This window comes from Argopecten irradians, chromosome 3, assembly GCF_041381155.1.
Source record: "Argopecten irradians isolate NY chromosome 3, Ai_NY, whole genome shotgun sequence".
Classification (NCBI taxonomy): Eukaryota; Metazoa; Mollusca; class Bivalvia; order Pectinida; family Pectinidae; genus Argopecten; species Argopecten irradians.
The window spans coordinates 28,012,547-28,132,517 of record NC_091136.1 but is presented as its reverse complement, the minus strand read 5'-3'; the positions used below and the strand labels follow the sequence as shown (position 1 = coordinate 28,132,517).

Here is a 119,971-nt window from a genome sequence, read left to right as displayed (position 1 = left end):
ACGAAGATTTGCATCAAAGGATTGTACCAACGACACTAAGGATATTTTTCTCCACATGACCTACTAGTACAGTAGCACTTGCCTTAGCGACGACCTCTGTATAAAGACATCTGCTTAATAAGACCACTTTTGTTGGGTACCAAATGGTCAATTTCAACACAATTCAACCTGTGTATAAAGACCACCTGGCTATGAAGACCATCTGTCCTCTCGGTGTCCTTTATAGACAGGGTTGACTACATAACTTAGAGATAACGTTCGCACGTTAACTGATCATAATGCACAAAGAACTACGGAGCATCGCAGGAACATCAGGAGAGCTGTTAAGGTTAATGATCAATCGTTATCGGCAGTAGGATGCTTCATTGATGTTTTCAATAAAGTCTTATCTAATTTTGATAACTTTGTGAGATTAATCTACAATTGGATAATCACAGATTGGGAACGATCATAAAACGATTTTCGAATATTAAAAAGGTTCCATGAAATCGGGGCGTTGGAATTAATGCAAAATGTTTTATTTCGATTTGTTCAAAATGAAACTGATTTTGTTTTCCTCTTTGCCTCTTTCTACTCAGTTCATCAATAACAGTTACGAAGTATCATAATGTCAACATACTTTTGTTCCCATTGGCTTTTATTAACTTTGCTTTTTGTCATTGCCTCATATCTGTTTTGGGGTTATTTAACACTAGTGTAAGCTGTGAATGATAGTGTATCTTGTTTTTTAAGCCGTTTTGATTGTGGAAACACATTAAATTTGAAATATGAAATATCTTACTGCTAAGATAACAAAACAGAATCATAAACCAACTTCAAATTAAATAAATGAGGGAAACCTGTGAACCGCCAATCAAGATGAAACGAGAACCATGTCCCTGAAGTGAAATTTCACTTCAAGACGGCAAATCATAAACCAACTTTATGGGGCGCCAAACGGGCCACTTGAATTTTGTACTCATCAAAATTCAATTTTGTATAAAAAAATTCTTGTTCAACAAAAGTGAGTTCCTAACGATTTATAAAACAATCCAAAGCGAGAACATATCATCCTTCACTTCCCAGAGACCAGTCAATTAACTCGATCTTCAAGAACGACGCATCTAAGTTAGTTTAACAATTGGAATCTTTATACATGACCACTTTTTATTTCCCAGTATTACATTCGTGCAACGATTCTTCCATCCACTCCACACGTCTGACAAATTATTATGAACATAAAGAAACTGATCAATCGGGCATCATTATGATTTTTATCGTTTCATCGATCAAACGCTATACGTCTGCCTGTTTTATAAAGTCGTGTCCTTTTTACCAAATAAGGTTTATGACAGTCAGTTATCACAAAATCATATGATATGTAGGATCTGTTAATATAAAATAATAACATTTATGAAATGTCAGCTCGAGTTTGTAACAGGATATATTCTGGTGGAAATTGTACGTACAATAATGACACCCATCAAGAGGCCTGACGGAATTACCAAAGGTTAACGTTTCTCTGCTGTTAATAGGTACGCTGTGATATTTAACCTCATTTGTTTCAATCTCTATATACATTCAAGTCACGGGCATACCTCACCACAGTGCAATACTGTCAGCCAACATATTTTTCGTGGTTGCTAAATTTCGCGGATTTGATTTAAATACCTTCAGTATAGTTGAGGGGGATACTAATTCGCGGAAACAAAATTTCGCGAATTTATCTTGATCGCAAAATTCTCGAAACTAAATCTTATGTTTGTTTAAAGTATTTTATTACAAATTATGCATAATTGATAATACACTGTAGAAGTTAAGAAAGAGGTACCTTATATGAAAAATAATTAGTTGTGTTATTTTAAGAAAAAAAATCATTCAAACTCAAATAGGGTTTTACGAGAGTTCTTTTAATGCTCGAATACCCCCGATATGAGAATAAAACTCCAGAAGAGTGAAGCTTTCTATGTTTAAAATGCGTCACCCGCCATAGAAATCATGTTTAAATCATACAGTAGGTTTGATGTGTGATAACTACACAACGATACAAAATAATTAAGGAACACTTTATCTGATATCATGATGAAGAAAAGAAAGGAACAGAATTTGCTGATGAGACAATGATATCGACCATGAAACTTCTCAGTGATATTCACCATTAAATTTTTTAAAGTTTGAAAAAATCCGAAACATGATAGATAAAATACCAATGACTTATTGAAAAAAGAAGACAAAAACTTGACTTATATACAATACATAGCGGAAGGACACTTTCTATAGAAGCAATTACATGTATAAATAAATCATAGACCGTCAGCGTGGCGGACTAATTACTTAACATGACACTTATTAATGTTTTTCTGTGTTTAAGGTTGTTTGATTAATGCTTGAAAAGAACTGAAATAATTACCATTACAGTATAATACTTATAATTTTCGCTAAAAAACGATAAACACGAGTATGCCATTTAATAAAAAACAACATTTGAAAGAGAGAAAAAACAAACAACAAAAAACCCAATTATTTTTATCAAAACAAAATCACATCAAGCATCACATTCTAGTTTTAGAAAATATTAAATGACATTGGAATTTATAAACATACATGCAAAAAGATTGTTATTTTCCTACCTTGGACTAGGAATTAACCATTATGACATTTTTCTATTTCACTTTATTGTAAATACAAGCTACATGTATACAAGATCTTTGCATGTTTGCAGCAATTGTATGACACCACGTCAACAATGCAATGATGCCACAATTCATTCAGATCATGTCGCCCTTACTTGTATTGCTGACACGCCAAAATGTGGTGCAACAGTAAATAATCATTCACTCGCTTTGGGATGAGACGATTGGTACTTTATTCTAATACCAATTCGTAATTTATAATTCCCTAACTTCTGTGACATACTACCGTCCGTCCGCGTTTGTTATTACAGTGTAGTATAGTAATCACTTGTTAACAGCATTGTCAGTATATTGTTGTATTTGTATTATTCTATTCTCCGACACAATTCGTAATATTCTGTCATCCGCCAACAATTCTAATTCTTCCACACACCAACATTTTTGATATTTTAGCATTCGTCAGCGATTGAATCATCCCAAATTTTAAAGCAGTCAACAATCGTAAGATCCCATCACATTCGATATCAGACACGTCCATCAACCTTAGTAAATTCATTTAATGAACCAATTGTCATATTCCCGTCAATGGTAACAATTGGCACTTTTGTACTGACGTCAATGAATACGCGTCATCAATATCTGTTACATGTCGTATAATTTCCTGTTTTATTACCTTGATGGGCAGTAATGGATAGAATGAAGATCAAACAAACGTCAACAGGTTAGCTTTATGCAGTAAAAACCGAATGAAGAATTCGTATCTATAGTTAACGAAAGCTAAAAAGAGGAATTAAGTAGACTACAAGGATGTTTTAAATCAGCTAGATTACGGATGCATTCGCCCACAAAATACACAGACGTCAAAGACATTCATCATTGTAGTATGTCTGCTTTATATTATCTATTTGTTGTATGTTTCAAACTCCACTGAGAATAAGATATCTGGTCGTTAAATCATAAAAAAACTCTGAATAATGGTTGTTCGCCGAAGAAGACGTGCTTGTAGTCATCAGGCGTCTATAAGTGATAAAAAAGCATAGAGGTTATCAAATTATCAAAATTGTGTCTAGCAATAGTTTAATATATATAGACATGAACACATAGAAATGTGTATAAACTGCCATATACTTTACCATTTATCGTTGTTGATTTGGTCCTGGGTCTCCCGTTGTATCTCCATATAGCTGATGTCGGGTGTCCAATATACCCCATAGTACACTGCCAGGACCACTGCCGTGATGGACACAGACATTATATAAAGAAAGGCGGTGACCAGTCGGACCCATTGTTTTCGGAGATTAGCCTCCAACTTAGTGGTGTGATATTGGGCATTGTTACTACTGTTTGTTTTGCCCATCGTCTTCTTCACTCCGCGGAAGTTGAGCGTCTTAGACGAGGTCTCTTCCTTATCCATAACAGCTGGCCCCTGTTTATATGGGACGTGCATACATAAAGACCGCTGCCAAGAAAAAGAAGTTATCTCGACTCCAGCCAACACTCTGTACAACCCTTCCTCTAGTTAAAATTTCGTGAGAGGTGAATGCTGACGGTTTATTTAGAGCGATAGCGAAGGCTGTGGCATTGATTTACTTTAAACTGATAATGTATATTGTTATGCTGTTGTACGCACTGCAATCCACACAGATACTGACAGGGCTCATCATTACATTGCTGCTAATAGTGTAACAGGTATTCAACGTTTACACGGGCTCAACGCGTATACGCCAATGAAGTTTATGAAAAACATACACGCCTCTTACAACAACATCCTCGTTTTTAAAAATGAGTAAATGTGTGCAAAAAGTTCTACATTATACAAGAATACCAGATTCTGTAACCTAGGCTATGCCACGTATAAGAGTAAATTATATATAATTCTACTTTAAATGCCAGAAATATCGTATCCTAACTGTTATTGGTTCATTATCTGACAGCCTAATGATGACTGTTAATTCTTGCCATCATTAAATGTCCAGTGTTTGATTTATACATTATGTAAACTATAGAGTAAACAATACCATTGAGTGTTAAGTATATTTGACTGACAATGTTATATTGACTTGTAATAGCGTCCGGTTTGTTATATAGGATCTACTTTTATTACGGTAACATGTGTTTCCTCGTAAGTAACAAACATTTCGTGTGACTAAGATTTCAAAAATAATCCATCTGAGATGAAGGGTTTACTGGTTTCTCGTACAATGCGGTATATCACAACATTAAAAATAACTTGATTTACATCATTCAACAAGTATTTCTATAAGTTGTTAGTCAATAGGAACGGTAGTATCATTGGCTGGTTGGTTGATGCTTAGCGTTTTAGTGACAGGTAAGGTAATTTAATGACGGCCATGTTTGATGAAATTAATGTTCTATTAACATTCATATCATGAATATATAAAACCCCTGTATATATTGAGACACCAAGCAACACACCCCATCCGGTCATATTATACTGACAAACATGCGAACCAGTCGTCCCACTCCCTAAATGATGACTGTTAAGCAAGAGCAAAATCTACCACTTTTATAGATTATGGTGTGTCTTCGCCAGGGGACAGGACCCAGAGCCTACCTCAGAGGGGCAAGCGCTAAACTGAAGGCCAAAAGTGAGGTGGTGTCAAGGGAGACGTTAGGAAGAAGAAAGTAAGTTAGGAAGAAAGAAAAAAGTACCTTATCTTTAGTTGCCTTTTACGATGAGGCATTCATACCTGCAGGGCTAGGCTATGTGAAAAGCGAGTGCTTCACCGTAACCACTATACCATCCGATCACCTTTCTTACTGAAGCATGCCGCCAAACACACCAAACATCCGATCCGCTCACATCTTACTGACAGCGGGCAAAACAGTTGTTAGTAAGCAAACCTTTATATAAATAACAAAGTTGCTTAAATCATATGCATGCACAAGACAAATAACGCGTAAAATGTATTGAAACTGTTAAAACAAGGTCTTGATGTAAGTATACGGTGCACTGAGAATGACAATCTAAAACATAGTGTGCTTTGGCAACGTATGCTCTCTCGTTCTATTGAACGAGGTACAAGTTTATCGTGTAACGGATTCATTTATATTTTTAAGCATGCCATTTGGATAGAACTACAATAAGAGACATATGAACTGTAGGCTATACGGTCAACAGAATGACCTGATTAGGAGTTTTAAAAGTTCACAGCCTGATGACCAATATACACAGGCAGTTTAATTGTCGTTGTCCGATTCTTGCTTGAGCTAGGAGTTAAGATGACATGGCTTGTAATAATGTCATGACAATATGCATTGTGTTTGATATTTTAGTTTGGAGCTTTACAAAACATTCTTCCAGTATTTATCAAGGTGGTCGTGTGTATTTTCATTTACTTGTAACTCTCAATAACAAGTTATAGTCGAATACAGTTTAAGTCGTTAAATACTTTACATAAAATCGTGATCTTCCATTCTTGTCTAGAAATAAAAGACTATTAAAAGCTTCAAACAAAAAAAGAAACCATTATTAATAAACTCTTCCTAAATTACAAACCCTTGTTTCTAAGATAGACCCGTCCAACACATGCACACAGTATATGTGATACAGCTGCTGATAATTGTAAGAATTTAAAGGTTACTTGATCAGGTTGGAAAATAGAAGCAAAACGTTTGCTGGACAGGAAAAAGGAAGTAAAACGTTTGCTGGATTATACAGTGATTATAAACATTGTAGTAAACATTGTCATCAGGGCAGGAATTAGATTATTTTAGATTTGCTGATTCTCTTTAGTTAATGAAAGTATTATATTCTTGAATTGCGAAAGGAAAATGTCAACAATTGTTCAATGTAGTTCACACAGCATACATATTTTTGCCGAATCCTTTCAACTATACACACAATTCCGTATCCCTTCTCGGTATATCTCACCAACGGACAAAACCAAAAGCCTTCATCACATGTGCAAACACTCAACAAAAGGTCAAAAGTTGGACGTTGTAATGGAATGATAACACGAAAAAGTAGTATGTAGCAGGAGCAGGGAATGGCACTGTTTCAATTCAGAGATCAATTAGTAAAACTCTGTATTATTTTACATCAGATAACCTCCTGATGTTTACTATTAATACATACTCTTATGTCTTATGGTGATATAACACAATGTGGCTGGATTACTCCTCCTGAATTGCACTATTGTGGTCTGCATCTTGATAATTATATACATAGAGGATCTTACATGAGTGGCTATGTAATTTGAAATTTGTTAAACGAGTTCGATAATTTGAAATGCCTCGAGCCTTTAGGCGAGAGGCATATCCAATTATTTAACGAGTTTTATAAATTTCATATTACGTTGCCACGACTGTTATATTCTATTCAAAGCATAACTAGTATTTATGGAAATATAGACAAAACTTTCAATTTCGTTTCTATATAAGAATTTAGGAAATCATGAAGTCATTATTACCTGTGATGTCACAAAAGTGTTATCACACGTGTGTCTTGACATGCATGACATGGCTAAACGGGTCAGTTTTATGATAAATTGAATTTAAAGTGCAAAATGAGGTAAACAATATACAAGATCCCTCCACATTTTTTGTTCTTGTGTAGAACCACTTTTTTTTAATGTTATAAAATATAAAATGAGAAGTATTATGAATAATGAAGAGAAAATGATAAAAGTTGAATTATTTATGAAAGGCTAATCAGAATTTATACCTTATGTTCAAAACCAGAATTCAGATTTTTCATATCATGTTTGAAAAGCTTCAATTTGCAAGATCACGAAATCAATGTAGAACATGCGAAAGGCGTCATAACTAACTCTGACTCTTAGAGTGAAGTAAAGTTTTGTATGGTATACGTGGTGCTATGTGTATGAACTTTGGAATTTGGCATCACATCCCGTGGGATCTAACATAGTTAGTGCAAGCGTCAAGCTGAATTAGATAAAGGCCAAATCGATGGAAGGACATTACCCAGAGACTGTAAAGCTGTTGGGACGCTTATGTGGCTTTGAAATATGGATGTGAATATCCGCTATATGAGCTGTTAACCGAGTTAGTGTACTTAGATGATTACTTTTGACAGGCAAAATGTTACTTCAACTGAAAACTTTATATCGATTTCTAAAATTATCACAGTGATAAAAGCAATGGCTTATATAAGACAAAAGATGTAATTTTGATATAAAATAATTCATGTTTAAGTCAAGTTGAAAAGACAGCTCTAGTGCGTTTAAAAGCAGTTGAAATGTAAAAAGTAAAAAGACAAACTTTATTTTTTGTTTTGTTTTTATTTTCAAACATTTTACACATTATATATAAATGGACACTAACACACAAACACTTGCATATGCACTCATTCACAATACTTGAAAACATCAAGTTGTACGTTATGAAACATCCATGAAACATATATTAGCCATTAATAGCCAACCATAACGCACATATATGCATGCTCTCACTCTCTCTCACACGCACACACACACTCACATACAGACAGACAGACAGACAGACAGACAGACATACTAAAGAAAAAAGATAAGAAGGAAGAAGAAAGAAGAGGGAGGAGGAGGTACCGTTACACATACACGTATATTATAGTTTAGATATATTATACTAAATAAAAAAAATTAAAAAAAATTCTGAAGAATCGTTGTGCTGATCAGCTATATAAATCCTAAAATAAAGATAAAAAAGAAAATTAAAGTAAGTTAGCAGTAGTAAAAGACTAAGTGAAAGACTAGTAATAAGGGTAAAGGTATATACTTAAAGGTCCAACAAAGGTTTCCATTTCCTCCAGCCTATTTTAAATTGCCTTTTAACATGGTCACTTGGACTAAAAAACATATATTTTTGAACTAAAAAATTATCCTTAATTACATTAATAAGAGCATTGATAATTAAAGAGTTGCTAAGACATCTGGTTTTATAATTGTAATGTTTCATAATTATCAAAATTTCATTGTCAACAGAGCTACAATTTTGTAAAACTATTCCAAAAAGAAATGAATCTTTATCATATGCAAAGGGAATTAAAAATAAATCTAATTAAGTTTCAAAATTTTGAAGCAGAGTTTGCACCTCTTTGCATTCCCATAGGCAATGTATAATTGTCTCCCTTTCTGTATTACATAAAGTACACATAGGACTAGGATTTATTCCTATCTTATGAAGGAAGGTATTAGTAACTAATATATGATGAATAATTCTTACTTGAAACCATATCAATTTGGAATTTTTTAATACCTTAAATGGAAGAGTATATATTTCTAACTACATTTCTGTATCGAAGTTAAAGCTCAAATTCCATTTTCTAGTACCTGTTGGAGTTGTTGATGGAGTTATGATAAACCTATAGAAGTCTTTCACACCCTTTTTGCTTTTAAAGAAAATTTCTAATAATTGTGGTATAAAAGGGTATGAAAGTTTCTCTGGTTTTATTTCGAGATTTCTTAAATAGCGCTTTATTGACAATATTAGTCCATGGTATTGTAGAAAATTAGTATCAATTTCAAATTTTTGTATAAATTCGTCAAGAGAAAGAAAAGTAAAATTGTCAGAATTTTTCATTAAATAATTTAAAATTAAAATACCTGACCTAAACCAATTGGGGTAAAAAACAAATTTATTATCAACTTAAATATCATTGTTGTACCAGAGAGGTGTTTTGAGGATACACTTTTGTCTATTTAGCCTCATATATTCAGAATAATTTAATTTATCCCATGCTTTAAAGACATCTTTCCAAAATTGATTACGACATCTGGATATACACAATTTTACATAATCCTTCCCACAATTATATATCTTTCGTTTTAAATCTAAAGTTGACTTGAGGATCAGATACCATTTGCCTGAAGACGAGAATAATTTTTCAATCCATCCTAACCTTAATGAATGGATGAAAGCATACAAGTCAATCATCTTAAGCCCACCACCTGCATAATTTTGAATCTTAACATCTGATTTTTAGCTAAATATTTTTCTGGTGGGTTTGGTAAGGTTATAATTAGATAGTTAAGTTGCGAGATCAACAAAGATTTAATAACATTGATTTTCCCAATTGGAGTCAAGATCCGCCTCTTCCAAGCAGTAAGGAGTGATTTGAGTTTTACAATTTTTTTGTCAAAATTCATTTTTGGTATCTGATCTAAATCAACTGAAAATTCAACCCCCAAAAATGTAAATCTGGTTTTCCCCCACTGTAAATTTAAATCTGGCCTATATGTTACATCACTGTATTTATAGCTCCCTAACCATATAACTTGTGTTTTACTAGTATTAATATTTAAACCTGAAATTTTTACATAGCTATTCAACTCCGATATAGACTCATTAAGAGACCTCTCTGACCCATCTAGTATCAAACCAGTGTCATCTGCATATTGCACATTCAAAATTGGTACATTATCTACATCAATGCCTTTAATATGATTATTATTTCTAATTCTTGCAGCTAGCACTTCTGCACATATAATAAAAATGTAGGGAGCTATTGGATCTCCTTGACGACAACCTCTTTCAATACTGATACGTTCCGATAAATCCCCTCCCTTGATTAATTGAAGAATATACATTATTGTTAAATAATTTTAACCACTTTCTTATTTCTGGTCCAAAGTTAAAATAGTTAAAAACTTTATCAATAAATCTCCATGAAACGGAGTCAAAAGCCTTTTCGAAATCTTTAAACATCAACATACCTGGAATATTTAAATCTTCAACATATAGCATTACATCATACACTGTGCGGATATTTTCATAAAGATTTTCATAAAATAATCTTACTTCAGACAGGACTTCCTCTTGTTTAGTTATAATATCTCCGTTATCTTTTTGTATTTTAGGTATGATCTTAGAAGTGAAAATTACTGTTTTCTAAATTTAAAAAATATGAAGTTGGTTTCTCTACCCCTCCTCAATCCATTTTGCTACTTGATCTTTAGACTGCCCAATTAACATTTTTAACTTCAGATTTTATTTCACTCTAAGACATACAAGTATGTAAAGGAGGTCACTATACATAATATAAACATACAAGTATATTGGGCCCATAGCGCGACAGTGCATTACAATATGTAATTAGTGATGTAAATGCTCAATCAAAAGTTTTACAATTTTTTTTCAAAAACTTACATATATTTGTCAGAACAGTAATGTTACCAGAGACTTGGATATAGTAAACAGGCCTTTCATTTTGATAACACTATGGTTTCTATAATAATAATAGTAACTTGGTATATACATTTCTCGTAAACGTTTCACCATTTCATTACTGCATTGAAACAAACTAATGATATTCGTTTCCGTAAAACATAGATTACAAGTTCTATTTACTTCAGGGGTCCCAGTCCATTGTTCGAGGTTCTGAATTTTATGATGATTTGTCTATCTATTGGCTTTAGTTTCACAAGATACTTTTCAAATTCAAAATTACTTTTAAAAATAGAATAAGTACGACCTCTTGATGAATTCTCTATATCATTAAACCATTTTTGTACAAATTGATCTTGTAATCTTTGTTTTACGATAGATTTTAAATATTCTCTATTATATGTACATACATTCTGGAAGTCCCATATATAATTCAAACCAGTTTCTTCAAAAATATTTTTAACATTATGCATCCATTTGAATTCCATGATATTATTTGTTTGCAAGTTTAACATCAACTTATATATATTACTTGAAAGATTATCAGTAATAATCAATTTGTGCCAGAACATAATAATTCTGTTTTTAACCTCTATATAGTGAGGGAATCTCCCTAATTCACCATATACCATGTAATTACACGTACTTTTCCTAACGCCGAGTATATGTTTACAAAACTGTAAATGAAGATTTTCTATAGCTGTAATATTTTCGTGACCCCATACTTCTACTGAGTACATCAATATTGGTAAAACAAGGGAATCTTATACTTTTAACTGGAGATCAATAGGAAGAGGGATGTTTCTTATTTTCTTGTAAACAGCAAACATAGCTTTTCTTGACTGTTCCAACAGTTTCAATTTCGTTTTATGAAAACTCCCATTGTAATTCATCAATATTCCTAGATAAGAAAACGAATCTACAATCTCAATCTCTTTGTTAAATAATGTGAAATGAGGACGAGTTCGAGACTTCCTCTTTGAAAAAATAACAATTTTTGTCTTATTTGTGTTTACTTCAAGTTTCCAATTTTCACAATAAATTTCAAATTTATTTAAGGCTGACTGTAGATCGTTAGCTGATTCAGCCATTATAACTGTATCATCTGCATAAAGAATTACAAATAGTTTAATATACATTCCAATAGTATTACCTAAATCTTTTACATTCTTCAAACAGTTGACACCATGCTCTTCAAAAAAAGTTTCAATATCATTAAGAAAAATAGCAAATAAGAAGGGTGACAAATTTTCTCCTTGCTTTACACCGACGTTGCAAGTAAACATATCAGATACATCATTTCGATTTTTGACACATGTACAGGATTTTGTATTTTCATATAGATTAATAATTGCTTTAAACATTTTCCCTGTTATATTGCTTCTTTGAACTTTTTGCCATAAACCGAGTCTCCAAACTGAATCAAAAGCTTTTCTAAAATCAACAAACGAACAGAACAGTTTTTTACCAAGTGAGAAATAGATAGAAGTTAGAACATGTAGAATAAAAATATTATCAGTTGTAGAATGTTTTTTCCTGAATCCTGCCTGGGCAGAAGTTATCAAGTTTATTTCATCAGCCATTTTGTTTAGTCTACAATTTAATATGGATGTAAAAAACTTTACCGAGATAAGAAACAAGACTTATTGCTCTATAATTATCTAAATTGTTAGGATCCCCTTTACGCTTATATATAGGTTTTTTAACCCCTATTTTCCATGAGCTTGGAATGAAGCCCGTATCAAATATGATATTAAATATCTTACAATATTTTTATAAAGTTTTTGTTGGTTTTTCTGTAAAATATAATGGAGACAGCTTTTCAAATAGATGTTTCTCTTTATTCGTCCAGTCCGAAAGTTAATAAACAAAATCACAAAAGTTATAAAGATAATAATGACAATCTGTAGTTATACAGTAAAAGTTACGAACAACAATCTATAACGTAAACCTATATTGTTATAGGAGACCAGAGACTAAGATACAACCAGAGAATAATAATGTACATGGGGAAAATTAGTATATAGCTTGGCATGAGAAGTTTAGGATGAAGGCTGCTGAAGATTATGATTACAAGTTTGATAAGAAATTATTGAACACTTTTATAACTTCATAACTGATAATTAAAATGTAAATAAGGTATAAGTCAGATTAACCAAACAAGTCATAATTACTTTATAATTTAGAAGTTTGAAATATAATTATATTACTAGATGTACAATACTGTTTAGAAACATTGTTTGTAAATATTCCTAATAGTCTACATTCAAAACATAAACAATAACTGGTCATCCTACACAATGAAAATACAAAGATTGTATTTAAAAATAGAACAGAACAAATGTTCAGAAACAATATAAATATACCTGCTGTGTCACAACACATTATTATAAAATAAATCTACATGTATTTGAAATCTGTGAAACATAGTCTACTCAAAATCGCATTCGATGATTATTCTATCAACAATTACCTTCTTAACTTTACATCGTAACCAATCGATTACATTATTGATAATCATAAAAATAAACTTTTCAATCAGTTCTTTCTAATCTCAGCATTCACATAAAGGGAAGTTGACAAGTTAACAAGGGGGATAACTCTACATGACAAATTGTATAATTTGATCAAAACAAGGGAGGTAACTCCGTAAGATTTTAAGTAACACTCAATAAATACAAGGGAGGTAATTCACTAAAATTTAAAGTAACAAGGCAATTAACAGATTGATAGATCTGGTTAGATTCACTTATAGGTGTTTTCAGTAAATGTTTAGAATGATTAATAAAGTGAAATGGTTACCAAAAAAGGAATATAAGTGATTCAAATGCTATCATATTTTGGTTTTAACAAAATAACAAAAATGATAATTTGCAATGAAAAAGCAATGAAATACATTCAAAGTGCTAGGAAAAACAATACTTGATCAATAATTTAAGGATAACAAATTAGAACTGTTGAAGAGTTATTAAAATGTTACCATTCATTTCTCTTTAATAAAAATAATAATTAAATAATGTGTAATGCAAATACATGTAATGCTAGAAAAATTCTATATGAGAACAATCATTTTAGAATAACAATATAGAATAGTTCATAAGAAAACATAGAACAATTACAATACAAAATCATATATACAATTAAGATTGTAAAATAAAACATTTTCTCACCTGTAAAATATAATGGAGACAGCTTTTCAAATAGATGTTTCTCTTTATTCGTCCAGTCCGAAAGTGAGGACCTGGGCGATTTTTCGGAAAGTTAAATATCGCTGCTCCAAGGTGAGAGTTAATTACATGATTTGATTGGTCATTTTGGAGATTTCCTTTAGATATGTAAATAAGGTAGCCCTAAGGACTGTAGAGGCATGCGCAGAACTACGCGTGGGTTCGGACCCTGAAGTGATCTATATGCAGGTAATCCCTAGGTAACCTTACGTGAAGGGTATTATATACTTAATGACATTAGGACGTAAAAATTAACTTGAATACAAAGGCTGGTGTCACTGGGTAGCCGGAGGTAAACCTTTAAAGAGTATAGGTAAATAATAAATCTCTCAGAACGGAAATACGAAATTTATGTACAAAGCAATGTTTGTTCATTAATCTTGTTTGATAGAAAAATTCACAGCGTCTGTCTAATCAGCTGATATCTTTTACTCAAATATTACAACAGGAAGGTAGAATTCAAAGGACAGTCTTTCTAAGGAATGTAATTCATATACAAGTTTTCTCAATAACTTATTTACAAAATACTGCAATATAAAGACGAAAACTAGAATAGTTAAATTTGACCAAATTGTTTCCTAATATAAATAGGGAAATGAAGATTCAAATTCAAATTTTAAAAATAAAATAAAACTCAAATTTCTCTTATGAAATATCCCTCCTGGTTCAAGAAATCTTCGTCCCGAAGATTATACATATTGTATTATGTGATACATTTTATACACAATAATTCAGAAAAAAAGTATGTACAATGAAAATATTCATAGGTTTACAATGTCACAAAAATACATGTATAGATTATATGCATATCAATTTGGAAAATACAAAAAAATATAATTCAAATTACTAACACATGAACAAAATGTTACAGTTCTTTCAATAGACTGGTATGCTATTGGTAACATGACACATTTGTATATGGTTTTTGAAACCATTTATCAGTCAAAATACAAGAAAAAAATTGAAATCTATATGCATTTGTACAATTGAGCTCAATATAAAAAAAAAATGTATATACAACAAACATGGATGTACCTTCACATGAATGTTTACAATACAACATTTTAAGTACTGGAAAGTTCTGTCAACTGAACTGATGTCCCATTTAAGTATATAAATGCACTTATGAAGTCATAAGTTGTCATATAAATCTAATGTATAAGGCGATAATATCCATGATGAGCCACTAACATGTATGCTGTGTAAGGTTGGTTAAGGATGTGTCTAAGGCGTCTAGCTTTGAAAGGTGACAGGGAAATGTTAGAAGATGGAACTACATGCTTAATAGTATAGTTGTTCATGATTGTAAAGCCGTCCCAGCTTATAGAAAGCATATAGGTAAACAAACTCCAGTAATTGTAACATTAGAAATGTCTTGTGGTGGTGAAAATGTCCAGTTTTCAGGACAAAGTGAAAGATTTGCTATAGTGACCAATTCACATTCACTACTAGCTGTTAGTTCAATTAGAACAGTGGTTTTGTGTGATTTGGTTAGTTTCTTCCAGATATAGTATACACTGAATAAGATAAAGAGTGTGGTTAAGATAGAAAGTGTGACATAAGGCCAAGGTGACATAAGTGTATTGTAGACATGCTCACTGATTGGGGTTTGAGTGGTTAACTGAGGTACAGCAGGAAAATGAAAACTTGGAATTTTAGGAGGTACAGTGAGTGCACTTGTCTTTTGTACCATTAATAACATAGTAGATAATTTCCGAACCTTTGAGTAAAGACAAAAGATAAGAACAATAGCAAGAATTGATGTGACAGTTCCAATAAGGGCGATAACTCCACTAGTGTCAGGCCAAGTACTTATTGAAAAGGGAATTTGTCCATCTAGCATTGATTCTGACAAGGAACTAAACACAGTTTCACCTTTTTTAGTTTTATCAGCTATTTTCTTCAGACTTAAATGGTACTTTTGGTCATTTGCCAAATATTTTGTAAAAGAATGGTTATAGATTTTCAAAGTAGGAATTTTGATTGAAACAGATTCTGAATATGTGGTGTCACCGAGAATAGCTGAATGCCTGGAAGATGGGAAGAACTCTTGTAAAATAGCAAGATTAACAGGATGAATAACAGACATATCTTTGCTAATGTTATGACATGAACTTAACCAAGATGGAATAAACAAATTATCAGATGTCACAGTACACCTACATGGAATCTGGGCAACACAGAAAGAACAACCTTTAACTATTTTCTGACCTGAGGGGCAATCTAAAGCAATCATTGATGTTTGGTATATTAGCAATGATGATGGAGAAACTTCCTGTATCTTAGGAGTAAGAACATGAGGTAGAAACCTAAAATCACATGTTTGTTGTACAGTGGAACCTCCCGAAACCGATCATGGTCGGTGCACATAATTTCGGCCGGTTTAGAGAGGGTTCGGTTTGGAGAAGTGAACCGAATACCGATCATTACGATCCGGATTTAATCGATCGGAAGTCGTTTTTTACACTAGTGTACCGCATGTATGCCTAGTGTTCGTTTAAACCGACCAATATTGATTGTTAATGTGAATGTTATCACAAAAGAGAGAATCATACGTTTAAAAGGAATGGATTACAACAATCTTGATTTTGTTACCGCTTTATAAACGTAGTTTAGTTAGTTAGTTGCGTGAATGTTCTTGTGGATGTTCTCGTCTGCACTAACCTACATACGGCCGATCGCTTCCGGTTACGTCAAGAATCAAATTAAATGGTCTAATTACACGATGATCAGTTGATGTCGGTCATTATATGACATAGTCATTTTCTAAAAACAATTACATGGCTTTGGCTTCTTCATACAGATAATTTACGACATATGTAAATAAAAAAACCCGTGTGATTTGAATACGAAACTATCTCTTTATTACTAGCTCTGCTTGTTTTCTTACAGTAAACAAACCGCGTGCACGTGGTAGACTTTTGTTAAATATCTAAACAATAGACATGATTAAATAATTTCACCACTATCTCGGGTATAATTACCGTGTACCTATAGCTATAGCCTTCACATCTGTATACATGCCCCAGGACATGGCATGCGACAACTATTGTACAGGTACGTGTGTATTTCACGGTCGGTTGCTCAGACCTCAATGCAATCTATCGGTGTCGCTCAGGTAAGGCCGGTTTTCAGAAGTGTATTTTAGTTACATTTGACTATTCCGATCTCAAAATCGGTCCGGTATTCGGAATTGGGAGGGATCGGTTTTGGGAAGTTTTATATACTATTAATAAAGAGGAATTCATTCCGTACATGACATCCATGTTCGGTTTCTAGAGGTGATCGGTTTTGAGAAGGTTCGGTTTCGGGAGGTTCCACTGTACCAGGTGTTTTTGATTGTAGAATATTGCTGATAAACAAGAAGCTTTAGCAACAGATGACAATGCCATATGAAAGGGGCAAAACCGAACGTCATTACCTTTACATTGCATAAGTTGAGAAATGAGATAGAGAAGCAAAATGTTGATTATCATGAGTATGTAAAAAGTAATCAGGAAGATCAAGTAACTGGGTAGCATGATTTGAAGTAGAGTTGATAGGAACTGGAACAGAGTACACTTTGTAGAGTACGTGATAAGGGTTTGACAAAAGGTGAAATAGGAAATTTAAGGAGAACATAGAGTGAAGAGTGATGACGGGCAAAGAGAAAGTCAGCAGAAGAATAGTAATAGAGAGGATCCTTATGAATTATGTTAAATCCTGGATATTTTCTTGACAATATATTCTGAACTTGCCTGAGAGTGTGTGAGATATCTTTTGGTGACAGAAGAAAGGGAGATAATCTACCTTTCACTAGATCATGAATAGCTAGTTTTGTATGTTCCAAATGTTTGTTAAGGACCGTTGTAGCGTTGATTTGAGTAAGCATCATGTTTTCCAAAAGGACAAATGAATGTTCAATTCCATCAAGTGAAGAAGCGAATTGGTTAGCTAAGGTAATTGATTGATCATGATTGGTTTTGACTGCGTCAATAACATTATCAAACCTTTCATTGACAGTTGTCATGAATGATGTGAGCTGATGAGCTTCTTTAGCCATAGCTTTAGCGAGCTTTACATTATTATTATTCAAAGCTTGTATATGACGTTGAAGATTTTGTAAATCATTTGTTGTAGCTGTTCCAAATAATGACTTCGATATCTGACCAATAAAATCAAACAGACCTCGTTTTCGCCTTGAGTTGAATGAGAGTGAGTTAGGAAAATAAGAGTGTGGAATCAATCTATGAATCTCTGCAATGGTTACATTGACATTGGACATACATTGTGCTCTTAGATTGTTAATTGTTTTCACAACAGAGTACAAAGACTCACATCTTCTTCGTCTGCATGGGTTCAGTTCAGGTAAATACATGGACGATGGCAACGGTATTTCGAAGGTGTGTGACCAGAACTCCTGACCAAAATGTAACTTGGAATTGGGTTCGAATAAAATTCCGTAGTTCAAACGTTGAACGGGTGGCTGTGTAGCAACAACAATGGGAAGCCAAACGAGAACCATCAAAAGTAAACTCCAAACGAGGGACGGACCATAGAAACCTATAGAATATAAAAGAGGGGAAACATAGATTAGTATCGTATATGTCGGTATAAGGCATGCGCATTACCTTTAAGCACTATATTAGCAGTTATGCTAAAATCTTAACATATACTCAACAAAGTTCGTAGGGAGATAAAAAAGAAAGTGGCCATAGATTCTATAGATTTTTAGGTCATCTGACCGAAGGTCAGGATGACCTATTGTCATTGTGTTTCGTCCGTCGTCGTGCGCCGTCCGCCGTGCGTCGTGCGTAAGACTATTTATACAAAAGCCTACTCCTCCTTCATCCTTTGATGGATTTCATCCATATTTGGTTTGAAGCATCATTAGGGAAGGACAATCATATTTTATATAAATGAGCCTGGTCCAACCCCTAGGGGCTGAGGGGTGGGGCCCCCAAAGGGCAAATTTTCTTATTTTAAGCTTTAAAATCCTACTCCTCCTTCATCCTTGGATGGATTTCATCCATATTTGGTGTGAAACATTATTGATGAAGGACAATCATATTTTATATAAATGAGCTTGGTCCGACCCCTAGGGGCTGAATGGTGGGGCCTCAAAAGGGCAAATTTTCTTAATTTTAGCTTTAAAAACCTACTCCTACTTCATCCTTGGATGGATTTCATCCATATTTGGTGTGAAACATCATTTGGGATGGACAATCATATTTTATATAAATGAGCCTGGTCCGACCCCTAGGGGCTGAGGGGTAGGGCCCCAAAAAGGCAAATTTTCTTAATTTTAGCTTTAAAATCCTACTTCTTCATCCTTGGATGGATTTCATCCATATTTGGTGTGAAACTTCATTAGGGAAGGACAATCATATTTTATATAAATGAGCCTGGTCCGACCCCTAGGGTCAGAGTTGTGGGGCCACAAAAGGGCAAATTTTCTTAATTTTAGCTTTAAAATCCTACTCCTCCTTCATCCTTGGATGGATTTCATCCATATTTGGTTTGAAACATCATTGGGGAAGGACAATCATATTTTATATAAATGAGCCTGGTCCGACCCCTAGGGGCTGAGGGGTGGGGCCCCAAAAGGGCAAATTTTCTTATTTTAGCTTTAAAATCCTACTCCTCCTTCATCCTTGGATGGATTTCATCCATATTTGGTGTGAAACATTATTGATGAAGGACAATCATATTTTATATATTTGAGATAGGTGTGACCCCTAGGGGCTGAGGGGTGGGGCCCCAAAAGGGCGAATTTTCTTATTTTAAGCTTTAAAATCCTACTCCTCCTTCATCCTTGGATGGATTTCATCCATATTTGGTGTGAAACATTATTGATGAAGGACAATCATATTTTATATAAATGAGCTTGGTCCGACCCCTAGGGGCTGAATGGTGGGGCCTCAAAAGGGCAAATTTTCTTAATTTTAGCTTTAAAAACCTACTCCTCCTTCATCCTTGGATGGATTTCATCCATATTTGGTGTGAAACATCATTGGGGAAGGACAATCATATTTTATATAAATGAGCGTGGTCCGACCCCTAGGGGCTGAGGGGTGGGGCCCCAAAAAGGCAAATTTTCTTAATTTTAGCTTTAAAATCCTACTCCTCCTTCATCCTTGGATGGATTTCATCCATATTTGGTGTGAAACATTATTGGGGACGGACAATCATATTTTATATAAATGAGCGTGGTCCAACCCCTAGGGGCTGAGGGGTGGGGCCCCCAAAGGGCAAATTTTCTTAATTTTAGCTTTAAAATCCTACTCCTCCTTCATCCTTGGATGGATTTCATCTATATTTAGTGTAAAACATTATTGGGGAAGGATAATCATATTTGATGTAAATGAGCGTGGTCCAACCCCTAGGGGCTGAGGGGTGGGGCCCCAAATGGGCAAATTTTCTTAATTTTAGCTTTAAAATCCTACTCCTCCTTCATCCTTGGATGGATTTCATCCATATTTGATGTGAAACATCATTGGGGATGGACAATCATATTTGATATAAATGAGCCTGGTCCAACCCCTAGGGGCTGAGAGGTGGGGCCCCAAATGGGGAAATTTTCTTAATTTTAGCTTTAAAATTCTTCTCCTCCTTCATCCTTGGATGGATTTCATCCATATTTGTTGTGAAACATCATTGGGGAAGGACAATCATATTACAAATGAGCCTGGTCCGACCCCTAGGGGCTGAGGGGTGGGGCCCCAAATGGGGAAATTTTCTTAGTTTTAGCTTTAAAGTCCTACTCCTCCTCCATCCTTGGATGAATTTTATCCATATTTGGTGTGAAGCATCATTGGGGAAACACAATTATATTTTATATAAATGAGTCTGGTCTGAACCCTAGGAACTGAGGGGTGGGGCCCCAAAAGGGCAAATTTTCTTAATTTTAGCTGGCTCACTTCCTGTTTTAAGGTTTCAGTCTCCGATCTCAATAAAAATTGGTCTATAGGGGTTTTAATTGATGCCGAACAACATGCAAACATTTTCGTAAAGATTTTGGTATTTCAAGATGGCCGCTGGCCCACTTCCTGTTTTAAGGTTTCAGTCTCCGATCTCAAGGAAAATTGGTCTATAGGGGTTTTAATTGATGCCGAACAACATGCAAACATTTTCGTAAAGATTTTGGTATTCCAAGATGGCCGCTGGCCCACTTCCTGTTTTAAGGTTTCAGTCTCCGATCTCAATGAAAATTGGTCTATAGTGGTTTTAATTGATGCTGAACAACATGCAAACATTTTCGTAAAGATTTTGGTATTCCGAGATGGTCGCTGGCCCACTTCCTGTTTTAAGGTTTCAGTCTCCGATCTCAATGAAAATTGGTCTATAGGGGTTTTAATTGATGCCGAACAACATGCAAACATTTTCGTAAAGATTTTGGTATTCCAAGATGGCCGCTGGCCCACTTCCTGTTTTAAGGTTTCAGTCTCCGATCTCAATGAAAATTGGTCTATAGTGGTTTTAATTGATTCAGAAGGGGGAACTTTAGGTAAGGACAATCATATTTTATAAAGGACCGAGGTAAGACCCATGGGGATAGTATGACCGAGGTCCAAAATGGGAGCTTTGCTGAAATGGCTTTAAAATCTGACTCCTCCTTATATTAATCCTTGAATGGGTTTCAACCATATTTGGATGAAGGGCTACCAAGTTTGTTCAACAAATGACATTTACCTTTTTCAGAAACTTACATATTCAACTAAGGAGTTCCTTGTATTGTTTATATTAATCGTTAACCAATACTTTATACTGTGACTTTGTTGTTTTGTGCCATGAGTCAGATGACCGTTAAGGCCCATGGGCCTCTTGTTATGAATGTTCTCTATATGGTACGTTTATTTTGAAAAACAAGTCAAGTGTGACTGTTTGCCTCTTTTTCTGGCTTTTCCCGTTTGTGTGCGTTTAATATGAAACAAACGTTCTAATTCAGGTGGTATGTTTTCAACTGGTTTCCAAGTTCTAACTGAATAACCAGTCCATTTTACTTTGTAGTACTTTTCACCATTTCGAGTTTTGCATGCAAGTAACTTATCGACGTCATATTTGTCCTGTGACAATTCTTGACTATTACCATTGTTTGGTAGGGTACCCTGGGAAGGAGCAATGTCGGTATCATTCTCCTGTGACGTATCAGGAAGATCTGTGGCTTCCTTGTTTGTAAGCTCTGGAGCTCTGTCTCCAGCCTCTTTACTAGCTTGACTTTTAGAACGACCACGTGGTCCTTGACTTAGTAACTGTGTACTAGATTGTGTACTAGTGCTCTGCACAGGATCATTTGTTTGATCCACATTTGCTGTTCCAGTGTTCGGAAGAATGTGCTGTGCAGGACGATCAAAAACTTGTTGATCAAACTTTGGTTTGAAGTTATCACTTGTATATAACTTCAACCTAGAGGCATTAATGAGTGATTTTAGTTCTTTGTGAGTTGTGCAATGCCTCAATTTGTAAGTATGATTTGGTCCTAAATCTGTGATGTAATAAGGACCATCCCACGGATTGTGGAGTTTCGGTGATAATCCTTGAGGAACTCTGGTAGTATGAAGTAATACCAGATCACGAAGCTGAAAGTTTGGCACTGAGGCAGTTTTGTCATGCCTTTCTTTTTGCTTTGCTTGTGCTGCTTTAATGTTGTCTGTTGCTAACTGTTTGACATACTTAAGATGTGACATCAATTGTGTAACATGTGTTTTTGCATCTTTGCTGAGACCATCTTTTGGTACTAGAGAAGTGTCAAATGGAAGATTCATCTCTTTTCCAAATATTAAATGATATGGGGAGAATTCAGATGACTGAGTAGAGGGGCTCATACGAAGAGATATAAGTACACCAGGTAGAAGATCTGGCCAGTTTTGTTGTAAAGTAAAGCTTGGTCTGTAACATCAATGTTAAGTTACCAGTTACCTTGTGCTGTTGTCTACACGTGGTTCAACTTAATGGAAGTCTATCACCATACCACCGGCAAATGGGCAGTGATATAGTGAGAGTCTTGCTAATACAGGATCCAAATACGTATCTGGCACAGTACCCTTCCAAAATGTCAGGGATACTGAGAAACTGTCACTACTTTACTAAGTAGAGGAAACTGTCTCCGATTGAAAGCCTGGAGATAACGTCTACACATGCATGCTAGCCTACATGGAGCGCGCGTTCCGACAGAATGCGATGTTGAGATCTACCCGACACGGGCTCATGCGACAGGCGAGGTGTCTCTGGTGAAAACACCTCTGTCAAATTAGGCCCGAATCACTACAGTTGATTGTCACTTACATAGGCTCTTAAACATTGTGCAAGGGTACTGTTTATCCTCTCACATGTAGCATTTGTTTGAGGATGGTATGAACTTGTAAAGTGACGTGTTACCTGGAATATTTCACATACTGCTGTGACAAGTTTACTTAGAAAGTTCTGACCTCTATCACTAACTACTACCTTTGGGGCACCATATCTGCTAAAGATTTCAGAATATAGAATCTTTGCAATTTCCTTTGAGTCTTGTGTTTTGAGAGGAAACGCTTCAGGCCACTTACTGAACGAGTCAACAACAAGAAGTATATACTTATAACCTTCTTTTGTAGTAGTAATTGGTCCCAAAATATCCATATCAAGTCTCTGAAAGGTATCACTGACAGGCAAAGGGTTAAGAGGGGCGTGTCTCAAATGAGTTGGTTTCTTGATTCTCTGACAAGTATCACATGATTTGATATAATCAGACACATTTTGAAACATTTTTGGCCAATAGTACTTGCACTGAATAGCATGATAAGTGCGATCAAGACCTAAGTGACAACCGCCTGCTAGAGAGTCGTGATAGGACTTAAGAACATCTTCTCTAAGACATCTTGGTACTGCGAGTTGACGCATGTATCTCTTTGGTCCCTGACCACGAGAGGTATACATGTGATAGAGTACATCATCAAGCAAAACACACTGAGATGAAAGATGTAATATTTTGGTAGCGGTAGCTTTGTCATCAGGAAGAGTTTCTGAAGACAGATAAGAATAGATAGCACTGAAATCAGAACAATCAGACTGAAGGGTAGAGATAGAATCTGTTGGAATGAGATCTTTTTCTACTGTAATTTCATTACAAGTGAATGGTGAGTCTGTATCTTTGTATACAAATGACACTTGATAGTATTGTTGGGTTTTATCAACACTACTTATATCTACACTAGGTAGAGAGTCCTCTAAATCACAAGATTCACGACATTCATACTCACGTCGTGATAGACAATCAGCAACTTGATTCTTAGAACCTGCTTTGTATAAAATCTCATAATCATAAGACTGTAGTAGTATTGCCCATCGTGCCAGTCTTCCCGTAGACTCTGGTTTAATTTCTTTTAGCCACTTAAGTGCACTATGATCAGTATAGATCTTAAATTTCTTTCCTGACAAGTAGACATGATAGGTTTTGATCCCTTCAATTATAGCTAAACCTTCACGTTCTGAGACATGGTACTTACGTTCATGCTGGTTAAGAGATCTCCCACCATAAGCAATAGGGTGTTCTCTTTTATGTTCATCCATCTGACTTAGAACATAGCTAATGGCTTCGCCGGAAGCGTCTGTCGTTAGTATGAAAGGTTTGCTGTGGTCAGCATATGCTAAGACAGGTGGTGAAGTAAGAGCCTCTTTCAGAGTCTGAAATGCCGTCTGACATTCAGATGACCATTCAAATTTGACATCCTTACCTGTAAGTGCTGTTAAAGGAGTTGTAATCTTACTGTAACCTTGAACAAACTTTCGATAATAGTTACATAGACCGAGAAATGATCTGAGCTGTTTTTGATTAGTTGGTACAGGAAAGTTGCGAACAGCATCTGTTTTGCTTGTGTCAACTTGAACACCGTCTTTGGACAACACATGGCCAAGATAATAGACAGAAGACTGTGCAAAAAAACCACTTGGCTGGTTATAAGGTAAGACCAGCTAATTTAAGCCGATCAAACACTTCCTGTAAATGATGAAGATGATCTTCAAAAGTGCGAGAGAACACAAGAATATCATCAACATATACTAAGCACATTTTCCAGTTAAGATCTCTCAAAACTTTTGTCATAAGTGACTGAAAGCTAGCTGGGGCATTGACAAGGCCAAATGGCATACGTTTCCACTGAAAAGCACCTGAAGGTGTTACAAATGCTGATTTATGTGCTGTACATCCACAGGTATCTGCCAAAAACCGGATGCTAGGTCAAGTGTAGAAAAGATTGAAGCTTTGGTGTCACCAATTGAATCATAAACATCATCTAAACGAGGTAATGGAAAGGACATTTGTTCTGTAACTGCGTTAAGTTTTCTATAATCTACAGCAAACCGCATTTGCCCATTTTTCTTTTTGACCATTACAACTGGACTTTGCCACATAGATGTAGATTCCTCAATGATGTTGTTATCAAGCATTTCCTGAATTTGACGATTCATTTCAGCCTTAACCTCAGGGCTTTGTCTATAAAATCTTTGCCTAACAGGTACAGCATTGCCTGTTTCTATACGATGGGGTTGATGGTTAGTTCTACCTAACTCAGACAAGCTAGAAGCAAAGACTGACCTATTTGATTGTAAAAATGACAAAAGTAGATGTTGCTGTTTATCTGAAAGATCAGACTTTGAGAAATCAAAGGATAGATCAGAACTAGTTTCATCAACACAAGTATCAGAATCTAGAGGGGGAGGTGGAATAGGTTCATCTAGAGAAAGAACAGAATCCTCCTCATACAGTGAGGCAGTTGCTACAGATTGGTTTCTTTTGAGAGTAATAACCTCCTCAGATGGGTTCATAACCTGTAGAAATGTTTTCTTTCCTGTTTTGAGAAAGGCTATGGACTTAGCACCAACTAAACCTAGTTTAGGTAGGAAAGATGAAGGTTCTAACAGTACTTGAGTTCCTGCTGACAACTGAGAAACTTTGAGAGGAATAAGACATGTTGACAATGGTTGTATTGTTGTAGATTTTGAAGTGCCTGCTAGACCAATATTTGCTTCAACAGAAAGTATTGTATTTGAGTCATTGAGATGTAGGGTTTTTGTAGAGGTGTCAAATATCGCGCCATTTGCTTTTAAAAAATCCATGCCTAAAATCATGCTCTTATGACCGGCCCTCGTGGCTGGTCATAGCACTTGCATAATCATACATAATGATTATGCTTAGTTTACACTAAAAATATAATGTCCAATCCGTACTGCCAGTTCCTCATATTTATTACTTAGGGTTCCACAATTTTACATCATCAGCATCTCACATTCACCAATTGCACTCCATGTTTATATATATATATTCCAATGGTCTTACTATAACCTTTTGTCACTTCTAGAACTTCTCAAACTACTAGTCTCTCTGGAACTGTATTTTGGGCTCTAAGACCTTACTATACAAGTCCCTGCAATACCTGGTAGAAGACACCCTAATCAGACTCCCTAAGGATCTCTAGGTTTTGCCTGACAGACCTATTGTTTTTGTTCTGTTTTTTATTATTAGGGATTTCCATTTAGGATGGAAATCCCTATTGTTATTGTTCTGTTTTTTCTTCTTATTATTTTTCTTTCTTTTTCTTATTTCCACAAATCTTGTTCCCAGGATATCTCTAGAACAAAATAAGGTACGACGCTCAACTTTGGACACGTTATGAATGTACATACGATCTTGAAATGTACGTTCGATATTTTACAAAAATGTTCAAGGTCAAGGTCACAGACGTAAAAAACAATTTTTTGGAACGAAGTTTAAACGCTCATAGCTTCATTACCGTACGGTGTACATCATTCACGTTTTGTTATTCAGATAGATCTTGACATTGCGCGTGCTTTTCCCATGCCATGTTATCAGAGATTATGTCAAGGTCAAGAGTTCGCTACGGGGTCAAACAAAGGTCAAAAACGAAATTCACCACAGAAAAGTTTTGAAAGTTGGATATGAAAGGGCATGCCCTCAGAAATATATAATGACAAGTTTTAAGGTCATGTGATCCAAAATGGCGGAGATATAGGCCTTTGAAAAAAGGCTATTTTGGCGTTTTCCCGCCAAAATTTTTTAAGGTTTCAGCGCCTTTAATACTTAACACACATGCTTGATTTTTTGTATAGACATAGCATGGACGAATGTCTACAGAACTTATGCTGTTTTATTGACCTTGACATTCATTCAAGGTCACAGGGTTCAAAAAGCTTTAAATCTTTAAACGACATCTTCGTAATAAATAAGAGGTGTAGAGCGCTGAAATTTGGAGACGTTATGTACGTACATGAGTTCTTAAAATGTACTCCCGATTTTGGAGGATAACGTTCAAGGTCAAGGTCACAGACGTAAAAAACTGCTTTTTTCGAACGAACTTTAAACGCTCATAATTTCATAACCGTACGCTACACAACATGTGCGTTTCATTCTCCATGTAGATCACGATAATTCACGTTTTTTTCTCATTACATGTTATCAGAAATTATGTTAAGGTCACGAGTTCACTAGGGGGTCAAATGAGGTCAAACAAAGGTCAAAAATGAACTTTACCATAGAAATGTTTCGAAGGGCGCATATGAAAGAGCATGTTCTCAGGCACATAAAATGACCAAATTCAAGGTCATATGATCCAAAATGGCGGAGATATAGGACATCAAAAATCGAAATTTTAGTTTATATTTGCCCCTGCCCGAGACGTTTCAGCGCCTTAATACCTGTATGTACGGTGTTGATTTTTCATACGGCTGTTGTATGAACTTTTGTCTTCAAAAGTTATGGGTTTTAAAGGGATTATATAGAAAAATGGCGGAAATATAGCTCTCCAAATATGGCAATTTGTTCCATTTCCTTATTTTTCAACGTAATTTGTGTGCTCGTAGCGCCTTCATAATTTAATGTAGGGTGTTGATTTTTTGTAAATGTAGACTTTAACATATTATCTGTATCGGGTTTCAATTTCAAAGACAAAGCACTGAAAATGGCGGAATTGTAGCCCTCCGAATATGGCGTTTCGTTCATTTTTTTAAAGTAAATTTTACCGTTATTTATGAATTTTCAAAGAAAATTGTTTTGAATTAGATGTGAAAGAGCATGCTCTAAGACACATAAAATGACCAAGTTCAAGGTCATATGATTCAAAATGGCGGAGATATAGGACATCGAAAATCGAAATTTTAGTTTATATTTGTCCTTGCACGAGACGTTTCAGCGCCTTTAAACCTGTATGTACAGTGTTGATTTTTCATACCTGTGTTGTATGAACTTTTGTTTTGAAAACAAATGAGTTGCAAGGGGTTATATAGAAAAATGGCGGAAATATAGCTCTCCAAATATGGCAATTTGTGTCATTTCCTTATTTTTGTCCCGTAATTTCTGAGCTCGTAGCACCTTATTCATTTATTGTAAGGTGTTGATTGTTTGTAAATATAGACATTGGCACATTCTCTGTACAGAGTTTTAATTTCAAAGTCATGAATTTGAAAATGGCGGAAATATAGCCCTCTGAATATGGCATTTCGTTCACTTTTTAACGTAAATTTTACCGTAATTTTTGAAATTTCAAAGAGAAATGTTTTGAATAGGATGAGAAAGAGCATGCTCTAAGACACATACAATGACCAATTTCAAGGTCATAAGATTCAAAATGGCGGAGATATTGGACATCAAAAATCGAAATTTTAGTTTATATTTGTCCCTGCGCGAGACGTATCAGCGCCTTTAAACCTGTATGTATGTAGTAGGGTCATATTTTATGTGAATTTATGTAATAAATAAAAGTGGTATAAAAGTGTATTTGAAAGATGTTTCAATATTTGCAAATATATAATTTGCAGTGAATAATAATATTAGTATGTATCTCTGCCGTGCCGTGTTTTACTCGCGTGCGTAATATATCGTATATATTCGCGAGCGCTGCGTTTGTCTATATGTGTATGTACGTACAGTATATGTTTGTGTACCCGTTAGTAGTGTTCACTGACGGACTTTTATGACGGACAGGACATGTGACTGTTACGGACATTGACGAAGTTGTTTGATTGGTCAGTGTGGTCAGTTTAACGTATTTGATATATATCTTTTTGTATTTCGGGATATTTGAATTTCGTCCCTGTGCTTGGTTGGACGTTTCGTTTTCCCGGTCGAGAAATTCATTAATTTTGGTAAGTCTTGCTTTTCGGTTGTTCTAGTATTTGTTCTTTATCTTGGTTAATACATTATTCTATTCTCCCAGTATGAAAATGGTTTGAATGTGATTATTATAATTTAGATATTTTTAAAATATGAAATATATACGGATAAACATGTATTGTATACATGTGATCCGATTATTGTAATTGTAAAGTGTGTAAAATGTCTAAGTTATATATTTCTGAAATGAAGTAAGAATTGTGTGTTCTTTTATATTGTAGTTCAATCTGTTGTGATTGCATGGTCGTACTCATGACGTACGGAGCTAGTATACTTTGTAGTGCATACATCAATTACATTGATACACCATACGTGTTGTACATTAGTTGAGATTACATGATGTCACCAAAGGGAGATAATCCTCTAATACTAAAACTCGTACGAGTTATTCCGCATTGGTCCAAGATCTTTATAAGAAATGGAGAATTTTTGCACTTTAAAAAAACCTGAAATTCTAATGCGTTTACCTATTCATTATCAAAATTGATATTTTGAACCTAAATCTCAATCTGAATTTCCAAATTTATATCACGGTTATCAAGGAATAATTACCTGTCAGAATACATTTTTAGCCCACCATCATCCGAAGGGTCAGGATGACCTATAGTCATCATGTTTCGTCCGTCGTCGTCCGCCGTGCGCCGTCCGCCGTCCGCCGTCCGCCGTCCGCCGTCCGCCGTGCGTTAACTTTTCACATTTTGAACTTCTTCTCAAGTTCTACCAGTGCGATTTGGCTGAAACTTGCATGAAATGATCCTGACATGGTCCCGACAAAGTGTTGTTATTTTTCGGGTCGATCCGAAATCCAAGATGGCCGCCACAGCCGCCATCTTGAAAACACATTTTGAACTTCTTCTCAAGTTCTACCAGTGCGATTTGGCTGAAACTTGCATGAAATGATCCTGACATGGTCCCGACAAAGTGTTGTTATTTTTCGGGTCGAACCGAAATCCAAGATGGCCGCCACAGCTGCCATTTTGAAAACACATTTTGAACTTCTTCTCAAGTTCTACCGGTTCGATTTGGCTGAAACTTGTATGAAATGATCCTGACATGGTCCCGACAAAGTGTTGTTATTTTTCGGGTCGATCCGAAATCCAAGATGGCCGCCACAGCCGCCATCTTGAAAACACATTTTGAACTTCTTCTCAAGTTCTACTGGTGGGATTTGGCTGAAACTTGCATGAAATGATCCTGACATGGTCCCGACAAAGTGTTGTTATTTTTCGGGTCGATCCGAAATCCAAGATGGCCGCCAAAGCCGCCATCTTGAAAACACATTTTGAACTTCTTCTCAAGTTCTACTGGTGGGATTTGGCTGAAACTTGCATGAAATGATCCTGACATGGTCCCGACAAAGTGTTGTTATTTTTCGGGTCGATCCGAAATCCAAGATGGCCGCCACAGCCGCCATCTTGAAAACACATTTTGAACTTCTTCTCAAGTTCTACCAGTGCGATTTGGCTGAAACTTGCATGAAATGATCCTGACATGGTCCCGACAAAGTGTTGTTATTTTTCGGGTCGAACTGAAATCCAAGATGGCCGCCACAGCTGCCATTTTGAAAACACATTTTGAACTTCTTCTCAAGTTCTACCGGTTCGATTTGGCTGAAACTTGTATGAAATGATCCTGACATGGTCCCGACAAAGTGTTGTTATTTTTCGGGTCGATCCGAAATCCAAGATGGCCGCCAAAGCCGCCATCTTGAAAACACATTTTGAACTTCTTCTCAAGTTCTACTGGTGGGATTTGGCTGAAACTTGCATGAAATGATCCTGACATGGTCCCGACAAAGTGTTGTTATTTTTCGGGTCGATCCGAAATCCAAAATGGCCGCCACAGCCGCCATCTTGAAAACACATTTTGAACTTCTTCTCAAGTTCTACCGGTGCGATTTGACTGAAACTTGCATGAAATGATCCTGACATGGTCCCGACAAAGTGTTGTTATTTTTCGGGTCGATCCGAAATCCAAGATGGCCGCCACAGCCGCCATCTTGAAAACACATTTTGATCTTCTTCTCAAGTTCTACCAGTGCGATTTGACTGAAACTTGTATGAAATTATCCTGACATGGTCCCGACAAAGTGTTGTTATTTTTCGGGTTGATCCAAAATCCAAAATGGCTGCCACAGCCGCCATCTTGAAAACACATTTTGATCTTCTTCTCAAGTTCTACCGGTGCGATTTGACTGAAACTTTCATGAAATGATCCTGACATGGTCCCGACAAAGTGTTGTTACATCTCTGGTTGATCCCAAATTGAAGATGGCTACCATGACACTATATCTAATTAATGTCCTACATGTAAAGGCCCTTTGGCCTCTTGTTTGAAATGAAATTTGTTGAAAGAAATTGAAAATCATCCTGACATGGTCCTGACAAAGTGACACCATATAAAATTAATTTTACTATTGCCAAGGTAGTCAGATGACCGTTAAGGCCCTTTGGGCCTCTTGTTGATTTTGAAATTCAGAATCAAACAATCCAATCAGCAGCCGGGTTAAAATTTTGTCCTGGGCTTAACCTTCTATACACACGGGCCGTTTCGAAGGTCTTTTTTCATTTAGTTTTGAATACTTTTCGAGATGTTTAAGTTCTACATGTACACGTATATATGAACAATGTACACGTGTTTGCGTAAATGCACGTACATGTGTAGCTACACCGCATACATGGGAGGCCGTCCTTACGTGACCCTAGCTGTTAATAGGACGTACATTTGAACAAACAAACAACAAAAGTAATGCACAAACCCAATAACTGAGAGGTTTAAAAACCTTTTATGTGTGTGGCAGAGCTGTCACCTGTGACACCGGATGTTCAAACACACAACCGGTTCAATTTCAGAAACTACCCGGCCGTTTTGAGATCACAGAACCTATAGAGGACCGTGTTAACGTTTGCTACTATTCAGGTTAAATGAAGTTATCAAAATTCTTTACAAATGTTACATCTACATGTATTGCCCGACCCACACATTAACCATTAACTGATGTACCTTGAGTATATCCAATCAGCAGGCTCCTATATATTCACCTCTCTGTAATAGGAGCGAGACGGGCCCAGTTTGTTAATAACTACAAACTACACCCGGCTCACTACCTGTGTGTTTCAACCCAGGTTCGTAGGGTTTTGCTTGATTTTTGCCGGTGAAGGAAAACGAGACAAATACTTTTAACACGTAACAATATTTATTTATAATGACATATTACACGATATTTTACGCAAGACGTAGGGCCCAACAACGACGAGACTAACACATATATTTACAATATATCCCCCGTCAACCCCTCCATGCCCCACTTACAACCCTACCACCCTATACCTTCCTTCTTCCTATTACCCACCTCTATTTAAAACCTATTAGGTTCAGGAACTCAATCCTTCAGTACACCGCAATGAAATGGATAGAACACCCATATATATACCCGACTATAACAATACATGCACGATCGACCAATACGAAGACGGAACACAACACAGGCGCTCGATACAATGACATATTGTGCACAACAGCTCTACGTGTACAAGATACACCAAGTGGCCAAAGGGAGATAATCCATATCTAATACTAAAACTCTAATCGTACGTGTTATTCCGCATTGGTCCAAGATCTTCATAAGAAAAGGAGAATTTTTGCAATTTAAAAAATCCTGAAATTCTAATGTTTTTACCTATTCATTATCAAAATTGATATTTTGAACCTAAATCTCAATCTGAATTTCCAAATTCATATCATGTTTATCTAGGAATAATTACCTGTCAGAAAACATTTTTAATTTTGAAATTCATAATTAGCCAGCCAATCAGCGGCCGGGTTAAAATTCTGTCCTGGGCTCAATCTTCGTTACACACGGGCCGTTTCGGAGGTCTTTTTTTTTTTCATTTGGCTGGTTATTACCTATACCCAACTTGAATACTTTAATTTCGAGATGTTTTAAGTTCTGCATGAACAATGTACACAATCGCCATGTTTGCGTTAATACACGTACATGTACATGTGTAGCTACACCGCGTGTATGGGAGACCGTCCTTACGTGAACCTAACTATTAATAGGATGTACATTTAATCAAAGAAAGATAATGCACAAACCCTATAACTGACAGTTTCAAAACCTTTTATGTGTGTGGCAGAGCTGTCACATGTGACACCGGCTGTTTAAGCAAAACCGGTGCTATGTTGGGGAAATACACGGCAGTTTTGGCAACCACAGAACCAAACAAATTCACATCAAAACTCTTTACAAATTTTACATCTACATCTATTGCCCTACCCACACATTAACCATTAACTAATGTACCCTAAAATATCCAATCAGCAGGCTCCGATATATTCACCTCTCTATGAAATCTTGTGCCCAAAAGGGGATTCCCCTAAATCTGGTTTTCGGTTGGACCAGACTACTTTCGTAAGAAACGCTTTCTGATTAATATTGAGTGAGATTTTTCGTTCGTTCAAGCAATCGTCTGTTCGCTAACATTACTTATATCATTACATAGGTGGAAATCCCGTGTTTTGATCGCGATCAAATCTAGTATATTAATGAAACCATACAGTACACAACCAATATAAAGGTTGCAAATTAAAGATAACTTTATCTTCTTTCTTATGATGTAGAAAATATATAGAACTATTATTAATTACAAATGTTACATTAGAAATACTGACTTTCACACACTAAACATTACTGTAAAAGCTATACAGCTTCCAAACTATACTGCCTATAGAATTGTAACTCAGTATATCAATAATACACATCTTGCTGTATCCAATGCTTAGTAAATTACATTATTCACTATTATAATTCTTTACTTATTACTTGTTTTAAATATAAAACAAACACATTTATTTTAGCTCTTACTGAGACCTGCTATCATGTGGTCACCACGGGGGTCAACCCTTCCCTTCAGCCAGGGGTACTGACTCAGCATGGTCCCTCTATCCTGACACTACACAGTGGACAGTCTAACTCTCTTATCTATATGTATAGATATAATTACTGTGTCTAATTTAACCTAATGCTATCTGTCATATACGCCCTTACACCATTTAAATTTGTTCCACAAATTTGCTTTATATGTACATAATATTTGTGAAATATCATTTCTATTTTTAGGTCACCTGAGACAAAGTCTCAAGTGACCTATTCTAATCGCCTTTTGTCCGTCGTCGTGCGTCGTCCGTCGTCCGTCGTCCGTCGTATGTCCGTAAACTTAAAACAATTTACGTTTTCGACTTCTTCTCCAAAACTACAGAAGCAATTTCAATGAAATTTTGCACAAACCTTCTAAGGCATGAGGCCAATCAAAATTGTGAATTACATGGTCCCCACCCCCCCAGGGGGCTGTGGGAGGGGCCAAAAGGGGTAAAATTGAGTAAAATTTCAAAAATCTTCTTCTCTACTCACAGATGTGGTAGAATCAAATACTCTTCATAGATAGAAAGGTCTAAATGTCCTTTACAAAAATTGTGAATTATATGACCCTGGGGTCTCTAGTTTCCCCCTGGGGAGGAGGTTAAGTTTACTATAGTTTATATTGGGAAAACACATTTTTGAGCATTATTTGGTCATTTGTAATAGGAAATGAGTCAAATGTTGTCAGAATTATCAGTATGAGATGGCCATTTAATCCTATTAACAAATTTTCTATAACTGACCCCCAGGGGCCTTAGGGGCAGGGTCAAAAGGGGTCAAATAGGCTAAAACTTCAAAAATCTTCTTCTGAAATTCTGGAAATGGTAGAATCAAATACTTTTCATAAATAGTAAGGTCTTGAGGTCCTTTACAAAAATTGTGAATTATATGACCCTGGGGTCTCACGTTTCCCCCTGGGGAGGGGGTCAAATTTACTATAGGTTATATAGGGAAAACACATTTATGAGCATTTTTTGCTCAATTTTCATTGGAAACGAGTCAAACTTGGTTAGAATTATTAGCCTGAGATAGCATTTTAACATCATATCCATATTGGTCCAGGCTGACCCCCTGGGGCAGAGGGGCGGGGCCAAAAAAGGTCAAATAGGCTAAAACTTCAAAAATATTCTTCTAAAAATTCTGGATATGGTATCTGGAAATGGTAGAATCAATTACACTTAACAAATAAAAGGTCTTAAAGTTTGTTTTATAAAAATTGTTAATTATATGACCCTGGGGTCTCATGTTTTCCCTTGGGGAGGGGGTCAAGTTTACTATAGTTTATATAGGGAACACACATTTATGAGCATGTTTTGCTCAATTTTCATTGGAAACGAGTCAAACTTGGTTAGAATTATTAGCCTGAGATAGCATTTTAATATCATATCCACATTGGTCCAGGCCGACCCCCTGGGGGCAGAGGGGCGGGGATAAAAAAGGGTCAAATAGGCTAAAACTTCAAAAATATTCTTTTAAAATTCTGGAAATGGTATAATCAAATACACTTTATAGATGAAAAGGTCTTAAAGTTTGTTTATAAAAATTGTAAATTATATGACCCTGGGGTCTCCTGTTTCCCCCTTGGGGAGGAGGTCAAGTTTACTATAGTTTATATAGGAAAAACACATTAATGAGCATTTTTTGCTCAATTTTCATAGGAAATGAGTCAAACTTGGTTAGAATTATTAGCCTGAGATAGCATTTTAATATCACATCCACATTGGTCCTGGCCAACCCCCTGGGGGCAGAGGGGCGGGGCTAAGAAAGGGTCAAATAGGCTAAAACTTCAAAAATCTTCTAAAATTCTGGAAATAGTAGAAACAAAAACAAATAATTATAGATGGAAAGGTCTTCAGGTGTTTTATAAAAATTGTGAATTATATGACCTTGGGGTCTCACGTTACCCCCTGGGGAGGGGGTCAAGTTTACTTTAGTTTATATAGGAAAAACATATTTGTGAACATTATTTGCCCAATTTTCAAAGGAAATTAGTCAAACTTGATTAGAATTATTAGCCTAAGATATAGCATCTTAACATCCATATCCGTCCTCGATGACCCCTTAGGGGACCAGAGGGGCAGGACCAAACAGGGTCAAAATGATTAAAATTTCAAAAAATACCTCTAAGTTCACAGGTTTGATGGAAGCAAATACTCTTTATAGTCTAAAAGTCAAATTTATAAATCACTGACCAACCTCAAGGCCCAGCATATAGTGTTTATATGTCTTTAATTTGTTTCATTATTTGTTTCATTATATATTCTATCTCAGGTGACCGTTAAGGCCCATGGGCCTCTTGTATCTGTTTCTCACTCTTGCATTCCAATTCTCAACATAATATATAATCATGTATAATAATTTCATAAGTATATTGTATAGACATGCAAAAATTAACTCATTTTGCTTGGTGACAGTTCGTTTTCCATGAGCTGTAGAACGTTCGATAAAAATGCTCAATTTAATATATATTCTAGTGCTGTATTACTGAAACTGTCCGTGTTTTTTAGCACTATATATATTCACTTTTGTCCATACATTGACATATTCACAACCACTTCAATTCCACGATTGAAAATATAGCGTTTAAGCTCACATTTGAAACTGTTCATGTTTCATATCATTGAGTAACAACAAATTGCACACAAATTGTAGGTTCCATGCAACGTTCTTAAACAAAATAGATTTTGAGTGATAGAACAAAAAGATAGGACAAGTCCTAAATCATCTCAGCACTGAGAGTAAGTGTTCATCTATCTATTGAATAAAACGTTACAATACAGCTATTTATACTGAATTCTTCCCAAAGCTGTTTGGCTTTCCAGAACAATACTAACTGGTGTTCTTATAACTATTTCTCTATAGCTATATACATTGTATACATGTATCCTACATGCCTCAGTACCACATATTCCTGTGTACTACTTATATCTCCAAGACTTATTATATCCCATGAACATAACTGAGGTGATTACTCAAACTTTGTTCTATTACTTATTTCTACCGGTAGTTTTATCTTTAAGTATTAACCCTTCCAGTACCCTTCTGTACCTAAGTTATTGGATTCTCTCTGTACCTGGATATGTCCCTGAACGGTTTGAGTATTTATATCAGCACAATTATACAATACATTTGATATGTAATATTCAAAGGGATTTTACTATCGTATTCTCAACAAAATAAACCTATAACTAAAGCAGGGCTCAAAATACTAAAATCCTAACAGTTAAAAAAAACAAATGTTACCCCAAAGTTTCCGAATATTTTGTGCACAAATTTCGTAAATAATTCTGAAACTGCTAGAAATCCTAGAACTCAAGTTGCTAAAGCTCAAGATCTATCAGTATGAGAAAAGGATATAAAGTCTATTTAGTACTTTCTGGTGCCCATATATACCTATATGCATATATTTTATACCTACATACTCTTCTTTATGCCACTATCTTACATGGTTGTGTGTCAATTATACGCTACATCAAAACAAAAATAATAATCATACAATACTAGAGGAATGGCATTTTTCTAATTTTTTTTTTTTAACTACTCTATATATACACTACAACTTCTTTTTATGGAGTGTACCTGACAGTGTCTCTATTTGATCTGGTGCCTTGTAACATTGTGCTTTCCCTTGCCGGTGATGCTGGGGTACCCTACAGATGGTCCTTTGTTCTTTTTGAACGATCCACTGTCTCTTGTGATGAGTGCTTATTCCCCAAGCTAAACACCACAACCAGTTTCCTTGTGGTCATATATAAGACACAGGCGACTATCCACATGATGATACCAACTCCTGACAGCTTGTTACTGTCCCTTGGTATAACAGGTTCCATGGTTTTCTTTAGGGCTGAAACGATTAGTCGAATAATCGGAGGCGATTAGATTAATGAAGCTAATTGCTGATAATCGATTAAAGATTTTATTAATCGTTAATCGTAACATGCATAGCCAGTGCATTGTAAGCTGACTAAACACGTTGACAGATCATGGATTTCTGAGTAAGCCATTCCGACTGGAGTTTCATCTCTTTATGTACATGTTTTGAACTCAACAAAGCATATATGATGTGAGAAATGCTTGTTAAATTACGTCTCTGTGGAAGTTTAAGTCATTAATCAATGAAAAAGTGGATGTCATGAGAAAGCTTGCAACACGCTGTTCGCCAATTTTCACTAGCGATCGACTCCATGTTCTTACGTCACGGAGGCCTAAACGCCGCCGGGACGCTCGGGAGCGGAAGGAGCAGTAATCTTGAACATTTAAATTTTACTATTGCATGTGTTTATCATATAAAAAGAATGTTTTTGTTCATATTCTAATTGAATATAAGAGTTGTTGATTTATTTTATTTTTTTGATCACGGAAATAAAAAAAGTTCATTGACGAAAATTTGGTCATGTCGCTCCGTGGCGATCAAGATTTGGTTGATTAGTCGTACGTGTGAAGGTCACGTCAAAACAGCGGGTTAGCAGACTTGATTTAAACGATGTTACGGAAGACAATACAGGAACGGAATTCAGAGCTTGTTTGGGATAAAATACGTTTGTTAATTTTGTCAATAAATCTATTCTTATTTGTTGGTAGGCTTATATTATATAAGGCATGTCCTCTGTCATATTATACGGTAGGTGTTATTATTAGTTGATAACAAAACATGGCGGATGTTTTCAGTAGTCAGTAGTGAAACAATATAGTTGCTTTCAATTCAAACGATTAATCGATTAGTAATCGATTACATGTGACCGAATAATCGAATACAAAAATTACTAATCGTTTCAGCCCTAGTTTTCTTCCTTGTGAACCGAGTCTGGATCTTGTAGCTTCCACATCGAATTGCCTTTATGTCTGACCCATAGATGAATTTGAATGTACTGGAATGTCGTTTGAGATCCATTATGTTCAGGTAAATGGTACGAAACTGTTCAAGAATGATGTCATAGAAAACAATGCCACATGGGTTTGGTGCATCTGTGAGGATGGCTCCATCTTTGCAAACGGAGGCTCTTTCCATCCCATCCAGGAAACCAATAAACTTGTACTTCACCATACAGAATGTATAGACTGTAGTGTTCTCCACAAGGAAGGGGTTATGATCACACCGAAGGATTCTGTCCTCTGCCATATCCATCAGGGGAAGTTAATTAAGTGAATTTGAAGATATCAACATTTTTCTCCTTTCAATATTCTAGCACTACACACCATTTTCCTGTGGATCCTTTTTATTATGCAGCGCTGCAGGTGTTACATGCTGCCCCGGAATTCTCCACCACTGTATGACCGGCCCTCGTGGCTGGTCATAGCACTTGCATAATCATACATAATGATTATGCTTAGTTTACACTAAAAATATAATGTCCAATCCGTACTGCCAGTTCCTCATATTTATTACTTAGGGTTCCACAATTTTACATCATCAGCATCTCACATTCACCAATTGCACTCCATGTTTATATATATATATTCCAATGGTCTTACTATAACCTTTTGTCACTTCTAGAACTTCTCAAACTACTAGTCTCTCTGGAACTGTATTTTGGGCTCTAAGACCTTACTATACAAGTCCCTGCAACACCTGGTAGAAGACACCCTAATCAGACTCCCTAAGGATCTCTAGGTTTTGCCTGACAGGCCTAGTCTGTGTTTCTGATACATCTTTATCCTAATATATTAATGAAACCATACAGTACACAACCAATATAAAGGTTGCAAATTAAAGATAACTTTATCTTCTTTCTTATGATGTAGAAAATATATAGAACTATTATTAATTACAAATGTTACATTAGAAATACTGACTTTCACACACTAAACATTACTGTAAAAGCTATACAGCTTCCAAACTATACTGCCTATAGAATTGTAACTCAGTATATCAATAATACACATCTTGCTGTATCCAATGCTTAGTAAATTACATTATTCACTATTATAATTCTTTACTTATTACTTGTTTTAAATATAAAACAAACACATTTATTTTAGCTCTTACTGAGACCTGCTATCATGTGGTCACCACGGGGGTCAACCCTTCCCTTCAGCCAGGGGTACTGACTCAGCATGGTCCCTCTATCCTGACACTACACAGTGGACAGTCTAACTCTCTTATCTATATGTATAGATATAATTACTGTGTCTAATTTAACCTAATGCTATCTGTCATACTCTGATGGAACTTTTGGAATACATGAAATTTTTGTTTGATAATTACTTCACCAAATGAAATGGGCAAGATAATGGAACCAATGAACCAATGCTTCGGTGAAAATCACCGTCAGCCACACGTACTGTTACATCAGAATTCTGTAAGTGTAATATGTCAACCGAAAGTTTGGTCAACATTGTTAAAGCTACACAAGACACAGTTGCTCCTGTGTCTATCAGTGCTTTCACTGGTAGGCTATTAACAATTACACTAACAGAATTTTTCTCAACAGAAGTAACAAGATTAACACACTCAGGAGTTAGTTAAGGTTTTACAGTGTTACTCTGAGAAGAAAGCTGTGGATTAGTTTTGTGCAGTGCATTCGAACTTTGGTGTCTATGCCCATCCTTGCTAGGGACAGGCGCGTGTCCCTAATGGTTAGTATTATTAGTGTTTTTCCTACAAAATTTAGCAAAGTGTGAATAGTATCCACACTTGAAACAAGTTTTATGAAATGCGGGACATTGCGTTCTGTCTTGACAGGACTTACCACAACCTGGACACTGCCGTTGGTTTTGTCCTCTGTTCTGTTGTTGTCTGTAGAACTGATGAGGGGGCTGTTGAGGGTGTTGACGTGACCTTCCTCTATCTGTCTGTACACTAGAAACTTCCTGAGCTTGGCGTAGTTTGTTAATTTCCGTAAGGATGGTTGACATGATGGACGCCATCTGTTGGTTGTCATCAGGCAGTTTAGGTTTCTCCTGATTGATGGTCAGGTTCGCACAGGCCAGCTCCGCCTGAACAATATCGAGGCTATGGCGAAGATCTGTGAATGTTTTGGGTTCCCTCCCAAGTACTTTGGCTTTATACTTGGGAGTGAGTCCATTTGTTATGATCATTACTTTCACATCCTCAGATAAAGTTGGTTGTTTTAGTCCTTCTTTTTCTGCTCTGGCCAAATAGGTTTGGGGTTCCTCTGCGTCCGGCCTGTTTCATTGTCATGAACTTAAAGTTCATGGCAGCAGACTTGAATCGTCTGTCGAAGGCTTGTTTGAAGGTATAATCATGTTGGCTTTTTCTGATGGTGGTAAGCCGTTTAGCCAAACTAAGGCAGCACCTTCAAAATGGCAACCAAACGCTGCAATGGTGTCCCTGTCTGACAGCCTACACAAATGCTGCCAGTTCTCCATTGACGGCCACCAGAGGTCAGGGTCAGCACCATTGAATTTTTGAAGTGTAATGTTTATTAATGGTGCCGCGACAACCGTTTGTTGGAGGGGTTGCACCGCAGGAGTTGGAACAGGAGGTACTGGGGGAGGTGGTGGTAGTCCTTGTGATGATGTTGACTGTGTTGTTGTTGTTGTTGTTGCTGTTGTTGCTGTCGTTGACATGGTGAAACTGCGTAAATTATTCCTCGGAACTGTTGAGGGCTGAGACTTTGGACCTTTGTTGTAGTTGATTGGACAGTTGTTTTGCAGCCTCTTCATCCACGGAATTTTTGGATCGCTTCACCAAGTTTTTATAAAGTTTTTGTTGGTTTTTCTGTAAAATATAATGGAGACAGCTTTTCAAATAGATGTTTCTCTTTATTCGTCCAGTCCGAAAGTTTCAATAAACAAAATCACAAAAGTTATAAAGATAATAATGACAATCTGTTAGTTATACAGTAAAAGTTACGAACAACAATCTATAACGTAAACCTATATTGTTATAGGAGACCAGAGACTAAGATACAACCAGAGAATAATAATGTACATGGGGAAAATTAGTATATAGCTTGGCATGAGAAGTTTAGGATGAAGGCTGCTGAAGATTATAATTACAAGTTTGATAAGAAATTATTGAACACTTTTATAACTTCATAACTGATAATTAAAATGTAAATAAGGTATAAGTCAGATTAACCAAACAAGTCATAATTACTTTATAATTTAGAAGTTTGAAATATAATTTATATATATATTACTAGATGTACAATACTGTTTAGAAACATTGTTTGTAAATATTCCTAATAGTCTACATTCAAAACATAAACAATAACTGGTCATCCTACACAATGAAAATACAAAGATTGTATTTAAAAATAGAACAGAACAAATGTTCAGAAACAATATAAATATACCTGCTGTGTCACAACACATTATTATAAAATAAATCTACATGTATTTGAAATCTGTGAAACATAGTCTACTCAAAATCGCATTCGATGATTATTCTATCAACAATTACCTTCTTAACTTTACATCGTAACCAATCGATTACATTATTGATAATCATAAAAATAAACTTTTCAATCAGTTCTTTCTAATCTCAGCATTCACATAAAGGGAAGTTGACAAGTTAACAAGGGGGATAACTCTACATGACAAATTGTATAATTTGATCAAAACAAGGGAGGTAACTCCGTAAGATTTTAAGTAACACTCAATAAATACAAGGGAGGTAATTCACTAAAATTTAAAGTAACAAGGCAATTAACAGATTGATAGATCTGGTTAGATTCACTTATAGGTGTTTTCAGTAAATGTTTAGAATGATTAATAAAGTGAAATGGTTACCAAAAAAGGAATATAAGTGATTCAAATGCTATCATATTTTGGTTTTAACAAAATAACAAAAATGATAATTTGCAATGAAAAAGCAATGAAATACATTCAAAGTGCTAGGAAAAACAATACTTGATCAATAATTTAAGGATAACAAATTAGAACTGTTGAAGAGTTATTAAAATGTTACCATTCATTTCTCTTTAATAAAAATAATAATTAAATAATGTGTAATGCAAATACATTGTAAAGACTTGTGGTAGACTCATGCTATTAAAAACATTTGACCAATATTCAGTTGATTTTGGTCTTCTGAAAAATCGACGAATAAAACAACCATAGATATCCTTTGTGGTTTTTGGATAGAGCTGTACTGTTGTCCCATTACCATCCATTCTATGTAAACGTAAGGTCTAGCGTCAGTTCTATATTGGTATGTACATTGCTCAAAATAACATCTTTATATTTAGCAGGAATAGAGTTCATGATAATTTTGTAATCATTTAAAATTATGTCTCTAGAAATATCTGGATTACTATCCTTAATAACATCAACTATTGCATTTGAGTGAATGAACTTAGATTACGACTTCTTAAAGTCAAATGCTTCACTTTAACTACACCAGCTTTGGAGAAACATTCAATAAATACAGGTTTGTCATTGTTCACAAATATTGGGTTGAAAAAACAAAGGCTGTTCATACACAAAAAAAGTTGTCCTCATTATAGAAGACCTCGTTAATAGACTGAATACATACCAGCCTTTAACATTTCGTGATAAACAATAGGTAAAGATCTAAGATACTTATTAGGAAACTTACAATAAATAACCTCAAAATCGAGATTTAAGTTCAGAACTTTGTTAAAAAAATACTGACCCATACATTTCCAGACTGCTGTGCAAGATGTATCTAACCACTTAAAAGAAATTTTAATCTAAATGCTTTAAGTTTTAACTCAATTATCAGGTACATTCAAACCACCATCTTTTCTTTTGCCAATAATGGTGTCATAAGCCACCAAATGCGCACCTTTATGCCACAAAAAATTCTATACATAGTTTTTTTATTTCAGTAATAGCAGCTAGAGGTATTTGTATGTGACGTTAGACAATACCAACATCTGGACATCAACAATGAATTGATCACAATAGCTCTCCCTTGTATAGTTAATTGTCTCTGTGACCACCATTCTCAAAATATTTCTGATATTAGCAACTTTATTATCCCAATTCTTTTCATTGCATAAAACGCAAATCTATACCAACATACACGCCAAGGACACAAATAACATCTTCGCATAATTTTATATCGAAACTTATCAAGCTCATTTTTGCGAGATATTACCCTGGCCAACACATAGAATTTCAGATTTATCTTTATTAATTTTGGCACCAGAGCCTTTGCTATACGTTTCCAATAATTTAAAAACAATTTCAATAGACTTTTTATTACCGAGTGTTAAAGTAGTTTCGTCTGCGTGCTGGTATACTTTAGAATCAAAATTTGTGTTAGGAAACAGTGATACCCATAACATCAGGAGATTTCAAAATCATACTTCCCAGAGGTTCTGCAGCCAAAACATATAGCATCGCAGAAATTGGACAAGCCCTGCCTTACTGAGTTCCGAATCGAGATGAAACTTGGTAAGGTTACCATTATTATTTTACAGAAACTTGAAATATTAGTGTAAAATATCTTAATCCAATCAACAAAATTTTGCCCAAAACCAAATTTTTTCTAAAACTTTAAATAGATACGAATGACTAACACGATCAAAATGCCTTTTCCTGATCAATTTTAAGGATATATCCCTCACAATCTTCTTGCGAAGCTAGATCGATAATATCTCGCACACAAAAAATGGTATCCGCTATATCACGCCCAACCACACGCCCGCAGCAAGACTGAAAATCAGAAATAATAGAAGGTAAAACAAATTTAAGTCGCTCAGACATAACCCGAGCTAAAATTTTATAATCAAACACATTTAAAAGACTGATAGGTCTCCAATTTTTCAACATAGTTTTATCCCCCCTTTTCTTATAAACAAGATTAACAAACTCCTTGCTTCATACTTCTGGTCAACTCCCTTTCTTCCCATATACTTTGTACAATTCGAGGAAAAATGTATTTTAAATCATCAAAAAAGTGACAATAAAATTCAACAGTCAAACCATCTAAGCCTGGACTTTTATTTTTAGACATGGACAATAATGCCTTATGTATTTCATCAATAGTCACAGGCAAATCACATTTAACTCTATCTTCATCAGTTACTCGTTTATCAATAAAAGATAAAACATTCTCAATATCATTATCATCTGTTTCTATACAATTATACAATTCGTTATAAAAATTGAATATTTCATTAGACATTTCATCTGGCGTTGATAAAACATTGCCATCAACATCATGTAAACTTTTGACAGTATTACACTTCTGTCTGTACTTTTCTAATTTTAAAAAAATAAACTAGTGTTTTTATCACCATCCACAGCCCATTTCGCTTTAGATCTTAAAACAGCACCATTACATTTTTCTTGTTCAAACTTCTGTAAATTCTGCTTAAGCTCATCATATTTACTAAAATCAAAAGATCTCCCATTGGCTATATCACAAGAATAATTATGCAGCTTATTCTGAATCTTATAAAACTCGGACATTTTCTGTTTTCTTCGATCCTTACCGTAAACTCGAGAAAACTTTTTAATTTTATATTTCAAATTATCCCACCAAATTTTAGGTTCAGTGACATATAAAGGACAATGTTTAGCAGAATCTATTAAAGACCTTATTTTTGTATTAAAATCATCTTCTAACAAAAAACAATTATTAAAAATCCAAATACCTGGACCTTTACTTTCACTATCACAGTCGATTTTCATAACTACAAAGCAATGATCACTGAACGAAGTATCATTATAGTATACATTTTGTACAGAAGAACTTATGGATTTAGCTACTAGAAAGTATGGTCTATACGACTTTGCGATAAAGTATCTAAACTCACTCGTTTGCGTGAAAAAAACAGCACAATTTTTGTTTCTAATTCTCCAAATATCGTGAATATCACATGAAAACATAAGACTTTTCAATGCCGACACACTAGGATTCACCGTATGTACTGTAGCACCCGTACGATCTGGAGTGGACAGAGTAGTATTAAAATCACCCCCTGTAATCAGATTCTCCAAAAAAGGTCCTAACCAAACTTTCAACCGCTCAAAAAAAAAAAAACTTTTCTTTCACTAACAACATTCGGGGCATATATATTAACAATATTCCAAACAATTATCATCAATCGTTATCTTAATTCGTAAAACTCTTCCGTCATAACCATCAAAATCAATAAAACCATCTTTTAAATCATTAGACACTAAAATAGCGACACCTTTCCTGTTATCATTACTATTGTTAAAAAAAATCTTACCTTTCCACAGGTGACTTATTTGATTGACAAAAGTGTCATCCCAGAAAGTTTCTTGCAATAAAACAACTTAATAATTATGATACTGAAAATATTCAAATAAATTCTTAACTTTTACAACATCTCTTAATCCGTTAACATTTATAGATGATACCGTAAACATAAGAAAACACAACAAGACAAAGTTCATTATAAAAATTATTTAACTTTTTTGGCTTTCTTCTTCCTCTTTTTCTTTTTCTTTACTCCCGCCATTTCCAACCTTTAATTTTAAAAAATCTTTTCCCTGAGCAACACCATGTCTCTCAGTTACTTTCTTATCATCATCCCCCTCCTCCTCTACACCATCGTTATCCCAAAACTTGGAACACATTGGCTGCGCGAGGACGTCGCCAAAGCAAACATCATTACCGTCAGTTAAAGTGATCTGACTCTGGACGGATTCTGATTCACGATCGACATCCGTACAAAGACCGTCACTACCACCACCATCAGCATCACCGCCGCCATCATCATCATCATCATCGCCGTCGTCATCGTCATCATCCCCACCACTGGTGCTCATAGATTCTGAGCTATCACCATGCCCATCAGGTAACGGAATGGAATCTGCGGTTCCAACTTCAGAGCGCGAGACATCATCACTGGCAATATCACACACCTCGTCCGAATCTCCGCTATACTGGTTATCGCCAGTGTCAAAACATGTACAGTCATAGCGCCCACACCTGTCACAAAGAGTGTCGACACACCTGGGTGCGCGCGAACAATCACACTCAAATCGAATCTCTCCACATCGCACACACGGCTGTGTTTTGCAAGCCCTCCTGAAATGACCTTGACCTCCACACGTGAAACACACAAACTGTGGACATTCGCGGAACAAATGTTGATCCGAGTAACATAGTGTACATACCTTCAGCTGATTATCATGAATGACACGATAGTAATCAGTTCCAAATTTCATTGTATACGGTAGGGATTTCAATGTCGGGGGCAATTTCACACGCACATATCGCGTATCATCAGCAACAGTTGTCCCTTGATAAAAACGACGTTTAATCGGCGAAACCATTTCAACATTAAGCTGCTGAAGCTTATTCACGATTTCATCGTCACTAATATAGGCAGGAAGATGGAGGAAACTCACAAGCGTAAACCGCTGAGTGATATCGCGACAATCACACCTTTTACCATCAATAACAACACCATCCCATAAAATGTTTATTCCAGCTCTACCTTCTAAGGTCACTTCAAAAAGGTTTCCAGATTTCGGGACACAAGCGAAAACTGAACCCTCACCACAAAGTTCCGATATTTCATGAATAACACGTGCCGCCTTGATATTTTTGTTGTCCAACACATCCACTACAACAGTGTTATCTTTAGAATATTGTCTCTTCCCACCGGAGCCTCCTCCGAGGCCGCCATCCCCCCCGGTAAAAAACCGGAAACGAGAATAGGGGAAAATGTCAAAATTCGCAGAAAAAAGTCACATAATATATTTCAATATATATAAATATTCAAAAGTCACAAATTTAGGGTCAATGACCCTTCCTTACCACCGATGTTGACAGATTTGAATTACGCACATAGATAAACGTCCATTCGCATCAAAGTCCAAACCGGAAGTCTAGTATTTTCTTAGATTGCATCATACTTGTACTTTTAATTGTTTAATCAACATCTCCATATACCTTCGATGTGTATAGTAGTTTGTTCATACGTGCAATAGTAAAAATGATTGCATTTCCAACAAATATTATAATGCAAGTCTGATCACAGTAGGTTTGTTGGTTTGATTAACTTTACGTCCTATTAACAGCCATTGTCTTTGGACTTCCGGTTTGGACTTTGATGCGAATGGACGTTTGTCTATGTGCGTAATTCAAATCTGTCAACATCGGTGGTAAGGAAGGGTCATTGACCCTAAATCTGTGACTTTTGAATATTTATATATATACCGATTACCGCTGAAATATATTATATGATTTTTTTCTGTGTATTTTGACATTTATCCCTATTCCCGTTTCCGGTTTTTACCGGGGGGATGGCGGCCTCGGGAGGAGGCTCCGGTGCACGTGGGAAGAGACATTATTCCAAAGATAACACTGTTGTAGTGGATGTGTTGGATAACAAAAATGTAAAGGCGGCACGCGTTATACATGAAATATCGGAACTTTGTGGTGAGGGTTCAGTTTTAGCTTGTGTCCCGAAATCTGGAAACCTTTTTGAAGTGACCTTAGAAGGTAGAGCTGGAATAAATATTTTATTGGATGGTGTTGTTATTGATGGTAAAAGGTTCGATTGTCGCGATATCACTCAGCGTTTTACGCTTGTGAGTTTCCTCCATCTCCCTGCGTATATTAGTGACGATGAAATCGTGAATAAGCTTGAACAGCTTAATGTTGAAATGGTATCGCCGATTAAGCGCCGTTTTTTATCAAGGGGGGACAACTGTTGCTGATGGTACGCGATATGTGCGTGTGAAATTGCCCCCGACATTGAAATCTTTACCATATACGATGAAATTTGGAACTGATTACTATCGTGTCATTCGTGACAATCAGCTGAAGGTATGCACACTATGCTACTCTGATCAACATTTGTTCCGCCAGTGTCCACAGTTTGTGTGTTACACGTGTGGAGGTCAAGGTCATTTTCGGAGGGCTTGCAAAACACAGCCGTGTGTGCGATGTGGAGAGATTCGGTTTGAGTGTAATTGTTCGCGCGCACCCAGGTGTGTCGACACTCTTTGTGACAGGTGTGGGCGCTACAGACTGTAGTTGTTTTGACACTGGCGATAACCAGTACAGCGGAGATTCAGATGAGGCGGGTGATATTACCAATGATGATGACTCGCGCTCTGTTATTGGAACCGCTGTTTCCATTCCGTTTCCCGATGGAACGTGGTGATAGCTCAGAATCTATGAGCACCAGTGGTGGGGATGATGATGCTGACGATGACATTGATGATGATGATGTTGATGATGGCGGTGTTGCTGACGGTGTTGGTAGTGACGGTCTTTGTAAGGATGTCGATCGCGAATCGGAAGCCGTTCTGAGTCAGAACACTATAACTGACGGTAATGATGTTTGCTTTGGCGACGTCCTCGCGCAGCCAGTGTGTTCCAAGTTTTGGGATAATGATGATATAGAGGAGGAGAGGGATGATGATAAGAAAGTAACTGAGAGACCTAGTTCTGCTCAAGGAAAAGATTTTTTAAATTAAAGGTTGGAGATGGTGGAGTAAAGAAAAAGAAAAAGAAGAAGAAGTCCAAAAAAGTTAAATAATTTTTATAATGAAGTTTGTCTTGTTGTGCTTTTTTATGTTTACGATATCATCGTTCAATGTAAATTGCTTAAGAGATGTTGTAAAAGTTAAAAAATTATTTGAATACTTTCAGTATCTTAATTATAAAATTGTTTTATTGCAAGAAACTTTCTGGGATGACACCTTTGTCAATCAAATAAGTCACCTGTGGAAAGGTAGAATTGTTTTTAACAATAGTGATGATAACAGAAAAGGTGTCGCTATTTTAGTGTCTAATGATTTTAAAGATGGTTTGATTGATTTTGATGGGTATGACGGAAGAGTTTTACGACTTAAGATAACAATTGAAAATAATGATTGGAATATTGTAAATATATATGCTCCGAATGTTGTTGGTGATAAAAAAAAGCTTTTTTTGAACGTTTAAAAGTTTGGTTAGGACCATTTTTGGAGAATCTGATTACAGGGGGTGATTTTAATACTACTCTTTCCACTCTAGATCGTACAGGTGCTACGTCACATACGGTGAATCCTAGCGTGTCGTCATTGAAAAGTCTTATGTTTTCATGTGATATTCACGATATTTGGAGAGTCAGAAATAAAAATTGTGCTGTTTTTTCACGGAAACGAGTGTGTTTAGATACTTTATCGCAAAGTCGTATAGACTACTTTCTAGTAGCTAAAACCATAAGTTCTTTTGTACAAAATGTATACTATAATGATACTTCGTTTAGTGATCATTGTTTTGTTGTTATGAAAATTGACTGTGATAGTGAAAGTAAAGGTCCAGGTATTTGGATTTTTAATAATTGTTTTTTGTTAGAAGATGATTTTAATACAAAAATAAGGTCTATAATAGATTCTGCTAAAAATTGCCCGTTGTATGTTAATGAGCCGAAAGTTTGGTGGGATAATTTGAAATATAAAATTAAAAAGTTTTCTCGAGTGTATGGTAAGGATCGAAGAAAACAGAAAATGTCCGAGTTTTATAAGATTCAGAATAAACTGCATAATTATTCCTGTGATATAGCTAATGGGAGGTCCTTTGATTGTACTAAGTTTGATGAGTTAAAACAGAGTTTAGAAAAATTTGAAAAAGAAAAGTGTAATGGGGCTGTTTTGAGGTCAAAAGCGAAATGGGCAGTAGATGGTGATAAAAATACTGGTTATTTTTTAAAAATTGGAGAAGTATAGGCAGAACTCTAATGCCATAAAGTGTCTGCATGACAGCGATGGAAATGTTTTAGCGTCATCTGAAGAGATGTCTCATGAAATATTTAGTTTTTATAATCAATTGTATAATTGTATTGAAACAGATGAATGTGATATTGAAAATGTTTTAACTTTTATTGACAAAAAGGTATCTGATGATGACAGAATCAAGTGTGATTCGCCTGTAACTGTTGATGAAATACACAAAGCTTTGTTTTCTATGTCTAAGTCACTGTTGACTGTTTAATTTTATTGCCATTTTTTTGATGATTTAAAATATATTTTTCCTCATATTGTGCAAAGTATCTGGGAAGATAAAGAATTGACAAGAAGTATGAAACAAGGGGTTATTAATCTGGTTTATAAAAAGAGAGGTGATAAAACTTTGTTGAAAAATTGGAGGCCTATTAGCCTTTTAAACGTAGATTATAAAATTTTAGCCCGGGTTATGTCAGAGCGGCTTAAGTCTGTTTTACCTTCTATTATTTCTGATTTTCAGTCTTGCTGTGTGGTTGGGCGTGATATTGCGGATACTATTTTTTGTGTGCGTGATATTATTGATCTTACTACACAGGAAGATTGTGAGGGGTATATTCTTAAAATTTGATCAAGAAAAGGCATTTGATCGTGTAAGTCATTCGTATTTGTTCAAAGTTTTGGAAAAAATTTGGTTTTGGTGGGAATTTTGTTGACTGGATTAAGATATTCTACACTAATATTTCTAGTTCTGTAAAATATAATGGCAATCTTACCAAATTTATATCCATCCGGAACTCAGTACGGCAGGGCTGTCCAATTTCTGCGATGTTATATGTTTTGGCCGCAGAACCTTTGGGAAATATGATTTTGAAATCTCCAGATGTTAATGGTATCACGGTTCCTAATACAAATTTTGAATCTAAAGTGTATCAACATGCGGATGATACTACTTTGACACTTGGAAATAAAATGTGTATTGGAAATGTTTTTAAATTATTGGAAACTTATAGTAAGGGATCTGGTGCCAAAATTAATAAAGATAAGTCAGAAATTCTATGTGTTGGCCAAGGTAATATTTCGCCAAATGAGCTTGATAAGTTTCGTATAAAATTATGCGAAAAGGTTATTTGTGTTCTTGGTGTGTATGTTGGTACAGATTTACGTTTATGCAACGAAAAGAATTGGGATAATAAAGTTGCTAACATTAGAAATATTTTGAAAATGTGGTCCCAGAGACAGTTTAACTATACAAGGGAGAGCTATTGTAATTAATTCATTGTTGATGTCTAGATGTTGGTATTGTCTAACGTCACATACAATACCTCTGGTAGCTATTACTGAAATTAAGAAACTATGTATTGATTTTTTATGGCATAAAAGTGCGCATTTGGTCGCTTATGATACTATTATTGGCAAAAGAAAAGATGGTGGTTTGAATGTACCTGTTTGAATTAAAACTTAAAGCGTTTAGATTAAAATTTCTTTTAAGGTGGTTAGATACTTCTTGCAGAGCAGTCTGGAAATGTACTGGTCAGTATTTTTTTAACAAAGTTCTGAATTTAAATCTCGATTTTGAGGTTATTTATTGTAAGTTTCCTAATAAGTATCTCAGATCTTTACCCATTGTTTATCACGAAATGTTAAAGGCTTGGTATATCTTTCAGTCTGTTAATGAAGTGTTCTATAATGAGGACACCTTTTTTGTGTATGAACAGCCGTTGTTTTTCAACCCAATATTTTTGAACAATGACAAACCTATTTTTATTGAATGTTTCGCTAAGGCAGGTATATAGTTAAGGTTAAACATTTGACTTTAGAAGTTGTAGCTAAGTTCCTTCACTCAAATGCAATAGTTGATGTTATTAAGGATAGTAATCCAGATATTTCTAGTGACATAATTTTAAATGATTACAAAATTATCATGAACTCTATTCCTGCTAAATATAAAGATGTTATTTTGAGCAATGTACATACCAATATAAGAACTGACGCTAGACCTTACGTTACATATATGGATGGTAATGGGACAACAGTACAGCTCTATCCAAAAACCACAAAGGATATCTATGGTTGTTTTATTCGTCGATTTTTCAGAAGACCAAAATCAACTGAATATTGGTCAAATGTTTTTAATAGCATGAGTCTACCACAAGTCTTTACAATAATGTATTTGCCATTTTTACCATGTGATATTGTTGATGTTCACTATCGTATTGTTCATAATACTATATTTACCATGGAAAAGTTGAAGAAAATTGGCACAGTTAATAATGACCAATGTCTAGTTTGTAAAACTGATTCAGAAACTTTACAGCATTTGTTTCTTGATTGTTCAGAACTTTCCGATTTTTTAGCCTACATCCAAACATTAACAAAGAAACTTTTTTCAAAGGCTGATCAGCATTACTTATCGGATATTTCTTTAGGAAGTCTTGTACTTCTGGGTTTCACAAGAAAGATCAAATTCACAAATCCGTATTTCATTAACTTCTTTTTTGGAGTAGTTCGTTTCTGTATATTTTAAAAGGCGCAACTTAGTAGTTAGTAATATGTCAAAGTTGAATTTGAAAACTTTCTTTAAGTATACACTTAGAAAATATTTTGATTATATAAGACATTATTATCAAATGGCAAAGAAATATCAGTTGTTCAAAAAGTATATTGCTGCAGATAATGCATTGTTAAAAGGTGATGATATTTCTTTAAATTCTAATGATTTGAGTTCCTATGTTTTAGATATCTAGTTAACACTATTGTACTCATTGTCTTTGTATTATTATTGCAAATGAAAAGAAATTGAATGTATGTGTTATAAAGTCTGTGATATATTGATTTCAAATGTTTATATTAAATGAAATGTGAGGAGCCTTCGGGGCCCCACCCCGGGGGTCCTATTTGCTGGGAACATTAAAAGATTATTTTTAAAGATAAAAAAAAATTCTCGCTTAGGGTGCGAGAGGTCCCGGGTTCGAATCCCGGACGAGCCCCACTTTTTATTAATAAATTGTTTTCTACGAAACAAATGTTACAGATGTAATTAAATATTCTTGAACCCGGGACCTCTCGCACCCAAAGCGAGAATCATACCCCTAGACCAACGAGCCACTTGATAAATAGTTTGAGTTAAAATCCAGTATTTTCTTAGATTGCATCATACTTGTACTTTTAATTGTTTAATCAACATCTCCATATACCTTCGATGTGTATAGTAGTTTGTCATACGTGCAATAGTAAAAATGATTGCATTTCCAACAAATATTATAATGCAAGTCTGATCACAGTAGGTTTGTTGGTTTGATTAACTTTACGTCCTATTAACAGCCATTGTCTTTTAAGGACGTTCTGCCGTGTAGGCGTTGTGTCAAAATATTTTATTACGGCACAAGTCCGCTGGGAGATAATCTACATAACCTCTTTTTATGTGTGCCATAAGATAAGCGAGAAATTAGTTAACACGTCTTATCTCTGCAGATACTTCAACGAAATACACACCTTTTCTAAAACCCTCTATGAAGTATGGCTCGTTGGTCTAGGGGTATGATTCTCGCTTAGGGTGCGAGAGGTCCCGGGTTCGAATCCCGGACGAGCCCCACTTTTTATTAATAAATTGTTTTCTACTAAACAAATGTTACAGATGTATCTAAATATTCTTGATAAGTAAACATTAATATTCATTTAACATCTCAGAATTTATTTTAATTTTGATCGTTTACAATAGTGTTATAAAATATCGTTTTGGTAGTGAAACAAAGACACATCCATCTTTGTAAATAAAGTTAGGGTGAAAATTAATTGCAATACATAAAGTTATGACCAACTTTTAAATTAAAATTGATCTGTTTCACTAACTGTCTGGCTCGTTGGTCTAGTGGTATGATTCTCGCTTCGGGTGCGAGAGGTCCCGGGTTCGACTCCCGGACGAGCCCTGGTTTTGTTGGGTTTTATTTTTTACGGAACGCCGTTCAATCAATTTGATCCTTTACACGTGTCTACAGCACCTGGTGTATTCTTATACTATAGCAGTATTTTCCAAACAACTTGAGTTTAATCGATCACATTTGCTGTTTTGATTTGGATATTGGCTGGTTGGTCGGTCGATTAGTTGATATTACTGTCCTGTTAATGGCTAAGATCGTTTATGGACGATATGCCATGGTTGCAATCTGTTGCATATGTGAATGCGTGTATGCTTTGAGAGGCTGCAGTATATATTTGTTCTGTGTCTATTGTAACAGTGGAAGTCTTGGCGCTTTTGATAGTGCTATCTCAATGAACCATGGTACCAAAGACACCGAACAGCACACCCCATACGCTTACATTATACTGGCAAGAGGCAAACCAGTAGCCTCACTCCATTAATGCTGAGTGTTAAACACGAGCAGAGACTTCCACTTTTATATGGTGTGGTTTGTTCCGGGCTGGAAACCGGACCTCCTCACAGAGGCCAGCATTCAAGTAAAGACCAAATGTTACGCGGTGTCAAGGCAAACGATAGGAGGAACAAAGTAATATGGGAAGAAGAGAAAAAATAGGATTCCAAATTATGTCGCCTCGCACACTCCGCATGTACAATTTTATGCAGTACCATCGATATGGTAATATAAACCTGATGAAAAATAATAGTGGCCATAGAATAGAACCTTGGCAAACACCTAACTAACATGAAAATTAGAAATTTGAAAATATAAATAAAAAGTAAACGGGCTCGTCCGGGATTCGAACCCGGGACCTCTCGCACCCAAAGCGAGAATCATACCCCTAGACCAACGAGCCACTTGATAAATAGTTTGAGTTAAAATCCAGTATTTTCTTAGATTGCATCATACTTGTACTTTTAATTGTTTAATCAACATCTCCATATACCTTCGATGTGTATAGTAGTTTGTCATACGTGCAATAGTAAAAATGATTGCATTTCCAACAAATATTATAATGCAAGTCTGATCACAGTAGGTTTGTTGGTTTGATTAACTTTACGTCCTATTAACAGCCATTGTCTTTTAAGGACGTTCTGCCGTGTAGGCGTTGTGTCAAAATATTTTATTACGGCACAAGTCCGCTGGGAGATAATCTACATAACCTCTTTTTATGTGTGCCATAAGATAAGCGAGAAATTAGTTAACACGTCTTATCTCTGCAGATACTTCAACGAAATACACACCTTTTCTAAAACCCTCTATGAAGTATGGCTCGTTGGTCTAGGGGTATGATTCTCGCTTAGGGTGCGAGAGGTCCCGGGTTCGAATCCCGGACGAGCCCCACTTTTTATTAATAAATTGTTTTCTACTAAACAAATGTTACAGATGTATCTAAATATTCTTGATAAGTAAACATTAATATTCATTTAACATCTCAGAATTTATTTTAATTTTGATCGTTTACAATAGTGTTATAAAATATCGTTTTGGTAGTGAAACAAAGACACATCCATCTTTGTAAATAAAGTTAGGGTGAAAATTAATTGCAATACATAAAGTTATGACCAACTTTTAAATTAAAATTGATCTGTTTCACTAACTGTCTGGCTCGTTGGTCTAGTGGTATGATTCTCGCTTCGGGTGCGAGAGGTCCCGGGTTCGACTCCCGGACGAGCCCTGGTTTTGTTGGGTTTTATTTTTTACGGAACGCCGTTCAATCAATTTGATCCTTTACACGTGTCTACAGCACCTGGTGTATTCTTATACTATAGCAGTATTTTCCAAACAACTTGAGTTTAATCGATCACATTTGCTGTTTTGATTTGGATATTGGCTGGTTGGTCGGTCGATTATTGATATTACTGTCCTGTTAATGGCTGATTCGTTTTATGGACGATATGCCATGGTTGCAAATCTGTTGCATATGTGAATGCGTGTATGCTTTGAGAGGGCCCCTGCAGTATACATTTGTTCTGTGTCTATTGTAACAGTGGAAGTCTTGGCGCTTTTGATAGTGCTATCTCAATGAACCATGACGTCGGTACCAAAGACACCGAACAGCACACCCCATACGCTTACATTTATACTGGCAAGAGGTAAACCAGTAGCCTCACTCCATTAATGCTGAGTGTTAAACACGAGCAGAGACTTCCACTTTTATATGGATGGTGTGGTTTGTTCCGGGCTGGAAACCGGACCTCCTCACAGAGGCCAGCATTCAAGTAAAGACCAAATGTTACGCGGTGTCAAGGCAAACGATAGGAGGAAACAAAGTAATATGGGAAGAAGAGAAAAATAGGATTCCAAATTATGTCGCCTCGCACACGTCCGCATGTACAATTTTATGCAGTACCATCGATATGGTAATATAAACCTGATGAAAAATAATAGTGGCCATAGAATAGATAACCTTGGCAAACACCTAACTAACATGAAGATTAGAAATTTGAAAATATAAATAAAAGTAAACGGGCTCGTCCGGGATTCGAACCCGGGACCTCTCGCACCCAAAGCGAGAATCATACCCCTAGACCAACGAGCCACTTGATAAATAGTTTGAGTTAAAATCCAGTATTTTCTTAGATTGCATCATACTTGTACTTTAATTGTTTAATCAACATCGTCCATATACCTTCGATGTGTAATAGTAAAAATGTTTGTCATACGTGCAATAGTAAAAATGATTTTGGATTTCAACAATTTACGTTATTATTGATTTATTGCAACTGATCAAATAGGTTTTATTACGGCAAAGTTTGGGATCTTGATAACATGTCAAGTTGTCTTTCTAGGACGTTCAAAATTGGCCTATCAACTGAGTATGATGATACCCCTTTAAAACCTTCTTAGAAAGATAAATATTTGGTTTCCGAACCCACTTTACAATATGAAATTTTTCTTAAATTGTTAATTGTATTCTAAATATTCTTGAAAGTTACAATTTCATTTAAACAAATCAATTAGATGAAAATTAATTTATATGAAGTTTTACAATAGTGTTACCAAATGTTTGGTTTGAATTTTCAAAGACTGTTGACTCCATCTACGTTAGGATCTAGTGTGTAATTGCAATAATAAACTTTGACCAAATTTTAAATTAAAAATGATCATGACATCTATCCTGGCTCGTTGGTCTAGTAAATATAAATCTTTCGGGTGCGAAGTATCAGGGTTCGATATTATAAGAACTTGAGCCCTGGTTTTGTTGGGTTTTATTTTTGGAAACGCCGTTCAACAATTTTGATGCGGTTACACGTGTCTACAGCACCTGGTGTATTCTTAACTATTTAGCAGTAAAAAGGAAAATGAGTTGCCGTAATTAGATCACATTTGCTGTTTTGATTTGGATATCAAAATATTCGATCAAATGTTTTTATACTGTAGTTAATCCGTAAATGATAATGATTTGCCATGGTTTACAACCATGTGAATTTTATGTTGAGTTATTGTTCATGTATATATTTGTTCTTGTTATTGAAACAGTGGAAGTGACAAAATTGGCTTTTGATAGTTAAACTCAATACATGGTTCACCAAAAACGAAATACCCCATAACTTTACATTATTTGTTTCATTGCAGAACTTTTCCAGTAGATTTTCCATTAATGCTGAGTGTTAAACATTAGAGCAAGAAATTTTTTTTTTCTTAGGTTTGTTCAGAAATTACTTTCGGACCTCCTCATATTTCTTATCAAGTAAAGAAAATTTGGGTTTTCAAAGAATTGGAAGATCAAAGTAAAAATGGGAAGAAGAGAAAAAAAGGATTCCAAATTATGTATCGCACATAAATCCGCATATTTTAAAGTTCGACAACTGGTAATATAAACCTGATGAAAAATAATAGTGCCATAGAAAGAAAATTTTCTTGAAAATTAAAATTTAAAAATATTTTTGTGAAATATATAGATTTCATTATTTCAAATCCGGCAAAAAAATACCAGTTGTTCAAAATAAAGCGATAATGCATTTTTAAACGTTTACTAACCAATGATAGCCTTTTAAAAAATGATTTGAGTTTTTTTTGTATATCTTAAAAACATCATATTGTACATTTTAATTTTTTTAATCAAATCTCCAAATACCATGAATGTGTAATAGTTGGAAAATACATAACGTCAATAGAAAAATATTGCATTTCATCATATGAATTATTATAATGAAATCTGATCACAGTTTAGTTTTGTTGGTACCATAAATTTAAGCCCTTAATCCAAATTATAAGGACGTTAGTGCCGTGAATTTTGTCAAAATATTTTAGATGGGCACAGTAAATTTCATAATTGGTATAATTTATGATGACTTCAAAAATAAGCGAAATTTACACCTAACAATGGTCCCGGGTTCGACTCCCGGACGAGCCCTGGTTTTAAACGTGTTTGGTTCATTGATACATTCTCGCTTAGGTGCGAGAGGTCCCGGGTTCACCAATTGGACGATCCTTTAACACGTTTTACTAAAAACTTGTTAAAGATGGTATTTGGTAAATTTGATATAAATACAAAATATCTAAACAAAATCCATTTTAATTTTGATCGTTTATAATAGTGTAATAAACATTGAGTTTTTGGTAGTGAAATCGATCCATGTTATTACCAACTTTTAAATTAAAATTGGTTTCACTGGGATGGTGGTTTTGTTGGGTTTTATTTATGAAAACTTAAATCATTTTGATTTTTATTTGGTCGTGTTACAGCACCTGGTGTATTCTTATACTATAGCAGCTATTTTTCCAAACAACTATCAACTTGAGTTTAATCGATCACCCTTTGCTGTTTTGATTCTGGATTATTGGCTGGGTTGGTCGGTCGATCTGATATTACAAATGTCCTGTTAATGGCTATAGATCGTTTATGGACGATATGCCATGGTTGCAATCTGTTGCATATGTGAATGCGTGTATGCTTTGAGAGGCTGCAGTATATATTTGTTCTGTGTCTATTGTAACAGTGGAAGTCTTGGCGCTTTTGATAGTGCTATCTACAATGAACCATGGTACCAAAGACACCCGAACAGCACACCCCATACGCTTACATTTATATTGATGGCATTTTAAATGGTGTGGTTTTGTTCCGGGCTGGAAACCGGACCTCCTCACGGGAGGCCCAGCAATTAAGTTATAAGACTGTTTACGCGTGTGTAAAGGCGAAACGAGCCAGAGGACATCAAGACTTAATATGGGAAGAAAGAGAACAAAATTGGATTCCGGGCTGGATGTCCGCCCTCGTCACACTCCGCATGTACAATTTTATGCAGTACCCATCGATATGGTAATATAAACCTGATGAAAAATAATAGTGGCCCTAGAAATAGAACCTTGGCAAACACCTAACTAACATGAAAATTAGAAATTTGAAAATAATAAATAAAAAGTAAAAAGGGCTCGTCCGGGATTCGAACCCGGGAACCTCTCGCACCCAAAGCGAGAATCATACCCCTAGACCAACGAGCCACTTGATAAATAGTTGAGTTTAAAATCCAGTATTTTCTTAGATTGCATCATACTTGTACATTTAATTGTTTAATCAACATCTCCATATACCTTCGATGTGTATAGTAGTTTGTCATACGTGCAATAGTAAAAATGATTGCATTTCCAACAAATATTATAATGCAAGTCTGATCACAGTAGGTTTGTTGGTTTGATTAACTTTACGTCCTATTAACAGCCATTGTCTTTTAAGGACGTTCTGCCGTGTAGGCGTTGTGTCAAAATATTTTATTACGGCACAAGTCCGCTGGGAGATAATCTACATAACCTCTTTTTATGTGTGCCATAAGATAAGCGAGAAATTAGTTAACACGTCTTATCTCTGCAGATACTTCAACGAAATACACACCTTTTCTAAAACCCTCTATGAAGTATGGCTCGTTGGTCTAGGGGTATGATTCTCGCTTAGGGTGCGAGAGGTCCCGGGTTCGAATCCCGGACGAGCCCCACTTTTTATTAATAAATTGTTTTCTACTAAACAAATGTTACAGATGTATCTAAATATTCTTGATAAGTAAACATTAATATTCATTTAACATCTCAGAATTTATTTTAATTTTGATCGTTTACAATAGTGTTATAAAATATCGTTTTGGTAGTGAAACAAAGACACATCCATCTTTGTAAATAAAGTTAGGGTGAAAATTAATTGCAATACATAAAGTTATGACCAACTTTTAAATTAAAATTGATCTGTTTCACTAACTGTCTGGCTCGTTGGTCTAGTGGTATGATTCTCGCTTCGGGTGCGAGAGGTCCCGGGTTCGACTCCCGGACGAGCCCTGGTTTTGTTGTTTCCGGTTTTACTGGGGGGGATTTATTTTTTACGGAACGCCGTTCAGTGGGTTGTGTTTGCAACAAAAAATTTTATACATGATCCTTTGTGGTGACACGCTTTTGTCTACAGCACCTGGTGGAATAAACATTTTAATTGGATGGTGTTGTGCTATTGATGGTAAAAGGTTCGATTGGCGATATCACTCCAGGCGTTTTACGCTGTGAGTTTCCTCCATCTCCCTGTATATATAAGTGACGAATGAAATCGTGAATAATCTTGAACAGCTTTAATGTTGAAATGGTATATCGCCGATTAAAGCGCTGTTTTTATCAAGGACAACCTGTTGCTGATGCTTGAGAATACGCGATATGTGCGTGTGAAATTGCCCCTGACATTGAAATCTCTACCATTACGATGAAATTTGGAAGTGATTATTATCGTGTCATTCATGACAATCAGCTGAAAGTATGCACACTATGCTACTCCGATCGACATTTGTTCCGCCAGTGTCCACAGTTTGTGTGTTACACGTGTGGAGGTCAAGGTCATTTCCGGAGGGCTTGCAAAACACAGCCCGTGTGTGCGATGTGGAGAGATTCGCTTCGAGTGTGATTGTTCGCCCGCACCCAGGTGTGTCGACACTCTTTGTGACAGGTGTGGGCGCTACGAAACTGTGATTGTTTTTTGACACTGACGATAACCAGTACAGTGGAGATTCAGACGAGGCGGAACATGATATTGCCAATGATGATGACTCGTGCTCTGTGATTGAAAACCGCTGTTTCCATTCCCGATTCCCCGATGGGCGTGGTGATAGCTCAGAATCTATGAGCACTCAGTGGTGGGGATGATGACGCTGACGATGACGTCGATGATGAAGAGGATGATGATGGCGGTGATGCTGACGGTGTTGGGTAGTGACGGTCTTTGTTAAAGAAAAAAAATCTATGGTGTCGATTGCGAATCCAGGAATCCGTTCTGAGTCAGAACACTTATAAACTGACGAAATGATTTTGCTTTGGCGACGTCCTCGCGCAGCCAGTGTGTTCAAAGTTTTGGGATAATGATGGTATAGAGGAGGAGGGGGATGATGATAAGAGAGTAACTGAGAGACCTAGTTTCCGCTCAAGGAAAAGATTTTTTAAAATCAAAGGTTGGAGATGGTGTGGAGTAAAGAAAAAGAAAAAGAAGAAGAAGGTCAAAAAAGTTAAATAATTTTATAATGAACTTTGTCTTGTTGTGCTTTTTTTATGTTTACGATATCATCCATTAATGTTAATGGTTTAAGAGATGTTGTTAAAGTTAAAAATTTATTTGAATACTTTCAGTATCATAATTATAAAGTTGTTTTATTGCAAGAAACTTTCTGGGATGACACTTTTTGTCAATCAAATAAGTCACCTGTGGAAAGGTAGGATTGTTTTAAACAATAGCAATGATAACAGGAAAGGTGTCGCTATTTTTAGTGGTCTAATGATTTTAAAGATGATTTGATTGATTTTTGATGGGTATGACGGAAGAGTCTTACGACTGAAGATAACAATTGAAGATAAAGGATTGGAATATTTGTAAATATATATGCTCCGAATGTTGTTAGTGAAAAAAAAAAACCTTTTTTTGAACGTTTAAAAATTTGGTTAGGACCATTTTTGGAGAATCTGATTACAGGGGGTGATTTTAATACTACTCTTTCCACTCTAGATCGTACAGGTGCTACGTCACATACGGTGAATCCTAGTGTGTCGGCATTGAAAAGTCTTATGTTTTCATGTGATATTCACGATATTTTGGAGAGTTAGAAATAAAAATTGTGCTGTTTTTTCACGGAAACGAGTGAGTTTAGATACTTTATCGCAAAGGTCGTATAGACTACTTTCTAGTAGCTAAAACCATAAGTTCCTTTTGTACAAAATGTATACTATAATGATACTTCGTTTAGTGATCATTGTTTTGTTGTTATGAAAATTGACTGTGATAGTGAAAGTAAAGGTCCAGGTATTTGGATTTTTAATAATTGTTTTTTGTTAGAAGATGATTTTAATACAAAAAATAAGGTCTATAATAGATTCTGCTAAAAAATTGCCCTTTTGTATGTTAATGAACCGAAAGTTTGGTGGGTTAATTTGAAATATAAAATTAAAAAGTTTTCTCGAGTTTATGGTAAGGATCGAAGAAAACAGAAAATGTTCGAGTTTTATAAGATTCAGAATAAACTGCATAATTATTCCTGTGATATAGCTAATGGAGATCCTTTGATTGTACTAAAGTATGATGAGTTAAAACAGAGTTTAGAAAAATTTGAAAAAGAAAAGTGTAATGGGGCTGTTTTGAGGTCAAAAGCGAACTATGGGCAGTAGATGGTGATAAAAATACTGTTATTTTTTAAAAATTGGAAAAGTATAGGCAGAACTCTAATGCCATAAAGTGCCTGCATGACAGCGATGGAAATGTTTTAGAGCGTCAATCTGAAGAGATGTCTCATGAAATATTTAGTTTTTTTTAATCAATTGTATAATTGTATTGAAAACAGATGAATGTGATATTGAAAATGTTTTAACTTTTATTGACAAAAAGGTTATCTGAGGATGACAGAATCAAGTGCGATTCGCCTGTGAACTGTTGATGAAAATACACAAAGCTTTGTTTTCTATGTCTAAGTCTAAAAGTCCAGGCTTAGATGGTCTGACTGTTGAATTTTATTGCCATTTTTTGATGATTTGAAATATATTTTTCCTCATATTGTACAAAGTATCTGGGAAGAAAAAAGAATTGACAAGAAGTATGAAACAAGGGGTTATTAATCTGGTTTATGAAAAGAGAGGTGATAAAACTTTATTGAAAAATTGGAGGCCTATTAGCCTTTTAAACGTAGATTATAAAATTTTAGCCCGGGTTATGTCAGAGCGGCTTAAGTCCTGTTTTACCTTTAGGCCGGGATCTAGGGGGGTCTACGTGCAAACCCCCCCCCCCCCCCCCACCCCCCCCCCCCCCCCCCCCCCCCCCCCCCCCCAACTTAACGAACCAATGTTTTTCTGAAGCCTTATGAACCACTGATAACGAAATCGAGAGGTCACATTGTATAAACTGGGATGAACTTCCGGTTTTGACGTCATCAAGATGGCCCGCCATCTCGAATTTCACTAAAGATTGAAAAATAGTCATAACATTGACATTTTTCAACCGAAGAAGACAAATGGAGGCATCAAAATGACCACAATAGAACAACAAATACATATCAGGACCATTATAATCCAATATATGTAGTTATTTCTACGCAGGAAATGAAAAAAAAAAAATCGGATTTTAAGCTCAAAAATTGGTAATTTTTTTTAGCAAATTTTTCATTATTTGGCTTGACGCAGCAAAAATGTTTGCCAACAGCAAACTATTATTTCTAATCAGTTATTTGACCTCTTATCAATCAGTAAAAAACGACACCAACAAAAAAAAAAATGTTACATTGTATAAGCTCCGGTTATGACGTCATCAAGATGGGACCGCCATCTCGAATTTCACTAACAATTGAAAAATAGTCATAACATTAACATTTTTCAACTGAAGTAGACAAATGAGGTATCAAAATGATCATAATAGATAATCAAATTCAATATATGTAGTGATTTCTAGGTAGGAAATGAAAAATTCGGATTTTAAGCTCAAAAATGATAATTTTTAGCAAATTTTTTCATATTTGGCTTGACGCAGCAAAAATGTTTACCAACACCAAACTATTATTCGTAAACAGTTATTTGACCTCTAATCACTCAGTAAAACAATAAAATATATAGAGATACAAAAAAGAATTATTGTTATACCATCATTAAGTTTACAAAACATCACCGGGTGGGTATACTGGGTATATGCTATTTTTCTAACTCCAAACCGCTGACACTACAGTTTCCTGGTGTATTACAAGTTCCTTAAATAAGTTTGACTATTGGCGATTTATAAGTAGGAAACATGAATGTAAAAGTTGACAGAATATCTAGCCTCGGGTAGGACAAGTCACAGTCCTCGTTTATTTCCTATGCATATTATTAGCAAAATGTCAGATAGTTACCACAATGTCACATATTTCTTTCACTGGTTCACAATTATAAACCTATTATCATTGTGCGTGCTTTACCACCTCACTGCACTATCCTCTGACATGACTCGGCATGTCTGGTAGCTGGTACATGCCAGTCCAAATCAGAGTAATCGAGATATCAGTATCCAATTCGTCGAAAGCCAGGGCGTCGTCTTCGATGTCGATGAGATGATGTGGCACTACATTACCAGTGGTGTTCTAGCCTGTCATCTTTCATGGCCCATCCATGGCCAGAGTTTATATCAGGAACAACAGGTTCAGGGTTGTGGGTTCTCACATTCAGATTCATAAAACATCGGTATATGCTGTTTCAGGAACTTTTCAGGAATATTACACCAGATCCAGATTCTTCGAATGGTGGTAATGTAATTCAAGCCACCTTTCATTATCCGTGTGGACTCTCGTCGACGACTATAGATGGCACAGGTGATTTTCCTAGAGGTCTTTAATGGAGGTCATAAATATTAAATGTTTTTTCATTGGTCAGACTTTCCTCATGTCTCCTTGAAGGTACTGATTTGTGTAGCATCTGGTGTATGACGGGGATACACCCATTGATAGAATCTCCTTGAACAGTGCTCTCCTGTCTTGGTCAAAGAGTGGAAACTTCTCGTGTTGGAACCTGCATTTATGACCTCAAATCTAATTCACCGGTGCCATCTATGGTCACTGAGGGTTCACAAGGGAATGAGGAATAGTTGTGTGCTTCATAACACGAATTAAAGAGATGCAACATCAACCCTTCGCAGAATGTGGCTCTGGTGTCTTTTCCATCCTACCGGAGAGGTCTGGAACATCATATACGATATGTGAATCACTAGGTTGAAAACAGGATGAGCTCCCACATCCGCGAACCCGATGTTCTTGATGTAACCTCTGGCCATGGACGGTTGACAAGTTAGAACCACGATGGTAAAACGGTAATGTAATGTCACATCAGCTCATCAGCTCATCGACACTCTGGCGAGAAAGCACGCACAAAGATAATGTTTATCATTAAGAACTATTGAAAGAAATATGTGATACTGCAGTAACCATCTGACATTTCCTTACGTTATACTCAGAAAAATAAAGTTAACAGTGGATGCGCTATTTTTCTAAAAGAAACAAATTTCGGAAAGTGTCGTGGTATTAACGGAAACAAATGCTTTCTTCAGTTTTAATTTGATACCCTATTAGTTGGCGTTGTGCAGTAAAAATTCATTTTGAGACGCTACTAGTCTACAAACTTTCGAACATGAAAATGAATTTTGTTAGGAAATTGTCAAGTCCCACTTAGATATTAAGCCAACTTATAATTCAAATGTGTTAAGATATGGATCGTCAATTGCCAATGTTATCTTCAGGAAGTTCTAAGACATCCGGAAACTGTAGTGTCAGCGGTTTGGAAAAAACAGCAATCATATACCCTGTATACGCACCCGGTGATGTTTTGTATACCAAATGATGGTATAACAATAATTCTCTTTTGCATTTCTATATATTTTTGTTGTTGTTGTTTTTACTAATTGATAAGAGGTCAAATAACTGATTACTTGTTGGAAAACAATTATAAAGTTTCTAATTATAATTTTTGAGCTTAAAATCCGATTTTTTCATTTCCTGCGTAGAAATCACTACATATATTGGATTATATGGTCCCGATATGATTTTTTTGTTGTATTATAATCATTTTGATACCTCATTTGTCTACTTCGGTTGAAAAATGTTAATGCTATGACTATTTTTCAATTGTTAGTGAAATTCGAGATGGCGGCCATCTTGATGACGTCATAACCGGAGCTTATACAATGTTAACATTGTTTTTTTGTTGGTGTCGTTTTTACTGATTGATAAGAGGTCAAATAACTGATTAGAAATAATAGGTTGCAGTTAGCAAACATTTTGCTGCGTCAAGCCAAATATGAAAAAAAATGCTAAAAAAATACCATTTTTGAGCTTAAAATCCGATTTTTTTCATTTCCTGCGTAGAAATAACTACATATATTGGATTTTATGGTCCTGATATGTATTTGTTGTTCTATCGTGGTCATTTTGATGCCTCATTTGTCTTCTTCGGTTGAAAAATGTCAATGTTATGACTATTTTTCAATCTTTAGTGAAATTCGAGATGGCGGCCATCTTGATGACGTCATAACCGGAAGTTCATCCCAGTTTATACAATGTTACCTCTCGATTTCGTTATCAGTGGGTCATAAGGCTTCAGAAAAACATTGGTTCGTTAAGTTGTGGGGGGGGGGGGGTGCACGTAGACCCCCCCTAGATCCAGGCCTACTTCTATTATTTCTGATTTTCAGTCTTGCTGTGTGGTTGGGCGTGATATCGCGGATACTATTTTTTGTGTGCGTGATATTATTGATCTTACTACACAGGAAGATCGTGAGGGGTATATTCTAAAAATTGATCAAGAAAAGGCCTTTGATCGTGTAAGTCATTCATATTTGTTCAAAGTTTTGGAAAAATTTGGTTTTGGTGGGAATTTTGTTGACTGGATTAAGATATTTTACACCAATATTTCTAGTTCTGTAAAATATAATGGCAATCTTACCAAATTTATATCCATCCGGAACTCAGTACGGCAGGGCTGTCCAATTTCTGCGATGTTATATGTTTTGGCGGCAGAACCTTTGGGAAATATGATTTTGAAATCTCCAGATGTTAATGGTATCACGGTTCCTAATACAAATTTTGAATCTAAAGTGTATCAACATGCGGATGATACTACTTTGACACTTGGAAATAAAATGTGTATTGAAAATGTTTTTAAATTATTGGAAATTTATAGTAAGGGATCTGGTGCCAAAATTAATAAAGATAAGTCAGAAATTCTATGTGTTGGCCAAGGTAATATTTCGCCAAATGAGCTTGATAAGTTTCGTATAAAATTATGCGAAAAGGTTATTTGTGTTCTTGGTGTGTATGTTGGTATAGATTTACGTTTATGTAACGAAAAGAATTGGGATACTAAGGTTGCTAACATTAGAAATACTTTGAAAATGTGGTCCCAGAGACAGTTAACTATACAAGGGAGAGCTATTGTAATTAATTCATTGTTGATGTCTAGATGTTGGTATTGTCTAACGTCACATACAATACCTCTGGCAGCTATTACTGAAATTAGGAAACTATGTATTGATTTTTTGTGGCATAAAAGTGCACATTTGGTCGCTTATGATACTATTATTGGCAAAAGAAGAGATGGTGGTTTGAATGTACCTGATATTGAATTAAAACTTAAAGCGTTTAGATTAAAATGTCTTTTAAGGTGGTTAGATACTTCTTGCAGAGCAGTCTGGAAAAGTACGGGTCAGTAGTTCTGAATTTTAATCTCGATTTTGAGGTTATTTATTGTAAGTTTCCTAATAAGCATCTTAGATCTTTACCCATTGTTTATCATGAAATGTTAAAGGCTTGGTATATATTTCAGTCTGTTAATGAAGTGTTCTACAATGAGGACACCTTTTTTGTGTATGAACAGCCGTTGATTTTTCAACCCAATATTTTTGAACAATGACAAACCTATTTTTATTGAATGTTTCGCTAAGGCTGGTATAGTTAAGGTTAAACATTTGACTTTAGAAGTTGTATCCAAGTTCATTCACTCAAATGCAATAGTTGATGTTATCAAGGATAGTAATCCAGATATTTCTAGCGATATGATTTTAAATCATTATAAAATGATCATGGAATCGATTCCTGCTAAATATAAAGATGTCATTTTCAGCAATGTACATACCAATATAAGAACTGACTGTAGACCTTTTGTTACATATATGGATGGTAATGGGACTACTGTACAGCTCTATCCAAAAACTACCAAAGATATATATGTGTGTTTCATTCGTCGATTTTTCAGAAGACCAAAATCAACTGAATATTGGTCAAATGTTTTTAATAGCATAAGTCTACCACAAGTCTTTGCAATAATGTATTTGCCATTTTTACCATGTGATATTGTTGATGTTCACTATCGTATTGTTCATAATACTATATTTACCATGGAAAAGTTGAAGAAAATTGGCACAGTTAATAATGACCAATGTCTAGTTTGTAAAACTGATTCAGAAACTTTACAGCATTTGTTTCGTGATTGTTCAGAATTTTCCGATTTTTTAGCCTATATCCAAATATTAACAAAGAAACTTTTTTTCAAAGGCTGATCAGAATTACTTATCGGATATTTCTCTAGGAAGTCTTGTACTTCTGGGTTTCACAAGAAAGATCAAATTCACTAATCCGTATTTCATTAACTTCTTTTTTGGAGTAGTTCGTTTCTGTATATTTAAAAGGCGCAACTTAGTAGTTAGTGATATGTCAGAGTTGAATTTGAAAACTTTCTTTAAGTATACATTTAGAAAATATTTTGATTATATTAGACATTATTATCAAATGGCAAAGAAATATCAGTTGTTCAAAAAGTATATTGCTGTAGATAATACATTGTTAAAAGGTGGTGATATTTCTTTAAATTCTAATGATTTGAGTTCCTTTGTTTTAGATATCTAGTTAACACAATTGTACTCATTGTCTGGCTTCCGGTTTTGATTTTGGAGTGAATGGACGTTTGTCTATGAGCGGATACCAAATCAATTAACATCGGTGGTAAGATAGGGTCTAAGACCCTAATTTTGTGACATTTTATCGTTTTCATCATTTCCAGTGTGATCACACTTTGATTATGTGATTTTTTCTCGGAATTTCCGTTATTTTTGTGACTATTTGGCCGGTATTTGCCGGAGAGATGGCGGCCCCGGGCCCCTCTCAGACCAAGAGACGCTATACTAAAGACAATACTGTTATTGTAGATGTTATTGACAACAAGTCCTTAAAGGCTTACAAGGTGATCGATGTTATATCTGAACTTTGTGGTGAGGGCGCTGTTTTTGCCTGTGTCCCTAAATCAGGGAATTTGTTTGAGGTGACCCTTGAGGGGCGTGCGAGTATCAACCTATTATTGGATGGTATTTTGATAGACGGCAGGAGATATGAGTGTAACGATGCTACACAGAAGTTTACACTGGTCAGTTTTATGCATTTGCCTTCATATATTGATGATGAGGAAATAAAACATAAACTTGAAAACCTTGGTGTTGAACTACTTTCCCCCATAAAACGTCGTTTCTACAAAGGAACCAACGTCGCGGACGGTACCCGATATGCGCGAGTAAAACTTCCCCCAACCCTGAAGTCTCTACCATACACCATGAAATTCGGAAATGAGTACCATCGTGTAATCCATGACAATCAATTGAAGGTGTGCTCTCTTTGTTACTCTGATGAACATTTATTCAAAGACTGCCCTCAATTTGTTTGTTTCACCTGTGGTGGCCAGGGGCATTTCCGCAGAGCTTGTAAAACTCAACCGTGTGTTCGCTGCGGAGAGGTCAGGTACGCGTGTGATTGTGCGCGAGCAGTCAGGCATATCGATATACTCTGTGACCAATGTGGCAGGTATGATTGCCTGTGTTTTGACACGGGGGCTAACCAGAGTGACACAAATTCTGTTGTTGGTAGTGTTCATACTAGCGATGATATGTCTGTCGATGGTAAGTCTGCTGGTGAGAAGGAGGATGGTGGAGATGATGTTGATGAAGAGGAGGTAGATGGTGGTAGTGGTGATGATGATGATGATCAGGATGAGTGTGGTGAAGATGATGGTGAGAATACACTTACTTTGGAGAAACCGTCGGTAGGTGATACCGAGAGCTCTGTGATTCAGGGTAATGTGTCGTGGAGTGAGGATGTTAGTGATGGCGCTGAATCAGTTAACGGTGCGTGTGCCGGAGCTACGTTCGATCATTCTCCCACGTATGGGGATGTGTTTCCTTTAAATGCCAGTGAACAGTCTCCAGGGGGGAAATTCTGGGATAAGGGGGAGACAGAGGAGGAGGTGGACGAAGTCGTGATTAGAGAAAAGCAGGAGTTAGGGAAAGAACACAATATTCTTAAAAGTAAAGTAGGGAAGTCTGGTGTAAGGAAACACAGAAAGAAGAAGTCTAAAAAAGTTAAAAGTGTTTCGAAATGATCTCTGCGTTTTTGTTTTCTCTTCTAATGTTTACTTGTGTATCATTAAATGTGAACGGATTAAGAGATGTTGTTAAAATTAGAAATTTGTTTGAATATTGTCATTCTAATTATTATCAAGTAGTATTATTGCAAGAAACCTTTTGGGATGATATGTTTATTAATCAGATAAGTCACTTGTGGCAAGGCAAGATTATTTATAATAATAGTAATAACCAAAGAAAAGGTGTTGCTATTCTGATATCTAATAATTTGAAAGATGGTATAATTGATTTTGATGGTTATGATGGCAGAGTTTTAAGGGTTAAGATTAAAATAGATGATATTGAATGGAATATTGTTAATATATATGCACCTAATATTGTGAGTGACAAAAAGTTATTTTTTGATTGATTTAAAAATTGGCTTGTACCTTATTCGGACAACCTGATTACAGGGGGTGATTTTAATACTACTCTTTCTGACCTTGACCGTACTGGCATTACTGTACATCAGGTAAATACAAGTGTAGCGGCATTGAAAATAATCAGTTGAAAATATCAGTTGTTCAAAAAGTATATTGCTGCAAATAATACATTGTTAAAAGGTGGTTAGATACTTCTTCGGGGCCCCAACCCCGGGGGTCCTATTTGCTGGGAACATTAAAAGATTATTTTTAAAGATAAAAAAAAAAAATTCTCGCTTAGGGTGCGAGAGGTCCCGGGTTCGAATCCCGGACGAGCCCCACTTTTTATTGATAAATTGATGTATCTTAATATTCTTGATAAATAAACATTAATATTCATTTCACATCTCAAGATTTATTTTAATTTTGATCGTTTACAATAGTGTTATACAATATCGTTTTGGTAGTGAAACAAAGACACATCCACCTTTGTAAATAAAGTTAGATGAAAATTAATTGCAATACATAAAGTTATGACCAACTTTTAAATTAAAATTGATCACTTTCACTAACTGTCTGGCTCGTTGGTCTAGTGGTATGATTCTCGCTTCGGGTGCGAGAGGTCCCGGGTTCGACTCCCGGACGAGCCCTGGTTTTGTTGGGTTTTATTTTTTACGGAACGCCGTTCAATCATTTTGATCCTTTACACGTGTCTACAGCACCTGGTGTATTCTTATACTATAGCAGTATTTTCCAAACAACTTGAGTTTAATCGATTACATTTGCTGTTTTGATTTGGATATTGGCTGGTTGGTCGGTCGATTAATTGATCTTACTGTCCTGTTAATGGCTAAGATCGTTTATGGACGATATGCCATGGTTGCAATCTGTTACATATGTGAATGCGTGTATGCTTTGAGAGGCTGCAGTATATATTTGTTCTGTGTCTATTGTAACAGTGGAAGTCTTGACGCTTTTGATAGTGCTATCTCAATGAACCATGGTACCAAAGACACCGAACAGCACACCCCATACGCTTACATTATACTGGCAAGGGGCAAACCAGTAGCCTCACTCCATTAATGCTGAGTGTTAAACACGAGCAGAGAATCCCACTTTTATATGGTCTGGTTTGTTCCGGGCTGGAAACCGGACCTCCTCACAGAGGCCAGCATTCAAGTAAAGACCAAATGTTACGCGGTGTCAAGGCAAACGATTGGAGGAACAAAATAATATGGGAAGAAGAGAAAAAATAGGATTCCAAAATATGTCCCCTCGCACACTCCGCATGTACAATTTTATGCAGTACCATCGATCTGGTAATATAAACCTGATGAAAAATAATAGTGGCCATAGAATAAAACCTTGGCAAACACCTACCTAACATGAAAATTAGAAATTTGAAAATATAAATAAAAAGTAAACGGGCTCGTCCGGGATTCGAACCCGGGACCTCTCGCACCCAAAGCGAGAATTTTTTTTTTTATCTTTAAAAATAATCTTTTAATGTTCCCAGCAAATAGGACCCCCGGGGTTGGGGCCCCGAAGGCTCCTCACATTTCATTTAATATAAACATTTGAAATCAATATATCACGTACTTTATAACGCATACATTCAATTTCTTTTCATTTGCAATAATAATGCAAAGACAATGAGTACAATAGTGTTAACTAGATATCTAAAACAAAGGAACTCAAATCATTAGAATTTAAAAAAATATCATCACCTTTTAACAATGCATTATCTGCAGCAATATACTTTTTGAACAACTGATATTTCTTTGCCATTTGATAATAATGTGTAATATAATCAAAATATTTTTTCTAAGTGTATACTTAAAGAAAGTTTTCAAATTCAACTTTGACATATCACTAACTACTAAGTTGCGCCTTTTAAATATACAGAAACGAACTACTCCAAAAAAGAAGTTAATGAAATACGGATTAGTGAATTTGATCTTTCTTGTGAAACCCAGAAGTACAAGACTTCCTAGAGAAATATCCGATAAGTAATTCTGATCAGCCTTTGAAAAAAGTTTCTTTGCTAATGTTTGGATATAGGCTAAAAAATCGGAAAGTTCTGAACAATCAAGAAACAAATGCTGTAAAGTTTCTGAATCAGTTTTACAAACTAGACATTGGTCATTATTAACTGTGCCAATTTTCTTCAGCTTTTCCATGGTAAATATAGTATTATGAACAATACGATAGTGAACATCAACAATATCACATGGTAAAAATGGCAAATACATTATTGCAAAGACTTGTGGTAGGCTCATGCTATTAAAAACATTTGACCAATATTCAGTTGATTTTGGTCTTCTGAAAAATCGACGAATGAAACACCCATATATATCTTTGGTAGTTTTTGGATAGAGCTGTACAGTAGTCCCATTACCATCCATATATGTAACGAAAGGTCTACATTCAGTTCTTATATTGGTATGTACATTGCTGAAAATGACATCTTTATATTTAGCAGGAACCGAGTCCATGATAATTTTATAATCATTTAAAATCATATCGCTAGAAATATCTGGATTACTATCCTTGATAACATCAACTATTGCATTTGAGTGAATGAACTTGGATACAACTTCTAAAGTCAAATGTTTAACCTTAACTATACCAGCTTTAGCGAAACATTCAATAAAAATAGGTTTGCCATTGTTCAAAAATATTGGGTTGAAAAACAACGGCTGTTCATACACAAAAAAGGTGTCCTCATTGTAGAACACTTCATTAACAGACTGAAAGATATACCAAGCCTTTAACATTTCGTGATAAACAATGGGTAAAGATCTAAGATACTTATTAGGAAACTTACAATAAATAACCTCAAAATCGAGATTTAAATTCAGAACTTTGTTAAAAAAAATACTGACCCGTACATTTCCAGACTGCTCTGCAAGAAGTATCTAACCACCTTAAAAGAAATTTTAATCTAAACGCTTTAAGTTTTAATTCAATATCAGGTACATTCAAACCACCATCTTTTCTTTTGCCAATAATAGTATCATAAGCGACCAAATGTGCACTTTTATGCCACAAAAAATCAATACATAGTTTCTTAATTTCAGTAATAGCTGCCAGAGGTATTGTATGTGACGTTAGACAATACCAACATCTAGACATCAACAATGAATTAATTACAATAGCTCTCCCTTGTATAGTTAACTGTCTCTGGGACCACATTTTCAAAGTATTTCTAATGTTAGCAACCTTAGTATCCCAATTCTTTTCGTTACATAAACGTAAATCTATACCAACATACACACCAAGAACACAAATAACCTTTTCGCATAATTTTATACGAAACTTATCAAGCTCATTTGGCGAAATATTACCTTGGCCAACACATAGAATTTCTGACTTATCTTTATTAATTTTGGCACCAGATCCCTTACTATAAATTTCCAATAATTTAAAAACATTTTCAATACACATTTTATTTCCAAGTGTCAAAGTAGTATCATCCGCATGTTGATACACTTTAGATTCAAAATTTGTATTAGGAACCGTGAATACCATTAACATCTGGAGATTTCAAAATCATATTTCCCAAAGGTTCTGCCGCCAAAACATATAACATCGCAGAAATTGGACAGCCCTGCCGTACTGAGTTCCGGATGGATATAAATTTGGTAAGATTGCCATTATATTTTACAGAACTAGAAATATTGGTGTAAAATATCTTAATCCAGTCAACAAAATTCCCACCAAAACCAAATTTTTCCAAAACTTTGAACAAATACGAATGACTTACACGATCAAAGGCCTTTTCTTGATCAATTTTTAGAATATACCCCTCACGATCTTCCTGTGTAGTAAGATCAATAATATCACGCACACAAAAAATGGTATCCGCGATATCACGCCCAACAACACAGCAAGACTGAAAATCAGAAATAATAGAAGGCAAAACAGACTTAAGCCGCTCTGACATAACCCGGGCTAAAATTTTATAATCTACGTTTAAAAGGCTAATAGGCCTCCAATTTTTCAACAAAGTTTTATCACCTCTCTTTTTATAAACCAGATTAATAACCCCTTGTTTCATACTTTTTGTCAATTCTTTTTCTTCCCAGATACTTTGTACAACATGAGGAAAAATATATTTCAAATCATCAAAAAAATGGCAATAAAATTCAACAGTCAGACCATCTAAGCCTGGACTTTTAGACTTAGACATAGAAAACAAAGCTTTGTGTATTTCATCAACAGTTACAGGCGAATCGCACTTGATTCTGTCATCCTCAGATACCTTTTTGTCAATAAAAGTTAAAACATTTTCAATATCACAATCATCTGTTTCAATACAATTATACAATTGATTATAAAAACTAAATATTTCATGAGACATCTCTTCAGATGACGCTAAAACATTTCCATCGCTGTCATGCAGACACTTTATGGCATTAGAGTTCTGCCTATACTTCTCCAATTTTAAAAAATAACCAGTATTTTTATCACCATCTACTGCCCATTTCGCTTTTGACCTCAAAACAGCCCCATTACACTTTTCTTTTTCAAATTTTTTCTAAACTCTGTTTTAACTCATCATACTTAGTACAATCAAAGGATCTCCCATTAGCTATATCACAGGAATAATTATGCAGTTTATTCTGAATCTTATAAAACTCGGACATTTTCTGTTTTCTTCGATCCTTACCATAAACTCGAGAAAACTTTTTAATTTTATATTTCAAATTATCCCACCAAACTTTCGGTTCATTAACATACAAAGGGCAATTTTTAGCAGAATCTATTATAGACCTTATTTTTGTATTAAAATCATCTTCTAACAAAAAACAATTATTAAAAATCCAAATACCTGGACCTTTACTTTCACTATCACAGTCAATTTTCATAACAACAAAACAATGATCACTAAACGAAGTATCATTATAGTATACATTTTGTACAAAAGAACTTATGGTTTTAGCTACTAGAAAGTAGTCTATACGACTTTGCGATAAAGTATCTAAACTCACTCGTTTCCGTGAAAAAAACAGCACAATTTTTATTTCTAACTCTCCAAATATCGTGAATATCACATGAAAACATAAGACTTTTCAATGCCGACACACTAGGATTCACCGTATGTGACGTAGCACCTGTACGATCTAGAGTGGAAAGAGTAGTATTAAAATCACCCCCTGTAATCAGATTCTCCAAAAATGGTCCTAACCAAATTTTTAAACGTTCAAAAAAAGTTTTTTTTTCACTATCAACATTCGGAGCATATATATTAACAATATTCCAATCCTTATCTTCAATTGTTATCTTCAATCGTAAAACTCTTCCGTCATACCCATCAAAATCAATCAAACCATCTTTAAAATCATTAGACACTAAAATAGCGACACCTTTCCTGTTATCATTGCTATTGTTAAAAACAATCCTACCTTTCCATAGGTGACTTATTTGATTGACAAAAGTGTCATCCCAGAAAGTTTCTTGCAATAAAACAACTTTATAATTATGATACTGAAAGTATTCAAATAAATTTTTAACTTTAACAACATCCCTTAAACCATTAACATTAATGGATGATATCGTAAACATAAAAAAGCACAACAAGACAAAGTTCATTATAAAATTATTTAACTTTTTTGGCCTTCTTCTTCTTTTTCTTTTTCTTTACTCCACCATCTCCAACCTTTAATTTTAAAAAATCTTTTCCTTGAGCAGAACTAGGTCTCTCAGTTACTTTCTTACCATCATCCCCCTCCTCCTCTATACCATCATTATCCCAAAACTTGGAACACACTGGCTGCGCGAGGACGTCGCCAAAGCAAACATCATTACCGTCAGTTATAGTGTTCTGACTCAGAGCGGATTCCGATTCGCGATCGACATCCTTACAAAGACCGTCACTACCAACACCGTCAGCATCACCGCCATCATCATCATCATCATCGACGTCATCGTCAGCGTCATCATCCCCACCACTGGTGCTCATAGAGTCAGAGCTATCACAACGCCCATCGGGAATCGGAATGGAACCGGAATGGAACCAGCGGTTCCAATCACAGAGCGCGAGTCATCATCATCGGCAATATCACCCGCCTCGTCCGAGTCTCCGCTGTACTGGTTATCGCCAGTGTCAAAACAATCACAGTCGTAGCGCCCACACCTGTCACAAAGAGAAGCCCCCTCGATGTGTATAGTAGTTTGGCATACATGCAATAGAAAAAAATATTTGCATTTCCAATAAATATGAAGTATGGCTCGTTGGTCTAGGGGTATGATTCTCGCTTAGGGTGCGAGAGGTCCCGGGTTCGAATCCCGGACGAGCCCCACTTTTTATTGGTAAATTGATGTATCTAAATATTCTTGATAAATAAACATTAATATTCATTTCACATCTCAAGATTTATTTTAATTTTGATCGTTTACAATAGTGTTATACAATATCGTTTTGGTAGTGAAACAAAGACACATCCACCTTTGTAAATAAAGTTAGGGTGAAAATTAATTGCAATACATAAAGTTATGACCAACTTTTAAATTAAAATTGATCACTTTCACTAACTGTCTGGCTCGTTGGTCTAGTGGTATGATTCTCGCTTCGGGTGCGAGAGGTCCCGGGTTCGACTCCCGGACGAGCCCTGGTTTTGTTGGGTTTTATTTTTTACGGAACGCCGTTCAATCAATTTGATCCTTTACACGTGTCTACAGCACCTGGTGTATTCTTATACTATAGCAGTATTTTCCAAACAACTCGAGTTTAATCGATGACATTTGCTGTTTTGATTTGGATATTGGCTGGTTGGTCGGTCGATTAATTGATCTTACTGTCCTGTTAATGGCTAAGATCGTTTATGGACGATATGCCATGGTTGCAATCTGTTACATATGTGAATGCGTGTATGCTTTGAGAGGCTGCAATATATATATTTGTTCTGTGTCTATTGTAACAGTGGAAGTCTTGGCGCTTTTGATAGTGCTATCTCAATGAACCATGGTACCAAAGACACCGAACAGCACACCCCATACGCTTACATTATACTGGCAAGAGGCAAACCAGTAGCCTCACTCCATTAATGCTGAGTTTAAACACGAGCAGAGACTTCCACTTTTATATGGTGTGGTTTGTTCCGGGCTGGAAACCGGACCTCCTCACAGAGGCCAGCATTCAAGTAAAGACCAAATGTTACGCGGTGTCAAGGCAAACGATTGGAGGAACAAAATAATATGGGAAGAAGAGAAAAAAAATAGGATTCCAAAATATGTCGCCTCGCACACTCCGCATGTACAATTTTATGCAGTACCATCGATCTGGTAATATAAACCTGATGAAAAATAATAGTGGCCATAGAATAAAACCTTGGCAAACACCTACCTAACATGAAAATTAGAAATTTGAAAATATAAATAAAAAGTAAACGGGCTCGTCCGGGATTCGAACCCGGGACCTCTCGCACCCAAAGCGAGAATCATACCCCTAGACCAACGAGCCACTTGATAAAAAGTTTGAGTTAAAATCCAGTATTTCCTTAGATTGCATCATACTTGTACATTTAATTGTTTAATCAACATCTCCATATACCTTCGATGTGTATAGTAGTTTGGCATACATGCAATAGAAAAAATATTTGCATTTCCAATAAATATTATAATGTAAGTCTGATCCGCTGAGAGAGAATCTACATAACCTCTTTTTTATGTGTGCTATAAGATAAGCGAGAAATTAGTGAACACGTCTTATCTCTGCAGATACTTTAAAACGAAATACACACCTAATCTTAAACCCTCTATGAAGTATGGCTCGTTGGTCTAGGGGTATGATTCTCGCTTAGGGTGCGAGAGGTCCCGGGTTCGAATCCCGGACGAGCCCCACTTTTTATTGATAAATTGATGTATCTTAATATTCTTGATAAATAAACATTAATATTCATTTCACATCTCAAGATTTATTTTAATTTTGATCGTTTACAATAGTGTTATACAATATCGTTTTGGTAGTGAAACAAAGACACATCCATCTTTGTAAATAAAGTTAGGGTGAAAATTAATTGCAATACATAAAGTTATGACCAACTTTTAAATTAAAATTGATCTGTTTCACTAACTGTCTGGCTCGTTGGTCTAGTGGTATGATTCTCGCTTCGGGTGCGAGAGGTCCCGGGTTCGACTCCCGGACGAGCCCTGGTTTTGTTGGGTTTTATTTTTTACGGAACGCCGTTCAATCAATTTGATCCTTTACACGTGTCTACAGCACCTGGTGTATTCTTATACTATAGCAGTATTTTCCAAACAACTTGAGTTTAATCGATCACATTTGCTGTTTTGATTTGGATATTGGCTGGTTGGTCGGTCGATTAATTGATCTTACTGTCCTGTTAATGGCTAAGATCGTTTATGGACGATATGCCATGGTTGCAATCTGTTGCATATGTGAATGCGTGTATGCTTTGAGAGGCTGCAGTATATATTTGTTCTGTGTCTATTGTAACAGTGGAAGTCTTGGCGCTTTTGATAGTGCTATCTCAATGAACCATGGTACCAAAGACACCGAACAGCACACCCCATACGCTTACATTATACTGGCAAGAGGCAAACCAGTAGCCTCACTCCATTAATGCTGAGTGTTAAACACGAGCAGAGACTTCCACTTTTATATGGTGTGGTTTGTTCCGGGCTGGAAACCGGACCTCCTCACAGAGGCCAGCATTCAAGTAAAGACCAAATGTTACGCGGTGTCAAGGCAAACGATTGGAGGAACAAAATAATATGGGAAGAAGAGAAAAAATAGGATTCCAAAATATGTCGCCTCGCACACTCCGCATGTACAATTTTATGCAGTACCATCGATCTGGTAATATAAACCTGATGAAAAATAATAGTGGCCATAGAATAAAACCTTGGCAAACACCTACCTAACATGAAAATTAGAAATTTGAAAATATAAATAAAAAGTAAACGGGCTCGTCCGGGATTCGAACCCGGGACCTCTCGCACCCAAAGCGAGAATCATACCCCTAGACCAACGAGCCACTTGATAAAAAGTTTGAGTTAAAATCCAGTATTTCCTTAGATTGCATCATACTTGTACATTTAATTGTTTAATCAACATCTCCATATACCTTCGATGTGTATAGTAGTTTGGCATACATGCAATAGAAAAAAATATTTGCATTTCCAATAAATATTATAATGTAAGTCTGATCCGCTGAGAGAGAATCTCTACATAACCTCTTTTTATGTGTGCTATAAGATAAGCGAGAAATTAGTGAACACGTCTTATCTCTGCAGATACTTTAAAACGAAATACACACCTTTTCTAAAACCCTCTATGAAGTATGGCTCGTTGGTCTAGGGGTATGATTCTCGCTTAGGGTGCGAGAGGTCCCGGGTTCAATCCCGGACGAGCCCCACTTTTTATTGATAAATTGATGTATCTTAATATTCTTGATAAATAAACATTAATATTCATTTCACATCTCAAGATTTATTTTAATTTTGATCGTTTACAATAGTGTTATACAATATCGTTTTGGTAGTGAAACAAAGACACATCCACCTTTGTAAATAAAGTTAGATGAAAATTAATTGCAATACATAAAGTTATGACCAACTTTTAAATTAAAATTGATCAGTTTCACTAACTGTCTGGCTCGTTGGTCTAGTGGTATGATTCTCGCTTAGGGTGCGAGAGGTCCCGGGTTCGACTCCCGGACGAGCCCTGGTTTTGTTGGGTTTTATTTTTTACGGAACGCCGTTCAATCATTTTGATCCTTTACACGTGTCTACAGCACCTGGTGTATTCTTATACTATAGCAGTATTTTCCAAACAACTCGAGTTTAATCGATTACATTTGCTGTTTTGATTTGGATATTGGCTGGTTGGTCGGTCGATTAATTGATCTTACTGTCCTGTTAATGGCTAAGATCGTTTATGGACGATATGCCATGGTTGCAATCTGTTACATATGTGAATGCGTGTATGCTTTGAGAGGCTGCATATATATTTGTTCTGTGTCTATTGTAACAGTGGAAGTCTTGACGCTTTTGATAGTGCTATCTCAATGAACCATGGTACCAAAGACACCGAACAGCACACCCCATACGCTTACATTATACTGGCAAGGGGCAAACCAGTAGCCTCACTCCATTAATGCTGAGTGTTAAACACGAGCAGAGACTTCCACTTTTATATGGTGTGGTTTGTTCCGGGCTGGAAACCGGACCTCCTCACAGAGGCCAGCATTCAAGTAAAGACCAAATGTTACGCGGTGTCAAGGCAAACGATTGGAGGAACAAAATAATATGGGAAGAAGAGAAAAAATAGGATTCCAAAATATGTCGCCTCGCACACTCCGCATGTACAATTTTATGCAGTACCATCGATCTGGTAATATAAACCTGATGAAAAATAATAGTGGCCATAGAATAAAACCTTGGCAAACACCTACCTAACATGAAAATTAGAAATTTGAAAATATAAATAAAAAGTAAACGGGCTCGTCCGGGATTCGAACCCGGGACCTCTCGCACCCAAAGCGAGAATCATACCCCTAGACCAACGAGCCACTTGATAAAAAGTTTGAGTTAAAATCCAGTATTTCCTTAGATTGCATCATACTTGTACATTTAATTGTTTAATCAACATCTCCATATACCTTCGATGTGTATAGTAGTTTGGCATACATGCAATAGAAAAAATATTTGCATTTCCAATAAATATTATAATGTAAGTCTGATCCGCTGAGAGAGAATCTACATAACCTCTTTTTTATGTGTGCTATAAGATAAGCGAGAAATTAGTGAACACGTCTTATCTCTGCAGATACTTTAAAACGAAATACACACCTAATCTTAAACCCTCTATGAAGTATGGCTCGTTGGTCTAGGGGTATGATTCTCGCTTAGGGTGCGAGAGGTCCCGGGTTCGAATCCCGGACGAGCCCCACTTTTTATTGATAAATTGATGTATCTTAATATTCTTGATAAATAAACATTAATATTCATTTCACATCTCAAGATTTATTTTAATTTTGATCGTTTACAATAGTGTTATACAATATCGTTTTGGTAGTGAAACAAAGACACATCCACCTTTGTAAATAAAGTTAGATGAAAATTAATTGCAATACATAAAGTTATGACCAACTTTTAAATTAAAATTGATCACTTTCACTAACTGTCTGGCTCGTTGGTCTAGTGGTATGATTCTCGCTTCGGGTGCGAGAGGTCCCGGGTTCGACTCCCGGACGAGCCCTGGTTTTGTTGGGTTTTATTTTTTACGGAACGCCGTTCAATCAATTTGATCCTTTACACGTGTCTACAGCCCTGGTGTATTCTTATACTATAGCAGTATTTTCCAAACAACTCGAGTTTAATCGATTACATTTGCTGTTTTGATTTGGATATTGGCTGGTTGGTCGGTCGATTAATTGATCTTACTGTCCTGTTAATGGCTAAGATCGTTTATGGACGATATGCCATGGTTGCAATCTGTTACATATGTGAATGCGTGTATGCTTTGAGAGGCTGCAATATATATTTGTTCTGTGTCTATTGTAACAGTGGAAGTCTTGACGCTTTTGATAGTGCTATCTCAATGAACCATGGTACCAAAGACACCGAACAGCACACCCCATACGCTTACATTATACTGGCAAGAGGCAAACCAGTAGCCTCACTCCATTAATGCTGAGTGTTAAACACGAGCAGAGACTTCCACTTTTATATGGTGTGGTTTGTTCCGGGCTGGAAACCGGACCTCCTCACAGAGGCCAGCATTCAAGTAAAGACCAAATGTTACGCGGTGTCAAGGCAAACGATAGGAGGAACAAAGTAATATGGGAAGAAGAGAAAAAATAGGATTCCAAATTATGTCGCCTCGCACACTCCGCATGTACAATTTTATGCAGTACCATCGATATGGTAATATAAACCTGATGAAAAAATAATAGTGGCCATAGAATAAAACCTTGGCAAACACCTACCTAACATGAAAATTAGAAATTTGAAAATATAAATAAAAAGTAAACGGGCTCGTCCGGGATTCGAACCCGGGACCTCTCGCACCCAAAGCGAGAATCATACCCCTAGACCAACGAGCCACTTGATAAATAGTTTGAGTTAAAATCCAGTATTTTCTTAGATTGCATCATACTTGTACATTTAATTGTTTAATCAACATCTCCATATACCTTCGATGTGTATAGTAGTTTGGCATACATGCAATAGAAAAAATATTTGCATTTCCAATAAATATTATAATGTAAGTCTGATCCGCTGAGAGAGAATCTACATAACCTCTTTTTTATGTGTGCTATAAGATAAGCGAGAAATTAGTGAACACGTCTTATCTCTGCAGATACTTTAAAACGAAATACACACCTAATCTTAAACCCTCTATGAAGTATGGCTCGTTGGTCTAGGGGTATGATTCTCGCTTAGGGTGCGAGAGGTCCCGGGTTCGAATCCCGGACGAGCCCCACTTTTTATTAATAAATTGATGTATCTTAATATTCTTGATAAATAAACATTAATATTCATTTCACATCTCAAGATTTATTTTAATTTTGATCGTTTACAATAGTGTTATACAATATCGTTTTGGTAGTGAAACAAAGACACATCCACCTTTGTAAATAAAGTTAGATGAAAATTAATTGCAATACATAAAGTTATGACCAACTTTTAAATTAAAATTGATCACTTTCACTAACTGTCTGGCTCGTTGGTCTAGTGGTATGATTCTCGCTTCGGGTGCGAGAGGTCCCGGGTTCGACTCCCGGACGAGCCCTGGTTTTGTTGGGTTTTATTTTTTACGGAACGCCGTTCAATCATTTTGATCCTTTACACGTGTCTACAGCACCTGGTGTATTCTTATACTATAGCAGTATTTTCCAAACAACTCGAGTTTAATCGATTACATTTGCTGTTTTGATTTGGATATTGGCTGGTTGGTTGGTCGGTCGATTAATTGATCTTACTGTCCTGTTAATGGCTAAGATCGTTTATGGACGATATGCCATGGTTGCAATCTGTTACATATGTGAATGCGTGTATGCTTTGAGAGGCTGCAATATATATTTGTTCTGTGTCTATTGTAACAGTGGAAGTCTTGACGCTTTTGATAGTGCTATCTCAATGAACCATGGTACCAAAGACACCGAACAGCACACCCCATACGCTTACATTATACTGGCAAGAGGCAAACCAGTAGCCTCACTCCATTAATGCTGAGTGTTAAACACGAGCAGAGACTTCCACTTTTATATGGTGTGGTTTGTTCCGGGCTGGAAACCGGACCTCCTCACAGAGGCCAGCATTCAAGTAAAGACCAAATGTTACGCGGTGTCAAGGCAAACGATAGGAGGAACAAAGTAATATGGGAAGAAGAGAAAAAATAGGATTCCAAATTATGTCGCCTCGCACACTCCGCATGTACAATTTTATGCAGTACCATCGATATGGTAATATAAACCTGATGAAAAATAATAGTGGCCATAGAATAGAACCTTGGCAAACACCTAACTAACATGAAAATTAGAAATTTGAAAATATAAATAAAAAGTAAACGGGCTCGTCCGGGATTCGAACCCGGGACCTCTCGCACCCAAAGCGAGAATCATACCCCTAGACCAACGAGCCACTTGATAAATAGTTTGAGTTAAAATCCAGTATTTTCTTAGATTGCATCATACTTGTACTTTTAATTGTTTAAAGTTGTATTGCTCTTGGTTTCACAACTCTCGTTTTACTTCGAGATTGTCGTGACGATGTTCGGAAGTGTTCGGAATGATTCGGCATCTTTCGAGCCTATTTTTCACGTGTACACGTTAAAAAGATTTTTTACTTTTATAATTAAAGATACTTCCAGTGCTGCAACTTTATAAAAAGTGGTAAAATTAGAAAATTTAAACCTCAGGCAGACGGAGAAAAATATGTTTAACACTTAAACAGTTTTCACTATGACCAAAAGAGCGAAAGTTATAGACCATACAACTTTAATCAACATCTCCATATACCTTCGATGTGTATAGTAGTTTGGCATACATGCAATAGTAAAAATATTTGCATTTCCAATGAATATTATAATGCAAGTCTGATCCGCTGAGAGAGAATCTACATAACCTCTTTTTATGTGTGTGACGATGACGTCGATGATGATGATGATGATGATGATGGCGGTGATGCTGACGGTTTTGATGGGTATTACGGAAGAGTTTTACGACTGAAGATAACAATTGAAGATAAGGATTGGAATATTGTAAATATATATGCTCCGAATGTTGTTAGTGAAAAAAAACTTTTTTGAACGTTTAAAAATTTGGTTATAATGCAAGTCTGATCACAGTAGGTTTGTTTGTTTGATTAACTTTACGTCCTATCAACAGGCAGTGTCTTTTAAGGACGGTCTGCCATGTATGCGTTGTGTCAAAATATTTTATTACGGCACAAGTCCGCTGAGATAGAATCTACATAACCTCTTTTTATGTGTGCTATAAGATAAGCGAGAAATTAGTTAACACGTCTTATCTCTGCAGATACTTTAACGAAATACACACCTTTTCTAAAACCCTTTAATTTATTTATTTTAATTTTGATCGTTTACAATAGTGTTATAAAATATCGTTTTCGTAGTGAAACAAAGACACATCCAACTTTGTAAATAAAGATAGGGTGAAAATTAATTGCATTACATAAAGTTATGACCAACTTTTGAATTAGAATTGATCTGTTTCACTAACTGTCTGGCGCGTTGGTCTAGTGGTATGATTCTCGCTTCGGGTGCGAGTGGTCTCGGGTTCGACTCCCGGACGAGTTCTGGTTTTGTTGGGTTTTATTATTTACGGAACACCGTTCAATCATTTTTGGAACGTTGATGTGCCTGTTTACTTGGATGATTTACGGATCACCAGGTGTCAATCAAACCGCACGTGATTTTGCATTTTGTGTTGTGTATGCTACGGTGTTTGCTCCGAGATTGAATATGTACACGTGTTTTGCGAGCAGTAGGCGCGACTACATTACACCTGGCTATCAGTCAATTTGATTAAAGGATAACACAAGATAGTGAAAGTCTATGTTTTCTTTAATTTATCCAATACATATGAATAAACCAGCATTGCAACTGCACATGAGGGAAATGCCCGTAAACAAGTAACGAACGTCCCTCTATAAAACACTCGGAATCCCTCCTCTTTATAGCTTGCAATTGCACAATCCAATGGTCGTTTATAAAGACCACTGAAATCGGCCTGATATCGGCTTTTTATAACGTCAAATGGCATGGTAGCAAACCAAGCTAGACTTCCAGCACATCCTCCAGAGATGAGCTCGGCGATAATTCCTCGACTGTCTGTCCACTGTTTCTGTCTAAGGAAGTCTCCAATGTAGGAATAAGTAAGCATATACAGACCACATGTGGGAACATCCCGTACCGCCATGACGGTCCCGCCTTTATATAAACCTGTTAGGCCTACAGTACGGTAGGTGTGGACTGTAGCCTCTACTGGTCCACGAAAATATCCCGTCCTATGTGGACTGCCGAATGGACCTTAACACAAGGGAAATATGAAAAGATTTTAATGAAGTTGGAGAAAGCTTTAAGAGAAGTTACATAGCTAGCAGTGATTTTAAAGTTTTCCATAATGATAACGAAATCATGATGCGTTCGATCAAATCAGGTACAAAACCAGTCCTAAAACGGTTGCCTGCAACATGAAAATATCATTTGAATATGAGATATCATTGGAATATAAATATATAAATGTAGAAAATAAATTGAAAGTTATTTCATGTGATTTAAATACTTTCTAGTAAATAGCTAAAATAATGTTTACACAGGTTGTTTACCTTCCTTGTTGTGCTTTATTTGCGATTGAAGAACTACTTTTATGTAATCAAATGGTATTGCTACCACTTGGAAGGCTGCTCCCCCGACACAACCGGCTAAGTACACATTTGTATAATGTGTCTTCCGGTCCTTTGGATCTTTCTTTTCTAACAACTTCATTGTGTTTCCATATACACCAAGAAGTATGCTGTTTACTATACCAAACGTAAAAAGAGGCCATGATAATCCCCGGAAAAACCCTCGAACCTGAAACACGTAATAGAGCAAATTCAAACAGAAAAAGGATAATGGTTAAAAATGAGCATTGATGTTTTGTTGATGTGACATTTCATTTGTATGAACATACTATTTTTGGTATTATTGGTTAAATTGAACTTCAATGGCTATTTAAGCAGATGTTACGTTACATAAACATGTAAAGCTATGTTTATTTGTTGACGTTTGGCAATGTTGGTACATGTACACTCAGAACAATTGAAAACTGACAAAGACGCACTTTTCCGCTTAAATATCAACAAAACCTACTTTTTGAACGAAATGACAAATCCAAAATGCACGTCTAACGGTATCATATACTACATTATCGTATAACTTAAAACCTACCCAACCGGTCTGTTGGATACCAGAAACAGCGTCAAACGTTCCACTGTAACGCTGGTTATGGGCCCGAGTCTGTAGCTGAACCTAGTACACACAGAATACATCGAGTTATGAACCAGTAACACTACAGTCTTATGAATCACGAGAAGATCAGTGAGATACAAATATTTTCTTGAAAAATTGTAATATAAATAGGGAAATACGATTGAATGTCAATACAAAATACCCCAAGATCGAAAAATAGAAACGACCATGAGAAATTCCTAGTGATATCGTTCAGCCGGTGATTTCGCGTGATGTGTTTCGTCCTGAAATCTACATCCACGTGATTATTTAAGCATTAAACTATCTTCCTATGGCATCTATGATCTATATAGATGCCAGAACTTTGCAGACAATCTTCATAATGCGCGCTAGCAACTCATTTTGGGGTCTCTGCATTAACATTCTTTAAACTAGACCAGGGAAACCGTCTATCAACGACGATTTAATCTACATGATGGAACAGCCATTTTGACGGTGATCAGTTGACGTCACCACGTCAACATTGGTGACGTCATAATAGTCACGTTTTGAGTGTCAGTTATACTTCACTCTTCCTTGGACTTCAAGCATCTCTGACACTGAACATGTCAACACAGTTGCAATATGTCTACTCTGGTCGTGCATGCATTGCATGAATTTTTCATGAAATTCCATACCAATGTTATTAACAGAGAATTTTTTGTGAGTTTGTGTTCTCTTCATTCTGAGTGGAGCAGTAAAAGAGGCAACATGGCAGACAGTGCAGATCCGATCTTTACGAAGTCAAACTATCTAAAATGATTATCAAATTTCCAATAAGAGAGTTTATTTTGTGATATGTTAATTTAACTGCTGTTTATGTCAGAGGCAGACAATTCACTTGGATACAACTTGTCGGAAATTCACATGATATGGAGGATTACCATGGAAACGAATTAATTTTGAATATACCGCTCTACGTCATGGAATGAAGAATATGATTGGTCCTAAATCATAATATCAAGATTTAGTGGATTCTATGGGAAACTACATTGAAATTCAGTGAAAACGGCAAAGTGATGAATAGAAAGCTTAAAATTTCAAATTTGTTCATTAGGCTTTGTGTGATTCTTGGATAAAGAATTGTACCGAATTTATTCAATTTGGGAAACATGAATTTATGTGTTACGTGTATGTATTCAAGAAATGAAGCAATTAACAGTGAAATCATTCAAATTTCAAAGAAAGAAAGTGCACATTTCTATTTAAACTCCAAAGATCATTGTAGGAATGACTGCGCTGTCGAAATGCTAAAGAGTCTTGATTTCAACACAAGGAGTAATTTTATGCGTTGTGGTTGATGTGATTGGATTTATGCCGATGTCCATGAATCAATATATAAAACAGAAAATATGTAATAATATGTATTATTGAAGTTTTCTATTACATTTATGTTGAATTTGATTACATTTATTTGTTATTTATCTGTCCAATTTTACAATGCTGCATGTAGTGTCACTCTCTACCTTTCATTGTACATTAGTTTACCTGGAACTGTAGATTAGTTGAAACTAATCTACAGCTACAGGTAAACTAATGTACAATGAAAGGTGTACTAATCTACAGACAGAACAAGTACTTTAACAATTGTCTAAAGAAAGTACCGGGGACAACAAGAGATGACATCATAGCCATGTTTTAATTGCTAATATTGTAAGATTGCTAATACTTTACTTTAACAATCATTATTTCATGTTTTAATCCACATTGTGGATTTATAGTAATAAATTTAAATGCCACCCTTATTTTGGGTGGCCAATTCAACATCATTTAGTCGTTGCGATGTTCTTGATATGTGTGGAAGGGCATAAATAAATATATTACTTAGTACTCACCTTTACGGTATCAAACGGATGGCCAACAAGAAGTCCTGCTGCGCCTATACATAACACCAATAGAACGTTTAAAAACCAGGTATGGATCATGTCTTTACCTCAAGTTATATAAATTACAGGGTATTCAAAGCTTATTCGACTAAAATTATTTTTCCGTATTCTGTGTTTTTAACTCTTTCAGACTCTTTTTTATATTATTTTGTTTTGTTTTAAATAGCAACAATTGACCAACAAAAAATCAAGTTGAATTATACAGTATTGCCAATTTTATTTCGTTTCGAAATCAAGACATATCCAAATGTTTTATACTGTATGAGATGTTACAATATTCATCATTTAATTGATATTTACAACCACTAAGTTTTATGGGATAATCTTAAAGAATGTCATAATGTATGTGGTGTGTATTTGATATTTATGTGTTGAATTACGGTACTAACCTTACCTCCCAATCCTCCTGCCAGGTAGTCATGTGACCAGTGTCCCGGCATTCCTTGCGGTAAGTAAACCTGCTTTACATAGCCAAAAGTAACACTTATTTTCATGTTAGAAGAACTTCATAAAAACTACCATCGCATTTTGGTTCTTAACATGTTTTCAGTCACTTAAAGTTAAACCCATTTGAATTATATGATATTTTTACTTGGCATTACACATTTCAATATCAATCAAATAACAAAATCACTATAAGTGCAGCGTTTCTATAGGAATTAGTGTTTTAATTCTAAATAACGTTTAACCCTATTGAAAATAAAAAAAATCTGTTTTGATAAAATATTATTTTGTTGCAAAAATTGATGTTGATGTGTTTCATATATGTATAAGTGTAGCTTTACCAAAATATAAAGTTGATGATAATGATACAGTACTTAATATGATGCTTACTTACAAAACAGTAATATTTATTTAGTCATTTATAATTTGCGGTCTCAATTGAATATCCAAATAAATTTTAAAGGTATGAGCATATTATATTTTAAAGAGCGTGTTTGGTAGATTAAGTGACTTAATCCTAGATACAGTTTGCACACCGTATCTAATTTAATGCTAAAACCGAAAATAGAAAGACAGAGTCTTAATTTGTTTGAAAAATAATATACCAAATTAAAACTTTTGTTATTAAATATCTTCATTTGCCACATTTGATTTCCATTTTAAATATATAAAGTCATTGTATCTAGATAAAAGCAAATTAAAGGTGCAAATGTAACTTACCTGCAAGTCAAAGTCTAGACGTTCTATAGGATGAATCTGACTGACAATGTGTGGAATAGTTATCCTTTTACATATTCGGTGAATCTTCTGGTATATAATCAACGGTTATTATCGTGTGTGATAAATGTATGAGAAATTCCAGGTGATGATTCTCTAGCTTATCTTATGTATCTAGAAGCGATCACGATAAGTCCCTGTCGCTATCTAAAGCAAAATCCTTCCTATCCACTTAGCATAATGGCAAACTGCCACTATGAATTCGGAAGTGTTATTTTCACTAACAGATGGTTTCTTCACTGTAGATTTATTTATTAATTATTGTTGTATAATTTGCAAACATGATACTGGTCTTTGACAATTTAAAAGCGATTGTCTCAAAAAAAGCAAATGTCGGTTATGATCATCTAATACTTAATTTAAAAAAACTCAATACCTTTGGCAACCAAATTACACTATAGTAACGACAGCGACACAAAATAAAGCACATCATCCTTGAACATATTGGATCACCATATAACCACTGAATGCACTGTGTTAAATTTATTCAGATTTTATAAGAACAATCAAAATAGACCAAACTATTAATATATTCAACTGGCGGTGTCTTCGAAAATAAACATACAGAAAAAAAAACAATTGTTTAGGTTATGAACCAATAGTGATAATTGAGTCTGTATAAATCTTACGTGAGTTTACATCTATAGCAATATGTGTTTAAAATATCATTTTTGTCAAAAATAAATGTATCCTCCATTAAAATATTTTTTGTCAAAAATTTGTAGATCGCTAGTCGCACTGTCTCATTGTGTATTGATATTAATAGAAAGTGAAAGTAAAATTATTTAGTCAATGCCAGCGCGAACTTTAAATATTGAGAACAAAATGTATTTTCGGGAAAATGTTTATGATTTCTATATTACTCATTTACAGAGATATAGATTTGTTAGCACAGTTGTAGCACACCCAGCACGTCTTAAACAAGAGATCCCAGAGGGATCTTGGCGCCAACCAAAGAATGATCTATATCTGACAAAGGAAAGATGGATCTTTTCTCTACTTTTTAACTTTTTCAAACATACTACATACAAAATTTGAGACAGATCGCTTCAGTACCTTTTGAGAAATAGCGGTAACAAACTTCAACTATCAAAATCCAAGATGACTCCTTGGCGGCCATCTTGTTGATCAATCGGTCCTAAATCACAATATGCACAACTAGGGCCCTAGGGGAACCTACATGTGAAATTTGAGAAAGATCCATTCAATACTTTCTGAGAAATAGCGATAACAAACTTTGAATATAAAAATCCAAGATGGCTGCCTGGCAGCAATTTTGTTGACCGATCGGTCCCAAATCACAATATGCACAACTAGGGCCCTAGGGGAACCTACATATGAATTTTGAGACAGATCCCTTCAGTACTTTCTGAGAAATAGCGATAACAAACTTTGAATAACAAAGTCCAAGATGGCTGCCTGGCGGCCATCTTGTTAACCGATCGGTCCCAAAATGCAATATGCACAACTAGGTCCCTAGGGGAACCTACATATGAAATTTGAGACAGATCCCTTCAGTACTATCTGAGAAATAGCCATAGTTGTACACACCCAGCACGTCTTTAAAATATTCGAAAAAAAATCTAATCATTATATTCCTAATAACGGTTTCATAAGTTTTACGAGTGGATTTACATGTATGACTTCATGCAGATAAATAAGCCATTCGTCTGTCAAAACACTTACTGATATCTGGTTGGTGTTTTCCAAGCCAGTTCAAAGGATTATTTGGTTTGTAGGAATGCGTTTTGTGTCTCACTGATAACAAAAATTATTTTTATGTGTGTGCAAATTTCTTTTTGAATATATGCATGAACGTACATGTGTATATCGTAATAGGTCTATTATGAAATGACACACAGTTGAGAAATATATTTGCGATAAACAAACAATACATGTCTGTAAAAAAACGGTTTGTGAATATCGATATCTTTCGCCAGTGTTTATCAATATCCTCAAACCTACTATCCTCACAATCTTTTCTAATTGTTATTTAGAACCTTTGATACTCCTTTCCAACCTTGTATCTTTATGTATAACAGGGTACAATATACTATTTGTTATACACCATTGAACCGATTTATAAAACGTGGCATCTTTAGCAGTTACTACTGTGCAATATGGCATTTTCCTTGTAGAACCATCAATATTTATGTACATAATTTAGCATTTAGTAGACACTGTGAACTGTGAAACCTCGTCGTAGATTGCATAACCTTTCGCATACAAAAGTTCCAGAGGGCCTGTATCACTCATCTGGTTTGTAATGCCAAGTAATGTTCTGAATGCAGGTTCATTGTTCCTTTTCTGAAGGAATTCAAATATTGCCATTTCCATATTGGCCCCACTCATCCTGCTCCGGGGGGTCAGGGCCAAAATTTATACAAATTCTGTTCCCCTTCCCTAGAGGATGTTTCTAAAGTCAAATTCGGTTACAATTCATGCACAACTATATGACTAGTAGCAATTTAAAGGATTTACCTCTATTTCCCCTATTGGGCCCCGTCCCTTCTGCCCCCGGGGGATCTTAGCCAAATTTTATACAAGCTCTGATCCCCTTCCCCAAAGGATGTTTCTGGCTAACTTTGGTTACAATCCATGCAGCACTCTATGACTAGAAGCGATTTGAATGAAATGTTGACGGACGCACGGACGCACGTCATGACATAAGCTCACGGGCCCTTCGGGCAAGGTAAGCTAAAAATGAGCATTTTGTATACAACTGCACATTTCTTTGTAATATTGCTATTTTCGGTGTAACTCTGTACATTTCTATAAAACCTTGCACATATGTGTACATATAAACCCTGCATGTATCTGTGATAAGCATCTTTCCTCAGTGATATACAATGTAGCACATAAAAGGACAAGAATCCCACTATACAAGAAGGCACAAGGACATACTGCAGTCTCCCAAAAACCGCATACACTTCATACACGCAACACTCCGCATACACGGTAGGCCGTCTATAACTAATAACCCCGATGGTTAATGTGATGTTAGTCTAGTCAATCAACCAACCAACAATTTACCGCCACACAAGTTATCTCTCATATTAATGTTATATTGGAACAGTACCTCTTATACATTTAAATAACAAAACCATTACACTGCAATAAATAAATTTATTTCATTCATAACAAAAAGCAAATTAACGACAAATATTAAAATTTATAATAACAAGGGATGGCACAAAGAGACAAAAAAGGTTGTCTGGTTTTATGCGAATGGATATTTATATGCTTAATTTCAGAATTCATTGAAAGTGTATTCTTCACAAAAAAAATACATATATTCAGCAATATGTATCTCTAACAATAATTAAAAATACATGAAATATGATTCTGCAAAAATGAAATTATAACATATAAGGCACACATACATATGTAAATTTGTTTACTAGCAAAATGTTGATGAACAAATGCCGAATATCCATTCAAAAAAGAATAATAATTTTTAATGATGTTACATTATTTCGATTGAATGAAATCTGAAAATTTAACGCTCAATTTTGTTTTGCTTGAGGATGAATGAGGAGATAGATATCTACTTGTTGACCATTCCATTCTTTGCTATCCATTTTTTTAATTTCTTTAGTTTTACGTAAAATACTGGTTTTCATTTTTAACCTGTTGGTCCAAAAATTCAACAGCCATGTCACATCTTTTCTCAACAAAAGCGACATTGGAATGTAATGAAGGGGAATTTGAAAGCCTACTGAACAAATAATTAATATCAAATTAATACCACTTTACAAGCATAATCATTAATCCTCAAAATAGTCTCAGCATTTAAATTTACTAATACTGTTCCATACAAAACATTTGTTAATAACACTTACAAATGAAGATACAAGATGGCGCACTTTCGGTGTTAATGTGCGTAATTCCATTTTGTAGTACATTTCGGTGTTAATTGTGCAAATGAGACTGCGAAGCATTTATGTAACATTTGCACGGATTACTTCTTCATCAGTTGCAAGCAACAAAATTGAAATCAACTTTATTTACGTACAATTATTTAAAAAACAAAAATGTACGTAAATTATATACAATTTGCAACATTGCATTACACATTATGACAGGTACGAACACGCGTCAGTTTTTCGTCACCAAGGCAACATAAAGATTCGAAAATAATCATCTTGCGCGTTGTACATTAAAAACGCGATTTGAAAATTGTTTTTTACAAGATAGCTAATTTATAAAACATACATGTAGCGATTGTAATTCCATTTTGTTGTGTGAGTACATGAATTGTACCGTTTCACATATAGATCTATATATTGTACACATTATCCTAACTATTTGCGTTCGATTATGCCTACTTCGATGAGTGATAATTCCATTTTGTAGTACATGCATTGTGTAATGACAATGCCTAAATCATTTGTGTAGTTATGCGTAGAAAACGAACGTTTCAAATCCAATTTAAGGAAAATTCCAATGCAAGGAAAATGAAAAAATACAAACAAAGGATACATCCGCTATAAATGATGTAACATAAAATAACATAATTTGTTTTTGTTTTGCGCCACACTGATGAAAAAGCAAAATATATTATACAAGTGAATTCCGGTTCTTTTCACCGTAACTAAATCGACGAGTTTTATGTCTTTGGTAAATTATTATCCTCAGTTGAATTCATAACATTACATCAAATTCAACAAAAGGATATAAACAATTCATGTTATTAACATAGAAATGTAGAAAGCAGCACCAATTGCGAAATAATGCATGTTCTAAATACCCGAATCAACCCAAAAAATTTGAGAGATAACTTATAACCCTTGGCCATCTTTTAAGCGATTACTAACTAACATACCTATCAATGTTGTCCCACTATTATTACATGTTGGTGAAATATCATAAAAAGGTAACATGTGGTTGACGGAGGATACATTTATTTACTTTTAGAAAACCTATATTCATGCAAGTGCACGTGATAAGCTTTCTAGACCACCATTCACCAATTTTGTTCTATTATTATATCATTTAACTACATGCACAATAATCTGTAAATAAACTTTATACATCAAAATATTAATGAGTATCTGTGTGGAAATGCATTTCCGAATTCGTTTTGAAAATATCGACATGAGATACGCTACGCTTTTATGAATGACAACACAAGTCCCACTATTATTGGTTTATCAAAATAGAGGTTTAAATAATATCTATATTAGAATGATATGGTTTACGCATGTGAATATTTCATTTTATTGTACGCAAGAATATTGTGATATACTGTAAACCAACTTATTTTCGTATCGATTTAATTAGTTTCGCATTTTGATACCTCACGATTTGTTTGCGGCGATTTAGATCGCGTTCTTATACCTCACGATTTGTTTGCGGCGATTTAGATCGCGTTCTTATACCTCATGATTTGTTTTCGGCGATTTAATTCGCGTTTTTACACCTCACGATTTGTTTGCGGCGATTTAGTTCGCGTTTTTATACCTAACGATTTGTTTGCGGCGATTTAGTTCGCGTTTTTTATACTCTCACGATCGCGTGCGAAATTAAGTTGGTTTACACTATATGAATTGCATTGGAAGTGCTAGTTCATACTGACAAGTTAACACATTGAATTGACTTTATACTGAAAGGGTATAGTAATTATTGGCAAAATAATGAACATTAAAACATACATATACACATATATACTGAATAACTGTTATCGTACATATTCTGTTGCTATCAAATTTTAGTTAAGAAGCGCATAACTGATCCACATAAATACAAATATCGCAATCTCGTTTTGGTGTAACAGGTTGCCTAACTAGCTTGGGTCATAACTTTTATGAAATGAGCTACTAGTATACAAGTAATCATTGCTGAACCCCTGGAGTAATTATAGGCTCATACGAATTACTGTAAAAATAACCATAATAGCAGCCAAATTTACCTGGGGACATACCTGTGATGGTCAAAGGTGTATCTATATAGACTAGTAAATATAAACGTATCACAGATGTTACATAGACTTATGGGTGCCTCATCTTTTACCAGTCAAAATCATTTCCGCAAAATGTATTAGATATTTATCCCTACAATGACCAAAAGCACAGTGATTCCATGGTAAAATGCCTCAACAAAATAATTGGAATGTCTAAGAATACGCGATATTTAATATTGAGGAAAGAAACTCATGGAAATACTTGAAAATGCTTAATTTCTGTTTAAAAATAAGTTTGGTAAAATTATATTTACTCAAGTAAGTAACAGGAATTAAAGCAGGGGTAACAACATTGACTCAGAGGGATTATTATCACATGAGCAACAGGAATTATCACAGTATAACAAAACAAACTCAGACGAGTTCCCAGCCATCATCACTAGAGCTACTAACGGCCCGCCTTATACGCTTCTCGATGAGCGGATCACTTCCTGATCGTTTACGCAGTAAAAACTTTGTCATCCTCCTACAGATGTGTCCCTCCCGATCAATAGCCCAGATATCATCTGTCGGTGATGCTGAAACAGAAAAGGTTTATAGATATAAATAAAGGGTTAGGGAGATGTTTAATGTACAAGTATAAGAAACAAAATATTATCAGGTATTGATCGAGTTAAGGTTGGTTTTAAGTGTAACACCTCCTTGTGCAATTAATTTCATTGTTTCACGTAAGTCCATTTTCACCGAAGTCTATTACAGGATATCGGAGCTAAGTAATCAAAATCTAAAACATACAAATTTGAAAATACAAAGCACTAAGTTTTAAGCAAATACTAAAAAACAACATCAGTTTTCTATATTCGCAACTAATAAATATAAGATATGTAAACTCGATTTATCAGTTATTTCATAACTTCTAACTGAGCCTTTAGTGGTAATGTAATTATTTCAGAATATCTTGTTGCACAATCAGTACATATTTGAAAGTATAAATAAACTTACTAGATATGTATCCAAATATTCCAGGAACTTTCCTCCAGTAGTCTCCAGTGGGATTCTCCGAAGAGACTCCGTACCTGCATAGAATCTCACCAGCAGGACTCAGGGCCCAGACATTTCTCTCACTGATAGTGATCTGATGGGCAAGTGTTCCTGAAAAACCAAGATTAACTCAGTACTTCTTATGCAGTTTACTAACGAATTAATGAAAGGAACAATTTAGTTATTACTAATGAAACCAATGAAAGGAACGATTGATTCAATTATTTAAAATAAGACCATGAACTCGTATTATTTAGAACTGGTAGTACGTCGACCTAGTTGATAGCTAATTAACTTAATTGTACCATTTCATTGTTTAAAGCAGGCCTCCTTAGAACTTACCTGGCACGTGGACCCAGTTGGTACCTAATAAACTCGATTGTACCATTTCATTGTTTAAAGCAGGCCTCCTTAGAACTTACCTGGTACTTGGACCCAGTTAGTACCTAATCAACTTGATTGTAAAGCAGGCCTCCTTAGAACATACCTGGTACGTGGACCCAGTTGGTGCCTTATTAACTTGATTGTAGAGCAGACCTCCTTAGAACTTACCTGGTACGTGGACCCAGTTGGTACCTATAGGCATTCTCTCTGTAATACCTGTCCTGGTATACACCTGACGTCGGTTGTCTATTGCCCACACCTGTAAAGCAACAACAAAGGTAAGGAAAGCTGATGCGAGTGTAATGGGAAAACATTCCGTAGTATTATAATATTCTTGATTCGTCTCTAAAACAGTAAAAAACGCATAATTTCGCCCAATGTCCTATTAATTTATTCTTTTGTCTAATCTAGACCCACAGTCCCATAACATTTTGTAGAATAAATATTCTTGATTAGATTCTCAAACAGTAAAACATAACATAATTTTACTCAAACGACCCATTAATTTATTGTTTTGACCAATCCAGTCTCATAATCGAACTGTACATGCCGCGAGTCTAATACTCTGCTGCTATACTTATCTAGTCTTTTCCGTCCAATATACAATCCTCAAATTCAGGAAGTAGCTCACTACAATATCCCAAAATGTCCCAAGCCGTCCTTGAATTGACTATACTACCACAATATGTTCATTTTACATATATTTATTTTGCAATAGGGCCCACCACACTGTCTCTCAATCTATCATCTAGTCCTTTCCATCCCCAATACTGCGTTAATCTGTACATTTGTTGCATGAGATCCTTAAGTACACTACACAGTCCTTGTATGTAGTTCCAACACATATACCACTGCCTCTCAGTTCACCATCAAGTCTCTGACTGACTATTCTGTCCTTATATTACATACCTTTTGTTTCGTCTTATGCTTGAGTAAACCAATAATACCCTATATAATACTTTGTCATGGATCCAACAATGAAACTGCTTATTGCTTTCAGCTGTAATATTGTACAGCCAGACTTCGAGACAGAATTCAATGTAGTCTTACAACGTATAAGTAGGCTGGGTATGAATTTTTGTTGTAAAGTTTCCTTATACATACCATCCAGTCCTGAGGCCCACTACAGATCTGGGAGAATTTGGTGTCACCACCACTTGAGTCCACAGGAAGCCAAGCCTGTATGAGGGAGTGGGAAGATGGGGCCTTCACACCTATTCTCTGGTACACTATTCCATCACTGTCTAAAGCCCACACATTCAAATGTCCACATGACAGACTCATCAGTTGGACATCGCCTGTGGAAAAAAACATTACTTATAAAGGTAAGCTTGTGCCTTGTGACAAAAATGTTTAAACAGAAAAGTTCTCTGTTTACACAGCAAAACGTGTTCGTTTTAAATTAATTTGAAAGTATAATTAGTGTGAGAACGATTGCCATTACATTTCTCGTTTTCATGCCAAGCGACTTTTGCTCGGCGATTCAGTTTCGGCATTCACAATTAAAATGCTCTCTTAAATAATGTATTTGAAGCTGAATCGTTTTCGCGACGATCTATTTTGGCAATTTCTAATCATCCTTGTCAATCGAAAGAAAATCGCCTGCAAACACGTGTCGTTTTACAGAAAACCAAACTAAAATTGGTCCTTGGTAACATTGATGCTGTGAAGTGACTGCAGTGAATGTATATGTATTTGTGTATCATCTATAAAGTACAACTGTACTACATTTTGTAAATGTTTGATCCATTAGTATATAAATCTTATTGTAAGTTAATTTCTATTTAACCTCCTTACCAAGCTGAAGTAAGTCCAATTTGACCCATTCTGTACCCCGAGGACAATCTGGCCTGACTCCACCTCGAATGAAGACATCTCCATTTTCAGCCAATCCCCACACAGCGTCCGGACAGGCACTGATTACCACAAGTCTGTAGCGAGGAGATGGGTTCTCCACACTCTGAGTCGACCCCGTGGAGGGACAGACAGTGAAAACATCACCATTGGGCTGGACACACCAAACAAGACCTAATGGATCCAACATAATACAAACCTTAGTTTAGGATATAGGCTCCAGCTTATTTCATACTCTCAATACTTTAATAACAGAAAGGTATGGCACATATCCTCATACATAATTTCATGATACTGGTAATTAAATGACTTCAAAAAATCAATTTCACAAAAATAAGAATACATTGAAATGATATTTCCAAGTTGAAATAAAAAAAAGAGCTCTTCACAAAATAAAATATCTGGATAACTTTCTGACGGTAATACTATACAGTATACTGTATGCAATAATTTTGTATGTGAATCTTTGTCAATGTGATAACATACCATTTTTGTGTTCAGATACAGAGGCTGAGAGGATCTTCCATGCTATGGACGAGGTAAATCCTGCCATATCTACCTCTTGCCAACTGTGACCTATCATCAAAGGTGAACGAACTTTATATAAACAGAAGATTTTAGATGACAAATTCAACCCATACAACATTGTAAAATAATATATTGTAACATTGCTGGAACAACGATGGAGGACACCCATAAGGGTAGGTGAGCTTAAACCTTCGTCGACTTGTATATAATTTAAAGTGTGTATACCTTCCATAAATACGGAGAGCTAAAGTAAAACAAGAACCTGTGTAACCCCTGTCTGCTGATACCATTGATATAGCCTTAACAGATCTATTGTAAGATATTGATAAAAAAACGGTTATTTATGCTCAAAGATAGTTATTTTCGCAATTTTGTGGGACGTTGCAATGATCGCAAAAACTTAACCAGCCAATTAGTTAGAAAAAGATTAATTAAAAATGTATTTCTCACCCCTAGATTGTGTATAAATGAATACCTTCAATACAGCCTCGACAGATCTGTAATGTGTTTTTGAACTCTGGACACACCCAGACACCTCCTTCACCCGTGGCGATCAAACCTCCTCGTTGTGTACTCAGAAGCGTAGCCAACTTCACTGGGTCAAACTTACTTGCAAGTGACCGCAGTGCATCCATTGCCGTCTCATCATGAACGAGTATTTCGCTGACCGGTACCTTAAGTAATATATATTTTTAAACTAGAAAACTTCGCAACATTTTCTCTTTTTTAGCATTGCATGAAAACGATTTTCTATCATTATTTATATTTATATATTTTTTTTCAACACATTATTCTTAATGCTATCAGACATTTGAAATTATTTCTTTAAAGTACATTATGATAATTCTATGGCATGTTTGTGAATATTGTGAATTGATATAAGATAAAGCCAATCAAATTCTTCAAGACAAAGAATTTAACAATGAAACAAGTGAATTTCCTGCATATAGAAACAATTATTATCGGCAGTAATGCAAGAAAGTGTGTACTCTATGATCTAAACTTTATGTGATGACCTCCTCACCTGCCACCAACATTCCTGACCCATGGGAGTATCCTTATTCACGCCGGTGGTGAACCATATCCTGCCCAGGATGTCAATGCCCCACCCAACCTCTTTATCTCCAAGGGACACGTAGGAGAACAAGGTATCCTCACCAACTCTATAACACAGAATGGTCAAATCAATATTTGGCAGATTTTGGTTAAAGACAAATTATGATGTTTTATATTAGTCAGGAATGATTAAGACAATATTACTTTCACACAAAAGGACAATTTTTGGTTAATAAAGTCAAACATATGCAACTACAAATACATGATTTGCATACTGACAAGAGTGAAATATTGAATGCTTTATATTCTAACAGTCAATATTATATCTGACATGGCAGAAGTGAGTCTATATTGCATTTCGTTTGCTCTTCGTATTGCTTTCTCTACTGCTAACAAGATCGGTAGCCAGATGTTGCCCTCCGGACACAACTGATACTTTACTAACTGACCATTACATGTCGGTAGACAGAACATGCCGCCCAATCTAATGATACTTAACTATACTAAGTTGCCATTCGGTAGCTAGACATTGCCTTCCAGACGCTCTACTGATACTATACTGTATACTTACTGGTCACTTGGTGCCAGACCTCCTCGGGACACTCACTGATAATTCCTTTATAGGTAGCCGACCTTGCCCGGGACACTCTACTGATACTACTGATACTTACTGTTACTTACTGTTCATTAGGTAGCCAGACCTTGCCCTCGGGACACTCTATTGTACTACTGATACTATACTGTCGGGACACTTATACTTACTGTCATACATAGGTAGCCAGACCTTGCCCTCGGGACACTCTACTGATACTATACTGTATACTTACTGGTCATTAGGTAGCCAGACCTTGCCCTCGGGACACTCTATGATACTATACTGTATACTTACTGTTCATTAGGTAGCCAGACCTTGCCCTCGGGACACTCTACTGATACTATACTGTATACTTACTGGTCATTTGGTAGCCAGACCTTGCCCTCGGGACACTCTACTGATACTATACTGTATACTTACTGGTCATTTGGTAGCCAGACCTTGCCCTCGGGACACTCTACTGATACTATACTGTATACTTACTGTTCATTAGGTAGCCAGACCTTGCCCTCGGGACATACTTCACTGATCCCCTGTCTATACATCAGCTTACACTCGTCTGTCACTCCCCAAACCACCTGGTCTTGACACGCTACTTGTCGGAACCGAAGTGACTCCTCTCCAGGAACAGAGTGAGACTTAAAACACGGCCGATCTTTAGAGAGGGCACTCTGCACCATTACCTCACCATTTGTCTTTATGTACCTAGATAAAAAATGAATAAATATTTATTGATATGTTTTTATTTCTTGGGAATTAATGATAACAACAGATTTGAACTAATTGGAACTATCGAAGACAGATGGGGGTCACTTTGCTGCCCCCTTACTCCCTAAAAGATATCATTATGGAAATCAACAAGTCTAATCCAACTTACTAAAGATGAGAAGACATGGAAAAAAAAATCTATTTCAACATGTTTAGAAAGAAAAGAATGTACAACGTTTGAACCATCAGTCACTGTTAGCATAACAAACTGAACTTGTTCTATGCTTACTCTATCCACTCTTACCAAGCACAATTGTTGTCCACAGCTACAAATTGCACACTCCGAACAGCCTCAACCCACTTCATTCCCTCTGGATGTCGTGAAGTAATCTTTGTCCCCGCATACACAGTGCCCTTATAAAGGCGCCACATGATGAACCCCGACCTTGAAACAGCAATCTGGTGACCTGGATCCTTGATCTTTTGCCATTTAAGGCGGTCGCCAAGTAGACCTGAGTAATACACATTACAACTTTTGTCGGCCACCCATACGTGACTGTTACTGATAGCGAGACTATTTATGTTTCCTCCTGCCGTTGCCTCTGTCCAATTATTTATAAGGGAAGCTGGTATACTCTCCGTAGGATTAGATTTTTGTTTCTTTACTTCTTCATTTGTATCCTTCGCTGTTATGTTTTTCATGGCCTCTGATGGAGATGGTGTCAGAACTCCAGTTTTTCCATAAATATCCTCGACAGATACGTCTGGAGATTTGTAGGAGAAATACTGACTGGTGTCATTAATTAAAACATCCATCTTATCCCTAACAGGTTCTTGAGAAGGTTCGTCTTTCTTCTTTATTGAGTAGATGCTATCTTCCTCTTCAGACTCGTCCACAATCACAGAACTATCAGTAGGAGTCACTTCTGAAGAATCTGGAATTGTATCAGATGTCAAAGTTACGCCAGTATTTTCTGGCAACATACTTGACGTCAATCTAACATGAGAAAAATCTGGCTGCAATGATTCTGGCAATTCATTGGATGTCAATGTCACATCAGAAAAACCTGAAGATTTACTTTGTTTGTTTTCAACACAGTTCCTCCTCAGATGTTCTACGTTTGGATCCTCAATAGTAAAATTTTCTCTTTGAAAGTTTCCAGCATCTGACATTGAATCTCTTCCTTGATCAATACCGTGTAAAATCTTTTTAGAATCTCTGCTAATTTCAATTCCTGGAGTTTGGCTTCCTTTGATCTCCTCACTTCCAATTCCTAAAGAAATACCAGTTTCACTTTTGTTTTCACCAACAGCAATGTTTCCATCCACAACATCACTATGTCCTTTCTCCAGCCTGTTGTCCTCTGTCTCTGATATACTCTCCCTCTCAGTCTGTGTGACCTGACCAGGAAGATCAGTCAGAGTTTTCTCAAAAGACATCAACTCCTCAGACATTTCTCTGAACTTATTTACATCCTGTGGTTCGTCCATGTCAAGTTGCTCACCCACATGAACCTTAGACTTACTGTCTGGACTGGCAGATCTTGGTGACTGATTCTCCTCAATCACTTTTTCCATAACCAAAGGAGCACTGACCTCGGCTCCTTTACTTGGAGATTCCCCTTCGACTTTATAACAAAAATAAAAAACAAGTATTACAATAGACGAAAAGTGCTTCAAGTTACACCGGTGATAAATTCACAGATAACAATCAGATGCACCTTAGTTCTCTTTATATCTTTTTTTTTTAATTTCATTTATCGCATTTAATATCAGATTGTCGCCTTTGAATTAACGCTTATCAATGGTTGCATTTGACTTTGAATGTTTTAAAATATCTTTCGTTTTTCTTTATAGTTGTAAATTCATCCTCTTCCAGCGCGAATATTTTCTATTGGTTTGAACTATGAACTCAAGTTAAGAAAAGGCAGTGAATCATTTAAACACAAAGAGAAATAAGTGTAGTTTAGAAATAACAACATACTAATGCTTCATATTATACAAATGCACATACCATCTTTTTCTTTTCCGTGCTTTTTCTTCTTCTTGCCTTTCTTTTGTTTATGAGTGAACACAATATCATCACTTGAAGTCTTGTTTTGAAAAACCTTGTCCAGTTTTTCAATCATAAACTTTGGTTGCGGACTCGTGGGCTCCTCCTGTAGACCCTCACTGCTTTGTGATACAGTATCCTGCTTTTCCTCCTCCTGAGGTTTCTCACTTGTTTCTCCAGCCGTAGGAAGGGTATCTGTACATATCTCTTCTCCTTCAGTATCAGACATTGGATCACTTAAAAATGGATTAAACGTTCCCGTATATGGACTAGATTTGTATGTATAAGGTTTTTCCTGAGAAATGTCTGTAGTTTTTGGAGGAATACCTGAAAATATTTCTATAGCGAGAAGGTCAGGAGACTTTAATTCAACTACTGGGGGCAATGTTTTACTGGGACTATCTTGTGACTTTTGGGGATTTATTTGTTGTCTATCTATTTCCTGTGTGTGGCCTCCTTCCACCTCATCATCATGTCCGAATCGGTCCATTGATGACACAAGATGGGATACGGAGTTGTCCGTCCCTGTGCCTGTGACAATGTCCAACACTTTTAACTTGTCCAAGACATTTTCCTGGAGAAACTTGAGAGGAGACTTTGTTGGCTTGACATTTGTGTCTTTACTGTTGTCTGTGCTACCTAGCTTAAGGTTTTTATTCTTCACTGCATCTGCTGCCAGCTGTCTTTCTCTTACAAGACGCTCATACACACTCTCTGAGAAAACAAGTTACATAAAGATTTCTGAGGAAACAGGATACATAAAGGTTTTGAAAATGCAATGTTTGATTGAAATGACATTCAGTTGGAACAAAAGTTATATTCATCTCAACACAGCAAATAGACATTAATTGATATTTTACAAAATAACAAACAAGATACAAGCAATCCCAGTTTCACTACTTCAGTCCATAGATGTGAACTACAACCATTTAAGCGCATACAAAATATAATTTAGAAATCATTGATATACATTTCTTCCATGCAGAAACCTACCTTGTTTGGCAAGAGGTTTTAATCCTAGTCTTACTACATTTCTGCTAGTATTTTTACGTAAAATGAAGATGTCATCTTTTGTAACTGCAATTCCAACTAGGATGCCAAGTCGTGCCTGACTGGCTACAACAGTATTATTGTCAGGGTTCAGTAGATACAGGTGACTACTGGACCATGTAACCAAGTATTTTTCTTGGTAAAGGAGAAGTAATCCAAATTGTTGATCAGATGATTTGAGCTGTGTTCGAGTTTGTCCCTCGTACGGAATTATGGGAATATCTTGGTGTGGCTGAGACAACAAATCCTTAAACAAGTTTGTATTTAAAACAACTCCATCAACACCTGCTTTCCAAACCCGCAGACCTGGGCGGGCAGCATACAACTGTGCATCTTCTGGCCTACATAGCCCAGGGATGAAACAGGCCCCATAGTTACCGAGTCTGAAAATAACCATTTGAAATCACACAGAAAATGAAACATTTTGGCTAGAAAGTTCATTTTCATAATTATTAAGAATAAATAATCACAATGATTTTTTTATTTATCTATTTGTTCTTATTTTGAAATTTCAGAGTTTATTTAAGCGTACAGATACTCAGATAGATATAGGTACTTTCCAAGACTTACATTTTTCTGTCCTTTTTGCCGATTTGAACAATATTGTTGTCTTTGAGATTAGGCAAATAAACAAAGGAGCGGTGAAGTGTGGAGACCAACAATGATTTGTGGGCGTGATGGAGTTGAACAATCTCAGACTGCCTCTCCTCAAGTGAAATGGTGGAGCTACAACGCCTCTGTACATTCACAAAAAAAAAAAAAAATCAATACTTACATATTTTTTTATAGTCCAGAAACAATTAGGTCAAATGTTAATCAAAACAGATTTTGTGAATTATCATATTTTTAATAGATATAGGACGAATTTTTGACTTAAAATTAAAAAAACTTACAAAATAAACTTTTCTTTTCTTTTTTCGTTTGTTTAATCTTTAAATTACAAACCTCGTAAAAGTCAACATCTGTGCACACAACAAGACCTCGCTTGTCACCACTGAACAGTTTCATTCCATTTAGGCTCCAACATAGACTGGTAACACTGCTGTGGTGCAGATTCCTGACCACAAACTGTTGGAGCTGTAGAGGTAAAATCCTTAAATGTTAAATTACTTACTTCATGGTTTATGTTCAACAGAGGAAATATTTACTGAAAGTTGTTGTTCTGTTAACTGACTTTTAACTTTAATGTCAGTTATAATCTGTTGCTTGACCTTTCACATCAAACACATGGTCAAAGTTGGTTGCTTCATCTAACCGTAGATTCATTAGATCAGGTTCAAAACAAAATTGAAGATTTTATTTTTTTCCATTTTTTGAGTCATTAAGGAAAGGTCAGAAATTGATCAAGTAAGGGAAAAACAACATATCATTTACACAGTACACTAATTTTATGCATCTCTATTATCTCAACATGGAGAGATGTTTACTGGTATAATTTGTTTTATTACTAACCTGTTTGTTCTGTCCTGGTAATGAGGATGGCAGCTGGAAGATATAGATTATCCCACCATTCGTACCCATGGCAACCTGGCTGTCCAATCCCTTGTGTAGCTGTACAACACTTATGGTGTCATTGTTGGACTAAAAGGTAAAATATGATGAATTTGTTTCGGCCGTATCCTTGGTTGTAATGCCAATTTCCAGCTTTATTGATTGATCAAACGGTGAATTTTCTTGATTTGACACACACACTGTACACAGTCACTCCAAATTAATAACATTAAAGCTCATGAATGGTAGGATTTTTATAGATAAGTCCCAAAAAGAACACTGTTGAATACATATTTATTGACAGTGGCGTAGCGCCCGTGCATGCTTGAAATAATCTGACTTACATTTTTGTACAGTCAGAAAAACACAACATTTGAATACACGTTGTAGAATATAAATTACGTATAAATATATATGATATGTCCAACTGTATGCCTAACATAATTGTGCACATTTGAAAGACTTGAAGATTGGCCATTCTGGAAATTTATTAGAATAGTCTATACATTTCCGGTTACCAAGTTGTTAAATTTGATTATGTTTGAATCTTGTCGAAGACAATATTAGACTTCTTCACCAAAATCCCTCAAGCAAATGTGGATTTTGAATCGGGAAACATTTACGAATACCAAAATAAACAACATCGCATGAAAAGTTAGAAATATTCTAAAAGCATATAATTCAAGGATTCATATACCTCCTTGATATAATCATATTAAAATGATAGCAAAAACAACTAATTTAAAAATAGCAATTGCAACATGTTCTTGGCTTTAGTAACGAAAAATTGGATTTTTCAATTCTGGTTCACTTCCCGTCCCGTTAAAAAGCGTGTTTATCCGTGATTTCCGGTGTCTACTCAGGAAATAGTTTACTTTTATTTTTGTCGAATATGAACAGATTTTTAAAATATTATTTTTATAATAAGTTTTTCATCAGTTAAAATAACACAAACTTCTCCCATTGCTTACTAATTTAATTTTTACAGCCAAAATCCTTGTTTTTTTGTTCGAGCACTTGTCAGTGGAGTCTAGTATAGAATCTAGTACGATTATATATATATAAAAAAATCACCACTATTCTAATTTTGTGTAATTTTGTGTATCATTTTGCATGGTTATCACCTAAATATTGTGACCTCCATTTAACCATTGGTATATACGTTAAAAGTTACCATAGAAGTAAAATGGTTACTACATTGTAACAATTTCCTGTCAGCTTCTGGGGGGCTTCGCCCCTGGACCCTGAGCAAGGGGCTATCGCCCCCTGCACCCCCGGGCATGCAGGCCTATCCAGACCTAGCTACGCCGCTGATTGAAAGGGATATTTTAAGACTAAATCTAGTAAATTGTAAAATTTGATTATTCCATCCAACTGAATGAATTTTTACCATATTTTTTCACAGATAAAGAATATACCTACCTGGTATATGTTTTAGCCACTAATAAGCAGTAAATTGTCCTATTTCTTACCTCTGTTCTCAATTTGTGCTCTATTGTCCTTTTTTTCTGGTCAAAGACAAAAACAAGGCCGACATTACAGCCCAGTGTGATGTAGTCCTCATTAGCGTCTATACAGGTAAGCACCAGATCACACTGGGTAAGCATCCCCTTCTGGGCTTTCCTAGGAATGTGGGATACCAATGCCTCCAAGGGCTCATGTTCACGAAGGGCAGACAACTCTTCCTGTTTTGTCTCCAGATCTGATGAGTCTGGACCCTTGGGACTGGTAGATTTCACTTCAGCTTCCATCTTTTATAAAAGGTCATTCTACATGTATAACAAATTATCTGCAATTAATAATGGGTTTCACACATCCATTATGTAAATGCCATTTAAAATAATGTGTACATATAGTGTACATATACATTACACAATTAAATATTAATTGAAATTTTTCCTAGAATTCAATATCTCATTAAGCTACATAACGTTATGTATTTTTTAACATGTACATTGTAAACATAAGCATAAATGTTAGTGTACTACAGACTGATTAGAAATACAATCAAATCAGGCTTAACAATCACTTCTGTATAATACACTTTCTTAACAGCATTGGTCAATTATATATATTATATGATGTATTTATGGCCCTGGTGTCAGTGTAATATGAAGGTTTATTTACCCAAAGGTGTGCTATTTCCCAGGGGCTTGCCCGAGAGAAATATTACATCTGAGGTTAAATATGCAAGTTAGTGGTTTTCCCCGACCTGCTGAATGCAATGTTACATGTATGAACAGTAGGTACATTGTGTCTAAATACATGTAATTTAATAATTGTCATGTACATTTGTACATAGATATTATACACGTGTGTGTTTCTAACTATAATAAACATTAGGCCTACAGTATAGTACATGTAGTCATATTATTTTGTGCCCATGTAAATCATTGACCGATAACTACTGCCGGATAAACTTGTGCTTTATCCGTCGATACGATATGCTTTATCCGTCAATACGATCACGTGAATTTGTTCCATATCTGACGGAACTTTTTCTAACTTGACCCAGAACTTGAACCTTCCGGTGAATGAAACGTCATTCAGTCCCGCTAAAACGTGACGTCACATTCACCGAAATGACGTCATTTTTACGATATCGAAAATCTCGTATGGCGGTGTCGTCTAGTACATGTAGTCATATTATTTTGTGCCCATGTAAATCATTGACGATAATAATGTGTGAACACCAACATTGTCAGCAAGACCATAATATGATGTGTCATACGATAGTAAAGAACCTGTACATTTGACATGCAGTTTATTTCACGCCTATTAAATACTGTAAACATATTTCAACAACGACAAACTGGTCAATAGATCAAGGTTGGCTCACCTTTTCTTAGTAGCGAACAGAACCCGTGACTGTGAATAGCGAAAATGGCTTTTCCAACTTGATTTTAACAATTGCATGAAAACCCCCGAAAGTTCCGAACGGATTAGACAGCGGTGCACACTAAAAGCTGCATAATAATATTATACACACCTGTGAAACACGGTACACATATATCGCACCACATAATATTTCATTCGCATGTCTTGTTGTGTTGTTGTTTTTTTCATTTAAACAATCACAATAGTATTTACGATTATTTTCTGGTATTGACTACTTCTTTCGGATTATTAATAATCCTGATTTTAGCTACTCCCATATTTCTACTTTCACTTTAACTACAGGCTTCTTCCCGGATTTTACTCGTGCTCATCCTGAGGTAAGTAACGTTGTATATACTTTCGAAAATCGAGTTGAATATCATCTATACTTACCTGTCGTAAAGTTTAATCCTGATGATTGTTGTTATTATTTTACTAAACACGCATCACGTACAAGGGGGCGTGTCCACGTAGAGACTATATACTGTTAAATCACAGGTTCTGGATCAGTTACACGTCGTCATCTTAAGTCGACCTTTGAACCTACCTTAGAAGTATAACGTTATACTTAGCCTAACTTACACATTATACAGACGATTCACATTTTTATCTTTAATTTCCCCTTAAAACACAAAATGTATTATTTAAACAATACATGTAGTTACCTTAGTACAAGTTTTTTGTACATGAATCGATATAATGTACAAGTGCAATTTATGTTGTACAGGTGTATGCGGTGTTCATAGAATCCTTCAAGTGACAGTAAAATAAGTTGAAACAAAAGCCAATCAATTTTAACGAGAAATGATATTATAAAGCTTTTTATAATGATTGGACCACTAGAAGGAGAAAAAATAATGAAACTATATCAAGACCGGCTATAATGCATATTAGTGTGCTGTAACAGCCATAACAAACAATATACATGTAGTCCCATCGTGTAAAGCTTCAATTCTTGTAAACAAAACACTACCAGCACATATAACATTTAGGAGTAATAATACACGAGAACTATTCTGGTTATTTGTTATCCATATATATCTTACAAGACAGCACAACTCATCTTCCAGAGGCAGTACCACACTATATACAGCAGTTACAAAACCTTTGCTATTTTATGTCATACAACAAATTAAAGTGTCTGTACGTCAACAATTTGGTAATTATATATATAATGGCCAAATGTCAGTAGAGGAGAAGCACAACTTTCAGCTAATTGGCATATATTTTGAGTTTTGACTGCAACAAATTAAATAACATATACACTTCGATCATTTTGTTTGAATTATTTTGATACCACACAGGAGAGTCCGACCATGGATCTGCTGACACTAATTGTGTGGGTCGTCATCATCTTTAATGTTGTTGCCATAGTGATGATATTACTTGGAGATGCTGATATAATTCTTCAGATCAAGGAAAAGTTTGGAAAGTCAGTCAGTAAGTCTGGTCTATGTTAGACCATCTTGTAATTCTAACTACCACATTTTGCCGCGTGCATTTTTTAAACATTTATCGAAGCATTTTTTTTCTTACAATGATGACTGATGATTCAAGTTTAAACTTACGTTTCCTTATGTACTACATAATGTTAATGCTGTTCATTTATTTACATCAGAAGCAAAAGAAAATTACATAATTAAATAGTAATAAAAAATACCAGTTTTGAATTAAAAAGAAAGTGGGTCTTTAGTGTTATACTTAAAGGAATATAGGTCGATGATATCCATATCATAACTCCAAGGAAAACACGTACCTTTTCTACTTGAAATGTGAATGATCCTCGGAAGTTACCGGTATGTTTCTACAGAGTGCCTCGCTGGTCAAGTGGTGTGGATAACTGGGGCGTCCAGTGGGATCGGGGAGGAGCTGGCGTACGAATTAGCCAGGGCAGGATGTCGTCTGGTTCTATCGGCACGACGGACAAACGAGCTGGAGAGAGTTAAAAAGGAGTGCATGTGTACGTGTGTTGCATTTTGATATGATAAACTTTCTTCATACGGGATTTAGATTTAGACACTATGTTTTGGTTGACTAGATCAATATAAACGTTCATTTCATGAATTTTGGTAAACTGCTCTTTTAGAGTATTACACGACGCGTTACGGGTTGTACTATTTTGATAATTGTTCTAAACAGCCTAAAAGAGCAACTTGTTTGTCCCAATCCGCCTTTTGGTACAGATCACCTAAAGTATAATGAGTAGACCTATTAACTTTCTAGATCGTTTACATTTCCGTTTATGTGTAAAAATTAACGTTTTCCCGTTTTATTTCCTTATACTTGATTTAGTGAGGGGAAGTATCAAGGAGGAGGACATTTTAGTACTGAAACTGGACTCGATTGACTTCACCAGTCATAAAACAGCCGTCGATAAAGTCTTTAAACATTTCAAACATGTATGTATTAACGTAGAGTAAATAAGCTGTGCGGAAGGTTTGTAGTTTAAAGATGCTCCACCGCCAACATAGCATAAATGATATTCATCATTTGAACAATAATTGGTGTTTGATCATGTATATATATGTCAAATTAACACAAAAAATAATATAAAATAATTTATTTTGCCTTTGGTGCATGCGCAATCAGCACTTTATTCCGTATAGGATATAGTGACACGGAATTTTTTCGGGATGCAATTAATTATTTTTCATATTTTTAACTTGAAGTAAAATTAGAAGCTTAAACTTTTCAATGGTGGTAATGGTGTAAAGTAAGTAACTTTTGTAACTGAAGAAAAATACTAAATCGTTTGCTCCTGTTTTTGATAGTGAAACAATACCATTTGTCAGCGGTGGAGCATCTTTAAGTGTATTTGACACATAAATAAATTAATTTGTACTTGCCGTTCTATTCAGGAAGGAAATATTTTTGATTTTAAGTTATATAAAAACATTCTACCATAACATGTGACAATCACTTTTGGAGAAAATATCAACGACCACATCTCTTAAGTTTTCCTTGAAATTCATCATTATATCGCGATTTTTTTTCACTATTTTCTATTCCACCGTTGAATAAATGTATATGTACTGGCCAATATTTACTTTCTTTGTGAGTCTGACATATGTGATGACATCTGTACGTGTCTTTAGTGCATTTTCTCATTGACTTACAGATAGACATACTTGTGAACAATGCCGGTCGGTCACAGAGAGCGATGTGGCTGAAGACATCCCTCCAAGTTGACAGGGATATGTTGGAACTTAATGTCCTCGGTGTCTTGTCTTTGTCCAAACTTGTCCTTCCTTACATGGAGAAGAGAGGGTCAGGACATATCGTCAATATCTCCAGTGTGGCAGGAAAGTTAGGTACGTATCAAATAATGATTCCTTATTCCTCTCACTTTGTCATAGTAACAATTCGATATTTTACACTACACTATATATACTAAAGACCAAGCAAAAAAAATTGATACAGGGAAGATATAGATTCATCAAAGTTCAAATAATAGAGATTTTACTGTATACCCTTTAGTTAATTATCTTAGATGTGTCATTTAGATCCCTTGCTATGCTTTGATGTAATTTGGAATTGTTTCTTTCACACAGGCGCACCAATGTCGGGATCTTACACAGGTGCGAAACACGCTGTACAGGTACTGTAACTACATGCACTCTTTTTTAAAAGTATCGTTTGTATAGACCATTTGTAAGATTAGAATTGTCACTTGCAATTTGTTAAGTACAAACAGTGTTTCAATTTTGACAAAATTTTGCATTTGTTAATCAATAATTGAATATTTATGTAGATGCTTAAATATTACCAGATATGCACTTTACATGGACCGTTTTGCAGGGTTGGTTTGATGCTTTGAGAGTAGAGATTGGTGATAAAAATATCCATGTGACCAACGTCTGTCCTGGACCTGTGTTCTCAAACATTCTGGCTGTGGCCTTCACAGAGAAAGAAGGGGAGGTAAAATTCATAACGTATCGTTATGACCTCATTCGACTTTTGAAATGCAATATCCTTAAATTATCATTAGTGTCCATGAGTAAGCCAATTTTAAACAGAAATTAAATGCAGATAACCAATACAGACATTGAACATAAGAACATTAAGTTGGTTACCAATTTTGTCAAATAATCTCTTGAAAAGTAATCAAATTGTACATCAAAATATATTTCAAATTTCAAAAGCACCTATAGTTTCAAATTTTATTGTAAGCATTGCTGAAAAATATTTAATGGAATAAAAATATATTTTGTATAAGAATCCGCTCTGCTGCAAGGATAAGTACAGTTTGCAGAGTAGTTTTGATCAGAGATAATAGATTTAGGGGGAAAACCAAGATTATTTGCGTAAACTTTAAACAAGATTATTTGCGTAAACTTTAAACATTCAGGAGTTTAAAGGAGAGATGAACCCGAATGAAAAGCGAATGAAGACAGACAGGTGTGCCTACCTCATTGGCGTCGCCATTGCCAACAAGATGTGGGAAGTGTGGATCACAAAGAACCCAGTGCTTTTCCTTTGTTATGCCAATCAATACACGCCCAATCTGTCAAAATGGTAAGATTCAATTGATCTGGAGTATAAATGTGAGGTCATTGTATGAAATACCATATCTAGTAATGAAATAAAGTATACAGTATTTTAAATAATATGAGTTCTGGGTTTTTTTCAGGATTTCGGGTAAACTCGGTCTTAAAGCAATCCAGAAGTTGAGAGAAGGACAACATTAGAAAGAACTTTTTGATACACGGTATTTGTTCATTTACCGGGTATGTCTTTTTGTCTCGAACATGTCTTTTTGTCTCGAACTACCACTAGTCCCGGAATCAAACTGTATTTTTTTTTTTGTTGTTTTCTGATGAACCACTCTGTGTCGTATTTGTTTTGATAATTTACTGCATTTACTGCTTTTGTATAACAAGTTAAATAACATCGTTTTTGTGGCAGTGTATGTAACACGTAGCGTGTTAAATGGCATTGATAGCAGTACTGTTGACAAAAAACAGGGGTACACTACTGCATCGCTTATATTTAAGACACAAGACACAACACTTAGCTTACAACGTATGAGGGGGAGAGATCGATCATATGGATGGCAATGTTTCGGTTCTTGAAAGCAACATTTCTATTTGAGATGCGGAGCGTTAAATTTTATGGAATAATTACATTTAAAACATTGGACTGCGTTTATGTACTGTTAATAAACGGAACACTTTATACTTTCCAAATAATACGGATTATTTAAAATCTTATTCAAATCTAAATGTTAACTGCTAATTCCTGAAGAAGTTATATAAAAAAATACACGTGATTACGGTCAGTTCTTCATTATATGAAAGTACAAGTATTTGTAATAAAACAATTGCAGTATTCAATGCCTAGCGTAACCTTTGTATGAAATATGTATTGGTGTTTGTGATCGAGTATATGAGCGTTTGTTTTTGTAACAAGAAACAAATGCCACTTTTATTGTGATATTTAGGGTCCAATATTATTCGTAAACGTATATACATGAGCATGTATACCTTCTGTTATAGCTAACAGCAATCCTTGTATATCTTTGTATTGAAGAACGCGTTAGTTTGTATTAATTATATGTGTTACAGAACCGTAAATATAGAATGTTCCTTGCATGCCTTTACAGTTTGAGGAAAATTATTCTATGTATCGTTTGTTGTGTAGTCAATTTATTCTGTAATAGGTAGGAGAAGAATTTAGTCATAGATTCTGTCTTTTTAACTACGTAATAGTCCGTTTATGTTTTCTTATATCAAGAAGAATGCGAGTTGTTAAAGATATAAAACATAATGGTTATTGTCAAAATAATTATCTTGCTAGTTATACAAATGTACACAGAATGATATGAATTCCCCATTAGTTTTTGCTATTCATAAAATTTATATCAAAACCAATTTTGTCTTTGTGTTATTTGTATTATATTGTTGATGGCAATATTTTCAATATTCTTACGACAATAGTTTTACTTTTTGACAGATAGCGTGAATGATTTTTTGTGCCATAAAATTTTGCACTAAACAACACGTGATCTTGACATTTGATAATTTGTGCATCGGTGAACGAAATTGAAATAAATTGCTTTTCTTTACTTTTCTATCCTTTTTTGTACTTTGACTAGACATTGAACTTAATTATGATGAAAATGTTTAATATATATATATATATATCATATTTATCCTAATTTTCTTTTTGGTCGCCTTAACTTGATATTTGACGATCATATTTCAATAAATATTGGCTATGGAGTAATAAATTGGATCTCGCATAATAACATGTATAATGTATGTTATCAAGGAACGATAATTTATTGGTGTTTTGTGTATTTCGTTAAATGTATGTCAATAAAATTTGACTGCAAAATGTTATGGTATGCATCCAGCAAAAGGAAGATAAGAGGAATCAACATAAAGAAACTCTTTAAATTGTCCTTTTCTCTCTCTTCAGTGATCATCAATTGTAAGGAGAACAAAAATAAAATTTATAAATAAATCTAAGACGATGATACAACTTTATTTAGAGTCACATATATGTACATAGATAACATTAGCTCTGCAATGCTATTTCTGTGACAAACAGTCGTAAAATCAACAAAACACATGACAAGAAAACAAGATACATAAAGGAGTAAAAAAGCGACAACATTAGACCTAGCTCAAATCATATTAATTAAAACATAAGCGAAAGAGAACAGAAAGCAATTCCAGAAGGCAGATGATTGGGATTACCCTACCTAACAAGCCTTCTGGTTACAAGAATTAGTACATAATAAGACATAGATTCATTTCTAAAAATGTATTTATACACATTAAGCACATCACAGAGAAATTACATTATATGTTAGATATCAAATAGTGCATGAATTTAAAATGTATACATAAAACAATATGAGAAGGTGAGAAAGACCGAAAATATGTTATAAAATAAAATTTAAATTAAAAATAAGAATATAAATTTGCTTAGCATCATGGGTCAGTCTTCATGTCGGTCAAATCATTTGTAGCCATGAATAAACTGATGTTGAAAACCAACCAGTAAAAGTATAAGGGATAATAGAGTTTGTTGAAATAATCTGTTCAGAATAGGTACTATTAATAAAAAGGAAAACAATTTTGACTGATTTGGTCATCTCATAAAAATAAGAGTAGTAAAAAAAGATTAATTAATTATTCAAACAAATAGCATAAAGCGTTTGGAAAAAAAAACGAAATGAATAGGCAACTGTTAGTCTACTATACTGGGAAAAACACACCAGGACACAACTAATTACTTCAAAGGGAACAGACAGATCTACATATTATAGGATTGTTCCAAGTGTCTAACAGTCTGCGAAACTCGGGATACATGATTCACATTTCCTGAAATGGTTTGGCATGTTGTTCCACGGCCGAACAACGTCATGTCTGAAAGATTTCAGCCTATACATTGTTGTGCTTACCAGAGGATCTCTTAGTATTCTTGTTCCTGAAATTCTAAACAGAATGTACTCCGGAGCCATCTCGTGTAATATTTTGAAAACTTCGTAAACAATGTTTCTTATTCTACTGATGTGTTTAAGCAAGCATACGTTGTTTCTAAGTAAAAGATCACTAAAAGTAGATCTATATGCAAATCATTCTCAATAAAAGATGTGGGAGCTCTGGATCACAAGGAACCCAGAGATATAACTTTGTTATGCAAACCAATATATGCCCAGTCTAACAGGATGAGGAAAATAATATTATAGCATATTATGATTATGAACCACAGTATTTAAAAGTAAGAAAATATCTCTTTTAATGCTAGCAGGAAAAAATGGGTTAAAATCAAGAAGCTGAATGAAGAGCAACTTCGCAAGCCAAGGGTATTTAGTCAGATTCTCTTCCAATAGTAGGAAGAGAATCTTTAGGAAGAGAATCACATAAATACCCTTGGCGAGCGAAATTGAATGAGGAGTAACATTAAGATGAATATACGTTGTGTGTTTTTGTTCTGAACATCTCGGTTTATATCATATGAAGCAAATAGAGCATATTGGACCCCCATTTTAGGCCATTTTATCAAGTCCAAATTCTTAAATATTCAAAATGTCAAAATCTGACTATACCATCAGAAAATGTGTATCTACTGCAATGTTTCAACGAGTATTGATGCAAGTAGTTTTATCATTTCAAAAGTTCATTAGGCTACTTATATATCGCTGTATTCACCATCCTCGATATTCCACGGGTCTCCGTCGCTGTCGTTATATCCACCTCTGGACTATGTCATAGCAACAAAACTGAAGGAAACAGAACACACGGTGTAATCTGGTCCTTTGATGTATATCAAAATTAACGGTACACTGTGGTTAACTGTGCATCGTTCTCTTTGTAATCTTCAATGGAAGTCTCTGCAGACCTGTGATTGGTCAATTGATTCGTCAGTGATAGTCTCCGTCACTGCAGTATCGAGGATGTGTATTCATCTGTGATATTGAAATATAAGTATGTTTTAGAAAATATTCTGTCTGTAGAAAATATGCGATTTTAGATTAAGAATATTTCCATGGTGCATTTTAGAAAGTTTTGATATTTTCACGTACAGTAATATATGTTGAAACTGCTCTAGATAATAATATTCCTAACAACAATCCGTGTACTCAATACATAGTAAACAACAAGACATTCCTGGCTCCGGTTTCTTGAGAAGAAAAGTTAGTGAAAAACAGATTTCAGTTAAACAAAAGTATTCACCAAAAGTTACAAAAAGAAAAAACGTTTTTACTGAAGTCGGCGATTCTTCATTTTCTTTCGAGGAAGTCGGGGTCAGGTATCCTAACAACACAACAACCTATTTTTTGCCAAAATTTACAAACAACGCAACACTCACGAGTAGCATGTAAGGTTAGGACGGATACATAGACACTTTTTTATAAACTTAGTTATTTCAATTACACCTCGATATGGAAGTCGTGTTGCGTTTTGTTATACCTTCTTGATTGAGAGACCTGGCTTCTCCACAAAAACTGATGTGGCCTACTGTGATGGGCGGGTTGATAGAAGATTGGGATTTCTTGCTATACAGTACTTGTTTCTGCACCTCTAGCAGAAACAAGTTTTTCTTATTATTGTATTCACTGGAATTATGATAACATAATAATAACGTGAAGATGTCAAAATATGTTAAAACAAAATAAGCATATATTATAGTTCAATAATGACCAAATAAAATATAATTTGAGAACGTCAGTTTAAATATATAATTCGAGTGTTAGATGAATGTGGTGTGATAATTTAGTGTGAATAGTTTGATGTGAGACTAAAAAAGACAAAAGTTTGATCGAAATGGGATATATTACAAAGTTCTTCTGTTTAATATATATATGTGAAATTGAATTTATTAAGCATTATATATGGTAGTCACATGAGATGTCTCTTACACTACGTAAGGTGTGTGTGTGTGTGTGTGTGTGTGGATCATGTAGAAGCTATATACTATTTTTTTTAAAAAGACGTCCAATTGAGAATTTACTCAACTTTTATTTTACCAATCTTATAGTATGCTTGTGAATTGTTGGATGGTTGTACACTTTAGAAGCTGAAAATTTAGAAAAAAAA

The 119,971-nt window shown here is 35.4% G+C and overlaps 5 protein-coding genes and 25 non-coding genes across 31 annotated transcripts; 18 read left to right on the top strand and 12 right to left on the bottom strand.

Moving 5' to 3' along the window:
- Positions 1–13,683: 13,683 nt before the first annotated feature.
- LOC138319604 (uncharacterized) lies at positions 13,684–17,384 on the bottom strand. Its single transcript, XM_069262753.1, has 2 exons — positions 17,222–17,384; positions 13,684–16,306 (listed from the first exon to the last, which is right to left on the bottom strand). The coding sequence occupies exons 1-2, from the start codon at positions 17,382–17,384 to the stop codon at positions 15,288–15,290; spliced, it is 1,182 nt and encodes a 393-aa protein (XP_069118854.1). The 3' UTR covers positions 13,684–15,287.
- A 60-nt stretch (positions 17,385–17,444) lies between these two features.
- LOC138318089 (uncharacterized) lies at positions 17,445–18,777 on the bottom strand. The gene has a single exon (XM_069260177.1). The coding sequence runs from the start codon at positions 18,468–18,470 to the stop codon at positions 17,469–17,471; it is 1,002 nt and encodes a 333-aa protein (XP_069116278.1). The 5' UTR covers positions 18,471–18,777; the 3' UTR covers positions 17,445–17,468.
- Positions 18,778–54,125: 35,348 nt separating this feature from the next.
- Positions 54,126–54,197, top strand: Trnap-agg (transfer RNA proline (anticodon AGG)). Its single transcript has one exon. It is a non-coding gene; the product is annotated as a tRNA-Pro (tRNA).
- Positions 54,198–54,461: 264 nt separating this feature from the next.
- Trnap-cgg (transfer RNA proline (anticodon CGG)) lies at positions 54,462–54,533 on the top strand. The gene has a single exon. It is a non-coding gene; the product is annotated as a tRNA-Pro (tRNA).
- Positions 54,534–55,308: 775 nt separating this feature from the next.
- On the bottom strand, positions 55,309–55,380 carry Trnap-ugg (transfer RNA proline (anticodon UGG)). Its single transcript has one exon. It is a non-coding gene; the product is annotated as a tRNA-Pro (tRNA).
- Positions 55,381–55,794: 414 nt separating this feature from the next.
- On the top strand, positions 55,795–55,866 carry Trnap-agg (transfer RNA proline (anticodon AGG)). The gene has a single exon. It is a non-coding gene; the product is annotated as a tRNA-Pro (tRNA).
- Positions 55,867–56,130: 264 nt separating this feature from the next.
- Positions 56,131–56,202, top strand: Trnap-cgg (transfer RNA proline (anticodon CGG)). Its single transcript has one exon. It is a non-coding gene; the product is annotated as a tRNA-Pro (tRNA).
- A 792-nt stretch (positions 56,203–56,994) lies between these two features.
- On the bottom strand, positions 56,995–57,066 carry Trnap-ugg (transfer RNA proline (anticodon UGG)). The gene has a single exon. It is a non-coding gene; the product is annotated as a tRNA-Pro (tRNA).
- A 2,833-nt stretch (positions 57,067–59,899) lies between these two features.
- Trnap-ugg (transfer RNA proline (anticodon UGG)) lies at positions 59,900–59,972 on the bottom strand. Its single transcript has one exon. It is a non-coding gene; the product is annotated as a tRNA-Pro (tRNA).
- A 414-nt stretch (positions 59,973–60,386) lies between these two features.
- Positions 60,387–60,458, top strand: Trnap-agg (transfer RNA proline (anticodon AGG)). Its single transcript has one exon. It is a non-coding gene; the product is annotated as a tRNA-Pro (tRNA).
- A 264-nt stretch (positions 60,459–60,722) lies between these two features.
- Trnap-cgg (transfer RNA proline (anticodon CGG)) lies at positions 60,723–60,794 on the top strand. Its single transcript has one exon. It is a non-coding gene; the product is annotated as a tRNA-Pro (tRNA).
- Positions 60,795–71,866: 11,072 nt separating this feature from the next.
- Trnap-cgg (transfer RNA proline (anticodon CGG)) lies at positions 71,867–71,938 on the top strand. Its single transcript has one exon. It is a non-coding gene; the product is annotated as a tRNA-Pro (tRNA).
- Positions 71,939–77,519: 5,581 nt separating this feature from the next.
- On the top strand, positions 77,520–77,591 carry Trnap-agg (transfer RNA proline (anticodon AGG)). Its single transcript has one exon. It is a non-coding gene; the product is annotated as a tRNA-Pro (tRNA).
- Positions 77,592–77,831: 240 nt separating this feature from the next.
- Trnap-cgg (transfer RNA proline (anticodon CGG)) lies at positions 77,832–77,903 on the top strand. Its single transcript has one exon. It is a non-coding gene; the product is annotated as a tRNA-Pro (tRNA).
- A 778-nt stretch (positions 77,904–78,681) lies between these two features.
- Trnap-ugg (transfer RNA proline (anticodon UGG)) lies at positions 78,682–78,753 on the bottom strand. The gene has a single exon. It is a non-coding gene; the product is annotated as a tRNA-Pro (tRNA).
- Positions 78,754–79,059: 306 nt separating this feature from the next.
- On the top strand, positions 79,060–79,131 carry Trnap-agg (transfer RNA proline (anticodon AGG)). Its single transcript has one exon. It is a non-coding gene; the product is annotated as a tRNA-Pro (tRNA).
- Positions 79,132–79,371: 240 nt separating this feature from the next.
- Trnap-cgg (transfer RNA proline (anticodon CGG)) lies at positions 79,372–79,443 on the top strand. Its single transcript has one exon. It is a non-coding gene; the product is annotated as a tRNA-Pro (tRNA).
- Positions 79,444–80,218: 775 nt separating this feature from the next.
- Trnap-ugg (transfer RNA proline (anticodon UGG)) lies at positions 80,219–80,290 on the bottom strand. The gene has a single exon. It is a non-coding gene; the product is annotated as a tRNA-Pro (tRNA).
- Positions 80,291–80,598: 308 nt separating this feature from the next.
- Trnap-agg (transfer RNA proline (anticodon AGG)) lies at positions 80,599–80,669 on the top strand. The gene has a single exon. It is a non-coding gene; the product is annotated as a tRNA-Pro (tRNA).
- A 239-nt stretch (positions 80,670–80,908) lies between these two features.
- On the top strand, positions 80,909–80,980 carry Trnap-agg (transfer RNA proline (anticodon AGG)). The gene has a single exon. It is a non-coding gene; the product is annotated as a tRNA-Pro (tRNA).
- A 774-nt stretch (positions 80,981–81,754) lies between these two features.
- Trnap-ugg (transfer RNA proline (anticodon UGG)) lies at positions 81,755–81,826 on the bottom strand. Its single transcript has one exon. It is a non-coding gene; the product is annotated as a tRNA-Pro (tRNA).
- A 306-nt stretch (positions 81,827–82,132) lies between these two features.
- On the top strand, positions 82,133–82,204 carry Trnap-agg (transfer RNA proline (anticodon AGG)). Its single transcript has one exon. It is a non-coding gene; the product is annotated as a tRNA-Pro (tRNA).
- Positions 82,205–82,443: 239 nt separating this feature from the next.
- Positions 82,444–82,515, top strand: Trnap-cgg (transfer RNA proline (anticodon CGG)). The gene has a single exon. It is a non-coding gene; the product is annotated as a tRNA-Pro (tRNA).
- A 775-nt stretch (positions 82,516–83,290) lies between these two features.
- Positions 83,291–83,362, bottom strand: Trnap-ugg (transfer RNA proline (anticodon UGG)). Its single transcript has one exon. It is a non-coding gene; the product is annotated as a tRNA-Pro (tRNA).
- Positions 83,363–83,668: 306 nt separating this feature from the next.
- On the top strand, positions 83,669–83,740 carry Trnap-agg (transfer RNA proline (anticodon AGG)). The gene has a single exon. It is a non-coding gene; the product is annotated as a tRNA-Pro (tRNA).
- Positions 83,741–83,979: 239 nt separating this feature from the next.
- On the top strand, positions 83,980–84,051 carry Trnap-cgg (transfer RNA proline (anticodon CGG)). Its single transcript has one exon. It is a non-coding gene; the product is annotated as a tRNA-Pro (tRNA).
- Positions 84,052–84,830: 779 nt separating this feature from the next.
- On the bottom strand, positions 84,831–84,902 carry Trnap-ugg (transfer RNA proline (anticodon UGG)). Its single transcript has one exon. It is a non-coding gene; the product is annotated as a tRNA-Pro (tRNA).
- A 1,429-nt stretch (positions 84,903–86,331) lies between these two features.
- Positions 86,332–90,944, bottom strand: LOC138320002 (solute carrier family 25 member 45-like). Of its 2 annotated transcripts, XM_069263102.1 has the most exons (6): positions 90,825–90,944; positions 90,055–90,121; positions 89,610–89,653; positions 87,715–87,795; positions 87,111–87,357; positions 86,332–86,811 (listed from the first exon to the last, which is right to left on the bottom strand). In XM_069263102.1, exons 2-6 carry the CDS (start codon positions 90,098–90,100, stop codon positions 86,336–86,338), a joined length of 894 nt encoding a protein of 297 aa, XP_069119203.1. In that variant the 5' UTR covers positions 90,101–90,121; positions 90,825–90,944; the 3' UTR covers positions 86,332–86,335. The 2 variants fall into 2 exon arrangements, with proteins under 2 accessions (XP_069119203.1, XP_069119202.1); XM_069263101.1 differs by lacking the exon at positions 90,825–90,944 and having other exon boundaries at positions 90,055–90,809.
- Positions 90,945–95,227: 4,283 nt separating this feature from the next.
- Positions 95,228–110,477, bottom strand: LOC138318087 (tectonin beta-propeller repeat-containing protein 2-like). Its single transcript, XM_069260175.1, has 17 exons — positions 110,383–110,477; positions 109,016–109,312; positions 107,505–107,633; positions 106,998–107,129; positions 106,623–106,789; positions 105,996–106,435; positions 104,964–105,716; positions 103,254–104,577; positions 102,725–102,946; positions 101,615–101,753; positions 101,066–101,264; positions 100,549–100,638; positions 100,006–100,236; positions 99,313–99,506; positions 98,377–98,467; positions 97,786–97,935; positions 95,228–97,361 (listed from the first exon to the last, which is right to left on the bottom strand). Exons 2-17 carry the CDS (start codon positions 109,292–109,294, stop codon positions 97,198–97,200), a joined length of 4,704 nt encoding a protein of 1,567 aa, XP_069116276.1. The 5' UTR covers positions 109,295–109,312; positions 110,383–110,477; the 3' UTR covers positions 95,228–97,197.
- A 145-nt stretch (positions 110,478–110,622) lies between these two features.
- Positions 110,623–116,290, top strand: LOC138318088 (dehydrogenase/reductase SDR family member 7-like). The gene is made up of 9 exons (XM_069260176.1): positions 110,623–110,758; positions 111,725–111,860; positions 112,231–112,380; positions 112,713–112,819; positions 113,539–113,731; positions 113,972–114,018; positions 114,219–114,338; positions 114,769–114,935; positions 115,051–116,290. The coding sequence occupies exons 2-9, from the start codon at positions 111,737–111,739 to the stop codon at positions 115,106–115,108; spliced, it is 966 nt and encodes a 321-aa protein (XP_069116277.1). The 5' UTR covers positions 110,623–110,758; positions 111,725–111,736; the 3' UTR covers positions 115,109–116,290.
- Positions 116,291–119,971: the final 3,681 nt, after the last annotated feature.

Coding starts and splice junctions, on each gene's coding strand:
- LOC138319604 (XM_069262753.1), bottom strand. CDS start 17,384: ATGACGTTCGGTTTTGCCCCTTTCATATGGCATTGTCATCTGTTGCTA. Junction 16,307..17,221: donor AAACCGAACATGGATGTCAT/GTACGGAATGAA, acceptor CGGTTTCGGGAG/GTTCCACTGTACAACAAACA.
- LOC138318089 (XM_069260177.1), bottom strand. CDS start 18,470: ATGGTTCTCGTTTGGCTTCCCATTGTTGTTGCTACACAGCCACCCGTT.
- LOC138320002 (XM_069263101.1), bottom strand. CDS start 90,154: ATGAAAATAAGTGTTACTTTTGGCTATGTAAAGCAGGTTTACTTACCG. Junction 89,654..90,054: donor CCTGGCAGGAGGATTGGGAG/GTAAGGTTAGTA, acceptor TGTTATGTATAG/GCGCAGCAGGACTTCTTGTT. Junction 86,812..87,110: donor AATAAAGCACAACAAGGAAG/GTAAACAACCTG, acceptor CCTTGTGTTAAG/GTCCATTCGGCAGTCCACAT.
- LOC138318087 (XM_069260175.1), bottom strand. CDS start 109,294: ATGGAAGCTGAAGTGAAATCTACCAGTCCCAAGGGTCCAGACTCATCA. Junction 107,634..109,015: donor AGCACAAATTGAGAACAGAG/GTAAGAAATAGG, acceptor TTTACCTTTTAG/TCCAACAATGACACCATAAG. Junction 101,265..101,614: donor GTCAGGAATGTTGGTGGCAG/GTGAGGAGGTCA, acceptor ATATTACTTAAG/GTACCGGTCAGCGAAATACT.
- LOC138318088 (XM_069260176.1), top strand. CDS start 111,737: ATGGATCTGCTGACACTAATTGTGTGGGTCGTCATCATCTTTAATGTT. Junction 112,381..112,712: donor AGTTAAAAAGGAGTGCATGT/GTACGTGTGTTG, acceptor TACTTGATTTAG/TGAGGGGAAGTATCAAGGAG. Junction 114,019..114,218: donor GTGCGAAACACGCTGTACAG/GTACTGTAACTA, acceptor ACCGTTTTGCAG/GGTTGGTTTGATGCTTTGAG.